Source organism: Trachemys scripta, chromosome 23 (assembly GCF_013100865.1).
Source record: "Trachemys scripta elegans isolate TJP31775 chromosome 23, CAS_Tse_1.0, whole genome shotgun sequence".
In the NCBI taxonomy this organism is placed as follows: Eukaryota; Metazoa; Chordata; order Testudines; family Emydidae; genus Trachemys; species Trachemys scripta.
This window is the reverse complement of record NC_048320.1, coordinates 13,904,381-14,048,559: the sequence shown is the minus strand read 5'-3', so window position 1 is coordinate 14,048,559 and position 144,179 is coordinate 13,904,381. Positions and strand designations below refer to the sequence as shown.

Sequence of the window (144,179 nt, the reverse complement as noted above, 5' to 3'; positions counted from 1 at the left end):
GGAATCCCTGTATTAAATAGCAAGGGGAATTCAAACCAGGCCTGGGGTGCACTGGCACTGCAGAACTGTGTGAGGAAAGTTTACACAGCCCAGTTTACATTACTCTTAGGCCTTGGCTACACTTACCAGCTAGTTCGACGGCTGGAAATCGAAGTTCTGGGTTCGACTTATCGCGTCTAGTCTGGACGCGATAAGTCGAACCCGGAAGTGCTTGCCGTCGACTGCGGTACTCCAGCTCGGCGAGAGGAGTACCGCGGAGTCGACGGGGGAGCCTGCCTGCCGCGTGTGGACCAAGGTAAGTTCGAACTAAGGTACTTCGACTTCAGCTACGTTATTCACGTAGCTGAAGTTGCGTACCTTAGTTCGAATTGGGGCGGGTAGTGTAGACCAAGCCTTAGACTCTTCAGACTCATAGACTTTAAGGTCAGAAGGGACCATTATGATCAACCAGTCTGACCTCCTGCACATTGCAGGCCACAGAACCTCACCAACTCATTCAGCCTCTAGCCAGATTTACTTATTTTTGTAGATGCTTTCATGATGATAAATTCACCATATTCACCCTATAATTAAAGCAAAAACGTCTTGATTGTGTATTTGCATTTTTCAGATTTCAGAAGTTAATCACGAAGTCCACTCGAGTGGTCGGGACATAGAGTCAAGCACCAAACAGGTCACAGAGCTGAGACGTGAATATCAGAACGTGGAAATCGAGCTGCAGTCCCTCCTCAGCACGGTATGTAACAGCATTTGCTTCTGTATCTCACAAATGAAAAGGACATATGGATTACAGGCCTGACGAGAGACCAGCCATAGCTAGTGCTGCATTAGTAAAGGGTAAGATGGCTAGTACATCTGTTGCTGTGAAGGATTTGCCTTGTTCTTTTTGCCCTGGAGAATCCCAGTTTCCTGCATCAAAATAGGTTAAATTTGCCACGTTCCTACAGACTCTGTTCTTCCCGTTCAATTCTCAGGTACAGTCTTTGCAGTCCTCCTTGGCTGACACAGAAGGTCGCTACAACATACAGCTGAATCAGATCCAGACCATTATTGTCTCTGTGGAAGAAGAACTGGCAAGTATCCGATGTGAAATAGATAATCAGAATCAAGAGTACAGACTGCTCCTTGGCATCAAGAACCAGCTGGAACAGGAGATCGCTCAGTACCGGCATCTACTTGATGAAGGAAATCAAGAAATTAGGTATGTGAACTATAGAGATATCAGGGCATTACATGAAACCTCAAAGCTGGTAATTCCTGAGTGTGAATTATAGTACTTAGGAGCAAAGAGAATCATGCAGGATGAAGAACTGGTACAACAGATTCTGCAGTCTCAAAACCTGCAAGGAAAGGGGCCTAATTTCATGCCACTGAGTGATCCTCAAAATATTTGGAGATTTGTTTCATAAACCATAAGATGCTCCAAAACTCATGGCATTCTTGAATTTTAGAATTGGAATAGAAATCCTATGAGTAAAATTATAATTTAAAAATTGTTCTTCTGCTGTACTACTTTGGGCTGGGCAGGAAATACCATGAAAAGAGCCTTTTTTCCATTCTTTTGTTATTTTTGATTCTAGGAAAAGCTAGGAAGTACAGAGGCTGCAGTGAAAATAGAAAAGAATTTTAGTTTGAAGTTCTGGTGAAAATTCAGGTTATTTTTTATTTACCTAAAGCAGCTGGCCTGTTCTTAATTCTGATTGGTCTTAACCCATATCATGAAACAAGCAAAAATTAGTTAGCTTTATGCATTTCAACTTTGGATCCCAGTGACACAGTAGGCTTTCAGAACTGGTGGGGCAGCGGAACCGAATCTGGCAAAAAATCTCTGAGCAGGGCCATGGGAAAATTCAACCTGTGGACTCGAGGTTGGTGGGGGGATGGATTTGAGTGTCATTTTCTTGATGATCTGCACTGGCCCTGGGGGTTGAGGGTGCTGGGTAATGGACAGGAAGAAGAGTGCTGGTCAGGCTTCCATGCATCTTCAGTGTGTGGGTCTCCTTTTGTGAAATGATTTGTTGTTTAATTCACTTTTCTCTTTTCCTTTTACAGTATTACACGAGAAGGAGGTGGCTATTCTTCAGGAGGAGGAAGAGTCATTGCAGGTGGAGGATCAGGAGGCAGAACTGGAGGAAGTAGCATTACTTATGGAGGTAGCATAGGAGGAGTAAGAGGAGGAAGTATCACTGGAGGTGGAGGATCTGGAGACAGAACTGGAGGAAGTAGCATTACTTATGGAGGTAGCACGGGAAGAGGAAGCGAAAGAGGAGGAAGTATCACTGGAGGTGGAGGATCAGGAGGCAGAACAGAAATAAGAGAAGGTAATGTCCATTATGGTGGAGGTGGCACAGTAAGAGGAGGTGAAATTTGCTCAGGGGATGGAACAGGAGGAAGAACATGTGGTGTAACTGGAGGAGGGGAGAGAATTTCAGGCGGTAGTAGTAGTTCTTCCCACTCCTATTCATCTTCCCATGGCCACTCATCTTCTCAACCATCCAAGTCTGGTGAAATCTATGGTAAGAACTTGTTTTAAGGATAATTGTTTCCTTGTTCTTTCCACTCTAATTCAAACAGTAGGCTAATTGCTCATTTGGCTCAAACGATTCCTTGGGTGGAGCTCTACAATGTTTTATTAAGTCTCTTTTTTCTTCAAAGTGTACGTGAGGCTGTTGGGGAGACTGAGGTGAATTGGATTGCAGTATCATTGATATGCAACTGGTACACTGAACTGCTCTGTACCTCATTTTTAATCAGGCCCAAATACTCTTTCTTTTCCATTATCTGGGTGTCACAGAGCCCCAGTGAGAGTGAGCTTGGTGAGGTTCAGTTTGGACATGGCAATAATGATATTAGTTGGTTGGGGTGGGATCTCAAAAGTACAGAGGGGAAGTTTCTGCCCCCGCTACAGAGGAAGTTTGCAATTTGGGAGTGTTCTTCGACTCCACATTGTTCCTGATGGCACTGTTGGCCAAAAACACCCTTTTCATCTATATCTGGTTAGATGATTGCAATATTTTATTTCAAACCTAACACAATTCTCCAAGTCTTTAATTACAACCACAGCTGATTTTCTTCATCTCATTTACTTTCTGCAGAACCCCATCAAAAATAAAAATTTGTAATAAAGCTCTAGAGTATTTACAGCCATCCTAGCATTTGTCCCCAGCCTGTTTTCTGTGTGTTAAACAGTAGTGCAAAGAGATTCCCCCCCCCCCCCCCCCCAAACAAAGTAATGCTTCCCTCTCTCTCTCAACAGCACACTCAAGAAAATCCTTCGATTAACCAGTCATGTCGATGATCCTCCAGCCAAAGACCAGACAAAGTTAGAGTGAACTCACCACATTTCCTGCATGCCTAAACAAAGAGCAAGGAGAAATGCTCCTAATAGTTATTCAGTGCTGCTGCCATCTATCTATAGGGGTCCATCAGAGTTGTTCAGATGGGCCACTTTCCCGCCTATTGCTACCCGCTTTTTCCATTCTGTAATTCCATTCTGTAATGTTCTGACAATCTGTACCAAGGTTGGTAATCTGCCTTCCAGTGAAAAGTGTCTCTAATAAAACTTTATTTCTGCCTGATGCAATCAGAAACCTGTGTCTGGGAAGTATTTTCCTTTAACACACTTTTTGTTGGTATCCAATTCAGATGCAAATACCAACCCATCCTCACACAGAGTATATAGGAATGGGTCAGTTATACATTGCAGTAGTTGATGGTGCTATACTTAAAGCAAAAGAATTAAATTGAGAGAAAATACATCTGCATCTCTTAGTGGTCATGTACTTCAATCCCAGATTATCCAGCGCATTTCACACTGGTATTTTTCTGACTGTTCAGTGTAGATTGTAAACTCCTTGGGGCTGAGACCATGTCTTCATCTTTTAGTAATGTACCAACTACTCTCGTGGCACTCAGCAAATAATAAATAAACAAGCATAAGGAAGTACTGCTTCACACAAGGCAGAGTCTCCTTGTGGAATTCACTACCAAGGGATGCTGTGAAGGCCAAAAATATAACTGGGTTCAAAAAAGAATTGAATAAATTCATGGAGGTTTAAAACAAACATATGGAAGCACTTCTTCACATGCACAGTTAAACTGCAGAACTTGTTGCCAGGGGTTATTGTGAAGACCAAAAGCATAACTGGGTTCAAAAAAGAATTAGGTAAGTTCATGCAGGATCAGTCCATCAATGGCTATTAGCTCTGGGTGTTCCTAAAACTCTAACTGCCAGAAGCTGGAAATAGATGACTCAATATTGGATTACTCAACAATAGAGTGACCAGACAGCAAATGTGAAAAATCGGGATAGGGGGTGGGGGGTAATAGGAACCTATATATGAAAAAGACCCCAAAATCAGGACTGTCCCTATAAAATCGGGATATCTGGTCACCCTACTCAACAATTGCCCTGTTCTGTTCATTCCCTCTGAACTATCTGGCACAGGCTGCTGTCGGAAGACAGGCTACTAGACTTGATAGACCATTGGTTTGACCCAGTATGGCCGTTCTTATGTTCTTAGTGCCAATCTAGACCAGACTCCATAAGATCACTCAACCAAGTGAATCAAGACTGTGAGAAATTAGTGCTGGTCCAGTCTGCAGAGATAACAGTGACCCAGGACAGCATGATGGTCGGGGTGAATACAAGACTGACTTACACAGACCCTTACTTCCTTACTATTTGCCCCTACTGACCACCCTGGATAGTGGCTCTAAACATTCACAACTAACACCAACCAGTCATGACTCAATGAGATCCGAGTAATGATACAGCCCAGACATTGTGAGATTTAAGCACTGATCCAGTTTTGGTTTTGTGGGATCTTGAATGAATAAAACTATACAGTGTAAACTTGAAAATGTGGAATCTAGTGATCATTTTGTATAGAAACATTCAATTTAAAAGAAAAAGGAAGAAGACAAGAAAAATCATTCATAATCCCAAATGATTTAGCCAAATACAAACAGAAATACCATAACTGTAGATTTTAAAAGTGAAAAAAGCCCCATGAAATGAATTTGTTACCTAATTAGTAATGATCACCACCCAATTAACCTGCTGCAGAACAGGATGGATCTATATAGAGCCAATAAGAACTGGGATCTTTCGCAGGGCATATGGGGGGCTTCCCTCTCATTATTATTTTCTGTTTCTTCCCTAAAGAAAATCTTTTTGAATCTGAGGTTGTATCCCCCTGGGATCCTGCATGACTCAATAAAACTATGGGACCCGAAGAGAAAATACTGTTAAACAAACTCAAAATTGATAGCTACAGGGAGAGAATGGGGGAAGTCAAGGGAAGCCAGTTTTATTGTAAATATGGCAAATTCCAAAGCACGTGTCTTGGTCCCTCAGACACACAGAGATGGCTGCATGCGAATCCCCTTCTCAGAAAAGAGGATAGTTCTGTAATATAGAAACGAAGAAACAGTCTCTCTTGAGAAAAAAATAATTCTCATGTTGGAAGAAAGCAGTTATGTGTTTTGTCCAGTATCCTGGGTCTGACAGTACCCAGTGCTGGACACATCAGAGGAAGAGGTAAAAGTTACACAGCACATCCCAATTTCTCTTCCTATATTAGAACATGGAGAGAATGTCTTTTTTAACACAGCTGACTATCAGTTTCTTCCCTGAAATGTCAGTGTTGATTGAGGACTCAGGGAAGGATAATATTCTGGCTTGTTATTTTATAGACCTTATTCTAGGGGCTTTGTAAATTTCCTTCTGAGATGTTAACATTGATGGTAACATTTCCACTGTCTCTATTAGCTAGTGTACATGTGAAAGCAGACAGAAAAGTTTATTTATACACATTTGTGAAAACCATTTACACAGTATTTGTAATTTGATAACGAAGTAGAGAATCCTTTACCACCAGAAAGCAGGACCAGATTAACCTTTTGTGCCGAAGCCAGGACATCCCTGGGCCCACGCCGCTTCCCGCAGCCCCCATTGGCCTGGGACAGCAAACCGCAGCCAGTGGGAGCTGCCATCGGCCGAAGCTGCGGACACTGCAGGTAAACAAACTGTCCTGGCCTGCCAGTGGATTTCCCTGATGGGCTGTGTGCCAAAGGTTGCTGATCCCTGGAATAAACTATTGAATGTCAAGAATGAACTAAATAAAGAAGGGAAAGATATTACTCTTAGTTAGAACTAGCTGGCAGAGACTTGGATGAAAAGATGAACCTTGCACTGTACTCTGAAAACACAGCCCCTGGACAACTACTTTCAAACCAATATTATTAGACCTTTTAGTTACTTTGATCCTCATTAGTCACCATATTCATCAACAGTTAACCCACCAACCCCATTTGTGTTTGTATTTTTCAGATTGAAGACGTGAATCCTCAGTCACTTCAAGTGGTCAGGAGATGCTAAGTAACAAACAGGTCACTCAACTGAGACAGGACATACAGGCCCTGCAGACTGAACTGCAGGCCCAGCTCAGCATGGTACCTGATGCCGATAGGATCTGCACTCCCACGCTGTATGACACACAGATATAGGGACTGAGAAGAAGGCACCATGGCTTGCACTTCTTTTGGAAGTCTCGGTGTAATGAGGTTAGCAAAGGGTTTGCATTACTTTGTACTAGAAAATCCTAATTTCGTGAAGGAAAAGGGATTAAATTTGCATCATTCCTAAAATTCTGCATTTTCTTTTTGCATTCTCAGAAAGGCACTCTGGAAAACTTCTTGGGAGAAATGGAATCTCATTGTAGCATGCAGTGCAACACCTCCAGGCCCTGACTGACTCTGTAGAGGAGGAACTGGCCTGTTTGTGATGTGACATGGAGATTCAAAACCGAGAGTACAAAACGCTCCTTGGCATTAAGGCCCAACTAGAACAGATCTGTCAATACTGGGAGCTGCTGCAGGAAGGACAGCAAGATCTTGTGTATATATACGCTGTAGAGAAGTCAGGGCATAAAGTAAAATACCCGTGCAGTTGTCTGTTTAAAGTGACATCGTTATTTTAGCAACAATAGAAACTCTCTGCATGGGAAGCTAGTGCACTGGATTTTGCAGCCACAATATCTGCATTGAAATGGGATTATTCATATTGTAATGAGCACACCTCAAAGGATTTGGAGATGTGGTTCAGATAAGCACCAAAAAGTTGATCCCAACCTCATCATCAGCTTGTTCTGCAGCACGGAGATGTAAATCTCATGAGAAAATTCTATTGTATTGTACTTCCTTCTATCAGCTGAGCAATACAATGGGAAGAACTTTTCTTGCAGTATTTTGTTATTTCCACTTCCTGAGAGTTTCAGGAAGTGCAGAGCAAGCACAAAAGTGTGTGGGGGGAAAATCAGGAAATTAACCAAACATTTCAAAGCTTCAAGAAAGGTCCAGCTCTTGTACACCTCCTGTGAAATGCACGGATCCCTTTTTCTGAATTTATTGTTTCAGTCCTCCTTTCCACAGTATCCCTAAAGTGGATCCAATGCTCCAATTTGTCTCGGTCACTTTGGACCCTATCCTTACCCTCCAGCGTATCTACTTCTCCCCCCAGTTTAGTGTCATCTGCGAACTTGTTGAGGGTGCAGTCCACGCCATCATCCAGATCATTAATAAAGATGTTGAACAAAACTGGCCCCAGGACTGACCCCTGGGGCTCTCCGCTTGATACCGACTGCCAACTAGACATCGAGCCGTTGATCACTACCCGTTGAGCCCGACAATCTAGCCAGCTTTCTATCCACCTTATAGTCCATTCATCCAATCCATACTTTTTTAACTTGCTGGCAAGAATACTGTGGGAGACTGTATCAAAAGTTTTGCTAAAGTCAAGATATATCACGTCCACTGCTTTCCCCATATCCACAGAGCCAGTTATCTCATCATAAAAGGCAATCAGGTTGGTCAGGCATGACTTACTGTTCAATCACATTGCTTTTTGATACATCACTTGCCCCCAGTTTGTCTGTTCTTTTATATAAATTCTTTGATGCAGGGATCTTGTATTCCCATTGTTTATGAAACACCAAGCCAACCTTAGCTGCTATATAAATAATGAATAATAATAAAGCCAAATCTCCAACTCTTCTATATTCATTAATCATTAAAACCAAAATGCAAACAATTCCCAGCAGGGAAGGAAGAGAAAAGTTTTATGAAGCAAGAAAGCCCAGAGAGGACAGGGCTAAATGACAGAAGAGAAATGATGAGGAGAACTGGAGGAGAAAGAGACAGGTGACTTGGGGAGAATTGCAGACTGGGGGCCTGGAGTTAGGAAGGTGAAAGTCGCTGTGGGAGCTGATCCCAGGCCTTTAATGTCCAGACCCATTAGTGCACCCAGTGCATTTGCTGCACATGTAGGCAAAGAGAAAACAGTTGTATAGCGCACGATGCTAACAGAACAGTTCAGATGGGACATTTCCCAGCCTATCATGCTACCCGCTTCTTCCATATCTATACACACACACGCTTCCTTGGGTGACAGCTGCCATCTGGCCAACACACTCAGGATTATACTGGGGACCTCCAGACTTAAAAGCACAACGAGGTGCTATAGCTTGAGCTAAAGCTCCCTATCTGAGGATTGTAACACCTCATATCATCATAGAATCATAGGAGGTCATCTAGTCCAACCCCCTGCTCAAAGCAGGACGAACCCCAACTAAATCATCCCAGCCAGGGCTTTGTCAAGCCAGGCCTTAAAAACCTCTAAGGATAGAGATTCCACTACCTCCCTAGATGTATTCTGTGGATGGGGCACAGAGGGAAACCTTTAATACACACTCAGGCAATGGGTTACACGTCCTCTGAACACTAAAACCCATTTAATTAGAATCAAAGATGGGATCTGAAGCTGGGAAGACTCCAGGTCTGAAAAGCTGAGAAAGGGTCGGGGAAGGGCCAGTCAAGCGAAAGTTGGAGATTAAAATATGAAAAAACATTTCTTTCCTTTCTAGGAACCCTAAAAGACATTTAATTAGACTTATAGATGGGATTTGCTCTTTCTTTTCAACTGGATACATAACATTACAATTAGTGAGAAAGTTCTAGAGCAGCGGTACTCAAACTTTAGCCACCCGAGGACCCTCATTTTGTTTAAAATTTGTTGCGAACACCCAAGCCCCCCGTTCAGCTGTTCCATGTCATGCAGGAGGCACTGGGAGGGAGGGGGAGGTTTTTTTCAATATGTTTTTTCCTGGCTTAACGTAGTTCTATGTACTTGGGTATCTCCTTTTTTCTGCTGGTAGATGTCTTCTTTAGCATAGCCAATCACATAGTATGCTCATGTGGCATCCTCTAGTGGCAAGCACAGAAAATGTGATAGAATTTACAACACAAACTCTTCACAGGCTGAGGGACCATCATTCACGTATATGACTAGAGAAAGGGACAGCCTCATGAAAGTAACATACTTTATAACTTCATAATAGCTACCATTAAAAGACTATGAAGTTTCTACTGGCTCCTTGTTCTGTATCCTCAAGATACAACAGTCTTTCACAAACCCTGTGACCTTTTTTTCCCATGAATATGTGCCCTTAACCTCCCAGAGAACATGCCCTCTAGTTCCTGATCCTAACCAACCCACTCCCATCCTCTCCACACTTTGGCCAGTATATAAACGATATAAGTTTTGAAACATTTAAAAAACCCAACTCCTGCTGCTTCTTCCCCACATAAAGGCATAATTCTCTGTTAAGACATCACACTTGCTTGCTGGGAAGTTGATGACATCACAAATAGATGATTCTGACTAAAGCTGCATGAAAATAGACCAGAGAAAAATTTTCTTAACCAGTTCCTCAAAACAAGAACAGCTTGTGGTTTCTCTCTGAATTAACTGCCATTTTCCACAAAAAATAAGAGCTTATTTTTCATTAGCGAATGTGGTGAAATTTGTCTATGAAAATAATTCACTCTAACCCTGAACAAGAGTGTAAACATGCACTTGCTATTTCTTCCAGGGTGAAATTTCACTAATGTGTTTGATGAACAGAAATGGAGGAACAAATTGTTTCTGAGAAAATTCACATATAAGCACATGAAAACATCGGCTTTTAATGCAAAATATATTAATAAAATTGATACATTTTTCACAACTGCAGTGTTGTGATTTCAAATGGGGGAATAAACAGAAGGAGCAGATGGACATTCATAGAAAAAAAGATAACAGAAATGTCACTGGCAATAAAGAACAAGGGAGAGAATTAGAGGAAGTTCTGGTGATTTTGGCATGATTGTCTCTGAATCTATTCAAATCATTCCATAAGGGGCCAGCAGATCTAACAGAAGCCAGAGTTTGCCAGTGCTGTGCTTGTGGGCACTTGATTTAGCATGCATGTTATTCTGTCCTTGTGGCCAGCTCACCCACATATTGACAGAGGTGCACAATCATAAAAGGAGGGGGAGCCTGATATTGTCAATTTAAAAATGAGGGCACTTTTATTAAAAATGAGGTTTAATGGATCTGCCATGTGTTTATAATGTAGCCCTCAAGAGAGGACTGCATCTGTTACTGTTGCTTTGTGTTATGTTGTTACTGTCTCCAAGGGAGGAGAGACTCTAACTTCAACCTTCAAGTGTGTTTGTTTTTCTGAAATCTGGGAACTAATCATCTCTGCTTGTATAACAGAAACACGCAGGAAAGCAGATGAGGCCATGTCTGTGGAATGTGATAATACATGATCCTGTGGGTAACGTGCTGACTGAAAATGAGAAAACTAAGATAAGAACCCAGCGCCTTATCCTGAGTGCATAAGGGTTCAGCTTGGTGAGGTCCCAGACTGACACCTTTTCATGAGATGGCACAGATTATATTCCTAACTCTTTCCCTGTAGCAGCCAACCATCTTCTCCTCTGACTCTGACAGCATTGCTGCTTCATGCAGCACAATACACTTTCAGCCACTACAGTCTGCTGATCTCAGAGCATGAAAATCAGGCTAAACACTGAGGGAGAGATCCTCAGCTGGTGTAAGTTAGCATAGCTCCACTGAATCTGATGTACACTCCCTGAGGATCTCCCCCAAAGACTGAAATGAGACTGTAACCCTAGACCTCGCTTACAGCAAATAGACATTAAGGATAAACTTGCCAAGAAGAACTTGGGAGACCTGATTTTCCCCCTTTCTATTAGAGGGGCCAACACAAATTGGTGAATGAAGAGACATCCCCGGTATGGTTCCTGGGCTATTAAGTCCTATACATTGCACTGAACATTGCTATACATTGTATTGTAGGAAACGCTGCGTTCACGCAAGAGAATGCCATTTGTTTGAGGGGTCTATGAGGCATAAAGCACATATCTATAGAATACAAAGCATACTTCTGCAGCGACCTCAAAGATGCGTAATTTATGCTGGCTATATATCCAACATCTGTAGGAACTGAAGATGAGCGAGGGATACAAACACATTAATAGTTAAAAATTACTATTAAAACTGTTAAGGGAAAATTTTAGAGACCCAATGAAACTTCAAACAGGGTCACTATCTATCCTAACTTAATGGGATATCCCTGATTTTGACAGCTGACTTGCATCTTGCATTAAAAGCATCTCAAAATACCATATCTTCAAGGCTGAGATAAAGTAATGATGCTATGCTGCTATATCACAAAGTGATGACTACAGCTGATGGGAAATTTTCCATCGAGGTATTTTTTGGGGAGAAAATAGCTTTTTGAAATTTTCATGCCCTCTCTGGGATCTAGCTATGGACATGAAAATCTTATATGCAGGGGTCAGCTTTAGTTAAGAAAGAACGATAGAATAGTAATGTCATGATTAATGACATGAAAGTGGTTTGTCCTTACCAAGCCCCACCCTAGGCAGCAGAATTTAGTGTAGGCTTTTTAGTAATTCCCCGGTTTGGCACAATTGCCAATGTTAATACAATAATGTCCAGCAGATGTGTGCAAGGAGGAAATCCACTGTACTGGTCATGGAAAACTATGCCTGCAGACTGCCTTTCTGCAAGTCAGCATAAGAAATTTGTATCAACAGAGATATCCTTCCATGCACAGATGATTGTGTAGTAATCTAGGGGTGTGTATTCAGATCCTTCATTGAAGTCTCTTTGGAAAATCTAACCTTAAATGCCTAGAATGTCTCATACTCCCACTATCCAGCTGTAACTCAAATTCAATTTTTTGCGGTTTGCATAGGAGAGAGAAATTTTCTATGAGCTGACAAACAGATCATTCCAGAATTTGTCTGCATTTCCAAATATATGACTAGACAATCATGAGCTGATCTGGATAAAATCGTAGTCTGGTCTAATCTCCTCACAGAATGCCAGATAAGCCTTGGTTCCTTAAAAAAGATCTTTGTGACTCTCCATGCTTTTGACAAGAAACACTGGAAACAAAATACTGCAAGGAAAGCTGCTCATGTAGTATTTTAAATATGTATTATATCAACAGAAAGAATAAACAGAATAATAATAGTCAAACTAAGGAAGTACAGGAATTCTTATATGAAAATTATTTTTGTTAAATTTCAAGATAAGCATCCACAATTCTGAGTAGAAATCCAAACAATTTGGGAACTTTTTGAAATTTGCCGGTCATTAAAACAAACCCCAAGAGACAATGCTCCTTTATGACTGGTGCACTGAATAGGCATTTTCAGGTCCACATAAGATGACTTCTAAAAGCTTGTTTAGTAGTGCCTAGAGAGAAATGTATGCACTCTGTAATTAATTCTAATAGCCCATTATCTATGAACCTACACTCAGAGGTACAGAAGAGTAGCTGGCTGCAGGGAATATCTTTTGACTGGAATGTAGTCTTGTGAGTGATTTGCCTGGTTGACCTAACACAAGGGTGCATCAGAGGCACTTCAAATCATGTAAACCTATTTGTTCCTACAGTATTTATGATCTCAGGTCAAACCTGTCCCACAGCCTGATGACAGAGAGCCTACCACACAAGTTGAAGTTTTACTCTGCCTTTCACAGCCCCACCCCAGACACAAATCTACCAGGGGCCAAGAGGGGTCCATAAAGTCCATAATAATCTCACACACAGAGAAAATTAAAATAAATTACTTTCAGGTGGAAATTTGACATTTAACCAAAATTTTGCATTTGCATTTTTGGTTAATTCCACAATAGCATGAGTCTGTCCTCCTTTTTAAGGAGTGCTGAACCACACCTTTTCAAGGGCTTCCAGGCAGCTGCATGTGGCGACAGCAGCACCAAAAGCAACTGAAGTTATTTGCTAAACAGAAGGTAGATTTTAGGGTTTAACAAACAAACTATAAAGAGACTGTAAAGTGGACAATCTCTCCAGAGACTCCCACATACATCCAAGTTTCAGCTACAGTTAATGTAGCCAGACAACTCAGGAAGGCATCTATATTGTGATCCAATTGGGTGTCTGACTTGCACCCAGTTGGCACATATAAATACATTCTTCAAAGTTCTTCTGCATACTTTTTTTAAAAATGGAATATTCTTCCAGATATGCAGAGAAATATTAGAATGATTAGTAACACCACCTCCCCACCTTGTACTTGTGTTGCCAGATTGGTCAGGTGAATACCAAGGCTGCAGTATGCCTTGTCCCAGCACCTGACCAGCTGCTATGAGAACAAGGACCTGAAGAGACATCCTTGCTTTCTGGCATAGCTGCCTGTTCTCACCTACCTGTACATTTGTGTAATGTCTTGCACACTTTTGAACATGATCCTGAATGGTACTACCAGAATACAAATAAATAATAATAATAAATAATAATATAGCACTTACATGGCACGTTGAATCCTCAAAATATTTTACAACCATTAGCTAATCAAATCTGTGCAAGATCTCCCCACATGCTGTTTTAGCAAACATCCCTCCTTGCCTGTTTTGCTTTCCTCTGTGTCCACACAGGCTTTTTTAGTTTCTGCTTATTTTAGTTGCCCAAATCCCAGGAATATTCAATGGGACAAGGGCTCTCTACTCCCTTAGGTTCTTTTCAAAATCCCAGCCTAAAAGTATTTTCCAGCCCTACATCTGTATGATTCTATATTGCACACAAAAATATGTTAAAAGAATGTTATTAAGATTACAAAATCAAGCACTTGAAGATTTGGAAATTCCAGAATTCAGGATTCCTGTGCACCTTAATTTGGCTCCCTTGTGTGTATGCATTATGATATAATCTTTATTACATAGCCACATACTATTTTTTGCACAGGATCCCTGCTTCATTCAGTTTAGGACCCCCTTTCCCCTCCCACCCCCGCGCCAAATTTCAAGTCCCTGCTCCAAACCATGGAAGCGCTAGAACTCTAGAACTCTTCAAAGAAATGGTTGCCATAATTTTTTAACATGGGCCATGTTTTTCCCTGGCCTCATTCTTGGAAACTGCTGAACTACTTAAGCTTGGCAAAATAATAAGCAACTGTAAATGGGTCTTATAATGGGAAGTATCAGGCAATCTTAATAATAGGCAGCGCTACCAGCTCTACCTACAATATCTTAGAGATGCAGAGAAGTCATCATCAAACCATTCGGAACATGAAAAGTTTGCAGCTGCTTCCGATCCTACGTGACTATTTATTCCTGTCCTCAGCGCAATGCCAAGGTCCAGTGAGGTTGTGGTCTGTCTCCTACCTGATGAATGTGCAATCAGGTTGCAATTAACAGAGATATAAAAAGTTGTGAAATGCAACTAATGGGGGTGGTGGGAGAGTAAAAGGTAGAAGAGAACTACAGCCCCGCAGGCCACTTACCCTCCAACTCAGATTTTTTTGATTTTGGGCTTCTGCTTTAATATGACTCACAACAGGGCTGTAATTGACATGTGAACCAGGCAAAATGTTTGTTGAGTTCCCTGCAGCCCTGGAAAGGTTTAATCTGATTGGCTCTGGCAGCTTCCTCCGAACAGGTTTTACTTCTTGATGCTTGCTGAAACCTGACTTCTGGGACAAATCAACATGTTTGTTTCAGAAGTCTGGCTCCTAATAATAGTCTCCAGCCTCAGCACATCCATGCTAGTATTTACGCAGCAGAGGACGGATTATACAAGATGTACAAGAAAAATTCAGGGACTTATTTTTCACTGATCATAGCACCAGATCCTTTCTCTCCACATGATTTTGAATCATTCTGTATGGAAATTCATTTTAGAACAACATTAAATACATTAATGCAAACTAGGCACTTTTTAGAGTGCGCCAGCTGGGCCTACTCCAGGCAGTTAGGGCACAGCACATTAGAACTCTTTACAAATCACACACCGCTAATGCACTTTGTTCCGCCATGTAGACGGCCCCTGTGCCCCATTAACTTTCAGTGGGAGTTAGGCACTTAATCTGTTTAGATCAGAGGTGGGCAAACTACGGCCCCCAAGCCACATACGGCCCATGGGATTGTCCTGCCTGGCCCCCGAGCTCCTGGCCCGGGAGGCTAGCCCCGGTCCCTCCCCCGCTATTCCCCCTCCCCGCAGCCTCAGCTCGCTCGCTCCGCCGCCATGCTCTGGGCGGCGGGGCTGTGAGCTCCTGGGGCAGCGCAGCTGCAGAGCCGGACCTGACCCGGTCTCTGTGCTGCGTGGTGGTGGCGGCGGGGCCCAGCTCCAGCCGGGCGGCGGGGCTGTAGCGCCGCCAGCCACTGGTACTCCAGGCAGTGTGGTAAGGGGTCACGGAGTGGGGGGGCTGGATAGCGGGCAGGGGAGTTCGGGGTGGTGGTCGGGGGCAGGAATGTGGATAGGAATCGGGGCGGTCGGGGGGGAACAGGGGGTTGAATGGGGGCAGGGGTCTGGGGGGGCAGTCAGGAAGGAGGGGGGGGTTGGATGGGATGGCAGGGGTCCGGGGGTGGTCAGGGGACAGGGAGCGGGAGTGTGTGGATGGGACAGGAGTTCCGGGGGGGACAACAGATAGGAGGTGGGGGCCGGGCCACGACCCCCTCCCCTAACCGGCCCTCCATACAATTTACAAAACCCGATGCAGCCCTCAGGCCAAAAAGTTTGCCCACCCCTGGTTTAGATGCTTTTGAAAATCCCACAAGCCACATATTTAGGCACCTAAATACCTTTGAAAATCTCGCGATTCATGCTCAAACTGACCACTGATCAATTTCTGGCCCTAGCCCGGCAGTGCACAGTGTGAAACTAGATTGCATCGGTTTTAACATGCCCTGAAATGTCCTGGTATAATACAGCCTGAAACCCAATTCTCCCAGTGCAGTTAATGAGAATTTCACACATCTATTTATTCTAGATACTTATAGGGTCCCTATTATCACAGTTTCTGAGTGCGTCATAATCTTTAATGTACTTCTCCTCACAACCCCCTTGTGAAATAGGGAAGTGCCATTATAGCAAAGATAGGTTAAGTGACATGCCCCGAGGTCAAACAGGAAGTGTGTGGCGCAGCAGAGAATTCACCCCTCGTCTTGCAATTCTTAGGTGAGTGTCTTAACCATGGGATCATCTTTTCTTTCCTGAACTGGAAGAAATGGGTCCCTGGATAATACGGGATGCTATTCTTGTAATTTTCTCTAAAATAAACCTTTATACAGCACCTCTCTGTCTCTACTCTCATTCTATTTGTTCAGCGTATCTATGCATCAATTTGTATAAACTATTAGATCTACCAGCCCATCTAGTTGAAGTATTTGTCTCTCTCACATTCTGCACATCCTTCACCTAGTCACAATATCCTAATTTGTCAAAATTATCTTTTTCTACTTCTTTCTTATTGGCTGCATAGTAATATTGGGAAGGTTACAATATTGCAGATTGCTGTCTAGTCTAAAATATGCCTTTACTTACAATGGAAAAGGGATATTTAGATCTGGAAGTTGTCCTTTTTAGTTAGAACTATGATTCATAGATTCATAGATTCATAGATTATAGGATTGGAAGGGACCTCGAGAGGTCATCGAGTCCAGTCCCCTGCCCGCATGGCAGGACCAAATACTGCCTAGACCATCTCTAATAGACATTTATCTAACCTACTCTTAAATATCTCCAGAGACGGAGATTCCACCACCTCCCCAGGCAATTTGTTCCAGTGTTTAACCACCCTGACAGTTAGGAACTTTTTCCTAATGTCCAATCTAGACCTCCCTTGCTGCAGTTTAAACCCATTGTTTCTGGTTCTATCCTTAGAGGCTAAGGTGAACAAGTTCTCTCCCTCCTCCTTATGACACCCTTTTATATACCTGAAAACTGCTATCATGTCCCCTCTCAGTCTTCTCTTTTCCAAACTAAACAAACCCAATTCTTTCAGCCTTCCTTCATAGGTCATGTTCTCAAGACCTTTAATCATTCTTGTTGCTCTTCTTTGGACCCTTTCCAATTTCTCCACATCTTTTTTAAAATGCGGCGCCCAGAACTGGACACAATACTCCAGCTGAGGCCTAACCAGAGCAGAGTAGAGCGGAAGAATGACTTCTCGTGTCTTGCTCACAACACACCTGTTAATGCATCCCAGAATCATGTTTGCTTTTTTTGCAACAGCATCACACTGTTGACTCATATTTAGCTTGTGGTCCACTATAACCCCTAGATCCCTTTCTGCCGTACTCCTTCCTAGACAGTCTTTTCCCATTCTGTATGTGTGAAATTGATTTTTCCTTCCTAAGTGGAGCACTTTGCATTTGTCTTTGTTAAACTTCATCCTGTTTAACTCAGACCATTTCTCCAATTTGTCCAGATCATTTTGAATTATGACCCTGTCCTCCAAAGTAGTTGCAATCCCTCCCAGTTTGGTATCGTCCGCAAACTTAATAAGCGTACTTTCTATGCCAATATCTAAGTCGTTGATGAAGATATTGAACAGAGCCGGTCCCAAAACAGACCCCTGCGGTACCCCACTCGTTACGCCTTTCCAGCAGGATTGGGAACCATTAATAAAACCATGAAACAGTGCAGGGAGATAAAAAGAGCAGACATTGCTTCTTTCTCTGTGGGGACAGGGTTTATGTGCTTCCTCCTCCACACCAGTGAAAGGAAACACATTCAAATCCAGCAGAGATAATGATACAGTATCTTTTTCACCTAGAAAATCATCTTGAAAAATGTTTCTTCCCAGTTTATTAACGGTTGTGTGTGTATGTGTTAGAACCTGCCTTTGACACATGTAAACATTCTTGTCTTTGAATTTGTTGGCACCTACATGGAGTAGGCAAACACTGTGGAGATTTGCAAGTGAATGATTAATGATGGGATATGCTGAGATACGCAGACAAGAAGCCCTAAGGATTGCATTTTATACAGTCATTTGCCAAATGCCTAGTCATAAAGAGCCTCAGACTAGCTCCTTTTACTGTGTGTTATTTCCAACAAGAAACTGAAAGGGAAAAAAAATGAAGGCGAATTTGAGTCTGAATCCTAGAGAATCAGTGTGCCATGCCTCACCTCTGATCCTTAGTGTGTGGGTTACAGTTGATAGCACATGATGAGGGTAGGGAACTGCTCCTCTTTGGAGCAACAATAAGGTGCTCTGTGCAGCAGCATGGCTCACAAACCCTCTATGTGGCTGCTACAGTCACGGGCTCCATCCCCACTCATCATGGGTCTAGCCTCTGTCCCGGGTTTACTCCGGTGCCGCGGCGAAGAAGGCCTCTTCCTAGCCTTCTTGGTGTGCCCCTTGGATGGGGAGTGGTGCCAACTAGTCGATGGCGCTGAAGGGTCGCTGCACACTGACACCACGGTGCCCGGTGCTGACTTGGAGCGGCGCGCCGGAGCCGGGGTCAACACCGACTCCATCAGAATAGCCCAGAGCCTAATGTCCCTTTCTCTCTTGATTTGAGGCTTAAATGACTTGCAAATCTTGCAGCAATCGCTGAGATGGGTTTCCCCAAACAGCGTAGACAGTCCGTGTGTGGATCGCTCACTGGCACAGACCGCCTACAAGTGTCGCACGACTTAAAACCCGGGGCACGGGGCATGCCCCGGCCTGGGCGCTCTAGCTAAACTAAACTAACTAAACAACTAACTAACTACAGGTACCACACACTGAATGATCAAGCAGTTTTGGGGACGAGCTACAGCAAAGCTGGAGCAGAGCAGCTCTGAAGCACCTTCACTGGTGGCAAGAAGGAACTGAGGGTGGGGGGAGTGCGCAGCGTCCCTTATACCGCACCATGGAGGCACTGCTCCAGGTGTCACAGGGGCGCTCCCCTATGGGTACTGCTAGGGGAAAAACTTCCAGCACTGGTGCGCGTGGCGAGCACTTACACCTATTGTGGAATACACATGAGCAATCACTCGAAGAAGAATTATACATCACAAAAAAAGCAGCAGTGATCAAAAGGCAGGGCAGGGACAGGGTAAAGTTTTGCTTAGGTTCTCAAAGTTCAGGAGGTAGCTGACTACAGTGAAGAAGATGAATTAAAATCACTGACGTAGAAGAAAAGTCAAGGCAGAATGATGAAGCAGCTTCTAACTTGTGCTATGGACTCTCTTTGGTGGATCCTCTTTTGGTGTCTAACCTCTTTCATTTTTGTGATGGGAAAGTAGTGAAGACTCAGGCCTGGGAAGCATTTCTCCATGCATTTAGGTAAATTAGATCAACTGAATAAACTGAGCTGCAGCTGTGAGCACAACCAGGCTTGGGGAGTGCTAGAAAAAGTGAATTCATGTGGCCATCACAGCAAAAGAGATAAAATCTCAGAACCTAAATGGAATCTTAGACTCTCCTCATACTGAGGCACCCAGAAGCTTTAAGGATGATCACAGTAAAGGTGCATCTACACTGGGAAATTTTAGAAGTATTTTGCTGCAGTGGTATAAGCTGTAGTGTAGCCATGGTCCAATGGTTAGTCCCTATGGCCTGAGCCAGATCTAATTTGACTACAATACACTATTAATATTCTTATGTTGTCTTATCTGGGCAATTAATGTCTGTATTTGAGATCTCAGTGAATTAAGAATCCGGGAAGGCTGCCAGAGCACGATCTTAATGATGATGATAAATTTCATATTGCACCATAAATGTGTATGTTGCTTTACAGACAAGTAAAATACAATGTCCACTCCCAATAACTTAACATCTAAGATGTCAAAGGTGAGGGCTGGTTCATAACACTAAGGAGAAGATTCTTCACTGAATGAGGTTGGGTTCCTGACCCTGAGCTGCGGTCAGCATTCCACTGGTGGAGAGTTCTCCTGCACGGAGAGAATTCTCTCCTAGCCATCTCCAACCATTTTAAGTTCACTTTGTACCACATATGCATAACTCTTTGCCAGAGGATGTTGTGAAGGCCAAGACTATAACAGGGTTCAAAAAAGAACTAGATAAGTTCATGGAGCATACGTTTTTTAATGGCTATTAGCCAGGATGGACAGGGATGCAAAACCATGTTCTGAAGTGTCCCTGGACTCTGTTTGCCAGAAGCTGGGAATGGGCGACATGGGATGGATCACTTGATGATTCCCTGTTCTGTTCATTCCCTCTGGGGCACCTGGCATTGGCCGCTGTCAGAAGATAGGATACTGGGCTATATGGACCATTGGTCTGACCCAGTATGGCCATTCTTATGTAATTAATCAAAAGTGGACTTAACAGGTAAGCGAATCTAGCTTCAAGGGAGTACTGGGACAGGAGACAGAAGTTACAACAAGATCACGTGGTTGCTTTGGTTAGTGCACCTTGATATTATTTTGTTTTGTTTGTTTGTGTCTCATCATTTATAAAAGGTTTTATATTTTAAATCCTAAAATTATGGACGGTCCTATTTGTCACTGGCTTGATTTCTCCTGAGGATGCGGTGTCTGGCATGATAGGGGATGTAGAGTGGCATGGCTGCCCAGTTGTTCCACTGAACATTTAGGTGGAAAAGGCAGAGAGTTGATGGAACTCCCCCATGAAGCTTCATCATTGGGCAATGACAAGATCCAAAATTTCTTTGATGCCACTTTATGCTCTAACTACACACTTCAGCATTCACAATGATCATACAACACAGTAAAATTGCTGTAGCTACAAATGGGTTTCCTCTCTGTTCATGCAGACACTCTAACATGTTGAGAAGAACATTTCGCCTCCTGAGAAAATTTGGATCAGTTACCTGTTGGGCAGGATTTTCCTGCCCTGGGCTGAGCAGGACACTCAGAACTTCTGCAGGCAAAACTGTCATCTGTGTTTCTTTCTAAAGGCTGTTCTCTATTTATATCCCAAGCTTGGGAGAGCTGTGTGAACACAGCAGCCCATATTGAGAAAAAAATTCAACTGTGCTGCCTATAGAGCAGTGGTTCCCAAACTTTTTACTAAGGCAGCCCACCAACCGCTAGTTGTCTTTTTTTGCAACCCACCATTATATATATATATATATATAAACTCTCCACCCCGGTACCACAACTGTAATCCTGGCCCCCAGTGTGGAGAGGAGAGGTGGGGTTCTAGGGCAGCTCCTGTCCTATGGGGCTGGTCATAGAATCATAGAAGATTAGGGTTGGAAGAGACCTCCGGAGGTCATCTAGTCCAACCCCCAATCAGGACCAACCCCATCTAAATCATCCCCGCCAGGGCTTTGTCAAGCTGGTCCTGGCTCCCCAGTCTGAGTGTTGTGATGTGATGCACAGAATCACAGTGTCACTCAAGTTGGGTGCTGTGACCGCATGTGCCAGGTCACCACACCTGGAGCAGAAAGCCAGGCCTGCTGCTGGGCGGTAAGAACCAGGTGGACTCACACTCCAACCTACCCCACCGCACCAGGCCTCCTCTCCGCACTGAGAGAAGTGTATGTTTGCCCAGGCCAAGGCCAGTGATGGGTTAATCCAGCCCTGGATAGGGTGACACATATACAACTTTCCCACAACTCACTGGTGGGTTGGGACCCACCTTTGGGAAATACTGCTCTAGAGTGACCATATCACTATTAGATGCCATGTAATGAACTGTCAGGTGATGTGCAGATATTTGCTCTTTATGTATTATCACTAAGCCACCGCTGGTTCACTGGTGAAGTGAAAACAGCAATTAGAAATGAAAAAGCACTATACAGCAAATGGAAAAAAGGGGAAATAGCCATCAATATAAATTAGAAATTATGAAGTGTAGAAAATTGATATGAGAAGCTAAAGACATCAGGGAAATATCCATGGCTGGCAGGCCTAGGGCCAATAAGAAGTTTTGATGTATATTAGGAACAAAAGAAATCCTAGCGATGGTAGCATTACTAGCATCACTAAATGGAGGCAGTAAAACTGTTTATAATGATGCAGAAAAGGCAAAAGTGTTCAACAAATATTTCTGTTCAATATTTTGAAAAAAGCATGATAATGTACTTGAATCACATGCAATAATGTACTTTCCAGTCCATTAGTAACAGAGGAAGATGTTAAATAATATCTACATCAGCAGGCCCATATAATATTCACCTAAGAGTCTACAGGAATTGGCTGAGGATATCTCTGGTTCACTGTTGTTAATTTTTAATAAATCTTGGAATACAGGGGAAATGCCAGAAGACTGGAAGAGTGCTGTTATCATGCCAATATTCAAAAACAGCAAGTGGGATGACCTGGATAAGTATAGCTCTGTTATCCTGATATCAGTCCTGAGCAAAATACTGGCAAACTTGATACAGGATTCAACTGATAAAAAATTAAAGGATAGGAATATAATTTATGCCAGTCAATCTGGCTTTATGGGAAATAGCTCTTGTCAAACAAGCCTGATTTCCTTCTTTGGCAGATTGCAAGTTTGGTTGATAAAGGTAACTGTAGAGATGCAATATACTTAGGCTTGTCTACATACCAAGTCAGTGTGTGGCTAGCCAGGATGTCAATCTATGCTGCTCCAGTGTGGTGTGCACTAACTCGCTGTGTGGACAATGCTACAGCACAGTGAAAGTCCCAGGGTGTGGCTTAGCAGTCAGTGCTTTCAACCCTTAGATTTTTGTAAGGCATTCGATCTAATCTTGCATGACATTCTGATTAAATCAATAGACCCATACAATATCAAGAAAGCACACATTAAGTCAACTATGAACTGGCAAATGGAGAGATCACCAAAAGCAGGTGTCAGTGGGGAATCATAATTGAATGGGGGGTGTTTCTAGTGGCGTTCCACAGGGATCAGTACTGAGCCTGATGCTATTCAACATTTTCATAAATGATCTGGAAATAAATATAAAACCACTGCCAGTGGAGTGGTAAGCAATGATGAGGACAGGGCAATCATACAGAGCAATCTGGATTGCTTGGTAAACTGAAACATTCAAACAAAATGCATTTTGCTACAGCCAAATGAAAAGTAATACATCTAGGAACAAAGACCACACGCCATACGTAGAGAATGGTGGTCTGTATCCTGGAAAGCAGTGACTGAAAAGGATTTAGGGGTCATAGTGGACAAGCAGCTCAACATCCAGTGGGATGCTGTGGCAAAAAGGGCCAATGCGACCCTTGGATGTATAAAGAGGCAAGTAGTGAGTAGAAGTGGAAGGATGACTGTACCTTGGTACATGGCATTGGGAAGACCAATAATGTAATACTACATAGAGTTCTGTTTTGCACATTTTAAAAGGATGTTGCAAAATAGGAGCGTGTGCAGAAAAGAGCCACAAAAATAATTCACGGGCTGGAGAATATGCCTTACAGAGACATAAAGAGCTCATCTGTGTAGCTGATCAGAAAGAAGATTAAGAGGTGAACTGATAACAGCAGTTAGGGTTATTGGACTCTTTTGGCCTTAAACTGTGAATTTATGAATTAATTTATGAATCAGTCCTCTCAGTTCACCACTTTATAAGCACTAAATTCACTAAAAAAAAATAAAAAATTCCCAAGCAGAGGATTGGGAATGGGGAGCCTCTTTCTCACACCACTTACCAGCGTAGTTTGCTGGAAGCCAATTCTTACAAAGCACTCCAAGATTTGGCTTCTGCTTTAACGTTCATTACATCCACTTTGTTTTATTTTAGACCCCTCCCCCATTGTAGAATATTTGCATAGAAGAGCTAAAGACCACTAATGGTGATACCACTTCACTCCCCAATAACCATATTATACATTACAAGCGATTGTGATATCTCACTTAGCAACCTTCTTATATTTAATAGATTTTCCTGTATGACTTCTCATGAGATCACCATGCAGTTCAATGTTCATTTCTGTCACCACTATGCTTTATGGCTGCAGAACTTAGATACTGAGGGGCAGATTTTCTAAGGAGAAAACAGTAGTTAGGCAATTAATTCCAATTGAAAGTCCACATTATTTGATATCAATCAAATAATGTCTAAAGGTCTAAAATTACAGCTGCCAACTTCCAGGGCTCCCTCTGATGTTCATTTGGAGTAGGGGTTAAAACATCCATGATTGAAAGCAATGTGACAAAATTGTCCACCGTGATGTGTGCAACAAATTGTGGTGAGTTGTAATGAATGATAGGATGGCATGATAGCAGGGTAGTAGATAACCTAGACTAGTAAAAAGTTCAAGAGGAAATGGAAGCTCTCAGATACTGTGCCATTTAAGTAGATAAATAGAGAGGGAGGCTGTAATGATGAAGAGGAGAAAGGTCATCCCTATGGTATTCCTCAGGGCTACTTACCTGCTAACAGTGTGAAGGAGACTTAGAAACAAAGAATCCATGGGTTTGTGTCTATGCTTGTCACCTAAAGTACTCTGCTGCGATGTTGGCACAACACTATATTTTGGAAAGGAATAAATATTGCATTGTCTTTTTTTATATTCTGGCCTTTTAAAACAAAGGAATTAGAGGCAGAGTGAGTGCCCACAATTAGGTTTAGAGGAGCTTTTGCTGGAAATACGGATCTCTCAAACAGACAACATAGCAAAATATGGAAGTGCCTCAATTGTCTAGTCACCATATGTTAGAAATGGCCATTAACAGCCAGTCCTATCCAGAATATGTTAGGCATTTTTAGGATGGGTAGTCTGATGTTTGTCACACATTTGCCAACAGGACTATACAAACCAGATGCTGAAGTGGACATTTCTCATATTAAATGTAAGTGCAAATCACAAACTTTCAAAACAACAATGTCTGAATACAATAGATTACACTCTGTGATTTATCTTGTGACATGTTTAAAAAAAGACATATACAAGGAAACAAGAAGGAAGAAAACAAGCCCAGCTAGCATACAAGCCTTTGTTAAATTGGATTGTAGCTCCTAGCTACAAGCTATTTATCTGTATATTCAAATTTCTGTCCTCTGGAATCTGAGTCCCAACACTTGGTGAAGAAATTGTGCACAGAACTGCTGGTACCATTAAACAAGTCTAACTTGTTGATCAATATAGTGAAACTTTGAAGAGCCCAGCTCTTGAGACAGAAAGTTCTTTTTGCTAGATTAGTCACTAAGGTGCCACAAGTACTCCTCGTTCTTTTTGCTAGAGTTTTTTAATGGTATAGATGACTCATGGGGCAATAACGGAGTATGGAGTTCTTCATCTATTGGTCATAGGTACTAACTGGTGACTAAAAATCATTACCATCCGATGTCTGATCATGGTCTTTGTTAAACGAATTGGTGGTCTCAGCGCAGTTCCTAGGGGGCATAACAAATACTATTAGAATTGGCTGTAATATCTTAGTGCTTCCTTGAGACCCAGAAGAGAGGCCAAGCACTGAGCAAGTGTGAAGCATGGAAACTTTCATAGCAGGCTTGAAAGAGCAATGTGAGGAAAGCTTGCACTGCCACTGCCTGTGCATAGAACTTTTTGGAAGAAAAAATAAACTTGTTGGTCCAGGTAACCTGCAATTTCTACTTGCAACTTGGGTATTTACACTCTCTCGATGTAAATTTGGCCTGAAGTTTGCAGTCAGTGGAGTTATTTGAACAAGTGGCATGTAACACTGCTGGGCACTTTTAAACACCTGCTGCATTTCACTGTGTACGTGAGGATTCTCCACAGGCACTGAGTTGGAGTAGGTATCTTGTTTGGCTTAGCTCTTATTTTTGTATTGTTCGGATTGTATCCAAGGAGCAGAGGCATCGTCTTTCCTAGTTGCCAGGGGGTGCTCGCCCCCTGATCCACCCCAGGTCCTACCCCCACTCCACCCCTTCCCCCAAACCCCTGCCCTGCCTCTTCTGCACCCCCGCCCCGCCTCTTCCCACCCTCTCCCCTGCCTCTTCCTGCCCATGCTCCTCCTCCTCCCCCCCAGCGCCTCCTACATGCTGCTGAACAGCTGATCCACAGTGGGCGGGAGGCGCTGTGAGGGAGAGGGAGGAGCTGATCGGCGGGGCCCGAGGCATTGGCGGAAGGGGGAGATGCTGATCCGCAGGGCTGCTGGTGGGTGCTGAGGAGTGCCCCAGCCTGGCACCCCATGCTCCAAATGTTCCCCATAGTGGAAGCATTTCCAAATGGTGCAATGCTCCTCTGTTCTTGGAAGGGCTGCTCCCATCCTGCAGTGGTACCAATAGGATTGTTCCACAGCAATGCGCAATGCTGGTGGGCTGCTTTGCTCCTGCCATTCTACAAGTAACATTTCTTGACAGGGCTGAGGGGAAACAACTAAAGAAAGAGACGCAAACAAAGGACAAAGATAGGCCCAGCTGGAAGGGTTCTTGTAGATAAATCAGAAGCACCAACAACATGACTTTTCTGGCCAATTCATCTTGGATAATAAAGGATTTTTACACTGCAGGAGTAAGGGATACTGCTCCTATCCCCTGCTTTTAGTGGCAGTCACACCCTTTGCTAAGTGAAAGGACGAGTTTAGAATCATGCACCTGACACTATGCTTCTCAACCCAGCTATGCTGTGCAAGGAACTATCTGAAAAACAGTAGGAAAAACTTCCGAACTGACAAGGTGGTGAAGCACTGGAATAAATTGCCTGGGGAGGTGGTGGAATCTCCATCATTGGGGATTTTTAAGAGCAGGTTAGACAAACACCTGTCAGGGATGATCTAGATAATACTTAGTCCTGCCAGGAGTGCAGGGGACTGGACTAGATGACCTCTCGAGGCCCCTTCCAGACTTACGATTCTATGGATTAGGGCTAGGGGAAAAAAATCAAACCATGGCTCACTGAAAGAGACTGTCATATTATGAAAAGAAACAAATATTTTCATGTAAGTCATTTCTACCATCAAACCCTTTGTCCTGTGGGACTCCTAGAAGGAACTGAGAGCAAAGAACCAGTGTTTGAGAAATTTTTCTTTGAAAGAAGAATTTTATAGGAGAAGTAATGAAAATGGGTAAGTGTGGGAATTTATTTTTCCAAAGCTCTCTCCTCACAGTGCTGTTTGTCATCTGGGCTCCCTCTATACAAGGCTCTATTAACAGCCACTAACTGCATTACTATGTGTTATAAACCTTCTTCTGAAATTACCTAAGGTAAGTTTTCACAATGGAGGCACTGTACAGTGCAGAAGGGGTGTGTGCTTAAGGTCTTTTGTTTCAGTATAAATAAACTAGCATTCTAGAGTCACAAATGTCTCTTTGAGCAGAGAGTCACATACTGTGAATCACACCTTTTGTCTGAAGAGGAAGAGAAGGGAGAAAAAAAAGAAATCTGGTATGTCTGAAAGTATTTGGCAAAGAAACACAGCCCACTTCATATCGACTGACCAATAAGAAGAATTTCAGTGTTGGCAAAAGGCTTACGGCTGTTGAATTCCACAGGACTTACATATCATGTTCTATGGACAACTCCCATTGTCACAGGCACAAAGGCATAAAAGACGCCAGGTGGGAGAAAGAATCTTTCACTCCTGCTTCAAGAGCACAAACTGTGTGAACTGTGCTTAGAGTTGGATCCTTGCTATCTACTCACCATGTCCACTTACAGCTCGAAGCAAATAACTTCTTCTGGGTTAGGTAATATTAGTGGGTCCTCACTCAGTCGGGCTGTTGGTTCCTTCAGGGCTCCAAGTATCCATGGAGGATCTGGTGGCAGGGGTATTTCTGTCTCTACTGCTCGGTTTGTCTCTTCTGGGGTAGGAGGTGGCCTTGGTGGTGGATATGGTGGTGGTTTGTATGGTGGCTTTGGTGGTGGCTTTGGTGGTGGTGATGGCCTCCTTTCTGGAAATGAAAAGTCAACTATGCAGAACCTGAATGACCGCCTGGCGTCCTACCTGGACAAAGTACGTGCTCTGGAAGAGGCAAATTCTGAGCTAGAAGTTAAAATCCGAGACTGGTACCAGAAACAAGGACCAGGGCCAGCCCATGACTACAGCCTATATTACAAGACTATTGAAGATCTTCGAGACAAGGTAGGTGTTAAAGTTTATTAAAAAGCATCTAAGGATAGACCCAAATGTTTGTTAAAACAGCATATATATCATGTGACTATTATTAGCAGATGAAAGGAAAATGTTATTATCTGTAAATAATGATAACTGTTTTATTATGTAGTTTCCAGTAACAATGAAAGACAAATTCAGCCTCAATTACATTTCTGAAATGTAATAAGAAATGAAAAGAAAAGCTTCAATAGAAAACCAGCCAAAAGGAATGGTGGATTATGGGAGAGTAGAAGGGTGATGTGAGTATGTAGTGAATCAGAAGGGATGGACAATGACAATGCCTAGTATGAAATGTATCTGCAATTAAAATTGTTAGCTAAGAAAATGTGTACAAGTGACACCTTTAATAGTCAATGGTGAAATGATTTGAGGGCCCAAACTAACTCCCACAAACACATTTGCTCAATGCCCCTGAAAACAGTAGTAAAGTCCTTACGTTTTTCTCAATTAATTCTGCACAGTTATTGTACCAAATTTAGCCTTGGTGTAAGTGAAGGTAATTCCTACTGAAGTCAACGAGGGTCGTATCAATTTGGTTTTGGAATGATTTTGGCATACCAAAAAAAAAAAAAAAGTCATCCTTCAATTTAAATCTTGTCAAACGACTAGGTATCTGTCTATCTCTGCAGTCACCTACCAATCATACACTTTTGCTGAAGACGCTGGACAGCCAGTATGTGCACTGCTTTACCAGTTATCAGAGAAGATGACTATCTCTGAGTTGATATTTACAGTTAAAATAAGAACTGACCAAATATAGGGGTTTGCAAATGTGAGCTGGAACACTTCAGAATTTTAACACGTGAAACTGAGATTTTTTTAACCCTTTTTATTTTGCCTCCTGAGCTTGAACTTGAACTTGAACTTTGAAGTGTTTAAATATGTTACTTAATGAAAAAAGAAACAGCCGACATTAACTAAATTAAGTGCATACAATACAGGATTTATTCTGCCCCAGCAAATTCATTAGTGCACAATAACAGTTTGTTTAAGGGTGGTACACACCTTAGAAGACATACGTGATTGCTGACTGAACTATGTAAACACTCAGTCTCATGAGAAAACCTAAAGTTTATTTTTCAGATCTTAGTGTGAAGTTCATGACCCCACCCACACAGTTTCCTTTCCCTTGGGCTTACCTCGCTCACACTGTACTGATTTCCGAAATCAACCTCCGAAAAAGAAGAGCTGGAATTAGATTCTCTCATTTGAAATCTCCTGGGCTCTTGTCTTTATTCCCAACTCATGAGAGTGAGCAGCTTCCGCTGCTTTCCCAGGTGACCTATTGATTTCTGATAGTCATAGAATTTAAGGCCACAAGAGACTACCAGATCATCTAGTCTGACCTTCCCTAAACCACAGGCCATCAACACCACCCAAGATCTAGCCTTCGAAATTAGAGCAAAGTATTACAGTCCACAAGAGACCACACTATTATGTGCCACAGGCAGAGAACTGGAGAGACCAATGCCCAAGGCCCTGCAATGGAAGGGAAATGATAAAGTGACATATATCCAGATAATTCTGGCAAGTGACCTGCATCCACACACCGCAGAGAAAGGTGAAACCCTGCCAAGGTCCCCACCAATCTGACCTGGGGGAAAATTCCTTCCCCACTCCACATAAGGTGGCTCATGAAAGTACATTTGTCAGGTAAGGTACACAGGGAAAAAGTTTTAAGTAAACAGAACTCTCTGTGTTACAGGAATCACTCAGCATTCTGGAGCTGGGGACCCTGCGGTATGATTAGGCTAGGAGATAAAATACATTCAAACTCTATACAAATGTGATATAGAATTTCTTGCGTCTTGTATCCTGGATTGTAATGAATGAGGCATATGGTCATTTCAGCCTAGACTGTGACTCACGCGGTGCCACTTGGCTTTTTCCAGATTCTTGCTGCCACCATTGACAACTCCAAGATTGTTCTGCAGATTGATAATGCCAGGCTGGCTGCTGATGACTTCAAAACCAAGTAAGTAAATTCCTTGAAGGCAAGGAGATACATACTGAAAGGCAGGTTGCCGGGCGTCCAGTTTTCGACTGGAACGCCCAGCCAAAAAGGGACCCGGTGACTCCGGTCAGCACCACTACCGGGTCGTTAAAAGTCCGGTCAGCGGTGTAGTGGGGGCCCTGGGCTAAGGCAGGCTCCCTGCCAGCCATAGCTCCCCATGTTTCCCGGAAGCGGCCACCAGGTCCCTGCGGCCCCATGGCTCATGGACGGCCAGGAAAGCTCTGCGCGCTGCCCCCACCCTGAGAGCCGGCTCCGCAACTCGCATTGGCCAGTAACCGCGACCCGCAGAGCCTCCCTGGCCACCCATGCATCTAGTGGCTGCAGGGACCTGGCAGCCGATACCTGGGAGCCACGGTAAGTGCCACCGGGACCCTGCACCCCGAATCCCTGCCCCAGCCCGGAGTCCCCTCCAACACCCAAACACCCTCCCGGAGCTCGCCCCCCCCCCAAACACCCTGCCCCAGCCCCCTCCTGCACCCCAAACCCTTCATCCCCTGCCCTAGCCCAGAGCCCTCTCCTGCACCCTGAACCCCTAATTTCTGGGCCCACTCAGAGCCCGCACCCCCAGCCCAGAGCCCATACCTCCCCGCACCCCAACCCCTGCCCGGAACCCTTTCCCAAACCCCAAATCCCTGGCCCCACCCAGAGCCCACACCCCCAGCTGGAGTCGTCACCCCCCTCCTACACCCCAACCCCCTGCCCCAGCCCGGTAAAAGTGAGTGAGGGTGGGGGAGAGCGAGCGATGGAGGGAGGGGGGATGGGAGCAAGCAGGGGTGGGGCCTCGGAGAAGGGGTGGGGCAGGGGTGTTTGGTTTTGTGTGATTAGAAAGTTGGCAACCCTAACAGAAAGGCAGGCAGATCTTCATGTCATTATTATTTGGAAAAGCAAAAGGAATGTCACTAAAGCCCATGCATTAAAACTAGACAATAAAAATGTGGTCTGAAAATAGATATAGTTAATGTATAATATGGGTTTCACAATGTACCTGGCTTAATCAACCAACCTTAATGGGTTGGGTGGACCTCCTCCTATATGTTAGCAGACACAAGTCTATAAAAATCATGACACAATTCAACAAAGTTAATAATAGCTACAATAATGAGGATGCTGAGAATGACTCTGTAGAGCTATATAAGGAGCTTTATAAAGATTAGAAAAATTGTAGTATAGCATCCTACAAGGTAAATGTATAGCGTGTAGAGGGAAGATCACACAACACCTTCCTGCACAATGTCTTGCTCTATTAAAGTAATATCATTAAATTCCATACATTAAATTAGAGCAGTGCTGTACATGTCACGTAAGTTATACTGCTCATACCAACCTATGTGCAAAGTATTGGGATAGATTCAGTATTACAAATATAGGGCTTTTTTATACAATGAAGAAAACTAAAGTCAAAGTCAAACCGCAAATGGTAATAAATACTATTTGCCCCTTGTTCTAGTTTTTAATAACTCTTGGTTTTGTTTTGTTTTTGTCTGCTTTTTTGAAGGTATGAAACAGAGCAGGCGCTGCGTATGAGTGTTGAGGCTGACATCAATGGCCTGCGAAGAGTCATGGATGAGCTGACCCTGGCCAGAACTGACCTGGAGATGCAGATAGAAAGCCTGAAGGAGGAGCTGGCTTACCTCAAGAAGAACCATGAGGAGGTAAAAAACCCAAAGCGTACATTTGAAAATAGCAGTAGGAAAAAGATGACTGATATGTAGGAGGGAATCTGAACTTTCTCAGTTATGTTGGGCTTTCTAGTAGAATATAAAAAGCCTCTTTATAGATTGGGTAAATAAAGCCTCCCACCTGCAAATATTTGAGAATGGTCAATCAGAGGTTAGCTCTTGAGGAGAGTGGGTGAATTCAAGAGAGATTAGTAGTGTCTTTCACTAATGCTTGTGCCTTCTTGTGTCTTTCTCTGCAATGTTACTATAGGAAATGAAAGCCCTGGGTGGGCAAACAGGTGGCCAAGTCAGTGTTGAGGTTGACTCTGCTCCAGGTATTGATCTGACCAAGATCCTGGCTGACATGAGAGACCAGTATGAAGTCATGGCTGAGAAAAACAGGAAGGATGCTGAAACCTGGTTCAACAGTAAGGTAAAAAAAATAAAACAATACAAGACAGAAGAAAATAATTTCAAACCTCTTGTAGAAAAGGGCTCCTACAGGCTACAACCTTTCATGATCTTCAGAAAACTGCACTCCATTTATCAAATGTTTTCCCTGCTTCAGACTGAAGAGCTGAACCAAGAAGTAGCCATCAATACTGAACAGCTGCAGACCAGCAAGACTGAAATCACAGATCTGAGACGCACCCTTCAAGGCCTGGAGATAGAGCTTCAGTCCCAGCTTAGTATGGTATGTGGCAATTTCTCCCAAGATTTTCAATTTATAAATCCCTGCTAGGAAAGATATAGTGGTAAGTGACCCCTAACCAAGGGTGTTTCCTTTCTAAAGACCAATCCTATATTTGGTGACAGCCTTTGAATTTTTTTTCTTCCAACTTCTCTATTCTCAGAAAGCTGCCTTGGAAGGCACCTTGGCAGACACTGAGAATCGCTATGGTGCCCAGCTGGCACAGATCCAGCACCTGATTGGAAACGTGGAGGCACAGCTGACTGACCTTCGAGCTGATATGGAGCGGCAGAATAGTGACTACAAGCAACTCATGGACATCAAGACCCGTCTGGAGCAGGAGATTGCCACTTACCGCCAGCTGCTGGAAGGCCAAGACTCCTAGTATGTAACTATACTCACTGCAAAAGATATTTGAGGGTTGTTACGCTGTCATGAGAGTGCTGGGGAAGGGGGGGGAGGGATAGCTCAGTGGTTTGAGCATTGGCCCACTAAACCCACAGTTGTGAGCTCAATCCTTGAGGGGCCATTTAGGAATCTGGGGCAAAAAAATTGGTCCTGCTAGTGAAGGCAGGGGGCTGGACTTGATGACCTTTCAAGGTCCCTTCCAGTTCTATGAGATAGGTATATCTCCATATATTATATTATTATTCTGTGGGGACTCTGCACCACCGTGTGTTCCATGTAAAATACACTTGGAGACTCCAAAATGTCCAGTGGACGACATTTGCAGGATACATGACAAATCTGCAAATGTCAGTGATCCTACCTATTTTGTGCAGATGGGAATTATTATTTTGCATTATATATAGCTACATTAATTATTTATTATTTTTATTAATTGATTAATTATTAATAGTTAATTATTTGTTTCCAGTAATGCCTACACCATGCTAGTTGCTTTCAAACAATAAAAGAAGGCACAGTCTCTGCCCCAAAGAGTTACAAATCTAAATGACAAACAGACAAAGGGTAGAGGCAAGAAGTAGAATATATAAGTAAAGTAATCAAGGTGGTAACTGGCTATTAGTTACACAATGTCTTAATAACACAATGTTGTTAGTGTTGTTTTATAAAATAAATAGATTATCTCCAAATATCCACAGCTGGTTCTTTTCAAAAGTAGGCATCATGGTGGAAGTGAATCTTAAGGAGGGATTTGAATGCAGACCCAGTATCTAGCTAATTTCAAACCAGTATAACTTTACCCCAGACATGGTGCCATAGCCTTCTCTCAGTTCATGTGTGGCACCAAAGGGAAAACATTCCTCATATTCTGGAACATGAAAAACCATTTGGGCTTGGACAGATTCTTAAATTTCTCATATTTAATTTATTTCCTTAGTTCCAGAATCCGCTTTGCCACTTCTGTCCTTTTCTGACACATTTTCTGTAGTTTCCTCTTCCCTGAGCTAAGGAACAGAAGAGTCAGTATGGGAGCCAGCAAGGAGATAAACCTTTCGTTCCTGATGCTGAAAAGGGCGCCTGACAGACAGACTTTACTTTTTCATATCTTCCTCTCATCCAACACTTGATATTTGTGATTGTTCTTTGCTATAATTATTTTCTCTTTGTGCCACAGGATGTTTTGGACCCCTTCTGGAACTGCTGGTAAGGATCCTTTCTCTTTATGGGAACCTTTAAAAGGCAGAGTATTTTTATCTATTGATGAGTGGCATCTATCTTGGTGCCTATGCCACACGTCCAGTCTTCAATTGGAACGCCCGGTCGAAAAGGGACCTTGGCGGCTCTGGTCAGTACTGCTGACTGGGCCGTTAAAGGTGCAGCGGGGCTAAGGCAGGATCCCTGCCTGCCCTGGCTCCGCGTGGCTCCCAGAATCATCCATCACCGTCCCTGCGACTCCTAGGCGCAGGAGCAGCCGAGGAGGCTCTGTGCGCTGCCCCTGCCCCAAGAGCCGGCTCCGCAGCTCCCATTGGCCTGGAACCGTGGCCAATGGGAGCTGCAGGGGCAGTGCCTGCAGGTGAGGGCTGTGCGGTAAGCCTCCCTAGCTACCCCTGAGCATAGGGGCCACAGGCACCTGCCGGCCACTTCAGGGAGCCGCCTGAGATAAGTGCTGCCTGGAGCCCGCACCTCTTCCCACACCCCAACCCCCTGCCCCAGCCTCAGCCTTGAGTCCCCTCCTGCACTCAAATTCCCTCCTAGAGCCTTCACCCCATGCCCCCTCTAGGGTTGCCAACTTTCTAATCGCACAAAACCGAACCATCTTGCCCTGCCCCCAGCCACGCCCCTTCCCCACCCTCATCCCCAGCCCCACCCCAGTTCCCGCACCTCCAGCTAGAGCCCTCACCCTCCCCACACTCCAACCCACTCCCCAGCCTGGAGCCCCCTCCTGCACCCTGAACCCCTCATTTCTGGCCCCACTCTGGAGCCCGCACTCCTAGCTGGAGCCCTCAATCCCCTGCCCCAGCCCGGAGCCCCCTCCCACACTCTGAACTCCTCAGCCCCACACCCCAGCCCAGAGCCCCCTCCTACACCCCAAATCCCTCATTTCTGGCCCCACCCCAGAGCCTGCAACCCCAGCTGGAGCTCTCACCCCCTCCCGCACCCCAACCCCTTGCCCCAGCTTGGTGAAAATGAGCAAGTGAGCGAGGGTGGGGGGAGAGCAAGCGATGGAAGGACGGGCAATGGAGTGAGTGGGGAGCGGGGCCTCAGAGAAGGGGCGGAGCAGGGGTGGGGTCTCAGGGAAGGGGCAGAGCAGGGAGAAGGGCAAGGGTGTTTGGTTTTCTGAAATCAGAACGTTGGCAACCCTACATTACTTCTGGTGATTGATAGAATTCGAACAATGAATGCCATTCAGTCTAGTTAGAAATTTTTAACAGATTACAGCTCCTTGCTAGGGATCTTTATATAGTCACCGCAAGATACTAAAGGTGGGGAAAAGTATCTAAGCACAATAAATGGCTATGTACACAGCCAAGCACATAGACATTCCTATGGGTGAGAGGACTATGAAGAAATTCAAGACTGACCAGTTCAGAACTATTATGCACACATTTAAGGAGAATTTGCTGTGAATGTTCTTGGGTCCACAGTATCTTGCAAAATACTGTGGAAGTGACACATGCTTCAAATTCAATGATATTACAAAGAAAAGTTCTGAGAGGGAGGATTGAGAGTTGAGGTTGGAGCTAAACTTTTCTCTCCACCCGCTGAAGCTGTTTTCACCTGTGTAATCGTTGTTCTTTACCTCCTTATGTACTGCAGGTTCTCAAAGCAGCAGCAAAAGAGAGAAGGTGGCTGATGGAAAGAACTACTGAAGAGACTCAGACTATCTTACTTTCGAAGAATAAAAACACTAGACAAGCAGGAATCAGTATTAAAGGGTGCCATCACAAACAGACAGTAGTGCTTTGAGATATTCATTTCTAAGAAATTCTAGACCACACAATGGTCAAGGTAGAATAGGGCCATTTATTAGTGATACATTTATGAACTGGGTTAGCTGTTCTTGCATTTCCAGTTCTCTTTTACTACTATTTTTGCTGTTTCTACTGTCTAATAAAATCATCTGATTTATGCAAACTTTACTTATGTCTGGTTATTGTGATAAACTGAATAGATATTATTATGAATAGCAATGGCTGTGGCCAACTGAAAAGGACTATTAAAGTACTCTTGGTAAAAACATGGTGAGTGGGAACCGGTGTTCATGGGTGGAAGAATAAAGTATGTCAAAAGTATGTCAATGGAATGAGATCCAATAGAAACATATAGGATCCCTCAAGATGGAAAGTTATGTAAAATCTTTTCATGCACTATATAGTCAAACACATTTATCCTCAAACTAAAACGAAGGGACCAGGAAGCCAATTCAACCTCTGCAGTGTTGATGTAACACATCCCCTGTAATTAGCGCTGATAAGTAAACCAACCAAAGCATTTTGTATCAACGTTAGTTTCAGAATGGTATTCAAGTGTAGCATGGCAGTAATTCTAATCTGTAGGTGGCAAAGGCATGGAGCACTGTGACAACTTCCACATTAGAGAGAACAGCTGCATTCTCTGTGCCAAGCACAGACAAGAAAAGGCACATCTGGCTAATACACTACCTGGGATTGCGAGAGCATCTGGGTATCCAGAAGTATCCCAAGACAATGAATCTCATCCACAAAGTGTGAGCAAACCCTTTTTAATCATGGGGGCAAACACCATACTGGTGCATTCATTTGGTAGTGACTCATGGGATTTGCCAACACCATTTCCTGCAGCACCCTGGGTTTTCCTTGGAGATTTCTTTCCAAGTACTGACATGGCCTGTCCTGGCTTAATTTGTTGGAATCTGGCAAGATCACATTAGAAAGTTGTCTGATTGAAAAATAACCACAGGGGGAAAAATAATGAAAACACCTCTTGTCCCCACTACAGAATCCTACCCACACAGATCAGGTCTGAGGTGCATTGACAAAGGCAGGGGAATGAGGGGGAGACTAAGACAGGAACAGAAGTTGCACTGAGGTACCTTGGCAGAGCTGGAGGTGAGCACAGAATCAGAAGAGCTGGGAGTATTGCAGGTCATGAATAAAAGCATTAGCTTTGGTAGAGATGAAGCTTGTTCTAAAACAGTATACCTTTATATTTTACATCTGCCTGTGGGGGCAGAGGGAGAAGTCTGTAACGCATCAAACACAAAGAGGCTTCTGTATCTCTCATTCAAAGTTGCTGACTCACTTTCTAACAAATGTTTCATATCAAATTGCAAATCCTTTGTCTCCTAAACTCAGTGGTTACACCTGGAATCCATTCCAGATCAGCAAAGATCTCCAGTTCTGTCTTTATTCTCCAAAGGCTATACACAGGAACACATTCCATGTGGGTTTGTAAGTTTTGTCAGAGTTCTCTTTATTCCAAGTGTCTGAACAGAGAGGGTGTCCCAATAGAGTACTGACATTAGTTAGCTTACAGCAAGTTACATGCTCACTCAGTAAGTCAGGTTCTTTGGCATTGCAATAGTTAAAACAATACGTGAAAAATGCTTAACCCTCGAAGTGCTTTGCATTATGTGGACTCATGAGGCTGAGTATTTCTATCACGCATCGTTTGTGTAATTAAATGCTCCAAGGTAGAAGGTAAGATGTATGGGGACACTTTCCTGCATTTACATCCTACAGCCAACATTTTCAAATTTCAGTATCTAAAGTTAAATACTAAATAGACATTTAACCATGTAATGGAATGTCCTGATTTTTAGAGGAGCTGAATATTCACAAATTTTATTGAAGCCCTACCTGCAGATAGTCAGCAGCCCTGAAAATCAGGCCACCTTTATTTAGGCACCAAAATATGGATTTTAGTGCCTAATTTTAAGCACCAACATTTGCAAATGTTGGCATATACTCTTACTGTACCGGAAGGTTTCAGGTGAAATATTCAATGTAAAATCATTCAGATAGTGTCACCTTAAATCTGAAGTCTGGCTCTCTCAGTTCATTCAGAAATGGACAGCCTCCCCTTCTTCAAGGGTATGTGATGAATCGTTATGGTTTGACCACACAAAGGCTGGGTAGGTCATGGTGACAAACAAGCCTCTTTCTGAATGGAACTCTTTGTCTCCATGAGCTGAAGGGTGAATATTTTTGAAAAAATCCATTAACAAAACTATGACAATACCAGAGTTTGCAGAGTGCAGACATGCCAGAGTATGTCTGCCAACAAAGCTCTGCCAAGACAGGACAAAGGGAGTAGTTTATACACAGCTTAGTTTGGAATTCCTCATTTGCAGAGGCACAGTACTGAGTGTAAGGGTCAAGTATGAGGTATAAAATCTTAGGGAAAGATTAGTGTGAAGTGTGCAAAGACCACAAGTGGCAAGCTCAATACAGCTCCTACAATCTCAGTGGGTGGGAGGCTCTGCTGTGACTCCCTCAGTAGAGTCATTTCCACTTCATACCGTGCTGAAGAAAAGTGCTGGATGAACAAGACAGTGAACCAGATCTCAGCTGGTGTAAAACGGCATCGCTCCACTGACCTCAAAGAAAGATTCATTTGAACACAGGAGGGTGGTGAAACTGGGAGAAGTCAATGCTTGGGGAAATGTAAAGAATTGTTTAGGTGGTTCATACAACAAGAGTAACATACAGAAATAGTCTCTAGAAAAAGATACCCACATTTGTTAATATCAGGATTCACACCTAGATCTAGAGCTGAACTGATATTGGGGGGGGGGGGGGGAAATTCAGTGAATATTTATTCAAATTCAAAAATGAATTTTGATTAGCCAAAGTAACTTTTGATCTCAAGTTTTACTAACGTGAATACTCAAGAAAAGCAACATCTTAGCTCAATTATTTGACAAAAGCCAATTAATTTCACACTGTCTATTTGACTATAAAATAATATATTGGCTAGTTAGAGAAATAATCCAAACAAGAGCCAGTAATAATATTATGAGGCTTATGTAAATAACCAACAGAATGTGAATTGTGAACTATAGATACACACAAATTGTTTACCAGCAATCTGCACTCACTGTGGACAATTTGATCATTTTTCTTTCATAAGAAGAAGCAACACTCAGACTAGGACTCACTGAAATGAACTTTATTGTGAAAGCATCTGTAAGAAACAGCAATTGGTTCATGCTGTAAAAACTTGATCCAGAACTGAACTTCTCCAAAATTCACAGGTGTTTGGCACCTTTGGTAAGAAAATATTACAAACAATATAGAGAAAAAATATAAACTATTGGAACAAAGCTGGCCTTGTCATTTAAAATGAAAAACAAATCAAGAATAAGAAGATGGAAAGATGGAAAGGGCTGAGATCTGCAACTGCTGTGCCCTTTTGGGATTGCAGGATCTTGATCACGTGAAATATGCCCTGAGAATTCAGGCTCAATGTTCCAGAAGGAGGAATAAAAACATCAGACTCTCTGTCAAGCTGCTCTTCTGAGTTATGTTATAGGAGAATAAATTAAGCCACCAGATTGCTTTTATTTTTTCGGCTGCATCTGCTACCTACCGTTCATGAGATCCTGTCCAATAACAATCCCGTGTGTGCATGGAGTAAAATAAAATCAGTAAAGCATATTTCACCCTCAAGCGTCCAAAGGAGTTATTATGAACAGTAAGTGCAAAAAAGATTTAAAATTATGAAAAATCTGTTTAGTATCCCTTTAAAATCTATGATTTTTCCACAAAGACTTCTGTTGAAATCCAGGATTTTAGTGAAATGGAACTTGATCTTGCTTATTAGAGGATCAGTAGGAGTTAAACTGAGCCTAGTAGCATGTAAGTTTCAGCATGCTTACATTACAGGGGTTTTATGGAACATTCTTCACTGTTAGAAGGGTTTGTTGAAACTTGTTCTTTAAGATACTAAAGACTTGGTGATATATAGATTTGGCAAGCTACTAAGAACTATCAATCAAGCCCATGGCAAGACTAAGCCTCCATGGCTTAATTCCAAGCTCAGTTTGAAACATGCTATCAAAATTTGGAAATATACTGCCTTTTCTCTAGAGTAGGAAAGATGAGAAAACAGAGTGTGAGAGGGCAGTATCATAAGCAGTTGGTTAAGGTGTGGCTCAAAGAGGGGCAGTTGATATAGTTCTTTTGGTTCCCAGTGCCATGTCTTTCTGGTGATGTATCTCTAGTGCTCCATTCAAGTGTCAACTATGCAACCTCACAAAAACCTTGATACTGCGGACCGTTAATCTGAAACCTCCCATCCCATTTTCCAGTGTATTTATCTATATCCAATTCTGCAACTGTGATAGATAGAAACCTCTTTTATTGATGTTGCCAGCAAACACATAACATTTGTTGTTCTTCTTTAAATGTTTGATTTTAATGTACATTTGGTGCTTATGAAGTGAAGGGCAGGAAAAATTTCTCCCTTCACCGTTGCTCTATCAATACACATCAGGTCCTACAGTACAACCTCTGCTTCCAGTACTTGGCTCCCTATACATCACTCCCAATGCCAGTCAGTCATGACCGGCAGCATTTCCAGCTCCCTAAACCTACAATTCTGACTTGTAGCATGCCCTACTACTCCTCATGCTAACCCCCAGTCTCCAGTAAAAACCACTGCTTTCATCTAAAGAACAATCTCCTTGGAAACTGTCATTCAAGCGCCACAAAAGGGATGCAGGGGCAGGGGGAACAGGGGTTTTAAGAGCAATGCTACTTTGTTTCCATCCTCTCTTTCTCTCTCTCTCTCTCACACGCACACACACCACTCTAGCAGGATAGAACAAATAACACTAGCATCAGAAATCTCACAAGTTCAGTCTCATCCTGTCCACAAAGGATGTAAAGATGTTTCTTAACAGCCTCCAGTTCATGTTGCACAATTACACTAACAGATGATTGATCTGTGTTGTGGAATTTCATCAGAGAATTGTTAGGACTGAAAGGGACACATAGTTTACTCCCCTGCTTTTAATGCAGGACTAATATCTTTAGATAATTTCTGATAGGTACTCCTCAGGCTGTGATTTTGAAGATCTCAATTTGATATTGATTGCACCTTCATTTTCAGAAATTTGTTCAATTTCCATGTGGCTATCACCATTAAAACGTTAACTTCTATCTGTCTGAAACTTTTCTGTTCAATGTTCTATCCAGTACGCATCCACTTGATGTGGAAGTGAAGTGAGGTTCTTACCCACGAAAGCTTATGCTCCCAATACTTCTGTTAGTCTTAAAGGTGCCACAGGACCCTCTGTTGCTTTTTACAGATTCAGACTAACACGGCTACCCCTCTGATACTATCCAGTATGTTTAGCCTTCGCAACAGTTAGCAGTGGGAAGCTCTGCCACTTCTTCTTTGCAGCAGCCTTTTAATTACTTTTCACTCATCTCGTATCATCCCCGTTCTTCTGTTTTCTCTTGACTGTTACCTCCCAATAATTATTCAGTTATTTTAATAACTATGAACACTGTCTCCTGGTCATTGATCACTGTTCATTTGAGATTCACACACCAGCAGGATTACATGTTTTATGTCTTAAACATTGAGGTTCCAAACCCTTAAGGATGATTCTGAGCAAAGAATAGAGATAAAAAAGTAGCTGATTCTAAAGTCTTGATGGAAACAAACCATGATTTATATATTTATTTTTAAAGGGTGGAGGGACAAGCAGCCGCAATGGATAAGCTGCTAAAGATGCATTTGAAATGACTGTGGAAGTTCATATAAAACAAACTTCACTTTTGTGGAAGACTTTTTCTTAAAGTGACTACAGTGGTTTTTGTTAATGCATAAATTGGGGGTGGTCAAACTCACTTGGTTTTTCTTTTCTTGAAGGTAAAAAAAAAAAGTAAAACATAATCCGAGTGTCAGAACTGTAGCCTCAAGAAAAAACAGACATGCATTCATCCTGAATCATACCTTTTGTTTAGCTGAAGAAAAAAAGTTCAGCTCCTCAGGATGTACAGCCAGCTGTGTTAGTAAGCAAAATAATTACAACTTGGCATCACCCTTAAGGGTGGAGATCTTTTGGGGGAGGGTTGGCGAGTGGGTTTGTCATAGAACACCCACCGGGGTTGGTATAAATGGAGCCCCACGACAGTGCAGAGACTTACTCTCTTCTCCTAGGCCAAGCTGAGTAACTGACACCGGATCCTTCAGCGCTGCTGTCATGGCTACTTCCTTTATGCAGAGCTCCTCTTCTAACTATGGCGGTGGTCTGGGGATTGGGGGCGGTGGCTCCTCTCGTGTTTCTTCAGTCCGAATGGGAGGATCCTACAGAGCCCCAAGTATCCATGGAGGATCTGGTGGCAGGGGTGTTTCTGTCTCTTCCGCTAGGTACGTCTCCTCTGGAGGTGGATATGGTGGTGGCTTGGGCAGTAGCTATGGGGCTGGATATGGTTCTGGCTTGGGTGGGGGCTATGGAGGAAGTAGTGGCTTTTATTCTGGCTTTGGAGGAGATGCTGGTGCTTGCTTTGGAGGAGGTGCTGGTGGCGGCTTTGGAGGAGGTGCTGGTGGCGGCTTCGGTGGTGTTTATGACTTTGGTGGTGGCTTGGGTGGTGGTGATGGAGGCCTCCTATCTGGAAACGAAAAGGTAACTATGCAGAACCTGAACGATCGTCTGGCGTCCTATCTGGACAAGGTGCGAGCTCTGGAGCAAGCAAATACTGATCTAGAGATCAAAATCCGAGACTGGTATCAGAAGCAAGGTCCCACTAGTCCAGACCGTGACTACAGTCCTTATTACAAGATAATTGATGAACTCCGAGACAAGGTATGTCATTCATATTTAGAAAGGATTGTTATAGCAATTTGTTATTATTAGTGAATTGCACATTCCAACTTTTTAAACCAATTAGAAAGAATTACAAAGTCATAATTTCTTGCCAAAAAAGTAAATGCATTGTGGATAAAAACACTCCAGCAGAAAAGAAGGGAACAGCTATTGCTGTTTACTGTATTGAAATAAAAGTCTCACACTGAAAATGGAGGCTTTTTTTTATGTTAATTGAAAGCTCTAAGACAATAACAAAATGGGACACAATACATTAAAGTTTATCCATAAATTGTAAATCAATCAAATATTAAACAATGTAACAAAGTATAAACCATGGCCTTCAAAAGTAAGGAAGTCTCCAGGGCAAAGGTAAGGTGAAATATTGTATTGTGTAAGTTTATTTTCCATTTACCCTAGGTGTGAATTGAACGTACAGTTTAACTTACCAGTGTAATTAATTTATAAGGATTATAAAATTTGTACAAAAGTACCACAGAATAAATTTAAAACGAGAGAAACATGCTTATGAAAAGTTAGATTTATATTTTGAGTTGATTATTTCATACACATTTTGGCAAGGAGAATGTTTCAATATTCTGTTGCCATCAGAACTGTACAGGGTAATAATGTGCTGTCAGTTTTAATTCTTATTTCATTTTTTATCTTAAGAACATTAGCCCAGAGAATGAAAGGGTTGGAATTTGTTGCCATTAATTGCATGAACTGAGAGATTACATGAATAGGAAGGAGAGGGAAAATCAAGCTGTCTAATTCCAGTCTGACACACCCACACTTGCTCCAGATAAACCTCAAGATCTCTGTTTTACACTCAGCTCCCGGGTCCACGTTTAGAATATGAATAATTTTTAGCTTTTTTAAATTTTTCCATGTATAAGCTATGAATAGTATGGTGTGGGGTAAGAGTGATATAATGAAATGTGTTTTTTGGAATCCATAAATCGTGTTTTGATTAATGATTTATCACCCAGATCCAATCCTTCTCCCTTCTTTACTGCTTTACATGTCTCAGTAACTATCTATTATCTACAGCTATCTAACCTCTCCCACACCCCAACCCTCTGACTCAGCCCAGAGCCCCCTGTTATACTCTGAACCCCTTTGCTCCTCCCCCAGCCCACAGCCCCTTCCTGCATCCCAAACCCCTCATCCCTGGCCCCACCCCAGAGCCCACACCTTCAGCCGGGGCCGTCATCCTCTCCCGCACCCCAACCCTCTGCCCTAGCCTGGAGCCCCCTCCTACACCCTGAACTCCTCATTTCTGGCCCCACCCCAGAGCCCACACCCCCCAGACGGAGCCTTCACTCCCTCCTGGAATCCCAACCCCCAATTTTGTGAGCGTTCATGACCCACCATACAATTTCCATCCCCAGATGTGGTGCTCAGGCTAAAAAGTTTGCCCCCCCCCCCCGGTACAGTGATTTTTCACCATTATTCACAGGCATCTTTTTTCTGTCTCCCAATTGCCAGATTCTTGCAGCTACTATTGACAATTCCAGAGTCATTTTGGAGATTGACAATGCTAGGCTGGCTGCAGATGATTTCAGACTGAAGTAAGTTAATTTTGCTCTCACTGTCTCAAATGAATATTTCTGAAGCTGAACATCTCATCATAGTAGCAGAGAGTATGGATTCCCAAACACTGCTCACAAGTTTAGGGATGGAATTTTCTCCCTTAGAATTTACAAGAGAAAATCCTGGCAAAAGAATAGATATGCTAAAGGAAGAAATGGGAGAAGAAACTTTATCAGCAATGACACCAAGCCAATCAAGATGCTTTCCTGTTTTGTGATACCTCATGTCTTAACTTCTATACTGTTATTAACTTTTTGTACAGTTCATTCTCACTGAAAAAATTATCACTTAAAGATATTAAAATGAGAAAGGGTCTGAATTTGCTTTCAGCTAGAAGTGGCATGATAGGATGGGGGGATAATCTCTTTCTTGTACTCATTCTCTCTCAGAGGATGTAAGCATTAGGAGAGGAAAGCCAGATAGGAAAGCCAAAGAGTGACTGTTCTACTGAAATTCAGGGACGCTGTTGAAATGAGCTTGTCTGCTGTCAAGATGCCAAGATGCCACCAACTACTTTCTCTTACAATGAAGTAGCTCCAGGATTATTATTTTCTCACCAAGCGCCCTGGGCAAAGCTAACAACATATGCCTTTCTTCATAACTGAGAGGTCACTAAAACTGGATTGTCCATTATCTTTTTTATAGATGTTAACAGCCCACTCTAGTTATACAAACCCATAAAGCTCATATTTATCTGTACTTCAGAAATCTAGTTCAAGTCCAAATACATTTGTTATTTTCAAGTTTTCCTCTTTAAATATGGTGATTTTCTTACTGCTTATGAGCACCAGCCTGATAACCCAGTAGGTGGGCATTTTGTAAGTTCCCACACACAGTTCTGGCATTGTACCTAAATCCTGATCTGTCAGTCTGTCTTATAGTACTAATCACTGTTGTAACTAGGTGCTGGTATCTTGGGATTGCCAAAAATGCCAACTTATTTGGTGGTATGATGTTGCCAAATGTCAACAAAGAACCAAGATGGCTATCTCACAAATTTTTGCATAGCATACTTTAAAATTGGAACAAACATTCTAGATTACTATTTTTGGTCTCTCTTCTGACTTTACATTGCTGTTGTCCTCTCTGACACAACAGGCATAAGATTCCCTGTTTTTATAATTACATAGGATACAAAGCTATGTGTTTTCAAATGTCTGTTTCTTTTTTTTAATTGCAGATATGAGAACGAGTTGTTCCTTCGCCAGAGTGTGGAGGCTGATATCAATGGCCTGCGTAGAGTCTTGGATGAGCTGACTCTGTCCAGAGCTGACCTGGAGATGCAGATTGAAAACCTGAAGGAAGAGTTGGCTTTCCTCAAGAAGAACCATGAGGAAGTGAGTGCTCAAACATGGAGTGGGGAGAACCATCCACATTTAGAATTCAGTTTGGGATTAAAAAATACCCCAAGGAATGATAGTTTCACAAATGGATGATTTATAAAATATCTTTAAACTTAAAACAAATCCAAAGGGCTCCCCAGGCTAACATCCCTCTGATTCCAAACTGTGTTAAAGATGTGATTTGTGTACCTGCTTTGACATGCATGAGCATGCGGTCAGAAATTTTTAAATTATTCCATAGATAACAATATTTGTTACATGAAATGTTCCCATTCATTTAGAAACAACATATGCCTTTTCCAGACATTTTATTTAAAAAAAAGATCACATACATAGATAAACATCAATCCACAGTAATCAAGATATTTCATTTAAAAATTTCAGCTCCAACCACATAAGCAAACAAAAATTCAGTGTCTGAATAAATTTCTTCATGAAAAGGAACTGTTAAAGAACCCATGAGTTAAGATATTAAAGTTATAATACGTGCAATAGAAATTATACATAATAAAGTTAAATTCTATATAAGGAAAGAAAATAAAAACTTCTAATTTAACTTCTAATTGCAACCTGTATCAAGGTAGTGAGGTAACATCTTTTATTGGACCAAATTCTGTTGGAGAAAGGCACAAGCTTTCAAGCTTCTCAGAGCTCATCTTCAAGTCTGGGGAAGGAAATCACAGTGTCTGAGCTAATTACAAATTGGGACAGATTGTTAAGCGTAAGGGATTTACACATGCTGTAGGAGCCCATTTAAAATGAAATGGGGAATTAAGGGCTAGCAGGCAGTGAGGTGTGTAATAACCATAACTCAATTACGCTATATGGATTGCTGAGGGCAGAAAGTGTACAAGGGAAGAAACTATAACCTCTTTTGTGTCCTTCTGTCTGTGTAGGAAATGAAAGAATACAGCAATCAGCTGGGTGGAAAGGTCAGCGTAGAGATGGATGCTGCTCCTGGGGTTGATCTCACCAGTATCCTGTCTGAGATGAGAGAGCAATATGAAATACTGGCTGATAAGAACCGTCGAGATGCTGAGGCCTGGTTCTATAAACAGGTATGGCTATCCCAATGAACAAATAAATTGATGCATTAGCAGCTCATCATGGCCCCAGTTTCTTTGCAACACTACTGCATTTGCTGATCAGTTTCTGCATTCGGTAAGACGCTAAGAGCCCTGATACACCTACCAAGATTTTAGACATTATTCCTCTTTTCACCATTGGACCATTGCTTAGAATTAGATCCAAAGCAAGCAGCACCATGACGGTGATTAGAATGGTACTTTCCTTTTGGGAAATAAAACACTTGGCAATCCAATTTGCATTTGATTTTTATTGTATTTGTTTTTCTTCCAGACTGAGGAGCTGAACCGTGAAGTAGCCACCAGTACTGAACAGATCCATACCAGCAAGAGTGAGATTACAGAACTGAGACGCACATTGCAGGGCCTGGAGATAGAACTCCAATCCCAGCTCAGCATGGTATGTGGCTGTTCCATGCACACAATAAGTCACTATTAGCGCATGCCTCCCTTTGATCTCTTGCTCTACTACGGAATGAATCTGCATAATAACCCACTTTAACTTCGTTTTATATTAGAAAGCTGGGTTGGAAGCCAACTTGGCAGAAACAGAAGGAAGATACTGTGCACAGCTGGCACAACTTCAGGCCATGATCACCAGCATTGAGGAGCAACTGGCGGAGCTTCGATGTGACATGGAACGGCAGAACCAAGAGTATAGGATGCTCCTGGACATCAAAACCAGATTAGAGCAGGAGATTGCCACGTACCGCCGTCTGCTGGAGGGCCAGGACTCCCAGTATGTAACTATGTCCAAAATAAAACCCTAAGGGCAATTACATCATCTTGTTAACATGGCATATGTTATAACAGTAACGTATGGAATCTGCCCTGAAATTAGGTGAACTTGAGCCTCATTACAACCAGGACTACTGCAGATTTCTGAATTGTACTGACTGGGTACTGGGCCTAATGTGGGTGCCAATAGGTGTCCAGGAAAACCCCAAAGGCTGCCAAAATGCAAGTCCATCTTCAAAGGCAAATGAGCTGATAATGAAAACTTTAATTATGAAGTGGGAATGCACTCATATTAATTAAGATGAGCTACAAGATGAGCAATAGATAAAGGTCCTGCATGTTTCTTGCTGCATGGGAATCATGGCCATTAGCGTAGAACCATCTATTAAAGTCTCTTCTCACTACTCATGTAAATGTCACACCCCTGGTTCCTCCATAGAAAGATGAAAATATGCACTGTTATACGGTGTAATTCTAAGCCATTTCCTCATGTTTCCAGGGTGTAGAACACTTCTTAAATAAACTTTTCCCTTGTTGGGGACTATTCCCATCTCTGATCCACAAACGGAACTAGCATTAATGCTAGTCAGACATTTGGGTGTGCCCCGAAGCACTATTTTGGAGGGGGAAGTCGGCTCTTAGTTTTTATTTGTGTAAATAATGAAATGTTAAGAGAAGTAAAAATGTAGAAATGTCAAGAATGGAAATAGGAATCTAAAGGGCTACAACTGTATTGACTGCTCTTCACGTTCTTTACTGTTACTGGACCTTCAGAATATGCAAAAGAGGATACGCAATCAGATCAATAACAACCCAAACTCTCTAACTACTGAATGGTCACTGAAGGGCCACGTTTTCAAAAGGGCCTCCATTTCGCAGCTGCAGTTTTTCACAGTCGATCTTTTGTACACAAAATGTGCATGTTCCAACTTAGAGGCCGTTCAGTGGTCAGACTACATCAGTAGGATTGAATCAGCTGCACAGTGCACAATTGCAGTGGGACTCATTAGTTTAATCCCATATCTCTTCTCTTCCACAGGCTGTCGGGATGGACCCCTAAGGATGGTAAGGAGGATTTTGAAATAAAGAGGGGAAATAAAATACATTTAGTAGTGAGGTTGGTGGATGCAACCACCATCCTTGTGGCAAAATAGAACTGAACAAGCCCATCCTCTATTGACTAGAGGGATTACAGACAGTATCTCCATTTCTCCCCCCAAAGATTGATCATACTGTCTCCATAGCCCCCATAGCTTTTTAGGACCAAAATTATTTTATCCCTGGTCTAGCAAACTGATCACTTGTACTCATATCTCTGAAATCTAAATAATTATGGAGAGCTGGGTGTCCCTTGATCGGCTTCTGCTGAGTCATACCAACAGTAAGGTACAGCCAATTTTGATATGTAATTTTCATATGGAAATTACGTAAGCTTTACTTAGATCTCATGATCCTCATATTTCAAGACTGTGACAGTCTAATGTCGTGAGAAGAGGCAGGGCTGTGTGTATGATCAGTGAAGGAAGCGTCTAGTGGGAGAAAAACAGGATTCTTCAGTGTTCCATGAATGTATATTTATTTCCCCAGTTGTAATTACTGTTTCCCATTCTCTTCATCACAGCATCCCTCAGCAGCATCAGCAGCAGCAGCAGCAGTAAGGTTCGCATCAGTGTGGAAGATTCAGTCGATGGAAAAGTAATTTCGACCCACGAAAGGAAATACTGATTCCCTTCACCCACATGAGACCACCTGTATTGTACCAGTTCTAACCACAGCAGGCATCTGAGAGGGGAATCATGAAACAGAGTAACAAGGAATCTGTTCAGTACGCACACGAGAAAATTCCAAAAGGAAATGATAATTATATAGTCATAACAGTGTAATCCAAAAGTGCACAACAGCTTGGTGTCTTTCTTATAATTTCCTCTCTGTCTTTTACACTGACTATCTGTTCTTAAATCCTGAGGTGAAGGGCTCGTTTTACTGCATACCAGCCGCTTTACTGCATTGTATGAGTCTGGATAATAAAATTTCTCTCCTGGCTTGAAATAAATGTATGTTGAGTTTTTATTTAAAATTTTTTCATAATCAGCAACATGGTTTTGTGTGTTAGATGCGGCACCCATGTCACGTGTCCAGGACAATCCAAACCAAATTACTATCATCAGACATCAGCCTGCAATTGTCTCTAATTCTGAATAGCTTTTGGAGTAACTGAGATATGAATAATTCTAAATACTATTAAGTTCCCAACACTACTCCTAATAATACATGGGCAGAAATAAAACAAAATTAGGCTACAGTTAATACATCTGGGGAAAATCATCTAAAATACAGCTAGTGAAGGTGAGGGAGAACCCTGGAGAGCAGTAAAGCTTACAGAGACGGGTGATAGAGGAGAGCAAGCTAGACATGAGTTTATAATGTGATTTGGAAGCAAAATGTCAGTATGATTTGGGGCTGCATACATACAGGCACTAGGTCCTGGTGCAAGAAGGCAATAGTCCCTTGATCTCCAGTGCTTACACCTGTAATATTGAGATTGCACCTGGGATATACCTTTAGGCACCAGTTCAGTGGAGGAACGATATCCAGAAACTGGAAGGATAAGAAAAAAATGATCAAGGAACTGGACAGACTGATTTATGAGGAAAGATTTAAAGAACTAAACATTTATGTCATGGCTTACTAGGGACACAATAGGACAAATATAATAACCACCTCCAAACAGCTGAAGCCCTGCTTAGCACCTTTTCATATGGAGTCTTCATTACTTCCTGAAAAGGAGAAACAGACATGCCCTTTTAGACCAGGAAGTTCCTTTTCCCTATAATGTCATTTGGAGAGTTGAAATAAGAAAGTAGGACTCTGAGGTAGTGGAGAAAGGCGGGTGGGGTCTGTGACTACGCAGAGTCTACCTCGAAGAACCTCGGTTATAGGTAAGTAACCTCCTTTCCTCCTTTGATTGTCCTCTGCATATTCCCATTTGTGGGATAGATTAATAAACAGTACTCTGACCCAGAATAATGGGACAACGGAGTCCTAATTATACAAGGACTGAAGGACTGTGTTGCAGGGCTGGCTGTTCAGTCAGCAGGCCTAGTAGTGAGAGCCTGCTGCTCTAGTCTCCCTTTTAGTTCAATGTGTTCTGAGCTCCCTGGATCAGCTTCTTTGCTGAGAATCCCCTAATCCTGCCCATCCTAGGGCTGGTGTAGGAAAATTTGGGGTTGGTAGGGGGACCCAGGCCCTCCTGCTCTGCTGGATCCCAGCCCAGGGCCCTGAAGGTGTGATAGCATGGGATGGCATATGTGAGACCCATCTCCTGCACATCTTGCCCTGGGCCATGTCCTACCACACCCAATGCACTAGTTTGGGGCATGGCTGCTGTTAAATTATAGTCCATTGTTTCAAACCTCACAGGCCCAGGGCTGATGCAGGTGACTCTCTGGTACCCCTGCATGCAGTTCTCCTTACCTCTTGGGTGATGTCTAAAAGGAAGGAGGGAAAGACTAACTGCTGGACCGCCTCAGTAAGGGGCTCCTTTTCTTACTGTTGCAGGGCAGTGGTCCTCCAGGAAATGGCTTCTCTCCTTCCCCTTGCCTACGCTGCTGGAGCTCTCCATATACTGCTCCTTTCCCCAGGACCATGCTCATGAGTAGTACCTAAGTAGTACCTTTCCTGGCCCAGTACTGCTCCAGCCTTTTCCTTGACTCAGCCTCAGTGTAGGGTTTGTACACTACATCAGAGACTGCCTTGCCAAATTTTGCATCAGATCTAGATTCCAAATCTAAGGAATAAGGTTTAGTAAAGGTCTGAACAGAACTCCACTGTGTTGCTCTACATATCTTTACTAGAGGAAAGTGTCAAGCCCTACAGACTGCCTTTGCTGTAATCAAATGCTTTCTAATCCCTTCAGGAATGGGTACCGCCTTCAAATTATAATCTTCATAACTACCTAATCTATCCCATTGAGAAAGTGTTTGTACAAAAATAGCTTTCCCCTTGTTCTTCATTTCATAAGCAATACACAATTTTAAGGACTGTCTAAATTGTTTAGTCCTGTCTAAATAAAATGATAGAGCTCTTCTAACATCTAGTGGTGTGTAATTTAGCCTCTCCATCATGAGTATGAGGTTTGGGAAAGAAAACCGGTAAAATAATAGACTGATTTATATGGAAATCGGAAACCAACTTTGGTAAAAAACTTAGGGTAAGTACAAAGAACCATTTTGTCTTAATGAAAAACAGTGAATTGCAGATCAGCCATTAATGCATGTAATTTACTTGTATGCCTTGCAGAAGAGATTGCTACAAAAAACACTGTTTTTATAGACAGATGGAATAATGAACAACTCCCCAAAGGTTCAAAAGAAATTTTAATCAAATATAACAGTATAAATTCAGATCCCAAGATGGCATAGGGTAACTTGATGTCTCAACAAGCCATTTTATGGTGAGTCAGCCAGTACTAAAAGGTTTAGATAAGTCAGGACTTATCACACTAAGTTTTGCCACTGTAATGTTATTTTTATTGCATCATCAAAGGGACCTTTCATCAGACCTAAACAATAACTCTCATTAATTGGGCATGGGTTCGGTAAGTGGCATTTGGACTGCCCAGTCTGGGTTTGATACTGTGCTGTGATAATACTGTCCCCACCATCTGTCTATCGCTGTTTCTATGGGATTCTGATTGATTTAGCAATCAAAATCCTCTCCTGGTTGCCAGCCCCATTAGCTTATTTTCCCATTTGTCTCCTTGTTTACAACTCCTCCAAAGTGTCAGCAGTACATCCCTCAACACTATCTCTCAATCAACCAGAAGCACTGATATAAAGTAACAGCATTCCCTCCCGCAGGACCTGATCACACCGCAATCAAAATGTTATTAGCCCCTGCCAGCCCACGGTGAGGGACCAGTCCAAGCAATCATACAGAAGGTACACCATTAACTCCCGGACACTCAGAAGCATATACAATTTTTCAAGTTAATATATTTCAACAGCACAGTACGTCTCCCTCCTCTTTGCTCTCTCCCCATCCCCTTTCCATCATTTAACTTGTGTAGTATTCTCAGTGTTCTCACCTCTTATTGGGCTGGTCATGCACTTGTGTATAGATTTGATGTCCCACCACTACAGCACTGTAGCTTTCCTTTTATTTTCTAGGTATTTTCCAATAAAGCATAAGATAGTAAAGGAATCAAATCTAATTTTGCCCTCTAACCATGGTATTTTCTTTGCTTTGTAAAAACAGACTCAATTTAATTGTTTCTGAGACAAGATGTCTTGCACTATTCTGACCCCAGTGGCTTTTATTCTAGCTGCTTTTAGAACACAATGTATCTTTTGAACAATATTTATTTTCTCTAGGAAATCTGAGTGTGCTTCTGCAGTTCTCAATATTTTCAGCAACATTCATTTTCCGTTACTAATTGTATCTGTTTTGGTGCAATTCATTCACGTTCTTCCATTGATCTCATTCTACTTTTAGGTTTAGCTTTGTATTTTTGCAAGACTGGTTTGTTCCAAGTCTTTTTCATAGAATCTCAGAATAGAATAATAGAATATCCGGGCTGGAAGGGACCTCAGGAGGTCATCTAGTCCAACCCCCTGCTCAAAGCAACTCAAAGCAATCCCCAACTAAATCATCCCAGCCAGGGCTTTGTCAAGCCTGACCTTAAAAACCTGTAAGGAAGGAGATTCCACCACCTCCCTCGGTAACCCATTCCAGTGCTTCACCACCCTCCTAGTGAAAAAGTTTTTCCTAATATCCAACCTAAACCTCCCCCACTGCAACTTTTTCTTTGCATCCACCGGGCTGACATACCCCTATATTTATTTGTCAGTTCTTTTTCATGGTTCTTTGAGAATATATTTATGGCTCTCACTTTCTCTCATAGAGCATATCAATGACATTTCATTTTTGCTTCTCAGCTATCTTTGCCCTCTCAATATTCCAGGACTTCTGTACAGCTTTCTCCACCTTAGTCAACAGCTATGAGAAATCTGTCTCCATCTTCTTCTGGTGAGTAAGACTGCAGTAGTGAAGCAGTATTAATTGTCAAATGGGTTTGATCAACTAGTGTGTACCCGGCTTCTTGTCATTCCCTATCTGTTTTACCATGACCCAGTCACATAAGCTCAGTTTTCAACTGACTATGCTGCCTCACTACTCTGGTGATGGTTTCCTTCATGTCATGGTTGGTCAAACATCATATAGTTGAACTAGGGTAATCCTTCAAAATGCAAAGTCTTCATTTGTATATGAGTCTCAGCCCACATCCTTGTTAGTGTGACTGAGCAAAATTTCCATATCACTGAAGTCCAACATCTTTTGTTTCAGCTTCAGGGCCTTATTCCATCTTTTGGCTCCCTCAAGATTTGCAAGGAATCATAGAACTGGAAGGGATCTCGAGAGGTCACCTAGTCCAGTCCCCTGCACTCGTGGCAGGACTAATTATCTAGACCATTCCTGACAGGTGTTTGTCTAACCTGATCTTAAAAATCTCCAATGATGGAAATTCCACAAACTCCCCAGGCAATTTATTCCAGTGCTTAACCACCCTGACAGTTAGGAAGTTTTTCCTAATGTCCAACTTAAACCTCCCTTGCTGCAATTTAAGCCTATTGCTTCTTGTCCTATCCTCAAAGGTTAAGAAAAATATTTTTTCTTCCTCCTCCTTGTAACAACCTTTTACATATTTGAAAATTGTTATGTCCCCTCTCAGTGTTCTCTTTTCCAGACTAAACAAACCCAATTTTTTTCAATCTTCCTTCATAGGTCATGTTTTCTAGACCTTTAATAATTTTTGTTGTTCTTCTCTGGACTCTCTCCAATTTGTCCACATCCTTTCCTGAAATGTGGTGCCCAGAACTGGACACAATATTCCAGTTGAGGCCTAATCAGAGCAGAGTACAGCGGAAGAATTACTTCTCATGTCTTGCTTACAACACTCCTGCTAATACATTTCAGAATAATGTTCGCTTTTTATGCAACAGCATTACACTGTTGACTCATATTTAGCTTGTGATCTTCTATGACCCCCAGATCCCTTTCTGCAGTACTCTTTCCTAGGCAGTCCTTTCCCATTTCCTTCCTAAGTGGAATACTTTGCATTTGTCCTTATTGAATTTCATCCTATTTACTTCAGACCATTTCTCCAATTTATCCAGATTATATCTGAAAATGTGGGTCATTTCTGATAGAAAAGTGAGAGCAGGGAGAGACCATGAAGAGGGTCAGGAAAATTTCAGAGGGTGCTTGGTGATCAATAAGAGGAAAAGATCCTTTCTGTATTGTTCAACCTCTTACTCTTTGATTTCCTCAGGAAGCCAAACTACTTCGCAGTTAGCTTGGTGACCAAATCAATGTGGAGGTGGATGCAGCTCCATCATATGACCTAAACAAGGTCCTGGGAGAGATAAGATATCAGTATGAGATCTTAGTTGAAAAGAACCGTGTGAAGTTGAGGATTGGTACTGTGCCCAGGTGGGTATCTTGTGGTAGACAAATCAAAATCAAATTCCAAACCCAGAGGGTGCCCGGCTGCCTGTAAACTGGAGCCATCATTGTCTGACTGTTTCCTTTCACCTTATTTGTATTTCAGACAGAGGAACTGAATAAGGAGGTGATCTCCAGTGGAGAACAGCTACAGAACTGCCAGACACGAGTCACTGAGCTAAGACACACAGTTCAGGCTCTGGAAATTGACTTGCAGGCCCAAACCAATATGGTGTGTAACACTCAAAGCACTCACAACATCTCTGGAATGTCTGAAAATGAATTAACAGGCATATATGACACAGCACTGTAGAGGAAGCCCAAAATAACGGTTGGCTGTATATTTATTGGTATAGCTGAGAGTTTTGCTACACTGCAATTGCAACCATCCTTCAGACATATATGTGACAAGTTGCTTTGGGGCACAGGGAGAATAAGGCACTGCCATTTCATCTCTCATGGGATGGATTTGAAATTAGACAGAAAAGTTCACCTTTCTCAGCCTAGTCTTTAGTGGATGCTTATTTCATTCTCAGAATAAGGCATATTTTAAGAGAGGCAGCCTCCCACAAAAGCTTATGCTCAAATAAATTTGTTAGTCTCTAAGGTGCCACAAGTACTCCTCGTTCTTTTTGTGAATACAGACTAACACGGTTGCAACTCTGACACTCTTCATAAGATGTAGTTAGAAACAGGGCACATGACAGGTCATCCGTTTTTATAGATTAGAACATTCCGGACACTGAGAATTGAACAGGAGTATGTGGGTTTGTCTGTAAACCGCAGGCAAACACCGGGTACTCATATTTGCAAGCCCTGGCTTGCATGAATAACAATATCCCTTACTTCCATTTTTCCCCGTCTCAGAACGCTGCTCTGTAAAACACCTTGGCAGAAACAGAAACTCGCTATAGTAACCAACTCTCAGAGCTCCAGTGCCTGACCAGCCGTGGGGAGGCACAAATAGCTGACCTTTGACCCCAAAACTGCGAGTACAAGGTCCTCCTGGATGCCAAGTGCCAGCTGGACTGTGAAATCAGTGCTTACTGGAGGCTTCTGGATGGAGAGGACTGCAGGTCCGTATTAGGAAGTCTTGTCCTGGATGCTGAGGGTATGCCTCTAAGGGTATGTCTGCCCTGTTGCAGGAAGGTGTAATTTCCGGCTTGAGTACAAATTCCCACTCTAGGTCTGATCTAGCTATCATAAGAAAAATAAAAATGTACCTGCAGCAATACAAGCAGCAGGAAGGGCGAGCTGCCCCAGGTACGTACGGGTCTCATATGGGATCATACTCAAGGCAGCGAGCCTCTCGTGCCTTCACTTCTATTTTTAGCCTCCATGGGTATCTACCTTCCAGCTGTAGTGTAGACAAACCTTAAAATGAATTATAAAAGAAAATCCTCTTGCACTCCAAGACAGCCCAGCTTTCCCTTTTTTAAACTTCAGATATATAAAGGAAAGGATCCAAATGGCTCAAAGTTGAGTTCTCTAGATTTAGATTTACTATATAGCATTTTATTGTACATTTTTCACATTGCTTATTTTTTGTTTCACGATGATTTCTGTAAAGTCTATTCACCTCACATTAAATCTATCCAAAATGATTTTGTTTTACCAGGCTGCCTCACTACCCCTGTAACTCGGAGAGTACAACCTCCATCTGCTCATCAGTTTGCAAACCAGACTGTGCACCAGAACCAATCTGTGCATGAGCTTTTCCTCCTGACTGCAGCCTCTGTGTTCCAATGGTTGAACCAAACCTGGCTCTGGCCTGCTGCAGTCCCTGTTCATCAGTAACCTGGGGTCACCACTAAAATCTGTCGTATTTGAAAATCCTCAGCAGCAGAAACACTGATTTGAGGCATCCAGACAAAGACACAGAACGCTGGTAGCGAAAATACACTATACTCAAGACTTACCATGAAGAGCCTAGGCTAAGATTTTCATAGCCACCTCATGGCTTTGGATGCACACTTCCAAGGGAAGTTAACGGGAATGGGTGTTTAAATCCCCTAGTTGGCTTTACAAATCTCAGTCCTATTCTCTTGAAGGTGCTGAACTTCTTACCATTTCAACATACTCTTCTGCTTTTTTGTTGCCACTTGTATTGCATTTCCTGTCTCCGATTCTGTTTCAGTGCCTAAGGCCGTCTAAAGCTGCCTTGTTAATTTTCTAATAAACTTCATTTCTTTGGCACAGCAAAACTTAGTTACCATTGCTATTCATTCCTTTCTGTGTGTTTGTTTTGTTCATCGAATACACACAAAATAGAAAATAGTTTATTTGATTTCACATAGGGCCCAATTGGGGGCTCTAGACAATACCGTAATGTGAACACTAATAAAAATTAAAGCCAACACTTCAAAATTCCAAAGCAAAATAAACACTAAATTTAGCAATTAAATGTATACAATTTCCTTTTCAAAGTATGATACAAGAAATATATTTTCTCATTGCAAGAAAAATAAACATCTGATAAGTATCAGTAAGATATATTTCAGTAACAAGAAATGTTTCTGAACCGGTTGTATTGGTTCATTATTGTTTGGCATTTTGGTCAACCTGTGACTGACTCTAGATCAGAATGTAAGAATCTCATCGCCCAATCCGGGTGGCAGTGTGTCACTGCACCATCTTTTACGCCTTAAGAAGGGTACTGCATGAACTCACCTTCCAGACCAACCAGCTCTGCTGGCCAGCTTGGGGACAAGGAGGAATGATTCTGCCTTTTCCCTGCCATTTTTGGGTTAGATTATCAGATCCAAGGGACACTAGCAGGAAGCAATCCCCTCCCTCAAGAGAGCACAGGCACTGCAGATGTGGCTGGTCCCTCCATGAGACATATAAGCATACTTGTACTTTTCCACTCTGATTCTTCAGCCATAACACAAGAGCCAGTGACAATTTGGTCCTCTGTGCACCCAAAGGACTGTATCAAGATAAAATGATGAAGATTTACTCGTATCAAAGAAATACACGAGGGCGCACAGAGAGCTGCTCCCAGAACAAGAGAGTACATTTCAGCAACTGCCTTTTCAATTGACCCACACCAGGGCTGGGCTCATAACAAATACTGACCATGCAGTACAACATTACGGGGTACTGTACTGTTAGAGGAGTAGTCCTTTGGATAAGGGTGAACTGAAGTCCCACATACTCATCTGATGTGGATTGTCTATGTGGAAGACAATGATCACCAGGTAGTTTTCATAAAGAGTAAGAAAGAAATCTGGTGTCTTACATAACTTTCCCTCAATGCAGTAAGTTCTAACATCTATGGCTGTGCTCACTCTGAATGTTTCATTTGTCTCCAGCGTCACTGCACACTAAAGTTGGTGCAAAAACAGGGTTTCGCCTCACAAGAACATTTCGAAGGAATTTTTTTTCTTCAAAAACTGTAATTTTTTATGGAAAATTCAAATATAAAACTGATATGTTCATTTCATTTTAAATTTTAATTTGAACAACAAAATCAAATTTAAAAATTTTTGTTCTTTAAAAGAGAAATGTTTCAACTTTTGATTTTGGGGGTTTCCCACTTCTCTCCCCCTCCCTCTTTTAAACTCTTTCCCTTTTTTCCCCACTGGAAGTACTACTTTTTCTCTCTTTCTTACTGCCCTTCCCTCACCCCCAACCCATATACACATTTTTCCAGTTGAAAAAAAAGTTTAAAAAAGTGTGGAAATGTGGTCCCCTCAAAGGCTTCCTCTCACTTTTGTAATGTATCTAACCAGTTTCTCTTTCGTTCTTTCAACATTTTCTTAAGTGTACATAGAAGGTCTTATGCCAGTCCAAATTTTCTAAATCACATACAAGAGGATCAATTAATATTATTACTTTTCTATTTATATAGTGCCAACAGCATGCAAAGGTATTTCACACAGGTATAAAATAAGGTCCCTGTCAAGTATCAGCTGGATTGTGAGATCAGTGCTAACTGCAGGTTGCTGGAAGGAGGGGACTGCAAGTTATGTATACCACAAATGATTGCTGGTTAAGCCAGGTACATCTATCTGAATCTACTGGCAGTAAGTACCCATCCACAGTACCTGAAACTCACAGGACATGAAAGTATATTTGAAAAGTGGAAAGTCTTGAACAATACTTTATTAAGAAGCTTTCCATTCCAGTGCTTATCTTCTGTACCTATTAGGAAATCTTTCAGGCTTTCTCAAGAATTGTTTATGGTTGCATGAAGGATCAACTGAAAGGGGCATTCAATTATCTAAAGCACATACCCTTCTGATGAAGTTGCTGTCTCCAATTGCTGATAGTTTCATAGTGTTTCACACTCCATTTTCCCCAGTTGCATAATTCCACCTTTGATTCTCCCATATATTTCCCCACTCCTTTCTTTGCCCCTTCCACTAACAGGGGGATCCAGTTGTGTGTTGTTGGGGATGCTCAATGACCATTTGTAACTGGGCTCAGCAAAAAAAAAACTATTTATCCTGAATGCTGAGGTGAACTATTCCAAGGGAAAATCCCCTTGCCTTCCAAGACTTCACACAATGACATTGTCTGATTGCCTTATATTATTTTTTACTTTATACATATAAAAGAAAAAGGATCTAACTTGTCAAAATTGAGATTTTTCTGGATTTAATGTTTTACTATATATTCTTTGTTGCTTTCTTTTCATGGTTCACATTAACTTCTGTAAAGTCTATTCACCTCATATTAAATCTATCCAAAAATATTTTGTTTTACCAGGCTGCTGAAATACCCCTGTAACCCATAGAGTACAACTCCATGTGCTCAACAATCTGCAAACCAGCCTGTGCATCAGAATCAATCTGTGCACCAGTTTTTCTCCCTGACTATAGACCCTGTCTGCCAATGATTGAACCAAACACAGGTCCATCCTACTGTAATCCCTGTGCACCAATGTGTGCTCCAGCCTGTCTACCCTGTGTATCTGTAACTTGTATTTCCACTAATATTTGCCGCATTTGAATATATCCAGCACCAGACATACTGATTCGAAGCATCCAGACAAGGACGGGACCTGGCAACTGAGAAAAGAAACATACTCTCTACCCTTTGCTAAGAAATCTAATAAGGCTTATAACTGAACTTCTGGTCACTGGAATTTGCTGAAGATCTTTTCACTTTAGCATGTTTTTGCTTTCAAGGCTTCTCTTGTATTGTGTTTCCTGTCTTTTATTCTACGTGCTTTTATATCTTCTTTGATGCAATGAAATTTTTTTCCTTATATTCTAATAAATCTTATTTCTCTCGCACAGCAAATTAGGTTCCCATTGTTATTCATTCCTTTCAGTATGTTTCTGGTATGTATTTCATAATCATTTGACACTGTATGTGTGGTTTAAATGATTTCAGTGGGCAAAATGGTTACACAGCAGATTCCTCAACAAAATAATGGTAGAATGAGAGGCCCACATATACAAAATGGTAAAGCAGAACAAATTGTTTACTCAATATTTAAAACATGCATGTGAAACAAAGGAGGTAACTGTTTTGGGCACCACACTTTAAGAAGGATGTGGACAAACTGGAGCGAGTACAGAGGAGAGCAATAAAAATGGTAAGAGGGTTAGAAAACCTGAATGGTGAGGAAAGATTAAAAAACTGGGCACGTTCAGTCTTCAAAAAAGAAGAGTGAGGAAGGACCTGATAGCAGTTTTTAAAATATGTTAAAGGGCTGTTGTAAAGAAAATGGTGATCAATCATTCTACACATTCACAGAGGAAGAACAAGAAGAAATCACTGTAATCTGCAGAAAAGGAGATTTAGATTAGATATTAGCAAAACTTTCTGACTATAAGGATAGTTAAGTACTGGAATAAGTTACCAAGGGCGGTTGTGGAATCCCCATCTTTGCAGTTTTTTAAAGAACAGGTTAGACAAACATCTGTCAGGGATCGTCTAGGTTTACTTGGTCCTGCCTCAGTGCAGGGGGATGGTCTAGATGACCTCTTGAGGTCTGTCCCTACCCATAGAACATTCCTATGGTTCTATGGATCTACATTTCTGTTATATTCCAGGTGTGTTTTCTGTTCTGTTGAAGATTTGCAAATTTTTGATGACCCTTTCAGTTGCTTCTACATCTAATGAGAAATACTTCAGGGTCTCCAGATAAAGCCAAAATAACCTTGCCACACTCTTTGAAATAATCTTTCCTTAAAAAAAGAATATTACAGACAAAGTAAAAACTGGTGAGATTGCCAGCATCTGGAGAAGGTGTTCATTTGAGGACTGCTGGTCTTCTGAATGAAGCCATTTATGTTCTCTAATAATGGATGGAAGCGGCCTGATTCTTCTCTCACTTACATTGGTTTTACATCAGTATAACTCCATTGTGACAAAAGGTTCAGGCCCAGTGTTTCCAAGTAGATTTCACAAGACATAAGAGGCAAGGGTCCCAATGTTAGTTTCTATAAATAGCTATAGAACCTCCCCTTGCATATCCGGACTGACCCAAATTCAAGCACTTTGTAGAGAATTTTGACATCGCTAGATGAAATTTACTAAATCAGAGTAAAGCCACTCAAAACACTGTGTTTGGTCTTTCAGAATCATTAGTCGATTGGTCTCCCTGGAGAATGGAGCCTCTACAGAAGCACTCCTCTGGGTTTCCTTGCATTTTTAAGGATCTCTGAAACATGTCTTTTACAGATCTGGGTTTTTTTTAGATGAATTCAAATTCTATGGCCTGTGTTATGCAGGTCAGACTAACTGATCATAATGGTCCTATCTGGCCATGAAATATATGAATTCCTGGTGGGAGATAAAGATGGCTGCCTCATTGAGGAGGGAGGATAGCTCAGTGGTTTGAGCATTAGCCTACTAAACTGAGGGTTGTGAGTTCAATTCTTGAGGGGGCCATTTATGGAACTGGGGTAAAAATCTGTCTGGGGATTGTTTTGCTTTGAGCAGGGGGTTGGACTGGATGATCTCCTGAGGTCTGTTCCAACCCTGATATTCTATGATTCAGTTTAAGCACCGGAAAATGGATTTTGTGGAATGCTCTAAACAGATGAGATATTGGCTATTTGTTTTTTATTCATAATGAACTGAATAGAGCTGAATGTAAGGTTAATTTCTGATTTCTATGGGGCTTGGCTGCCTTTCTAAGACGCATATGGTGAGTAGTCAGCGGAATGGATCACTTTATCACACTCACTCTCTTACTTTTCCAGCTCTACTGGAAGCTAATCCACTTTGCTGTCGGTCAGTGACAGAATCAGGATGGAAGTGGATGCAACCCCCGCATGCAATCTGAACGAGGGGGAAATAAGATATCAGTACAACACTTAGCTGAGAAGAACTGGTGTCGAGTTTAGAACTGGTACTTGTACCCAGGTGAGTATTTTGTGGCAGACAAGTCACCACAAAATTCCAAACTCAAAGGATGCCCAACTGTCATGTAAAGTGGAGCCACCATTGTCTGACTACACTACAAAAGTTTTTTTTCTCCTGCTGACAACAGTTCATCTTAATTAATTAGCCTCCTAGAGTTGGTTGGGCAACTCCCACCTTTTCATGTTCTCTGTATGTATATATATCTCCTCACTATATGTTCCATTCTATGCGTCCGATGAAGTGGGCTGTAGCCCAGGAAAGTTTATGCTCAAATAAATTTGTTAGTCTCTAAGGTGCCACAAGTACTCCTGTTCTTTTTGCGGATACAGACTAACACGGCTGCCCTACTCTGAAACCTGTCATTGTCTGACTGTTTCCTTTTGCCTTATTTGTATTTCAGATGGAGGAACTGAACACAGAGGTGATCACCAGTGGACAACAGATGCAGTGCAGCCAGACCAAAATTACTTAGCTAGGACATGCTGTTTCTGCTCTAAAGATCGACCTGCAGGCTCATCTCAGCACGGTGTGTAATACTCAGAGCACTCACAATACCTTTGACATTTCTGAAAATGAATTAACAGGTATGTCTGACACAGTATTCCAGCAGAAGATCTAAATAACTGCTGGCTGTATATTTATCTATATATCTGAGGATTGTCTTACACTGAAATGGCAACCAGCCTTTAGCTGACAAGTTGCTTTGTAGCACAAGGGGAATAAGGGACTTGTCATTCATCTCTGATGGCATGGATTTTAAATCAGACACTGGACACAAGTAAGGATAGTTCACCTGTCTCAGCCTAGTCCTTAGTAGATGTTTATCCCATTCTCAAAATAAGCCACATTTTAAGAGGGAGGGCCTCCCAATTAAGTGCAGCAGGGCAGGCCAACTTCATAAAAAGTAGTTAGAAGCAAAGTATATCACAGGTCATCTGGAATTTTCTAATCTATAAAACCAGACATTTAGAAGTGAACAGAACTTACTGCATCTGTCTGTAAACTTCAGAAAAAGCACAGGCAATATTGGTTGCTCGGGACTTGTCCTGCGCGAATAATAATATTTCTTACATTCATGTTCCTTTTTCATCTCAGAACGCTGCTCTGCAAAGCACATTGGCAGAAACAGTAATTCATTCTAGCAACCAGCTGCCGGAGCTCCTGCGTCTGTTGAGCAATGTAGAGGAAGAGCTATCTGACCTTTGATCTGACATAGAGCACCGAAATTGTGAGTAAATGGTCCTCTTGGATGCCAAATTGTGAGATTCAACCTGCTGGATGAAGAGAACTGCAGTCACTGGTGTCAGTATAAAGCTCAGTATTGCTGTCATGGAGTAAGATGGAGTATATTCTGTCTCGTGAACCATCAGCGTCACTGCTAGCCATGTTCTGACTCCACAGTGAGTATGAAGCAGAAAGGCTGCAGTTTAACTTTCATACACTAGACTTAACCCACAAAGCTGTCAGTCTCAGAAGTCCCATTGAGCAGACTTGATATGAGTGTTATCAGTGACAAGTTATACTGGATACCAAGAAGTCATGTTTTCCCTTACCATATCCCCATTTGATTAGATTAAGCTACATAGCTGTAATTTCTGGCCAGCAATTCTAAGCAATCTTCACTTTTACCAATCACTAATTTTGTGCAGCAAACAACAGAAAACAAACCTTAGCTGTTAGTGCCATCTGCTGTCAGAATAGTTTAATTCAGAAAGAGAACAATAATTTTGTATTTACTAGATAATAGTGTTTTTAATTTGAGTATGCTGAAGTTCTTTATAAAAGTGGATAAATTGCCCTCAGCAATTTAAAATGTTATGTGCCCAACCGAGCTTGTACACATGCAGTGATGTATACACACAAAAGAAGGAAGATGTCCTCTGAACGGGAATCTGACCTGGGAAGAATTTTAAAAAGAAAATTCAAAGCTCTTTGCTAGTTCTGAGAAACCTCTACAAAGGGGAGTTTAAATCCCGTGCAAGTCAGCGAAATCGGGATGAGAGTGTGTTATATCATGTTCCTGTATTTGTCTCTTTGGTAAGGATGCTTCATCAAGAATGGGTAAAGGTGACAGCAATACCTACTGCTAGTGATATTACTGGAAACATCAACAAACGGAATAAAAATATAAAAAGCTATATTTAGCCCAGTTATAAAAGGGTGTAACTGTATTACAGCCAATTGTTATAAAATAGCTGAATTCGATCCATCTTCTAATATGAAGCAACAGCATGCTGCACTTGTTTGTGCCTGTCCCACTGTCCTGAACATTTCAGTTCAGCTTTAGGTAGTCTACATGCTAAGGATGATGCTGAGAATTGCAGACCACTGAGTGTTGCTTCAGGAGCAAGTAAATGTAAGTACTGGTTAAAATATTTTAATTGTATGCAGCTGGATTTAGAACTACTGGCCAAATCTGGCAGGCCTTATTGAAGACTTATTTAGGCAAATCTCGGATGCATTTCAATAAGAGTTATTTCGGAGTAAGTTCTGGCCTTAAAAGAACTGACTCTGTATTAATTCAAGTTTATCCTGCTCTTGTTTTTTTGGGTCCCATGGACCTAAATACAAAACAAACTCTTCTGTGAATTGCCATCAATTGTCCTTTTTCAAACTACCGGTAATAAATGTTTCCAAAATATAATATAAAATGAAAAGACCATATATAAAATAAGTTGTTTGAAGTGTTGTTGTAACCTTGTTGGTCTCGGGATATTAGAGAGTCAAGGTGGGTGAGGAAGTATGTTTTACTTCTGAAGAAGAGCTCTGTGTAGCTTGAAAGCTTGATTCTTTCACCAACTGAAGTTGGTCCAGTAAAGATATTTCCTCACCCACCTTGTCTCATATATAAAATAACATATTTACAAACATTTTAACTGTAAAGAATTCAAATGAATAGAAAACTTCCTTATCCAGGACAAATATAGTGCCTTTCCACACTATTCCCCGCATTTTGAAATAGCAACATAGAGAGAATCATTTCAGTTCTACATTTTTCACCAGTAGGTGGTGCTCTCAATACTTTTTAATGTAAACCAAACTCCCTTGAAGACAGTTGATTCAGTTTTAGTTTGTAAAGATGTTTTTGTCTGTTTATGTTGAGACAAACATTGGACATGTAAGATTATTACAATTAATATAATACTAATGTGGATACAGGGACCCCAAGTGGTACAATGGGTAAGACAGAATTTTTGATGAACCAGTTTTCAAATCCCCAAGTCAGAAGACAGTTTGAGTTGCTCTCTCAAGATAGCACCTGTGCAAGACACTAGAAAGGAAAGACAACCCCATCATTCTGATTGAGAGTAGCAGCTCTGAATATGAGCAATCACATGCAGATACATAGACTTGCACTCGCTAAGAGAAAGAAATGCTGGACTGTTTCTAGAAAGAATGGTCCCATCTCTTGTCATCCTCTGGGAACCTGTGAATGTTCAGGTCGTCATAAAAAATCATGGGTGACCAGATTTTGAACACTAAAAACTGGACATCACTCTTGGAAGTAAGGATGCTTTTTGAGGGAAACTTGTTCTAGGTATAGTACTTGGGAGCATTTTACAGCTGATGAGAAAATAATGTGTGGGGGGCACTGACTGGGAAGTAGGTTAGTTGCTTCATGGGGGATGCTTATTTCTCTCTATTCCCCGAAGTGAATTTCTTCTATCTTCTCTATTTGCCTCTTCTGCTCTTAACTTAATGCTGATTAGGTGCACAGATGTGCCAATTCCTCCCTCTCTACCAGTCTTTTCAATTCAACCACGTTATTTTAAAATGGTGAATGTAATGCATATGAATTTGAAGCGACTGGCAGAGAGTTGAGAGGCAGTGTTTGTTCACTTAGTATACATTCAGTTGGGTCAATAGTTAGTATTAACATGGGAATGGTGAAGGAATATCATAGGAGGAGAGAGGACGGAAAAGGGTAGAAGAAAGCCACAAGCGGAGGAGGCAGTAAGTGAAAAGTGCCCCAAACCAGACTCCTCTGTGTCTGTTCCTGGGACCTAGTGCCAAAAAACACATAGTTCATTCCAAATTGCAGAGCCGGTCTCTTAATCAAGAACTGGCTCAATATAAAAGCAACACAAAGCATATATTATGAGGGCTTCATTCCACCATGATGAACATACTCTACTTAGGACAATATGTACAGTACAAATGTGCACATTTCTTCTTCAACTGCTTCGTCATACCTGGCATGCTACAGCAATTTCACTAATAAAGGGTTTTCCAGACATCTGTTGAAGAGTTTTGTTTTGATTAATGTCCACATCTGCTTTACTGTCTGACAAGGAGAATTCTATTATCTACATTATTTAATATTTCCTGCATAATGGTAACCCTTACCCCGCCTATATTTTCTGCAGGCTATCAGAATTCATTGGGTGGCTTTTTATCCTCTCCTATTTATCCTCAGCTCTTTAGTCCCAGTACCAGTAACGTCATGATCCAAATGTCCAGATGAATTTTTCTATAGAGTCCATATCAAAGCAAACAAGCAGCTAATACTCCTCATAGAAAAATCTCATTTTTCAAATCTATGTTCCTTTCTTTAATAAACAATCTAAATCTTGCATTCAGATACTTGAATTAATGCATAAAAATAATGTAGGTAGTAAGTGCTTATTTGAGCATCCAAATGCAGGATTTGGCCATTCTATTAAGATGCTCATGTTACCTGTGTTATTAATATATTTATTAATAATCTGACATATACATAGTATCCATTTGATTCACAACCAAGAACATCAAGTTGGAGTGGAGGGAAACAATCCCATATTTGAGACCTTTCTTCCAGATGATGTCATGGTATCCTCTCGCACTGAGGATTCCTCTATGTGGGAGGGGACCCTCATTAGCAGGAAGAACCAAATAATAGTAACAGAAATATATTAGAAATATTATTAGAAATATACATAGTTGGGTTTGTGATGACCAGAAGAACTGCATGGTGAATTGCCTACCTGGTGCAAAAGTTGCGGATCTCTCAAGACATCTAGACAGACTGATATGTAGTGCTAGAAAGGAGCTGGTAGTCATGGTACATGTAGATAACAATGACATAGGGAAAGGTAGGAGAGAGGTCCTTGAGGCCAAATTTAGGTTGCTAGGTCAGAGATTAAAGTTTAGGACCTCCATGCTACCATTCTCTGAAATGCTTCCAGTTCCACACGCAGAGCCACTTAGACAAGCAGAACTGCAGGTCTCAATGCATGGATGAGATGATGGTGTTTGGTGGAGGGATTTATGTTTATTTAGGAAATCACATCTCACCAATCTATTAAAATTCTCTGAGGATGCCAACAAGCATGTGGACAAAAGAGTGCCAGTTGATATAATGTACTTGGACTTTCAGAAAGCCTTTGACAAGGTCTCACACCACGACTCTTAAGAAAAGTATTGGATCAGACCAATGGTCCAGCTAGACCAGTATCCTGTCTTCTAACAGTGGCCAGTGCTAGACACTTCAGAAGGCATGAACAGAATAGGCCAATTATCAAGTGATCTATCCCCAGTTCCAGCTTCTGGCAGTCAGCGATTTAGGGAAACCCAGAGCATGGGGTTGTGTCCCTGACCATCTTGGCTAATAGTCATTGATGGACTAATCCTGCATGAATTTATCTAATTCTTTTTTTAACCTTGTTATGTTTTTGGTCTTCACAATAACCCTTGGCAACAAGTTCTGCAGTTTGACTGCATGTGAAGAAGTACTTCCATATGTCTGTTTTAAACCTGTTGCCTATTAATTTTATTGGGTAATCCTTGGTTCTTCTGTTATGTGATGCGGTAAATAACAATTCCCTATTCGCTTTTTCCACACCGTTCATGATTTTGAAGACCTCTATCAGATCCCCCCTTTAGTTGTCTCTTTTCTAATCTGAACAATCCCAATCTTTTTAATCTCTTCGCATATGAAAACTGTTCTTTACCCCAATCATTTTTGTTGCCCTTCTCTGTACCTTTTCCAATTGTAATATATCTTTTTTTGAAATGGGGAGGCCAGAGCTGCATGTGGTGTTCAAGGTGTGGGCATAACATGGATTTATATAGTGGCATTATAATATTTTCTGTCTTATTATCTATCCCTTTCCTCACGGTTTGTAAAATTCTGTTAGCTTTCTTGACTGACCAGATGTTTTCAGAAAACTATCCATTATGACTCCAAGATCTCATTCTTAAGTAATAACAGCTAATTTAGACCCCAACATTTGGTATGTATAGTTGGGATTATTTTTTCCAATGTGCATTACTTTGCACTTATCAACATTACATTTCATCTGCCATTTTGTTGCCCAGTCACCCAGTTTTGTATGATCCATTTGTAACTCTCTGAAGTCAGTTTTGGACTTACCTATCATGACTAATTTAATATTATCTGAAAACATTGTCACCTCACTGTTCACTCCCTTTTTCAGATCATTTATGAATATGTTGAACAGCACAGGTCTCAGTACAGACCCTTGGGAAACCCCGCCTATTTGCCTCTTTCTATTGTGAAAACTGATGTTTTATTCCTACTCTTTGTTTCCAATCTTTGAACCAGTTACTAATCCATGAAAGGACCTTCTCTCTTATCCCATGACTGCTTACTTTGCTTAAGAGTTTTTGGTGTGGACCTTGTCAAAAACTTTCTGAAAGACCAAATACAACTGTATCAACTGGTGCACCCTTGTCCACATGCTTGTCGACACCCTCAAAGAATTCTAATAGATTGGTAAGGCATGATTTCCCTTTACAAATGCTGTGTTGACTCTTTCCCAACATATCGTGTTCATCAATATGTCTGCTAAATCTGTTCTTTATTATAGTGTCATTCAGTTTACCTGGTACTGAAATTTGGCTTACCAGCCTCAAATTGCCCGGATTGCCTCTGGTGCCTTTTTTTAAAAATTGGCATTACTTTGCTATCCTCCATTGATCGGGTACAGAGGCTGATTTAAACGACAGGTTGCATACCACAGTTTCACTTTGTGTTTCCTATGTAGCATCATTCCATACCTTTCTTTCTTTATGGTCCTCTACTCACATATTTGTCTTTTTCCCCATCAAATGTTGTTAATTTTTTGTGTGCTTGTCATTTTTTCTTTGCTCTGCCTTCATGAGATCAGCGTGATCTTTCTCTCCATGTCACTCTCTCTATTGCCTCTGAACTGTTGGATTAAGACTCTGCATGTAATGTTGATTTTCCGTGGGAGGGTTGGATTAGATCATTCAACATTTTTAATCAATCATCATTTCACTTGTTGATAGAACAAAGTGAGGGAGCTGAGCTATTTGAACCACAGACTGAATACACTATTTAACAGCTAATATTTGGTGAGAAGAATTACCAGAGTACCTAGTACAGCCAGCCTTTTCCATCGACTCTCTTGCTTCTGTATTATTACATTTGTTTAGCCTAACTTGTAATAAGCACCAGGTCCATGGAGAATGAGGAGTACATTTTCAAAGAGCCTTGTGATGGGGTGTACTCCCCACACTGGCCCTGCAAGAGCTGCATTAGGCCAAGTGGGTCCAATAAACCAGTTAGGATACAAACAGGAGAGATTTAGGCTGGATGAAGCTAATTAGAAGGTGAGGGAATAGCCAGAACTTTTGTAAAGCTAGGAGGCTGGAAATAGTGTGGGGAAGTAGCAGCGAGGAAACCTGCAGTTCCTCTCCCTGTGGTAAGGGAGAAGCACAGTAGGAAGACATCCAGAGGTGAGAGCAGTAAGGTGGTGTAGATGCAGACCTTAACTGGTCACTACAGGGCCCTGAACTGGAATCTAAAGTACAAGGTGGGCCTGGGTTCCCCTAACGATCACTGCAGAGTGGTATTGCTAAGGGCTGTGGATATGAAGACTGATGGAGTCACTGTGAGAGTGACATAATCAGGACAGCAGATATGAGGAACGCCTGATGCCGCTTACGGAAAGAGACTTTGAAAGACTACCCCTGGAAGTGGAAACCACGTAGCAACCTGGCCGAAAGGCCGAGCCATGACGAGGCAGCAGCAGCTCCTGGAGCAAGAAGGGGACTGCAGACTGGGAGAGAGAGACAGAGGGCAACCACAGGAAGGAGCATCAGCCTCGCAGAGCTAATCCCCAGAACCGCCATAGGGCACTGCCATCCAGTGCTGAGTACAGCACCCCATCACAATGTCTTAGCTTAACACCCAAGGGATAAAGAATAATAGGGAGGTGTTTGGGAGGGTCAGAAATGGTAGGAAAATATCACAGAGGGCTCAGAAATCAGAACAAAAGTCAAAGATATGCAAAGAGTTAATTTCTTGCTTTCTTGAAATCAAGTAGGGCCTCTGCACACTGTTATAAGCACCTTTATCTTTCTTTGTATTAACCTCTGACTTTACGGCTAGGAGCACATTATGTGTCTTCTACTGCACTCTACTGAAACAAAGAACAAAAAAGCAACCATAAATAAATATATTTGGACAGATTAAACCAGCTCATCCTGTCTTTTCTCAGAGGTGAATGGGAAGTCTATGTGAGGGAGATACCAAGTAAGATATGTGTCCAAAGCCCATGGGATCCCAGCTAAGCTATCATAACTCCAAAGGAGCTATTTGCGTTTACAACACATGGCTTAGGCACATATGAGTTCTTCCACCATCTATGTAATCATTGACAATCCATATGATTATTTAATAGATGGTGGTAGCGGAGGAGTTTTCAGACTTTTGAATGTCTATCAGCTTATTTTAATGAGATTTAGCAGCTGAAATTAAAGAGGACCAGAACTATGTGATCAACCAGTTGCTGTTTGGGACCCTCTGGAGAAGAGGAAGCTGACAAAAGTACAAGCAGAGCAGTGAAGCTCTGTAAGTAAAATTATGTACAGAGACATGGAGAGAAAGAGGAAAGAAACATACTTAGGCAAGAAAGGAGTCTCATAAGGGAAAATCTTTAAGTGATTCTAGCCTTTCAACAAGAACACATGAATTATTTACAAGCCTATTAAGGATCTAATGAGAAGTGAGGCTTGTTTTCCTTTAGGCTAGATTAGAAATTGCCAAGCAAGATACATTTAGGTAAACTGAAATGAAATTTTAATCCTCCTGAGCAAGTCTAAACAGTAAAGACATGATAGATTAATGGAGATAAATTGATGATTACATCCAAAATAATGATGTAATGATAGTTTCTTAAGGATAAATGTGTGAAGTACAAAGTTGAGAATGAAGTAGAAGAGAGGCAGTTCTAGGTGCTGATAGGCAGGGATGTAATTAAGTGAAGAGTGCCCACCATGACAGGTAGGAGTATTGTATTCAAATCCTCTCTCTCACTCATAGTTCTACAGTGAGGGTGATTATTAACATAGAGATAATAAAGGGGAAAGCTTTAGGAAGTAATTTGAAGGTAGATCTCAACTATATATATATTTTTATGGCCACGCAACATTATTCTCTCTAGTATCAATACACCTGTGAAAAGACTGAAAAGCTAGTTGATAAAACACTGAGTTATATAATAGACACTCTTCTTAGAACAGATGCATAAATACAGATGAGCACATGCTTTGGTATGTCAGAGGAATGTGATGCATATTAATAGTTTCTTTCCATTAAGGCAAAACTTGAACAGCTTGTTGTTGAAAAGAACTCACCATACGATCATTCAGAAATCCATTGGCCAAGGTTTCAAAAGTAAATTGTGATTTGGGGCGAGTCAAATTTTGAGTGCTCAACTTGTGACACCTCCGAGGGGCTTGACATTCAGAAAGTGTTGAGCATCCACAGTCTGAAAATCAGACCCCTTAAAATAGGGCACTCAAAAACGGAGGCACTCAAAACCACTAGTCTCTTCTGAAAATCTTGGCCAGTGTTGTTGTTTTGGTTTCATCAACAACGAGTTTGTCTGCAGTTTTAAGGAAAAAAATAAACTTCTGTGGTAGCTTTGATGTATGGGATAATGCCAGAGTAAAAACAAAAGAACACGGGAATCTGTTAAAACACAGCTCAGTGCTAATTATTTTTGTAGGCATTAATATTCAAAAGAAGCTGCCCAAAGAGGAGCTGGTCTCATGCATTCAGAGGCCTTGGCTACACTCGCTGCAAGTACTCCACCTCTCCGAGGGGAATAGCTTGCAGCGCTGCGAGCGAGCGTGCAGCGCTGCAGGCGCTGATTACACTGGCACTTTACAGCGCTGCACTTGCTGCGCTCAGGGGGGGTGTTTTTTCACACCCCTGAGCGCAGCAAGTGCAGCACTGTGAATTGCCAGTGTAGCCAAGGCCAGAGATTCCAAGGCCAGAAGGGACCACTGTGATCATCTAATCTGACCTCCTGTGTAATGCAGGCAACAGAATCCCCCCTGCCCTCCTCCCCACACACACACATACACATAAAGCAGTGTACAAACAATACAAACTACATTCTCAAATTACCCACTTGAGATAAGCAAGTATTATTATATAGATGCAGAAGCTGATACACAAAGAAGGAATGTGATTTGCCCAATATCAGGCAGTAAGCCAGTGGCAGAGCTTAAAATAGAAGACAAGAGTTTCTGTCTTCCCATGTTTTGTTGAGTCTACCAGAGCATGATGCCTCAGTGTTCATAAATGTTGAAATAAAAGCAGCAGAAATTGCCAGTGTATTGTTCACACCCCATTCTGTCGACAAGAGAAAGATTATGTTTCAGCTAAAATAAATCATACAGCAGAGCAGCCACCATATGGCCCCAGGTCTGGAGTAGCACTGGGTAGCTTTTAAAAAGATGGTTTTCTCTGCTGCCTGGCTTACAATTTAATATATTATCTAAAATGGACCAACAAATGGGTCAGTTATGTGTCCTGGTTGAAGTTTAATAGTTGACTGTTTTATATATTTCTCAGTGTAAGACATCAAAACTAATGTGTAGTAAACGGGAATGTTTAGGGTAATTTGGGAACAAATGCACCTAATATATGATTTTTTTTAAAACACTTGTGATAATTGTAAAAATTGTCTTTGAAATGTTTGGATATATTGAAAGAGCATAATTTATCAGAAAGCATTCAGCATTCTTGAATCTTTGGGTGTTTGTGGGGGCGGAATACTTCGTGCTAAGAGAGATGGTGAGTAGAAGGAAACGGAAAGATGAAGAAAACTGGGAAATTTGTCATGGTTCAAGTTGACACGCAGCAACAGCTAAAACAACAGAAAGCGTGTTAAGGGACTAACACCCCCAAATAAACGTTTATTTTTGAAGGAAAAGCAAACATCCCAAAATATTTTAACTAAGTTCATTACTGGCTCCAAAACCAATTCCACATAGAACTTAATAAATATCACTCCAAATCACACAAATAATTAGTGACATACATCCAAAATAAACGATATGCTTCCAAAATGTTACAAGGGAAATTTATTTTTTAATCCTACAATATTTATGAAGCCATTTCTACTGAAACTGCAGCTAGTATATATTCTATAACCATGTTACTGCTGCTTAACATAAAAATTGGGTAAGAAAATGTACTTCCAGTGCTGACCAATGTACCAATTTGTAAAATAAGTAAAATCTTCTGCCCCCGGAACATTTGCCCATTTCTAGAACTGGATCCAAACTAAAGCAAACCTCTTTGAATGTCAAATGATCGGTCACCTTCCCTTCAATGCCACTGCCAAACCCCACTATTTTGTATTTCCACGCTGCCTTTGCAATTCTGGGTTCAGCTCAGGCTGAAATTATGGGAAAACTGTTATTGCACTATTTTTAGCCTATCCAGACTTGGGAAATAACTGGAATGTCTTGAGAGCCCATTCTGACAAGATTTCCAGGCAAATTTTTGAGTAGGTTCAGAGAAGCATTTGACTTTTTGGGTCTTATACAAACTCCAACTCCAAACTTTTTACATTTTCCCATCACTACCTGCTATACTAGGTTCCGATTTAAGTGGAAATTAGGCCTTTCTCCGTTGGTCCCGCGCAGAATGAAAGAACAAGTGGAATGTAGCACCAAAGCAGTTAGTAACACGGGGCCAGATCTCCAGATGACGTTAACCGGCCTAGCTTCATTCATTTATATTACTTGAGGCTCTATCCCTTTTTTGTTCCTTGAAGCATTCATAACAGCTTCATAGGAAGTGGTGTTTAACATGCAGTTAAAATTCTAAAGCTTGTTATAAAAATACTGACATTTATATATATATTAAAAAGGTCTGTTTATTAAAAAGACACGTGGGAAACCCAACCCTGTTCGGACCTTTAGTACTCTGTGTAATTCGAGAAGCTCTTCCCACTGTAGACAGGAACACACAACATATTTACTGTGAGATTAGACTGAGGCAGAGCTGATCCTGCTCCACATCTACTGCTGCTAGCCACACCTTACTGTTATAATAATAAGAAGGGGGAAAAAGAAGAAAAATAATTGAACATGGTATGCAGTTGTTGTTCCAAATAACAACAGTGTGTGCAGACTCATAAATGGCTCAGAATTGACCAAGAGGAAACACATATTTAATGATGACACAATCCTGTTGCTACAGTCATTCACGTACGGGAACTCCCACAGGGAAAGGCATAAAAAAGCTTAGGGAAGGTTGAGAAACTGCTCAGTCAGTGCTAGTAAGTCAAACGTTGTGTTAGATCCCTAATAGATGTGATCATGAACTCCAGCCAAGGCCGTTTCCAGTTTTCTTCTGGATCCCACAGGGGTAGTGCAGGGTCTGATTTGGCTCTGCTAGGAAGCTCCTACAGACCTTCAAGTGCACATGGAGGGGCCATTGGCACATCTGTCTCCATTTCCTCCACCAGGCCCCTCTGGCTGGCCTCTGGAGTGGGGGTATCTTGGGGAGCCTTTGGCAAGAGCCATGGAGATAGCATCTTTCTGGGCGGGAATGAGAAACAGACCATGCAAAACCTGAATGACCGTTTGGCTGCTTATCTGGAGAAGGTACGTTCTCTGGAAGCAGCTAATGCTCAGCTGGAAAGCTGTATCTTGGAGTGGCACAAGAAGAGGTCTCATGAAAAGAAGCATGACTTCAACCAATATGAGCAAAACATCACTGACATGCAAGGACAGGTAAGTCAGAGCTGCATTTGGCTATGCCATTCTGCATCCCCCCTCTGTAAAATCTGGGTACTCCTTCAGGCAGACAGCCCTACTTTACAGAAGCATAAATAAAATATTAGAAACGTTAATGAAAGTGATTACCAGAGCTGTGCATAAAAGTCCATTGTGCACTCAAGGAGGCGGGAGGGGGATAGGAAAGGGTGTAAGGAAAGAGAGGTGTCAGAGTCTGTAGATGTCTGTGATATATAGAAATTAAAATATTGTCAAATGTTCTTTTGAAGTTGTGGACTGATCTGCGATTTCTTGCATAACATGTTCTCATTGAATGCCCAGTGTGGTAAATCACACAAAGAAAAATTGTAAAGCAGGAAAAGTGAAGAGACTGCCTTATTTCAAAGTGGGAGAAAGGCAGATTGGACTCCCTAGGACTATTGGAGTGAGGGGAAGAGCTGGCCTATTGTGGAAAATAGGAGAATGGGGGGTTAAAAGTTCAGAAAATCTGCAAAAGTCATTCATGAATGCCCCTTAAGAGCACTGACAAAGATACTACAAATCTTCCAAATAATCCAAATCTTGTAGGTTTTATACCGAAAAACCATAAAAGTCTTGTGTGTAGTCTAGAAAGATGAGTCAGTCAGCAGATGCCATATAGAAACCATTACCTACAACTGTTCTTCCTCCTATCTAGCAGTTCCTTGCAGCAGGCTTTGGCTATACCAAAGATACCTATAGCCAAGTAATGAAATCATTCCTGAAATCTCATGCAAAAATGATGTCACTCCAACATTCCCAATATAGCACTTTTGAAGGGGATAGGTTCTGCAATGCCTCAGGAAATAACAGAAACATAAAAGACCTCACAACACATTTGTAATGGAATGAGTAGAAATACACATTCACACAGGCTATTCTTAGAGGTACCTTTGTATTTCATTCACTGATTTCTGTGGTGGTGAAGGAGAAACATATAATGATCATATCCAAATAAAAAAGAAAAATGAAATGTCCATTCTAATTATGAAAACAGCACTGACAAATACTCTTTGGCATGTTTTCACTGTAACTAAAAAGTGAATTTATGGTTCCCACCACTATATCATATTAGCGCTCAACAATACGTCTTTCAAACTCATGTATCTAAAAATGTAAGAATAATATTAATCTGCATACATAATAAAATCTAATTAACTCAGTAATCATCCTGTGACTAATCAGAACAATTAACTTTACATGACCATATAAGGCAAGAAGCAAAGCTACTCAACAATGCTATGTTTTTAGTTTTTAAATGGCACTTTTTGTTGGAATGGGGCTGTTTAGGATTTCTTATGACCTTGAGAACTTTTTTCCAGAGATATCTGGACATTGGCATTAACTGGCACCTTTGCTGACTTACGGTAGGGAGGCCTGGGATTGAATAGACATGGATAAAACTTCCTTCTGACTGCTAAAGATGTTGCCTTCAGGCAGAAGATGAGGGACACTGGCCCCAGGCAATGCATAAGGAAAGCTAGTTCTACTGCTGCCGTGGCCTGCTCTGAGGATAAAAACAGGTCATCAGTCTCCAGGCCTGTCAGTTCAGCAGTGAATTCATTTTAAAAGAAAAAAAAATCTCTAAACCAGAGATAAATACTTGGTCTCCAGCTAAACAGATTTTCTCACATCTTGTATAAGAACCCAGAGAAGTTCTGATTCAGGGGGAAAATCCAGACCTACAGAATTCACCCATGCCAGAACCTTTCTTAAGAACGAAAGAGAGATTCAGAAAGATGAAAAGACCCAAATCATAGGATTGATCAGGATAAAGCTCTAAGTGAGGGAAGCACTGTACCACCAACATAACTCTTGTATCTACCATTCACAGGTGAGGTGGGTTATCCAGTAGTTACTAGCATCAAGCCTCTTAGACCAAGTATGTATTATTTTATTAGTATGTATTATGTTACATACCATTCATCGAGGAGGTGGGATATCAGATGGCTATTCACAGTGGGTACCTCGGACACCTTTAATCCAGAATTTTCATTTATTTTGGAAGGAACTCCAGCGAACCTCATAATCGCCACCATTGTGAATGACAATGAAATAAATCTTTATTAATCATAATGAATTAATCATGTATTAGTCAAAGTGCCCATATTTTCTGATTGAATGTGGAATATGTCCAAAAAGAGCTTGTATGAATATCCATCATCCATCCACACAGCAGTAAAATGGTTATGGTATTAGACTACAGCTTGCAAATATTTACTGCCTGACCATGCCTCACAGTTGAGGACTTTACTGCTATTTTAGCTCTTCAAAGTCAAGATCCCTCCTTACAATAAAACCTGGCATTTGCAGTTTCCGAAGCTAACAGCTCCCACCTCAGTGCATATGGTACAAATGATACAGGCCTTTCAGCATATTATCTAGTGCTTTGTTAAATCTACCTTTACAGCCTCAAACAATAGGGTTTAGTGTTGGCATTAGGGATGGAAAGTTGTTAAATTATAGCTGTTTTGTGGCCACTGTAAAACAAATTGAAAGGCTCATTCTAGCTCTAAGCAGATAAATGTCCACATTCCAAAATCAGCAGCAACCAGCATTCGAATTGGCATTCTTCAGCAGTCCACAGTGCAGTGACAGTAAATCCTACTTAGTATATTTCAGATTCAGTCCTTCACTTCTTTGCCTTTTAGATGCCATGGACAGAGTCTCTTTTACTCTAAGGCCCTTACAATGTCATTATTTTTATTGTTGATTTGCTATATTATAAAATGGTTACAGAACTCAAGACACTAATGCAGCTTTCGGATTGGCTCTCAATTATGCTCTTCCACAGTATATTCTATAATGCTCCGGAAATGGGGTCAATTATTATCTTTATTTCTTTTCCCTGCCAGCAATAACAAACCCCAGGCTGCCAAACATTTAGGATATTATTGTACTTCTCAGCTGGCCTTCATTATGTCTTAGGGCAAAACCTGAAATGTGCCGTAATTGGCCAGGAATGTACTGTGTATTCTGTATTATTGATTGATTAATGCATTCCAAGGACACCTTGATTTTTCCATTCAAAAGTCAACTTGGAGCACTTCAAGATATTTTTGTCATGTTTTATTTTTCCTGGTTTCTTGCTGACTAGGTGCAGAAAGTTTTATTTGAAAAACCATTGGATAAAGATATTTCTGATTTTTGGACTATTTTCACCTTTTATTGCCATCTAAGTGTTTAGAGAAGGCTGAAGTGAGAAATTTCCCTGTGATTACCTCTTTTCTCCTCATCCCCCTTAATTAGTAAAAGACTTGATATGTCACAGTTCTTAGTTCATGCTAATTACATATTAAATTAATGGTTTGAAGAGAACTGGATTGCTTTTAAGGATTTGGAATGGAATACTGAGCCTTTCACATTCACATTCAAACCTACCCCAGGTTGGTGGAGACTGAAAGCCATTACCTTTTGATGGCTTGCCCAGTATCTTCTGTAAAATGAGCTAGTGCTCTTACTTACTTCTGTTCCTTTAGAGCAGGCTTCCACATCACAAAAGCCACCATTGGAATTGTCGCTAACTAATTTCACATTGCTGGTAGTTTTAACATGGGCAAGAGATGACATTTAGTGAGACTTAGGTTCCTAAACACCTATGTAACTTTTGAGAGTGGGGCTTAGGTTCCTAAGGAGTTACATACATCTAAATACCTTTGAGGATCTGTGCCCAAGTCACTAAGGTGCATTTGAAAATTTTACTCTAAATCCATTCACACTTCAAACAATAGGAATGGCAGAATAGCGAAAGACATCCACTATATGGCATATCTGTGGGAACTTAACTCTCTATCTGTGGTTTACAGATTGAGGATGGCAAGATCACCAATGCCAGTATTTTTCTGCATATTGATAATGCTAAAATAGCATCTGAAGATTTGAGTCTCAAGTAAGTTCTTTCTTGGCTTCTTCATATTTGTAAGAAGGGTGAAAGGAAATAAATCCAGGCTTTGTCCATGATAATATAATAAAACTTGTTTCTGGTGAAGTTCTTTGGTGACATCTGATCAATAAAATGAATGTAAAGCAAAAATAATAGAGAGAAGAATGAGAACTTAATGTTAAAATTACAAATGATTGCTGAACAATCACAAGTGACTCTGTTTATGAATCGTAGATCAGGGCCTGAAGAACAAGTTTTACTGCAGGTGTTTAATTCTTATCACAAAAAGTATGTATAGACGCTAAGGCTGAATATAAATTAACTCTGGTCTGCACCTCATCCTCTCCCCCAATTCAACCAAATTATTCTGTCTCCTGTGGTCTTCAGTTCATTCTTCCTGACCCCTAGCATGCCCCTCTCCCTCACTACCTTTTGCTGGTCTCCACAGTGGGGTTGCCACAGTAACTGAATCAGTTCCTGATGAACCACTAGTGTGCCATCTCAGTGGGCAATACATAGTATTAAGAGACTTTTTTCAGGAAAGTCTAAGAAACCTGAATGGTTTAATTTGAATTGCAAACTTCCAGGCAAGTGTATGCCCATGAGGGGAATTTACATTATTGTAGGCTAGTTTCTGATGGACCCTGAACAGACTCCTCCATTCAGCAAAAGAAGTTAGCACTGTAAGGCAATATTTTTTTTAATGACTTTTTTCTTTTAAGACTCAAAACCCCAAGTCACTATCCCATACATTCTCTATGCTTCCTTTCACTTCATTACTAGTTACCAAGATATTTCATAGAACAGAACCACTAAAAATTGGAACTGTGAAGCTTCTTAAATGGAAGGGAATGTTGTTCTGTATAGGATTTCTGTGTGATTATCGCATTCTGAAGAGAGTCTGGTGAATTAGTTGGAGGAAACATTAGTTGACCCCACAAAAATTATAGCGAGGAAGAGATTTTGGTTTCTCTTATATTTGAGATTGGGGAGCAATCAGAGAATCAAAGCCGTTTCAGAACTGAAAGTAACTGCAGTACCAGTTTCAAGTATTGTTTTTGTCTGGGTTTTTTTTGCCCAGGAGGTGTCAACTTCCTAAATGCGGCTAACTTGAAGAGTTCTAAAGGATATTACTAGCTAGTTTTTAAGCAATTTTTACACACAGTGATTTCACCTGGCTTGTATGGCAATCACTCTGGGGCAAACTGCAGGAGACATTAAATTCTAGATGCTGTTTTAAAATCCCTAATAGCAATTTTTTTTTAGTTTTGAAACCCCTATTTCTAGAGCTGTGCTAGTCATAAACAAGAAAATTAAGAAAATGTTATCTTGTTAATTTCCTTTTATCATATATGGGAGTGGTATGGTGACATTTCATTTTAAAGGATTTCTAAGAAATAGCGAAGAATATGTTTTTAAAAGAGCCTACTTTCTTGTGATTTGCCCAAGCATTTGCTTTTCTTTGATGCTATTCATAGAGAACTCATGCATTCACCTGTTCTCAGCATCCATGTTTTGCCTCCTTTTTCCTGGTAAAGATATGAGGCGGAGCAGTCTCTCAGGCAGGGAATGCAAATCAGTGTTGAGAACCTGCGTAAGGAACTTGACAACCTGACCATTGTCACGACAGATCTGGAAATGGAGATTGAAGGCATCCAGGAAGAGCAGATCCTCAGGAAGAAAGATCATGAGAAGGTAGGAGAAATCTAGACCCTAAAATCCCAACTAATACAGTTTTGCTAATGAATGGAGCAGTTTGTGTAATATCTACATCCTATAAATGAGGCAGATAATTCAAGGCCCACTTGTGCTCCCACTGACGTCAATGAGAGTCTTTCCATTGACTTCAATGAGAGTTTGGTCCAACCCACAGTTTGCATTATACATGATCTAGTGGATTAGGATTGGACCTCTTTAATTCTAATCCCAGATATGACAATAACTCACTGTATGTCCTTGGAAAGTTCATTTTGCCCATTTGCCTCTCATTTACCCCACCTGTAAAACAAAGATAATAAAACGTGCCTATCTTACAGGAATAGTGTGAGAAATAATTAGATAATATTTGTGCAGTGATTGCAGATGAAAACCACTGAGATAATTATTATCATTAGCTGATACAGCACCATTCATGTTTATGATCAGCAAAGCAGATACTAGCAATGTGGTGAAATTATTCAGATTATATATTGTGTTTCCTAAGGTATGAAATGATTGTTACTGGTGTGTTTGCCCCCAAATTTACCCTCATACTCTGGATATGTCAGTTCTGAGGTTTGCTTTGAGATTTTGGTTTCATCTGAACCCAAAGTTCAGAATGAAAGTTTGAAAGAGACTTGGGCAAGAATGAATACAGACAGATCAAAATTGAAGAAAATGTTTGCACAAATCCCTCCAAAGTAAAAACTAATTACTTTTCCAAAGCTCTAAACATAGCTAAATAGACAGTACTTAGTGTACTTAAGCCTTGACAATTAAACCTTACTACTCTGAATTCTCACTTTGTTGTTGTGCGGTATATGTTGCTACCTCCACACAGCACTGTGTCACTGCTTGACAACATGACATTTTCATGCTGACTGCTGTATTGTTGTCCTTAGCTGTTATCCATTGTAGTACCTAGGTACCAAGTATCCTGCTCAGTGATCATCATCTTTTAAAAAGTGGAATAGAAATCCAAAGGGAAGATGGTAAAAGATCAGACTTCCACTGGCTGACTCACTTGTGTACCCAGAAATATTAATAAGCTATATTATAGCAATTTTTGGAAGCAGGACAACCAAGAAAGACGTTACTATGTCCAGTTAATCTGCATTTCAAATGCTGTAGTATCATATCTTGGAGTGTTGCTTTTTCTGGGGGCGCTTTTGGAAATGGTATTTAAAACATGAGATTATGCTACGTTGAAGAGAATTTTACCAAACCTGTTTGACTTGTGCTACAATTATGTTGTTTACACAGTAATTATATGTTTCAATTTGACTGCTCCTCTAGTAATGACACTGAATTTTTATAATCTTCTCCTGTAAACTTGGCTATAGTTTCATAAATACTATGTATGCTCTGAAAGGTGAAATTACAATGAGAGTTGAATGAATCTGGATGGTTTCAAGTTCCATTCAGATAAACATCCAAATGTGGCAATACTTCTTTCAAGTGTCTTGCTTCTAGAAATAGTATGAAAACAAGTTTTTTTGCGTTTTTTGTTGAGTTCTCTGACCCAGTCCTACATGCACTGAAGTCATCAAGAGCAGAAGCAGGCTGCTGGTTTTGGCCACGTCAGATACACCATGACATTACCTACCCACAATATTTAATCAAACTTTACTGAACCTCCCAAAAAAGTTTTTAGCACTGGTTTGAGTCACATTTTAGATAAAGTTATATACTGGCTCTTATTGTGACCAGACTAATTTGCAGACCCATAAGAACAATTGAATTTATCTGGAAAATCATTCATCTCAAGTGGAGAACAAACTATTTTATCACCCAAGAGGTGGTCTTTCCAGTTTAAAGTCATGTCATGGAGTCATGTTAGTGGATGATCTGGGGGAAGTTGCACTGCTCTTGTCCAGGCTGTACCTGTTTTGTGGATATAGAGGACTTCAGTCTCCAGGATCGTCAGTAGAACATCTTTCACCAACAGAATATTCATTTTAAAAAGAGCAGTCAATAGGGCTTGCAGATTGTCTGCACCAGTCTCTGGTGAACAGAAGCCCAGCAACCGAGTGGGGATAGCCACAGCTCAAAAGTATTGGTACAAAGATATCAGAATGAACAGCTTGTCTATGGAGGCATACTTCCAGCCCTAGGTTCTTTGTTATGTATGTCTACAAAGCAAGAAAGTGGGGGAGGGGGTTGTAGGTTGGAATGAGGCAGCCCTTATCAGAGTTTAATCTTTTGACTGGTATGGGTGTGAGACTAGTGAGGTAAAACTGATTGGATCTGGCATCTACATTGTAAAGAAACCCCACAGAATTCTTATTACATAGAGGGTTCCACACCTGCCCTGATGGCTTGTAGTATATTTTGCAGATTAAATATATATTGTGCTGTAGACAAACAAAAATCACGTACATTTTTTAGGAAGTGAGCTCTTCCATTATGGAATTTTGCAATAGGAATAAAATCAACTTCCTTTCCAGCAGTCGGAATTCCCTAATGGTTTGGGAGCTTCCATGATTGTCTTTGTTGCAGCTGATTCTGCGCAGTAATTTACTCACATTGTCATATGATAAAACAGTGTTCCAAAAGGTTGGGTCTGGAATCTGAAATAAACAGTCCGATGAGTAAAGTCTGAAACCCAGATATGTGTGTGTTCCCTTGTTATAAATGAAGAGTCAGTGCAGGCAGTGCACTTTCCTGGCTGAACAGAGAAGTGGTATGAAAATACAAGCTTTTACTAAGAAGTTAAGAGACCACAAAGCATAGGTAGGTGAGAGTCTTTCTGCAGGAAGTGTAAAGTAATAATCTTTTGTTTAAAATAATTTAAATAGATTGCTCTTTTTAAATTAAATAACAGTGTGTTTTAAGTTTATCCAGGTCAAACTACTGTGAGATAAGCAGTTGTTAACTGTGTGTATAACAATTAATTCACTATAATGAGACTAGTCTTTTAGTGCTACTTACTGAAAATAGGAACGAAGGGGCAAGGTGAGAATGGGCAGTTCTTTGTCATTATTTTCATAAATGTGTCTACTTATTTTCTCTTCTCTGCTAATATGAATAGGATATGGGGGAGCATCATTCATCACAGGATTTCAAGGTCAATGTGCAAGTGAATGCAGTGCCGAAAGAAGATTTGGCCAAGATTTTAGCAGGGATAAGAAAGGATTATGAAGCCATTATTGAAAAGAACCACCAAGGCCTAGAGGTCTGGTACAAACAGCAGGTAACAAAGGAGTACATCAAATTCCCTTCTGCTGATTTCACAGAGCCCTATTTGCATAAAAGATTGACCAGTATCAGTCAACTTTTCAATTACTTTTGCTCCACAGACTGCAACTGTGTCCCCAGCGACAAATATCAGTCCAGAAGAAATACAGAGCAATGAAAGTGAAATCAAGAACCTGAGGCGGACTTTTCAGGCCTTGGAGATTGAGTTGCAGGCACAATTTAGCAAGGTACCTTCTGGGGAAATCAATGGCAGGTCACTTTTTATCCATTAAGTTCTCCAGGAACACATACCTTCATCCAAATTCTGCCCTCATTCACACCCATGAACTACATTGACTTCCGTGGAGTTATATATAAATGAAAGCAGAATTTGACCCTTTTTGTCTATATTTAAACTCATGGACATGAGGAGTTTGCCTAGTGGTCCAAATGTCAGGTTTGGAAAATCATAATATGATATGTGAAATCCTACTACCAACAGTCACACACACTAGGAAGAATATTGGCTGAAAATCTTAAGAATTCCTCAGATTTCCCAGAGATTAAAGCTCCTGTGTCCATGACATGGAGATCTTAGAGTAACACTGTATAATAAGAGGAAAACTGACAAAATGCTCAAAGAAATGTCTCATTTACAAAATATAAAAGTGTATTTTGCAACTCCAGAGAGAGGAAATCCGTAACTTCCAAAGTCAGTAATCTAAGGTTAGAAAAATTCTGATATGCCATTGTATAGTAACATGTATATTTGCCTCCCTTTTTTAAACTAATCAAAAAGTATCCTTTGTGATTTGCTAACACCTCAGATATAATCTTTAAATTTAGAAAAAGTTAATTACATCATAAAATGCACATTTGGTGTCAACCTATTGTTTCCTTTTCATTTTAGACCATTGTAAAAACAAAGAGAGTCATAGAGGAATTATCATAATTGAGCTGCAAATATAACCTTAACATTTCACCTTTCTAAAAAAAAATTCTGGATATGTCAATATTATGTTAATAACTTTTGCAGAGGTTATTAAGAAAAAATAAATGTGACCTTAGAAGATCATATTAAAAAGTTATATCTGGAAAGAGAAAATATTTCTAAAATTTAACTTGAGATTTATTTATATTTACTTAGTCCTTGTGGATACCAATTTCAGATTGATTGTGATAGTTAATGTCTGAGAAGAGCCTGATTGATCACAGTATGAATGCAGTTTTATGCCAGTGTAATTCTGTTTAAAACAGGAACTATATTGTTGTAAAAGTGAAGAACCATAGTGGTGAATCAGGCCAGAAAAGTGCTAAGTATTATTACTACATTACTGCTGTTGATAAATAGAATAATCAATTGTTTGACCACACTTGAAATATACTCTAGAGACCAAATAACCAATGTCAGTTGGGTTTATTAATATGTACAGGAAAAAGGTTCTATGATACCCGGCTCCAAAGAGCCATCCTATGTAGCGATGTTACATTCATCTTACATAGATGGTGTGCTCTCCACTTTACACTTTTCAGCTGGTATCATTTATATGATGATTTTACAAGTTACACATCTCTTTACAGATCACTAAAATCCAATCCATCAGTTTGTCTCAGTTCTCTAACTTCTTGTTCTGTCCCTTCCTTATCGTTCTTTTTTTTTTTTTTTTTTGGCTACTAGCATTCCAGGTACTGGTCCATGAAGGTACCTCCCTAGCATGTACTAAGACACAGAACAAATATACCTTGATTTTGCAAGTTTCCTTTCTGTTTGTGCCAACGGCCTACCTAATCAAATGCCAAGAGTTATGGTATACTTAGACTATGGTAACAGGATTATTGTATAGGCCAGTTTAGGGTGTCTCACTATTACAATATTTGTGCTTAATTTTATTGTTGTTTAATAGATAGATAGATAGATAGATAGATAGATAGATAGATAGATAGATAGATAGATANATAGATAGATAGATAGATAGATAGATAGATAGATAGATAGATAGATAGATAGATAGATATGCTAGCCAGCATATATTAGTCAACAATGCAAAAATTCATTTTTGTACCTTTTTGTGAGGATTGTTCATAATTATGGAGATTGTCAGAGTTCAAGTCAGATGGGATCAAAAGGCCGTTCCAAGATTTCCTTAAAGACTGACTCGGTTACCCTTTGAGCATGGAGAACAGGGATGGGATGATTTAGGCTCCATTCCTGCAATTATGCACATACAACACTTTATTCATGTGAGTAATCCTACTGATTTCAATGGGATTACTTACATGAGTAAACATGCATGTAACTTAAATGTTTGAAGGACTAGAGCCTTATATTTGGAAGCTTTTCCGGTTAGGGACCATGCCTTCTGGTATTTTTGTACAGTATTTACTGTAGCCATCTCATAAATAATGATACTAGTATTTTCTGCTCTTTCAGAAATATGCCCTCAAAGGTACCTTGGCCGAGACCCAGGCTCACTATACAGTTCAGCTCCAGAATATACAACAAGCCATCTCTAACTGCGAGGAAGAGCTGAGTCAACTCCGCCAAGACATCAAGTGCCAGAACAATCAGTATAAGATCCTCCTTGGGATCAAAACCCGCCTGGAAAAGGAGATTTCCACTTATCGTCAGCTCCTGGAGGGAACTGCTGATGGGTAAGACAAAGCTAGCCTAATTTGGGTAGAGGAGAGGGGAGTCCTTATGTTTATGTAACTTATTTATTTATGTTTAATCAGTATTTGTGGGCACCATGAAGATGGTAGTAAACATTGGTATTTTTATGTGTATGGACCATAATAAAATCCATGAGACACTTACTGCACAGTGAAACTTGCATCAATATTATTTTGATTAACTACATTTATTTAACAAATATCTGAATGTATTGCTCTTGTGTCTAGTAATTGGGATACTTGAATTATTATAATATTTTGTATTTGTATAGTAACTTTCATCCAAGGCTCTCAGAGAACTTTAGAAATATATATAAAAAAATTCACAATACCCATGTAAGTAAAGTACATTTAATTAACTCTATTTTATAGGTAAGGAAACCAAGACACAGACAAGAGAAATGCATTACACAAAGCTAGAATTCACCCTGTACTAACTGAAGCATCTCAAAGTCTTGTAATGGAATGTGCTACGTACTGTGTAACACCTAGGCTAGATTCTTCGGGGCTGCGATAATTTAGTTAATTTGTTTATGTTTATATATATTTATAAATTTAACTAAAATTTATCTAAAACAAAATTGTTACTATGTTCTTACACTGTGTATGATTCAGTTGGACTCAGGAAAAGATGGATATTTCACTAAAACGCTTAGTTATTTTTTTATTTCCAACCCAATTTGCTGTCTAAAAAGAAGAATGAAGATATGTTTGGATAGGCTTTGGATAATCATCCAAATTCACAATTGCCTCCATACTGCATCTCTGAAATTTTGCCCCTCACTAATGAATTATCTAGTCTATCCACTCTTTGACTCTATGAATCTCTGCATCTGGAAACCTCTTAGCTCACAGTTCTTTGTTCTGTCAATTAAAATCCACAACTTGCTTCAAACACATGAGACCTGGGAATTAACAAACCAGATGGAGGAAGATTATTAGTAATTAGTAGTAATTTACAGCTCTGCTGCTGAAACTCCCAGAGAGCACTCTCCTCCCAAATATTGAACTCCTTATCAGAAACCACAGTGGGCCCAACACTAACCATTTATAGGACATGATGAAAGATACACTTTTCCTCAAAAGCAACAACAGTAAAAAACAAAGGAGGGCATTCAAAGTAGAAATGGCTGGACCCAAGAATAATGAAGAGCAAAATCCCTCATGGTAAAAAATACATGTGGTCAGTTTTTGTTTTTGCCTTTTAGATATTGGCATGATGGTCACATTAGAAATACCATTGATGGATATATTGAACTGAGAATATTCATTTATTTTACCTTCATTTTATTATCTTTACAGAATAACAAAAAACTTTGAATCAAGCACCAAAGGTAAAAACTCCTTATTTTGTTCTCTATAGTAAATACTAATCACATTCGCGTTGGGTGAATTTTATTCCTGTGTGGAAGGTCTATGGAAAGCTTATGCACAACTTAAGTCCCACCTAAGCCACATTTTGATATGGTTTAACTGGTGCATATATGTCTTATGCAGGGGTGAATTTCACTCAGTTTGTCTACACTGCAATAGAAGGTGTGATGACAGCTCAGGTAGGCATACCTGTACTATCTTGAATCTAACTAGCCCAGCTAAAACTAATAGTGAAGCTAGATGTGGGCTAGGAATATGAATACACACCCAAGTGGATTGGGTGCACTTGTAAGAGCTCGCAATGAAACCAGTCCTGCTGCAGAGTCCCTGATATTTTTCGCTGTCCTAGCTGGATTAAAGATAGCATGGGTACGTCCACCTGAGCTGCAATCACACCTTTTTGTTGCAGCATAGACACATCCTCAGTGTATGCGGCTGTGTCCACCAGCTTGTAGCCATTTCTTGGTACAGACTTCCCCAGTTACTGAAATACATCATCCACAGCTAAGACTCTAGCTCAGGCCCTCATGGTCCATCACAGGAACAGCAGCTCCACAAGGCAAGCTAAAAAGTAGCATCCCCTTTGGCTGAGCCAGTACGTTTGGGCTGTTTGTGCCAGCTGCAAGTCAGTGCTGTCTCACATATCTAGAGACAACATTTTGTCTTTTTCACATATTTCTTTTAGACACATTAAGACACTTTGACTAGAGACGTGGGCAAGTATCTTTATTTATGTGATAACCTAAAGGTGAACCATCTGGATGTGTCTATCATCACTCCATTCTGCGTATGGAAAAAATCTGCCTTTGTGAATTGGTGCCCAACACTTAATATGCAAGCACCGAGTGGTTGTTTTGCATAAAAGGGGCATACTAATTTTTGCAAGAGCAAATAGCTGTGCCCACAAAGTGACAGTGAAAAGCTGGAAGCTACAGTTGACAATTTAGCCCTAGCAGGATCAGAACCCAGCATTAGAGACTGGAAATCAGTTTGTACCCTGCTTCAATACCAATTTAAACATACAGCATAAGAATGTTGCCATGTCAAGCCAAAGGTGAAACATACAGAGCTTTTGACTAGCAGCTCAAACAGAAACATTTCACCATTCACATGATGTACCATAAACCTATTTATGAACTATACTACCCCAGAAAATCTCTTCATGGCTACGTCAGGTCAGGGCCAACGAACATATAGCATTACATTTTCAGCTGATATAAATCAGAATAGCTCCAATTACTTCAAGAGAACTATGACAATTTACCATATCTGTGGATCTAGCCCATAAACTATGTACAAAAGCAAACTTTCCCCTGCTTGGTTTCTTTTCAATACTCCTCGTGCCTAATAAATCTCTTATTTACTTCCCTTCAGAACATGCTGGAATGACCAGTCAAAAGCTCAAAACAGTCACACAGGACAGTGTGAATGGGCAAGTGGTGTCCTCCACCATAAATGAAATCGACCAGCAGATGTGAAGCAAGGCACATACTAGGCCCTGGCTCTACCAATGGCCTAATATGTGGCCTTGGGGCAAATCTTTTATGCTCTGTGCTTCAGTTTCTCTCTGTGGAAAATCAGCATAATAATACTTACCTTCTTTTTGTAAAGCACTTTGAGATCCACAGATGAAAAGTGTTATATAAGAGCTAGATGGTATTATCTTTTTTTAAAGAAAAATTCTTTTCCCATCAAGACATGGAAGAAAAGCTAGGTAATGAAAATGACTCGGGAATGTTGGTACTGAATGTGGTATGCATTTCTCACCAGGACCGTGAGTATGCTAACCTCCTTCTATAATTGACATATTGTTTTCCAAACTGACTGTAACTGAATGTGTATTTAATAATTTTCCACCTTCGCTGTCAGTCTCAATTACCTTTTATCTTTTACAATAAACCTCATTGTCTGTAATAAACGCTATTCAAATACTTTCTCTGGTAGTTGTTTTTTTACATTAAAAAACTAGAGGGCGGCAGATCCAAGAGGCCTGAAAACCTTGTGTGTCTTGGGCAAGTGTGAAGCTGGATGGTAACATCATCATCAGTCATCATAATAATCAAAGAAAAGGTTGACACTGTGCACAAAATCCTACACTTGCCAAGTATATAAACAAGGTACATTAGGCATTTCCTGTGTACAACTTTTTAAATGTCAGGTTTTAAATATATTACTTTTAGCATTATTTTAAAGTATATTTTAATGAAATGCCCATTCTGGAAATGTGTGTTTTCTCTTGAAGAGCAACTGTAGAGAACTCTGCCTGTAAAACCCTCCTTCCATCAGTCCATATAATTAAATTCCTCTTTTTCATCTATAGTTTAGAGTGAGTTTGCCCAGATACATCCTTCAGCCTCCATCTTTGAATTCCCAAATTTTCTCTGTGATCTGATTAATCCAACCCATCACTTGACTGTTTGCCTTCCTAACAGAAGCTCATATCCCATGTTGATGAGTGCTGTATAAGAACATAGACAGATAAATAGGTGTCTATTGACATATCAAAGAATAGAACCAAGGTCAATCATATTATTTTAGGAGTTCATGAACAAGTGAGCTGAACTGGTTAAAAAATTTTAATTTGAAATTTTTTTAAATGAAAAATGGCTTTTTTTAAATCAAAACAGAAATTTACATGGGACATGTTTGATTTCAATGAAAATTTGTGGAGGTCATCAAAAAAATTTCAACTGAGAACTGAACATTTTGGGTGTTTGGTTGCCAAAAACTGAAACATTTTCAGTTTTGAGGTTTTCATTTTTTCCCTCAATAAAAATCATAAAAATGTTGAAGAAAAATTTCAATGAAAACAAAAAGAATTCATTCTCATAAAAAATGTTGCAGGAAAAAATTAATTCTCAACAAACTCTAGTAACGAGGAGAAAGAGCGCCTGATTTTCAGATACAATGAACAATCTGAATTGCACCGAAAGTCAATAGCAGTTCTGGATTCTCAGCATGTCTGAAATTCAGGCCAACAATCTCTGTGGCCAAGGCTTGCAGTTCCTCCCTACATTTCACATCAGCACATTCACCAAATCAGGAGAAAATCCTGACAGTGATGGGACAAATGACAGTGAAGTATAATAAATAGAGACTCTGGCAAACAGAATCAACACAAGTGGATATTCAGCCAGGGAGGACTGGAAAATGAAGCAACAGAAAAGAGACAGCATGGAGAAGTATGAGCAACTGCATGTGATTTGCACTCCCCAGCACATATGCACACCAGACAAAACAGTTCTGGTCTGACCAGTCTTATGTCAATGGGAGAAAATTACATTGTGTTCCTTCATACCTGCTCATCCTTCTCTTTAATGGGTTTGCACATATATTCTGTTGCTTAGTGTGCACTGAAACAAGGATCACAAAAGAGGGTGAAAGTCTCAAAGACTCAGGAAAAATGTACTTCTAAAATGCACTAAATCCAACCCCCATGACCCAACCCTTTCTTACTGGCATGTTAGGACAAGTTAGTGATCTCCCCTACACCTGGTTGCAGAAAGAATCCCAAGGGCCTTGAACAAATTACTTAATGTTTTGTCTAAATTGTGTCAAACTGGTAATACTGGATTGGTGGCTCTAGACTAATTGAAGTTGTATTCCTTAGTGCTCAGCAGCTCCAACCAGCCAGACCTGTTACTTAAAGCACCTGGGCTGGAATGTACCTGGCTGACTCTTAACAAAAAATTTGGATTCTTTTAAACTACCTTTCCACTCCCCCAATCCTAAAGTCTGCTTTAAATGATACTGGCTGGATTGGTCCCATAGTTACCCTCCCAACCCTTATGTCAAGGATGGGGGAGTAGGTGGCTATGCCAGCTCTGTGCTATCAAAGGATTCCCTTGCACTGGGGGAATACTTAGATACCTGCCTGTGGTGGCTTTAAGCACCCCTTGCACCACCGGAATCTCCAACAAGAACCAAGGAATCACAAGCTTTAGTCTACAAAACTTGTAGACATTTAAAAAAAAAATAATTTAAATAATGATTTTCATCCATATATCTCAAGGTGAGGCAAATACAAAATATCATTATCTTCATTTGACTGATGGGTAAAGTGAGGCACAGAGAGGTGAAATGACTTGTCCAATGTCATATAATAGGCCAGTGGCAGAGCTAGGAATGAAACCCAGATCTCTTACTGCTACATAAGGGTCCCATCCAATGACTCATATTGGCAGTCACCGAAAAGATTAATTATGTCACACAAATACATTACTATTGACTATGCGTTATTTCTGACTATATGACAAATAGAACAGGAGCGTAACCATTTAATACAAAGCGACAGTTCTATTGGCTAAACCTGGTGGTATCACAAAGCACAATAGCAGAGCTCAAATCACCAATATCCCAATGCATTTGTTTTGGTTTTGATCTAAGATTAGAATAATTTTATGTGAATGTATGTATGCTTACATTTCTAAAACTTCTAACTAATATTTCTTATCAACATTTTAATATGACTGTTTACAATATTTATAAGTTTCTGTTATGCAATATTTGAGTATCATTTTTTCACAGGATGTATTTCGCTGACAAAATGTTTGATTTTAAAAAGGATTATTCTAATCAAAGTGAAACATAGGTACTATATTATTAACTGGAACATAATTACTGATATGTTCATGTATGCTGTATAAGGCTATGTGTGTTATGTTTGTGTTTTCTTTTAACTGTGAAATGATAGCATTCATGATTCTAATGAATGACTGGAGGGAAAACAGCACAATAAAGACAATGGATTTCAAGAAGGCAGACTTTAGCAAACTTAGGGGTTGGTAGATAAGATCCCATGGGAAGCAAGTCTAACGGGAAAAATAGGTCAAGAGAGTTGGCGGTTTTTCAAAGAGACGTTATTTAAGGGAACATGAGCAAACTATCCCACTGCGTAGTAAAAGAGAGGAAGTATGGCAAGTGACCACCCTAGTTTACCCAGGAGATCTTCAGTGATCTGAAACTTTAAAAAGAGTCCTACAAAAAACAGAAACTAGGTCAAATTACAAAGGATGAACATAAACAAACAGCACAAGCATGTAGGGACAAAATTAAAAAGGCTAAGACACAAAATGAGATTAAACTAGCTAGATACATAAAGGGTAACAAGAAAACATTCTACAAATGCATTAGTTGCAAGAGGAAGATCAAGGACAGGGTAGGCCTGTAACTCAATGAGAGAAAGACAATAATAGAAAATGTAGAAATGTCAAATGTGCTAACTGACTCCTTTGTTTCAGTTTCCACCAAAAAGTTCAGTAGCAATTAGATGTCTAACATAGTGAACGCCAGTGAAAATTAGGTAGGATCTGAGACCAAAACAGAGAAAGAACAAGTTAAAAATTACTTAGACAAATTAGATGTCTTCAAGTCACCAGGCCTGATGAAATACATCCTAGAAGCTGACTAAGGAGATATCTAAGCCATTAGCAATTATCTACAAAAACTCATGGAAGAAAGGAAAGATTCCAGAGGACTGGAAGAGGGCAAATATAGTGCCAATCTATAAAAAGGGGAATAAGGACCACCCAGTGAATTACAGACCAGTCAGTTTAACTTCAGTCAGTTTTATCATGGAAAGTATGGGAAATATGAAAGTGGAACTACTTGTGTGAGTAAAGTTACAAGGAAAGTAGTGAAAACAGCTATGCAAAAAAGGCTTGATTTTCATAGGTACTGACTAAAGAAAAGCGTCATATCAGGTCTTGAGATGGGTTTATTTAATGTTCTCTTTCTAGAAAGTAATTCTGATAATGTAGTCTATCTGAGATGGAGAATGGCAATTTCAACCACCTGCAGAACATAACGGGGGTGATTTTCAAAAGCTAGCGTCCATCGAACTTAATTCCTCTTAAATCCTGAGAGGCTTTTGAAAATCTTCCCATCAAGTCTTTCTGTAATATAGAAGACAAGTTGTCAAAGATAAGGATTAGAATGCACAAGGAACTTCAATGCACTGGATGACACTGTATCTCAAGAGCCACCTGGAAGATGGAAATCACCACTGACTTTAGCTGCTGGAGGCAGAGAAGAGCAAACAGGGAAATAGAATGACTTAGGCTCTGAAACGGAAGATTCAAGATAGACCAGAAATTCCTGTAAATAAATTTCTTCATGATTAGCTCAGATCCTCCCACCCAGGATAGCCCAAATTCAGTTAATAGAGACATGAGACCTTTATAACATTAGGAAATAGGAACCATTATTATAATAGAATTGGAACACTGAAACTCAGTGATGTCCACACCCTTGAGATGCCCATTCCTGTGGATGAATCATTTGGAAGAGGGAAGGATCTATCAACAGGCAAACAAGGAGAAGAACAAAAATGGGAGGCCTGTACACCCCTAGCACAGCTAAGAACTTGTACTTTCTGAATTATAGAACCATTTTAATTATTGGCTTCATTTGTAAACTTGGCTTAGTGGTATCCGAAATAATTTAGGATCTGTCTTGTTTTTCACTGCTTCCTCACATTTCCTTCCTCAGTGTAAAATTTAGCAATTTTAAAAAAGTTTATTACTAAACTGACATGATCTACATACACAAGCTATGCTTCTCTCTCATGGCTGCTGATCTCTGGGTAATTTATCTGAGTTTTCTACTAAAGATATAGTATATTAGGTAAACTCCACATCACATAGGATACATTTCATTTATGTTCATGGATGACTTGTATGATCAATGCACCATTTTGCAAATATTTATGTTTTCATTTAGCTTTTTACCATTCTCTTGACATTAGACTTGCCAGATTCGATTAGACAGGAATCAGAAGAGGTCCCTGACCTGGACTGGAATGCTCTGAGCTATGACTAGGGATCAAGAGATGCAAATAAAATTCAGTTTACAGAACTATCTAGTTTTCCTATGAAATTTTTCTACATTTGGATGGGAGAAAATTAGGAAGCAAGCTAAAACTTTTGACAAAAGAGACATGGTAAATTAATGGTACTTCTTTCTTGATAGGTTATATAGGAGATAAATATTATTATTCAGTGCTATTGGAGGTGGGCCTCAAATCTGTTTCCTGCTTGATGGGAGCAACAGAATAAAAGCCCTTCTGACCACGTTTCTGGAGGAAAGCGAGCAATTCTTATCAGTGAAATTTCATCTTGACATCCCCACTGCTTGTAGCAAAGAAGCCATCTTCTCGGGCCAATTTTGTACCAGCCCTGGTGACATTTTGAGAAGCATGCAGGTTGCTCTCAACTCCACTTGCTCTAAGGATTGTCCACCAGCTGATTATACCCAGAGCACAGCACACTCTGGCTATGCTACTAGTATACTTCTATTTGCCCCAGACATGCCCCCATAGGTAGGAAGGGAAGGAGGTGCAGATGTCAGCTAGAGTGGAGTTACATCTACTGAGGAATCCCTTTTGCACCGCTTGTATGGTGTGGTGTAGTGGGGCTGGGGGTTCAGAGAGCATCTGGACCATGAACTGACCAGTGTCTAGAAAACAAAATTTTTCTCACTCCATCTCTGAAAATGTTACTGAAGTGAGTACCTGGTTTCTGGAAGCCTGCATGGCCTAAGAGAAGGACATCACAGACTTCCAGGAGGTTTTAAAATAAAAATGTTTGGGGGTAGCACGAGAAAGCGTAAGACACAGTAACGTTTTATTTGATGGGGAGGAATGTCACTCACATCTGCCCAGTGGTTGTATCTATAGTCAGTGTCCAGACCTTATTTCTCCATTTCACAGTAAGCAGAAATATTTAGAACAATCTCAGAGATGTATGATCTTTAGGCGCACGAGCTGCACAGTGCAATACTGGGGTGAGTTTGCTGCTCTGTTGGAGGTACCCTTAAATAAGGTATTAACAAAGGTCTCTTCTTTTGATCTCTAGAGGTTTTGCTATCTGGAAGTTAAAGGCTACAATGGCACTTACCAAAAAGAGTAAGGAATGACTAATCCACTGGTAAACATTCACTTTCTCAGTAATACAGCTTCTAATGTGCACAGTGATACGTAAACAATTGCAGACTACATAATAGCTGTTCTTGCTGCTCACAAAATCATTGCAATATATTTGTACTTTAAACTCAACACTTTTTATGTAATGTTTGAGATTATGAAGGTAATCCTCACAGCACTTTACATTTAGATGTAAGAGTCCTTAATCCTTTTGTCTACTGTATAGTGTGAACAGATGTTTAAGATGTAAAAAACATGAGTAATATATATAAGACTACCGTGACAAAATACATTTGCTTCAACTGGAAGCAGCTGCTTTCTTAGCCATGTTCAAGTCCCAGCATGGATTTCTTCCTGTAAAATAATGTCCTAATTACACCACAAGTGGCTGATTTAAGAAGTCATATGGAGGCCTCTAGTGATGAGTATATATATATGAAACAAGTGGGTTAGAGTGATTTGGACAAGTCCCAAAAGGAAAATACTTGGTTTTGATACCCATACCTCATATGTGGCATGCAGAAACCCATAGATGTTAAAAACAACAACAACAAAATACTAATTAAAATGTTTGTGAATCTCCTTCATTCCCTGACTCAGTCCAAGGATCCTTTCCCTTTAGCTTCATAGTCTTTCATAGAGAAAAAACACTGCTTGACATTTTTTAGATGGCATTAAAACAGGTATTTACTGTCCTTTTTTGGAAGAAAAAGAGAAAAGGTTAATTAAGATGGCCTAAGCTGTTATTGTTGTCACTGAAGTCCGACCCTGTCTCAAAAGAACAGCAAAGGTAGAAAAGGCAGCCTCTTCTGTCTGTGGTGCAGACTTTCACTTGCAGCACTGCATTTGGTGATTCCAACCACAAATATTTCCTCCCGTTTCTAGAATCTTTCAGCTCATTATTATGCCAGCCCATGACTTTACCAGGGGCTCTGAAGACCTCTTATCACAATTCTTTTAACTTAAACATTCAATTTATGCTAATCTTTGTCTCTAACTTCTGCTTACTTTTACAAAAAAGCAATTTTATACAACCGATTTGGACTTCTGTTATCTTGGATAATTTAGAGTACAGAGCTCTGAACAACACATCCTAGACTATAATTTCAGAGGAAGAGCTGCCCCTATAAATTACATGGATTATTGCTTCCTGCAGTTGTCACTGAGCAGGTGACTTGCTTTGTGCTTAATTTACTTCAATACACTGTACTTCTTGGTCACAGCTGGCATGAGTAATAATCATTCTGAGCATTAGATTAGGACGTGGCATTTTGAGGATGCACTATTTGGACTAACATAGATGTTGGAAATAATTTGCTTACAGGGTGGAGATGTGTTCCAAGTTCTCTTCTCCCCTCACCTCACAGTACAAATATTTAATTTACAGCAGTTGAAAATTATATAACTTGGTGAAGATTAGACCTGAACATTATCTTTGTATTACATTCTAGCTTGCTGTAAAATATATAGGAAATTGCTACAGAGCTGGCATTGTTACATATCTCAGCTGCCCCACTCCATGCCACATCAGTGTATGAAGTGTCATTATTAGAATCATAGAATCATAGAATATCAGGGTTGGAAGGGACCTCGGGAGGTCATCTAGTCCAACCCCCTGCTTATTATAAGAATAATTTTAACAAGGTTTCAGGTGACTGGGAACCATGGTACATCAGAGATAGTGTTACAGCAAAGAGCAGATGAAGAAAGATAAAACATAGCATAATAAAATAGCCATTTTCTTGTTGCATGTCAGCTACACTCCATATGTGACATACTAATCGATATGAAACACATGGTGCTCGATTCCTAATTCAGAGGAAAAACAAATAGCCACCATGTTTGCTGTTTCTGCTCAAAGGGTTCCCTACCCATATTTGTGATTTGGTCTTAACTACACTATAAATAGCCTCTTATTTCCTATGAAGCTTTTTCCTGCACCATTTCTCATTGTGCAAGAACCACATCAGCATATATTTAAAGAGAGAGAGAGAGAGAAACCTTCTCCCATGCTGAGATTTAGAAAGGTGGAAGAGGAACTGCCAAGAGATATGTTGCAATATTGAACGAGGAATCCCTTCTCCCCTAAATGCACATTTATATAGGGAGCCTATTCAAAACTGCATCAGTGAAGTTCTTCAGTATACAAAAGTCCACCCTAAGAAGTGGACTGCGATCAGCAACTCATTTCACACAGGCCACTGATAGGCAGCAGAGAGCCATGACTTTTGTACACGATCAACCTGGGCAACTATCAAAGGCTGAGATTAAAGGTTCTATACCCCATTATCAATTCCCGAAGTCAGCCAGGTTTTGTTTTATCTTTTCACAATAAAAGAAATGCATACTTTACACCCAAAGATTTGCACGAATACAGGACTAAGGAGAGGCGTGTCCCCTTTCTTGCACTTCAGCGGGTTGGTTAGTAAATAGATGAGTAATACTAAATGGCACGCACATGTTAGCACACTCCTGCATGAGTCATCCTCATTGCCTTCTAAAATATATTTAACTTCAGTCACACATGTAAAATTTCTTCAGGAAATTAAATAATCTCTGAATGTTTCTGTGACCACCTTATTTCACTAGACACAAACCACTCAGCCCGTGCAGCTCCTTTCCCTGAAAGTAGTTGCTGTATATGAATCTGTAGCCTGTTTTTACAGAATATTCAGGAGTGAAACTTACTGGGAGCGAGAGAAAAAGACAGAAGCATGTAGTATATTAACACCCACAAAAGGTTTAATTGTAACCTTTCAGAAGTTGCTAGGAAACAATGTTCCACCTTCAGGATCACCAATCACCCAATGAGAGTTATTCTGATAAAGTAATATATCTAACTTGAATTTTCATTGATTGTTGACTTGCTCTCAATCCCCTTTGGTGGTTTGAACTGTCGCCTGCTTCTGCAGTTAAATTTCTCATAATAAACACTATTGTTAATGTTCCCATTTGCCTTTAGACTCAGAAATAACTATTACTACAAATGCACCAGGATGAGAGCGGAGAAAGGGGAGAAAGAGAAGAGAATGGTGGGAAAGAAAAGAGAAGTAGTAAAGAGAAAGCAATGAAGTGGGCAGAGATAGGAAGAAGAGAAAGACGATTCATAAAGGAGAGCGCATGTTTTAATGCCAGGAGGTAGGACTGCTGTTTTTATGGCCCTAAGCCTCAGCTGCAGTGACACTACTTTGAGCCACACTGGAGGTAGCTACTAATCTAAAGCCAACGTATCTGCCCATGGAAGGATCCCCCAGGGGTGGTGCAAAGCCCGGTCTGACTGAAATCTATGACAAAACTCCAATTGATTTCAATGGAGCCAGGATTTCACCACTGGTATCGCACCCCATCATGGCTGCTGGTATTGGACTGTAGCAGAAGGGGCATGACCAGAACTTTCCGACACTCCACTGATCTCCAGCTGACACCGGGCAGCCTTCAGCTATTTCATCAGTGGAGTAACTGCTAATTTCTACCGTTGTGAGAATCCGGCTCCCCTATTTTAATAATTTCAATAAACAACTGAACCAAAATAAGGATAAAAAGTATTAATATTACCTCAATATAATTCTCCGTTTTTTTCATATCATCTTAAGGTACCGTTAGGCTGGAAGGTGTTAATGGCTGCCATCAGTCACAATCTGGTTCAAGCTGATGGGTGTACTAAGCCCCCTGCATTCAGGCTAAATGGAAGGAGCAATTAAATGCCCCTTTGTATAGTCTAGTGGGTTCCACTTGGTGGCCAGCAGGCTAGTGCACAGACCTAGATAGCCCTTCCACCAATTTGTAGCAGGGTCCACTCAGAGGCCTGCAGGCAAGCTATGGCTTGACAGTCTTTCCACTCCCAAAGTCCTGGGAGAGGTTTCCCTGATGGTCTGTGGGCTAGCAGTCAAGCTGTGGTCCATCACTCCCCAGACAGGAAGGGCAAGAGGGAAGAAAGTAGGGGGACCCAGACTCTTCCCCTCTACCGTGTCCCAGTCCAGGGGAGAGAGGCACAGAAACCTCTTCCTCGTGCACCTGATCAGCCTTCCCTGGGCTGCTTCCTACCCCCTCGCTCTCTTTTCAGTTTGGGACATGGTGACAGCCCCCACCTCCACCCTAGCAGGGAATTCCCAATCAATTTCAGTAGCTCAGTTGGTCAAATAAGTATTCTCCTGTTCTCTTCCCAAAGTTCAGCTATCGTCTCTCAGCAGGAAGCAACGGGGAAAAGGGCCAAAGCCTACCCTCCCAACTGGGGTGTTACCACCAGTGACAGACCCCTCTTCTGTGAATCACTCTGTCCCCAGAAGCTGCAAACTGGCTTTCTCCCTTCAAGCAGCCTTTCCTTCTCTCTCCTCATTGCTAGACTGTCAGAATTCCCTTTTGACTTTGAGCAGATCCTCCAACTGGAGCATGCTCTGCAACTGCTGATGGGCAGGGCCTTCTTGGCCTAGTACTGCTCTTTCACTTCCTTAGTCTTTATGTAAGGTCTGTAAATCCCATCACATGTAGTAAGAGATGAAACAATAGAAGCCACTGCCCAAGGCCTGGGAAGCACAGCAAGGCCTGAGAAGAAGCTAAGCCATGTGGGCTGAGGGTCTCCCTGGGGTCAGACTGGAAATGCGAGGGCTGGAAGACTGATTGATTGCAGCTGCGTCTGTGAGTGTGAGGCCTTGTCTACATGAAGCAAGCTGAGGTGTAAATCTACCCTGTAGTAGCCTGCCGTGAACTAAGTGTCTGTGTGGACCTTGCTGCTGGGCACTAACAGTTCCCCAGTGTGCTTTGAACTACTCTCATTTCAAAGCAAGAGAAGCAGTGGAGAACATGGCCTTGAAAGGGAGCAGAGAAAGAGTTCTTTGGGGCACAGGACTCGCTGGAAAGGCAGGCTGGGAAATTGTGAGCAAGGAAACTATCTCCTGTTGATTATAACTGTGTTCACGGAAATAGAACTTTGTGAACATTCTTTGCAAATAAATAAAATTGCACCCAAAAAAATACCAGACTCATATCATCAGTTTCTCCTCCTAATGGAAACAACCTGGCAACCACATATTGGCTAACCACTCTGGCCAAAAAGAAGCTACAGTATCTTTTCAGAATTTGTCAGTTAGTGGTAAAATTGGCTGAGGCTGGCTTTTAGAAACAAAACAGCAACAACTTTGGGGAGGGTTGGTGTTAATCCACACCATTTAGTTTAAAGCCTGTTGTGCTGATGAAAGATGTTCAACAAAATGTTGAATAGGGAAACACACAGTCTTAAGTAATTTTCAATCAACAGATGATTATGATACTTTGCTTTTATCATCACCATCTAAGAGAAACTTCATTCACAGAGATGCAAACAGGAAAATGGTATAAGAACTTTCAACTTCTGCAACTAAAATTAATTAATTTCTCTTTCAGAGACAATCAACATCTGCTGAGTTTCTGACTAGAGAAATTTAGTTCCTGTGTTGTATCACAGAAGAGCTCTGTAAACTGGTTTTGCAATGGCCCAGTCAGTGCTGCCAAATCAATAACATCTTGGATAAATAGTTTGGCCAATCCACTTCTTTACCTTTTGTGGGTCATCAGGAAAATAGCTCACACAACCCATTACTTCTTATCCTGTCCTCATTGGATAAGGAGAACAATTTATCACCATTGTTGAAAAATTGCTTAATCCAGGGGTCGGCAACGTTTGGCACGCGGCTCGCCAGGGTAAGCACCCTGGTGGGCCGGACCAGTTTATTTACCTGCTGACGCGGCAGGTTCGGCCAATCGCGGCTCCCACTGGCCGCGGTTCACCGTCCCAGGCCAATGGGGGCGGCGAGAAGCGGTGCGGGCGAGGGATGTGCTGGCCACGACTTCCCGCCGCCCCCATTAGCCCGGGACGGTGAACCGCGACCAGTGGGGGCCGTGATCAGCCGAACCTGCCGCATCAGCAGGTAAATAAACTGGCCCGGCCCGCCAGGGTGCTTACCCTGGCGAGCCGCGTGCCAAACGTTGCCGACCCCTGGCTTAATCAATTGTTTGACCACACTTTGGTTATTAAATATACACAAGAGACCAATTAACCAATGTCAGGTTTATTGCTATAAGCCAATAACAATATAGTACAGGAAAAAGGTTCTATACAATACTAGCTTCCAGGAAACTGTTTTGTGTAGCTTTGTTACATTCACCTTATGCAGAAGCTATGCTCCCAAACATATCCATTTCAGTTGGTAATGTTTACAGGATGATTTTACAAGTTACACATCTCTTTACAGGTCACTAAAATTCAAACCATCAGTTTGTCACATTTCCTTAACTTATTGTTCTGTTACTTTCCTTATGTTTGTTTTGGATACTACTGTGATGTTGCACCCTATATGATTTTATGAAAATATGCTAATGAGTGTGCATATAATGTAGCTGGAATATACTTCATGCAAAAGATCTCTTGTAAGGTATTATTACAAAGCTTATAATCTACTGAATGTGTTCATACTATTTGTATGAATGTATCATTCTTGTATCTGAAACTAGAAATATGAAATATAATTCTGAGGGCCTATTGTAATTATGCAAAGTGTGGGCCATTAATGGTGGTTTGGAATCTTGATGGCTCCCATCAACCAGGACAATTGACTGTAGATGGCTCTGTTTTACTTGTAAGTCTTCTGTATACATGTGTGCTGGCAAGTGGGTAATGAAGTCTTACAGTGACGTGATCATGTCACCTGAACTAGAATCCATCTTTAACCTGGTGCTTTTCCATTTAGAAGGAGGGGTGGGAACCCAGAGAGGGACAAAGGATTCCCGCCTTATGCAAAAGATGTGGGTGGAACAGAACAAAGGGGGCTGCAATAATGAGAAATCGCCGAGCTACCACCTGAGCTGGAACAAGAGCTGTACCAGGGGAAAGAATTGTGCCCAGACTGGAAGGCGTCCAGTCTGTGATAGAAGCTTATTGAAACATCTGAGGGTGAGATTTCATCTGTAATAATTTTCTTACTGTATTAGACATAGACTTGCGTGTTTTATTTTATTTTGTTTGATAATTCACTTTGTTCTGTCTGTTATTACTTGGAACCACTTAAATCCTTCCTTTTGTATTTAATAAAATCACTTTTTATTTATTAATTAACCCAGGGTATGTATTAATACCTGGGGAGGGGGGCAAACAGCTGTGCATATCTATCAGTGTTATAGAGGGCGAACAATTTATGAGTTTACCTTGTATAAGCTTTATACAGGGTAAAATGGATTTATTTGGGGTTTGGACCCCATTGAGAACTGGGCATCTGGGTGTTGGAGACAGGAACACTTCTTAAGCTGTTTTCAGTTAAGCCTGCAGCTTTTGGGGGACGTGTTTCAGACTTGGACCTGTGTTTGCAGCAGGCTAGTGTGTCTGGCTCAAACAAGGCAGGGCTCTGAAGTCCCAAGCTGGAAGGGAAAGCTGGGGCAGGGGTAGTCTCAGCACATCAGTTGGCAATTCCCAAGGGGTTTTCTGTGATCAAACCCGTCACAACTACCATTCCAGGTACTGGTCTGTGAAGGCAACTTCCAGGTTTGTACAAGAGTAGAACAATCTTGTTATCTTCTTTTGGGATATTCCAATATTGGCTTGTGATAATAACCTGTTGCTATGGTAAAATACTCATATGTCCTGATCCTGACTTAAGTAAAGGCTTATTTCTGCTAATGCAAGGTGCTGTGGAATATTTAACATAAGTGAACAGGATTATAGTAAAGGTATAGGCCAATTTAGGCTATATAACCGCTATGATGTGCTTAATGCTATTTGTGCTTCATGCCTACTAATATGCATATGGTACAGATAATACATATCATTAATGACATATATAAATATATGCTAGCCAGCATATACTGGTCAACTCTTCTTTATAACAACCTTTTATGTAATGAAGACTGTCATCATATCCCATTCAGTCTTCTGTTCTCAGTCTAAACTGAACAAACCCAATTTTTTCAGTCTTTCCTCAGGGATCATGTTTTCTAGACTTTTAATCATTTAGTTGCTCTCCTCTGGACTTTCCCAAAGTGTAGTGCCCAGAACTAGACACAGTACTCTAGTTGAGGCCTTATCAGTGTTGAGTAGAGTGGAAGAATTACTTTTAGTGTCTTGCTTTCAACACTCCCACTAATAAAACCTCCTGCAGGAGTTCAACCTGGGTTGTAATGTAAGAAGCAAAATAAGGTTACTATATTGTGCTCTATGACCCTGCAGGATTGTAATAAGGGTTGATGCCCTAAGAAAGATTTTATGTTGGTATCTGTAGAAAAGTTTTCTTTCTTGAACACACTGAGAACATTATACTACAGAGACTTGACTTTTTTGGTTGGACACTCACACCCAAATAAAAGCCTCCTGAAGGAACTCAGTTCTATGTTTCACTTGATTAACATGGTACTTAAACTCTGGATTTTGCACCAGCTAGTAGAACAAGTGCTATTTGTTGACTTATTTTTTTGGGGAGGAGGGGCGGGAAGTGTCTATTAAAGCAATAATCATTTAATCCAGCTATTAATTTTAAACTTGTCTGGTCTGAGAAGGAGAATTGATCTTGCAGTAGCAGATTTCTTTTGTGAGACAGAGACATCCAAAGATCCTACACTAGGTTAATCCTCAGAGCCATTGCATCTTCAGCCAGCAAAGCATGAAAAGTTTCTCTGCCACTCTCTCCTTCCCATCTTTTGCACTGCCCTGGGGAGATGGGAAGACGTTTACTAGAGATCGTGCCCAGCTTGGCAAAAGGTCATTCACAATCTCACATCCCAGGTCCTAACACACAGAGGAGCTGCAGCCTAGTTGGTTTTTTTGTTTGTTTGTTTGTTTTTTACTCTTTCCAGATGCAGAAGTCAATCGTTAGACCACCAAATACATTTTCAATGAGTAAAGGTATTTCTGAATGCAGGAGGTACTCTGCTAAGCCAGCTTCTGCGATATAAACATAAGAGCATAAGAATGGCCCTATTGGGTCAGACCAAAGGTCCATCTAGCCCAATATCCTGTCTTCCCACAGTGGCCAGTACCAGGTGCCCCAGAGAGAATGAACAGAACAGGGAACCATCAAGTGATCCATCCCCTGTTGCTCATTCCCAGCTTCAGAGACTAGGAACACCATTCCTGCCCATCCTGTTCCTGGCTAATAGCCATTGATGGACCTATTCTCCATGAATTTATCTAGTTCTTTTTTGAACCCTGTTATGGTCTTAGCCTTCATAACATCCTCTGGCAAGGAGTTCCACAGGTTGACTGTGCATTGTGTGAAGAAATACTTCCTTTTATTTGTTTTAAACTTGCTGCCTATTAATTTCATTGGGTGACCCCCTAGTTCTTGTGTTATGAGAAGTAGTAAACAACCTTTCCTTATCTACTTTCTCTACATCAGTCAAGATTGTATAGACCTCAATCATATCTTCCCTTAGCTGTCTCTTTTCCAAGCTGAAAAGTCCCAGTCTTATTAACCTCTCCTCATACAGAAGCCATTCCATACCCCTAATCATTTTTGTTGCCCTTTTCTGAACCTTTTCCAATTCCAATATATCTTTTTTGAGATGGGGCAACCACATCTGCACACAGTATTCAAGATGTGGGTGTACCATGGATTTATATAGAGGCAACATGATATTTTCTGTCCTATTATCTATCCCTTTCTTAATTATCCCCAGCTTTCTGTTTGCTTTTTTGACTGCCACTGCACACTGAGTGGATGTTTTCAGAGAACTATCCACAATGACCTCAAGATCTCTTTCTTGAGTTGGAACAGCTAATTTAGACCCCGTCATTTTATAAGTATAGTTGGGATTATGTTTTCTAATGTGTATTACTTTGCATTTATCAACATTAAATTTCATCTGCCATTTTGTTGCCCAGTTACCCAGTTTTGAGAGATCCTTTTGTAGTTCTTCCCAGTCTGCCTGGGTCTTAACTATCTTTAGTAATTTTGTATCATCTGCAAATTTTGTCACCTCACTGTTTACCCTTGGTGTTCATTTCCTCCTTGGTAGGGAGTACACATAGAGACATACCATTTTGCTCTGACCAGGACAGGAAAATTTCTCACTGGGGTAGGTCTGATTGTGTTCTTCCTAAAACCCCTATCAGACACATTGACTGTCACAACCATAACAACTCTGTTATCCATGGAAGGAGCAGTGCTCTGGCACCTCAATGAATCGTTGTGTCAAGATGGTGGATGCTGTACTCTGTTGTTAGTGGAGAGACTGTGAAAGACCCACATCAGAATATCTTATAACCCAGTAGTTAGGGCTCTCTCCTGAGAGGTGTGGAGACCTCTCTTCAAATCTGTTTTCCTCTCAGGCAGAGGGGGCAATTAAACCTGTGTCTCCCATAACACAGGTAAATGCTTAGGACACATCTCTTCCCTGGGCATCTCCTGTTGGCTAGCTGTGGTGGCTCCCTGCTTAGTATGCAGGCTTTTGTGGATTACATTCTGAGATACCTATCTCTCCCTATTCATTGTATAGGGAGCCTTGGCACCGTGGATCGCAGTGTCGTTCCAGTGATTTTCTAGGTGCCTAAGTCCCTTTGTAGATCTGGGCCTGTGTAACTTGCAAAGTTAGTTATTGCTAGAAATATGCAGGAACACTTGATGCATTCTGTTCTTTAATTTGGATATTACAAGTCACTGCCAGACAAGCAGTGGAATAATTAGCCAAGTGAAGTTATTATGACTCAAACACCTGCTGCACTCAAAATAATGTCTCATAAGTATGAACTCTGTTATAGTAGCTTCTCCACTCCTCTCAGATTTAATGTTTTTAATAAACAGATAAAGATCTATTGCAGGTTTCCATAGTTACTTGCCTAAGAGATTTGATTAGTATACCTTGACTTCAACTCTCATAAATATTCTTTAGTCATTTACACATCTAACCTTCACAGAGGGTTGAAGTCCAAAGACAATTCACATTGATGAGGGCAGGGCATCCCTGTATAAAAAGTTAACATGAGATAATATTTTAAAGGTTGTTCAGCTTGAGTTGGAAAACTTTCAGACTTTGAAAATTGCACTTTATGTGATGATCACAAAGTATGAGGGAAGTGCAGATTCTCAAAATGTACTTAAAATGTTTAAATTTAGGGCCAATCTGTGTTGCACCAAACTGGAAGGAAGCCATCAGAGAGCTAGCTAGTGCTTCCTGATCAGGGCCGGCTCTGGCTTTTTGGCCGCCCCAAGCAAAAAAAACAACAACAAAAAACCCGGGGCGGCCAGAACGGCAAAGCAAAAAAACCCAAAACCTGTGGTGCAGCCGGAGCGCGGGTGCAGGGGGACTGGCTGGGGGGGGGGGGGAGCGGGCGGGAGAGAGAGAGAAGGGGGCGGCCAGGGCTACAGCAGGGGTGCTGCCACGCGGCCCCTCCCGCTGCGCCGCCTCCTGCCGCGAGGGCTCTGCTCCAGTCGGCGGGGAGGGAAGGAAGAGGACTGCCCTGGGGGGCGCTCTGGTTCTCCTCGCCGCCGCCGCCCCCTACAGGGCGGCCGGAGTGGAACAAGAACAACAACAACAACAAAAAAGTGGCCGTGTCGCCCTAGGATTGGGCAGAATGCCGCCTCCAACAATCTGCCGCACCAAGCACCAGCTTGCTCAGCTGGTGCCTGGAGCCGGCCCTGTTCCTGATTCTCTGCCTGGCCTCAGGTGCAGGTTAGAGTGACCTAGGAGCTGCCAGAGCACAAAATCCATTAAGGACAGTCTGCTAGCTAAACATAGCTAGAGCACAGTGCACTCTGGCCACACCTCCTCCCTCTCCTTTTTCACCATCTAATATCTGCCCTCTACTATAAAATTAACTTCTTATTACTTGGGCCTTAGATGTCCCCATGTCACCCCTCCCCACCCAGGGGCATAAAGAGTGGAGCAGGTGTAACCATCCCTCAGTTCCTTCACCAATACAAAATCCCAGAGGAGTAGGCCTCTGAAGTAGAAGGGAAGGAGGGCAGGTTGTGGAATCCATGTGGACAACACATCTCAAAGAACCACAGTTACTGTACTTCAAGTAACTGTTCTTTCCTCTTCTAGTGATTGTCCACATGGATTCCAGTCTTTGTGACTAACAACCAGTTATTTGTTTGCTTGGAGATGAATAGTAGGAGTCCTACTTAAACAATGATTGAAAAGTAGTCCTAACAAAGCAGGCGTCTGATCTGAGAATCTCTGCAAAACAGAAGTGTCTTGTAATGGTGTGGACTGAGATCCACATAGCTAATTTACAGTTTCATAAATAGCGATATTCTTCAAACAGGCAGCAGCAAAGGGTACCTGAGCTCTAGAGGAATGAGCCCTAATGTGGCTAGATGGATCTAACCTGGCTAACTTATAACATGTTCTTAAAAATGAGGAGACCCATTCTGAAATTGTCTGTGAAGATATGGCCTGACCTTCAACCCTTTCAGCAAAGGCCACAAACAGGGGGTAGCTGTGTTCCTGAATGATTTTATTCCTGTTGGTGGTATAATAATTCCCTTACTGTTTCAAGTGTCTGAAATTTAGCTTCTGCCAAGGCTGATTGAGGTTTGGAGAAGAAAACTGGGAGATGAATGAATTGGTTCATATGGAACTCTGAAAGAACTTTGGCCAGAAACTTGAGATAACGCCTAACAGAAACCCTGTACTTATGGAGCACTGTAGAAGAGAGAACTCCCTTAAAGACCTGAATCTCTCCTACCCTTCCAGCTTATGTAATAGCTACTAAAAAGGCAGTCTTCACTGATAGAAACCTGCTCCCTATGCCACCTAAGGGGTCAAAGTAGGGACCATTAACCCAGTTATTACAATGTGGAGGTCCCAAGAGGGAGAGGGCTCCAAAACTGGGGGAAAACATGAATAAAGAGGGTGAGAAAATACTGTATTGCCCTGGATTGCAGAGTAATGTTAAATGGCCCCTTATAGAACAGATAAGAAAGTCCCAATTGTATCTGGGCTAGCACATAGTCCAATATTGGTGAAATGGATCATGTCAAAGGAGACAGATGCTGCTGAGATGGACAAATAGAAAACCTCTTCCACTTAGGTTTATAAGTCTGGTTGAGGCTTTCCTGCTTTGGAGTAGAATGTTCTGAACTTCATCTGACCATCTTCTTTCAGTGGATGTCATCCAGCCAGCATGCAGGTTGCCAGATGTAATAATATTGGGCGTGGGTGTATGATGTGACCATGGTTCTGTAAGACTCTGTCAGACAGAGCAGGCAAAGTAATTGGGGATTGCACTGAGAGATTCATCATATCCAAACACCAGAACTGCTTTGCCTGTGCAGGAACTATCATGATCATCAATCCTAGATCTTGCCTCAGTTTCCTCAGGACCATCAGTATGACAGGGACCAAAGGGAAGGCCTACAGCAGTCCCAGTGCCCAAAGGATAAGAAAGACATCTGACAGGTAACCCTGACTGGATCCTCCTCTGAGGCAGAACACTTCACACTTCTTGTTGTGGTCTGCAGCAAATAGGTCTTTGGTTGTTTTACTTTCCAACTAGTTTATCAAAGTTAATTTAAAAAGACAGAAAATGGTGTATCCTTTGCTTTTTTTCTTTTTTGATGCTAAATTTGCCATTTGACAGAAGAAAAGTTTCTCTTCCTTCCTCAAACAAATTACTGATGATTTCATCCATCTTAGGCTTCACGCTTTTGGTTTATGTTGTCACCAGAAACAACTGATAGAATGATGTCCTTGTAACTCATTAAAACCTATATAGCATTCTCTAGGGTATTACCTAATTTTTCACATGCCACTTTCTTGATATATGCACAACTGCACAAAGGTGTGGTGTTAACCCTTGTCATCCTGAACTGCTAGTCATGATTAATGCATGACTAGGTAATTATTACAAAATTAATTCCATCACAATTTATTGCACGATTATCTCAATTTCCTAAACCTTTCTACAAACTCCAAGAAGCTGCCTTATTACCCATTTTTCTCCACACCAGGGAACCAAAGGAAGACAAGGAGACTGTTTTGACTAACAAGCTCCATCACTTTCTCTGCCAAGCTTTGAACACCAGCATCTGGTACAGATGCTTTAAACTATGAAAGCCCTGTGTGCTTTCTTGACTGTTCTGCTGTTCTGCTTAATAAGGTAAAGTAACTGCAATGCCCTTAGGTTCTAGAGCTACTGTCTGGTCTGTGCATACCTACGCCATACATGTTCTGAAAACACCAAAATTCATTCATTCATTCATTCAATAACCCATTTCTTCCCTAGCTTTATCTCCCTGTATTTGGCACATAAACACCTGTGCCCAATGTACAGCTTACAGAATAGTTTACCTAGTAAGATCATTGCTATTAGCAAGGGCCCTCTGATTCTGGTAATTGGTTAATCATGGGATGTAAAAGACAGTCAGTCTCCTGCTATAGAAACCTGATAGTTCTGTGTGCACATTGCAGTGAAAGTAGAAAACAGACCCTATACCCTCATTGTGGAATCACTCACCATCTGAATGGAAGTGGGACATTTAAGCAGAAATCCTGATGTGAAATCCTGGCCTCATTGAAGTACATGAGAGTTTTGCCATTAACTTCAATGGGCCAGAATTTCACCCCATTCCTAGCACAGCACCAGAGAAAACAGGCCTTACAAAGGGGAACTCCATCAATACTGGGGCAAAAGAATCTTTCTTCCCTCCTAAGCCAAGACCACAGCAGCAACTTCTACACAGCTTCTATTACAGCACTGCTACTGTCTCCATATTTGCCCTAAATGAGGTTGTCAGTGGATCCGCATAATCCTGAACCCACTAGCCACATTCCTTTCTTCCCGCCTTCCTTTATCAGCAGCAATAGCGTTAGTAGTTCTTTTAGTTCAAATAAACGGAAACGGAACTGTGCAAGTAAAAATACATTTTTCAAATTAGAAAATATTTGTCACTGGCACACAAACCTTTTGTTTTTATCATATATCTATAACAAAGAAAGTAAAAGTGTGCATATGATGCCAGATACCTAAGTAATTTGCGAACTCTAACCTAAGTTTTTATTGGTCCTGAATGATACAAAAATATATTATCTTTCTTTACGGGTTAATTGTTTGTTTGAGATATAACAATTCTGTGTAGAGGAGAAAGGTAATATCACTAACATTTGGAAACTAAACCATTCTGTCAAATGACAGGGACGAGTCTAAAATCTTCAAATTTTCTGTAGAAAATAGCCAAGTGGACACAGTGTGTGCGTACGTGTGCATGGGTGGGTTGGAGGAAAGAAATTCTTTTTTTAAGCAAATTATTTTTAAAATGTTTTGAATAAAGGAAACAATTGCACTGGAAAAGCAGAATGGTTTTTACTAACATGCCAACATAATCAGTTAATGTTAATCATTAATACACAGAGTACAACCTATTGTAGTTGCCAAATACAGCTCAAATTAATACATACACTTTTATCTGTTGAGCATATAAAACATGAAAAGAATATTTAATGAAAGCTTATTTGTTTCACTTTAACTTCAGCCACACAAGAGTGCAAAAAGTGCTAGAGACCAGCTAAACTGAGCAGGTAAGTATGTCTACAGATAAAATAACTTGGCTAAACTTAATCCCCAGTATAGCTCCATTGCTGCTATGGAAATGAAGGTGAGCAATGAGATTTCAAATGCTCTTGCCCAGTTAGTTAAGTTGCATTTACTTACATTGTATGACAAAGTAATATTCTTTTTATTTTTAAGTGTATTGAAAGTCTGTTCATTTTAAATTATAGTAAGGATTTCTTGTTTAAAACCAGTATTATATTTATATGTAACATACCTGACCTTTGCTAATGTCACAAATGCTTAATGTCTGTTTTAAATGTTAATGCTGTTTTGCATTTACTGTAAAATAAATGAACATGGTAAATACAAAAGTAATCTTTCTAATCATTTGCCTAATTAGATTTTTTTTTACACAAACATACTACTATTATTCTAAATAGTCTCTCGGGCAGTGACTATTGTCTTGTCAGTAGAAATATATTATTGACTCTAACCAAGTTTTATGCCCCTGGTTACATACACACACCTCTGCTTTTTTTATACCATAATCTACAAATCGGGAGTAAAAGTATTTCCTTTTTTTTTTTTTTTTTCAAAAGGGATATTGAGACTGTGGTATCAGGTAAAATGCAATACATTTTTCAATAGCTTAAATGTGTTTTACCTTTTCTCTAAAAAAATCACAAAGATGCTCCCACTACCTGGGGACTTTTCCTGGCGCACACATGAACAAATTAAAGTTCTGTTACATTACTCAGGTGTTGGGGGCAAGACGCTGAGAGCTGGTGGTGTTGAACCCAATTAAACTGTGTGTCAGCAGAGGTGGAGTTTACAACTGTCGTGCCTCTTTTTCAGATAAAGTATAAAGGTTCAAGAAGCATACAGTGCTCTCCACTCTAGCTGCTCTGAATCTTGTGGTGCTTTAGTTATTTAATTAAAACAAAAACCACCAATGGCATTCCAGAGCCGAAACTACCTTACTGGTACAAGCTCCATTTTCCAGCCTATTGCACCCAGTCTAAGTGGTTCAACCTACAGGAAAACAGCTATCCGAAAGTATCAGGCGCCGAGTGTCTATGGGGGAGCTGGTGGCTATGGCACCCGCATTTCCACCAGCACTAACTATGGAGGAGGCTTTGGTGGTGGCTTTGGCAGTGGATTTCAGCTCAACACCAGTGGTAGTGACATCCTGCTTGCTGGAAATGAGAAACTGACCATGCAAAATCTGAATGACCGTTTGGCTTCCTATCTGGAGAAAGTGCATTTTCTAGAAAAAGCCAACTCCCAGCTTGAAAAGCAGATCAGAGAGTGGTATGCAAATAGCTCCTCAACTACAAGGCATGACCACAGTCCATATTTTAAAACCATTGAAGACCTCCAAAACAAGGTAAGAAATCATAAAAGTATCCATTATTTTGCAACCTTATATGCTTCTGTACTCCAATGATTAGAGAATGAAGAGAGTCAGCTAACCGTAGAATTTTTTTTTTTCCAATTCACTGTGGCCTCACTGTAGGTTCATTAACCATTTAACTTTGGCAAGATGCAGGTTAAATTGTGATGTGATAAACTGACTGCACATTTTATATTGCTATAAAAATGTCTATGGATATGTGTAACCTAACAGTTCAAACTCTATCATAAAGGCTGAATTAATTCTTCTATAATTACAGAATATAGGGTTTTTCAGCTGTAGATTTCAAAGTGGGGCTTCCAAGAGAAGATATAATTATCCCTATTTTACAGCTGAGGCACAAAGAAGTAAAGTCACTTGGCCTAGGTCAGAGACTAGACCAGGAGTAGGGATGAGGATAGCACTCATGTCTCCTGCCTCTCATGATATTGCCCTATCCAATTAGCCACACTCACAACTGGAGTGTGAGAATATAAAACTTTTTAATTCTTTCCTCAATGTTGTTGAAGGTCGGACACTCGAAGTTAAGACACTTATCTTCATCTTAATGTAAATTATTTCAGAAGTTCTAAGTACAGAGAAGGCTTTAAAGGTTTTGAAAGTGCTGTTACAGTTTGTCATAATCAACATATGAATGGATCACCAAACATTCAATGACAAATAACATCTTTCTTAATATCACTGAATTAAAAAAAAACCAAGATAAAGTGACATTAAGAATCAGATTTATATCTACAAAAGGCAGGAAATTTAGTGTAAATGGCAAAATTCCTTTCTTAGCTCATCTTAAATTGTCTATTAAAAAGGTCTCCCAGCATCCATTAATTTTATTTATCTATGCACAAGAGGAAGTATTAAAGATAGCATTTTGGTTATCTTTATGGATTGCCATGTATTTGTCACCTTCACATCAGACTTTCAGACTTTGTTTTTCTTCTTTTGTGAGTGTGTGTTTAATCTAATCTCTTATACCTGGACAACAGTAAATAAACAGATGGTTGTTACCTGGGAGGTGCTGTTTATTGAGGAAATCTAAAAATCTAAAGTTCTCTTTGCTGTTTCATAATTCACTAATTTCCCCAAGTAATTTCAGTTGTCATTTACTATTTACACAAAAACATTAATACTTAACCGTTTTTCAACTGTTAAAGTAGAGTAAAGGAAAATGTCTCACAATTTTACATATCGGCCCCCGTGTTGCCAGTGTCACAAATATTACATTCCAAAGAGATGGTCTCTGACAGCAAGATGTTCAGCAATGTGGATTAAGGTTTTAAACTTTATTTTAAAATCCAGTTCATTGTAGATCTAGAGCAGTGGTTCCCAAAGTGGGGTTTGCAAACCCCTGGGGGTTCGCAGAACGTTTCAGGGGGTTCGCAAGAAAAATTTCATTAATGGCGGCCAGAGGACTCTGCTGGGACCCAGTTGCAGGGCAGACAACCCGAGCCCCAGGGAGAGCGGGGCCGGGCAGTTTGAGCCAGCAGCCCGAGCCCTCCCCGTCAGCGGTGGAGCCGGCAGCCCAAGCCCCAGGGACAGCGGGGCCGGGCAGTTTGAGCTGGCAGCCTGAGCCCCTCCCCTGTCAGCCAGGGAACCGGCAGCCCGAGCCTCGTGGAGAGCGGGCAGTTTGAGCCAGCAGCCCGAGCCCTCCCCGTCAGCGGGGGAGCCGGCAGCCCGAGCCCCAGGGAGAGCGGGGCCGGGCAGTTTGAGCCAGCAGCCCGAGCCCTCCCCTGTCAGCCAGGGAGACGGCAGCCCAAGACTTGGGGAGAGCAGGCATTTTGAGCCGGCAGCCCCAGCCCTCCCCATCAGCGGTGGAGCCAGCAGCCCGAGCCTCGGGGAGAGCGGGGCCGGGCAGTTTGAGCCAGCAGCCCCGAACCCCAGCACTCCATGCGGGGTGCAGGTAGCAGCTCAGATTCCTGTCCCACGTTCCTCGGTGGAAGAAAAGCTGTTTGCGAGCCAAACCAGCCAGAAGCACGTTGTAGCCAGTGTAGGAGTGTTAAGGTGTCTCAGTAATTGTCCTTCTCTCTGGAGGGCTGATTTGCTTCAGTGAGTGAATCTTCTCAGTTTCTAGTTTGTTGGTTGTTAGCAGTCTCTCTCTCTCGGTTATTTTTATTAGAACTTTTGTACACAAGTTCAATGGATAAGTGTCTGAAAAAGGAAAGTGTAAAGACGCTGGAATCAGCTAGTGTTTCCTCAAGTCCACACTGTGGAAAATCTAAGTCTAATGATCATGATGGTCCTGGAAAGTCACTTACAAAGAAAAGAAAATATGACGATGATTATATAAAATATGGCTTTACATGCATTGGTGATCAAGAACATCCAAAACCACTGTGTGTGATTTGTGGTGATGTTCTAGCAAACAGCAGCCTCAAACCTTCTCTACTTCGGCGCCATTTAGAAACTAGGCATCCTGCACAACTCGACAAGCCTGTTGATCTTTTCAAGCGAAAATTAGCTGAGAGGAAAAGTGACATTACCAGTTTTATATCCAAAGCAAGTACTGATCATGAAAATGCACTTAAAGCGTCATACCACGTGAGCTACCAAGTAGCAAAAGCATCAGAAGCCCATACCATAGCAGAGAGCTTGATTGGTCCATGTATAAAAGACGTAGTTCATTGCATGCTCGGAGAAAAGGCTGCAAAAAGGATTGACATGGTACCTTTGTCCAATAATACGTTGTCACGAAGAATTAATTACATGTCAAATAATGGAGAGACCACAATTGTACATAGAGTGAAAAATAGTCCATATTATGCTATACAGTTGGATGAATCAACTGATGTAGCTAATCTAGCTATTTTGCTACTGTTTGTACGTTATGTGAATGAAGGTATGGTTGAAGAAGACTTGTTGTTTTGCCGACCATTGGAAGAACGAACAACTGGAGAAGATATCTTCAATCTGACTAATGCATATTTTCAAGAAAAGGAAATAGATTGGTCTCGTTGCCTAGGCATTTGCACTGATGGGGCCACATCAATGACGGGGAAGTATACTGGATTTGTAGCTCGAACAAAAAAGGTTGCATCAAAAGTCTCTTGGACTCATTGCAGCATCCATAGACAAGCCCTTGCAACAAAATGCATGCCAGAGGGACTGAAGGAAGTGCTGGACAATGCAGTGAAAATGATGAAATTCATAAAATCATGGCCAACAAATTCCAGAATATTTCACGTACTTTGTGAAGAAATGGGTAGTATACACGACTGTGTGTTGACCCATACTGAAGTTAGATGGCTCTCAAGGGGTAAAATCCTTGTGCGCTTGTTTGAGCTTAGAACGGAAATCCTAGGTTTTTTTCAACAGCCACCCTTTCCATCTTGCCAGCTGTATGGAAAATAATGTCTGGGTCCAGAGCCTAGCTTATTTAGCAGATATTTTCTCAAGAATTAATGACCTAAATTTATCCCTTCAAGGCCTCAATATAACAGTTTTCAATGTGCAAGAGCGAGTTAAATCCCTGATAAAGAAGTTGCAGTTCTGAGGAAGTTGTTTGGAAAACAATCAAGCTGAGTGTTTCAGCAATCTTCATGACTTCCTGGAAGAACATAAACTTCAGTTGGATCTGTGCACTAAAACCAATATAATTGCACACTAAAAGGACTTTGCACAACTTTCAGGGAATACTTTCCAGCTATGTCAGGCGATAATGATTGAATTCGCAACCCTTTTGATGTTACCACTTTCTCAACACAGATATTAAACACCAAGGAAAAAGAGAAACTGATTGAGATCTCCTGTGATTACGAACTGAAAAGGAGTTTCACAAATCTATCATTGATCAACTTTTGGCTGAGTTTAAGAAACGAGTACCCCTTTCTGGCAGAAAAAGCTGCTGCAGTTTTGTTACCATTTTCAACAACATACTTATGCGAGAAAGCATTTTCCTCGTATGCACATCTGAAAACCAAATACAGAAACAGACTTGATGCTGAACCAGACCTGAGACTTTATCTTTCTCCAGTGGTTCCAGACTTCCAAGAGCTATGCAGAGCAAGGCAAACGAATCCATCACACTGAGGAAATTTAAACTTAAATCCCTGGAAATATTCATTTTTAGGAGGGGGTTCACGAGATGTCACAATTTAGTGAAAGGGGTTCGCGGGCTGTTAAAGTTTGGGAACCACTGATCTAGAGGGAAGTTGCTTTCTGACTACTATGCTGAGCAAACTAGGTGCAGCTTTCATTTACAGGGAACCCATTTCTCTCCAATATCTGACCTATAGGCATTCTTCATGAGCTCCCATCTATATACCTGCAAAAAATCTCCCTTGTCAATATATCACCACAATATAACCGAATGTGTGGCTCCTAAGATTATGACATGATGGGGGAGGAAACTATAGAAAGAATCAATTCACATATATGACACCATACTTAATATAACATTTACATCATGGTTTCTGATGTTCCTGAAGCTTTTTCAAACGTTTTTCAAAAAGTGGCCTGCCCTGTTAAACACTCTTCTTAATTTTAATAAAAATGGGTTCCTGTAGTGGGGTGGTCACCCGCTCCTGCCTGGAGGGGCTAAAACACCTGGAAGAGGGCTGCAGCACAGACAGCTAGGCTGATTAGAAAAGCAGCCAGAGCTGTGGGCCGCCTAATCAGGGCCCAGCTGGCCCTTATAAGAGGGCTGGGGCCAGAAGCTGAACACACAGACAGTCTCTCTCTAGATGTTGAGAGGGATGGATCTGGCTGCTGGGAGCTGAGCAGGGTACCTAAAGTGGAGCAGGACTGGGGAAAGGCCAGAGGAGCCGAGGAGCTCCGGCCTGAAAAACCCCCAGGCTGCAGGCCTTGCTAAAGGCTGGAAAAGGTACTGGGGTTGTAGAGGGGCAGCCCAAGGGTAGGCAGAGGCAGCAGGTCCAAACCCTCCTTGCCAATACTGCAGTCTGCCCCAGTGAGCGAGGGCTAGACGGTGACTGGCAGTAGCCAAAGACTGAGGCGAGGTGGGGATAGGGGGTTGGTGGTTCCCTGGGGAAGGGAGACCCAGTTAGACTGTGGGGTACTGTACCCTGAGAGAAGGGGCACTGGGGTCCAGGAGGGATGGGGGCCAGCAGCAAGCGAGACACCGGTCTGCAGAGGGCGCTCCTGAGTGGACAGAGCTAATTCCCAGGATGACCAGCAGGAGGCGCCGTGCCAGTGAGTCGTTGCCCCGCCACAGTTCCCCAGTCAATTTCATTTTTTTTCAGCTGCAAATGTGAGCCTTGAGATTTTGATAGGCCTCTCTTAAACATTGCCCACAGTTTGTTTTAATTTTTCTACGGACTTGAGATTTTTTTCTTGTTTACAGCGTCAAATGGTCTGGATCATACTTTTTGGCCAGCCTACAAGATATATTTTATAATACCCTAATTTCTTTGTAACAGAGTCCAAGCGTATTCCACTCCAGGAATCGTTACAAAAAACACCTGCTATGTGGTGCAATCTGGTGAATTCCGAAGGCAAAAAAAATTAATTGGTCTTCAGATGTAGCTAAGATCTAGAATAAAAATAAGCCAAGGCAGGAACACTTTAGTCATATCTAGAGATGGGAATGAAATCCACCAGAAGCAGGGAAATATGCATGTGTGCATGTGTACACACACACAAACTGAAACATAATGTATGTGTGGGTACATGCACTAATGTTATTTACATTTTTCCTTCTATTTTATGTCTTATATCTCTTCCCTGGTCTTTCAAAGTTTGTAGTTTTCTTTCCTTTTTTCTTCCTCCGGTTCTGGAAATAAGCTTGAAACAATGGCAAAATGTCAACAATATCACGTACCATTCTTTGTAGAGACAGGGTTATAGTTTGTAATAACATAAATCAATATTTAAGTTAAGATTGCGACACAAATCACAAACAACTAGAAGTTCAATGTTTAGGACATCTTTTTCCTTAACTTAATCTGGGCTTCAATGTTTTTTTTATCTTCATTTGCTTTGTCTTCTTGACAAAAATGTCAACAATAAAAAAGATATACTTCATGGAAAATACATAGACAGCTCTGGATGAAATAGAGCATTGTGAGTGGTCAATGGACTCCTCCTGCTTTATGAATATTCAGGCACACCTGAATTCTTGGTTTCGGAGCAGACACAAAGATCCAATAACTATATTACAAAGACTTTATATTATATCAAAATTCTGATACTAAATTAGAGCCAGATTTTCAAAAATGCACTTGAAGAAATGAGTATGCGCATTCTTGAGCTGAGTGAACACAGCTGCAATGAACACACAAATCCTAATTTGCATGCGCACACAGCTACTGCAGGTGTGCAGAGATATCAAGCTTGCGAAGGCGCATTGGAGATTGAGTGTGTGCAGGTCAGGGTTGCACAAATGTTGATTGGGTTTTTTAAACAGTCAGGGCCTTATTCATTCCATCTGGCATTTGTTCATGCCATACAGTAACAAGTTCTCACTGCCGCTACTGACCTGCCTGCATTCTTATCAGCTTTGAGAACCATCCTAGCTATGGTCTATATGCTCTCCTTCATGTTTAAACCCACCGGTAGAGAAAACGGAGAAACCAACATCTTTGCCCCTACACCCATGAAAATGAGTTTGTGGAGCATGGCGAAGCACATAGCCATGTATACACATAAAGACTGATTACAAAGTAGCAGCCGTGTTAGTCTGTATCCGCAAAAAGAACAGGAGTACTTGTGGCACCTTAGAAACTAACAAATTTATTTCAGCATAAGCTTTCGTGGGCTGCAGCCCACTTCTTCAGATGCATAGAGTGAAACACACAGACAGAAGATATTTATACATACAGAGAACATGAAAAGGTGGAAGTACGCATACCAATTGTAAGAGGCCAATCAATTGAGATGAGCTATCAGTAGCAGCAGAAGAAAAAACTTGGAAGTGATAATCGAGATGACCCATAGAAGGTGTGAGAAGAACTTAACATGGGGGAAAAAAATTCAATTAGTGAATTCTGGACCTATACATAGAATGCTTCCGCCGACGTGCACAGGCAGAAATTGTGGAAAAACAACATTGCTTGCCTCATAACCTAAGTCGTGCAGAACGCAATGCCATCCACAGCCTCAGAAACCACCCTGACATTATCATCAAAGAGGCTGATAAAGGAGGTGCTGTTGTCATCATGAACAGGTCTGACTACCAGAAGGAGGCTGCCAGACAACTCTCCAATACCCAATTCTACAGGCCGCTTTCCTCAGATCCCACTGAGGAATACACTAAGAAACTACACCATCTACTCAGGACACTCCCTACACTAACACAGGAACAAATCAACATACCCTTAGAGCCCCGACCGGGGTTATTCTATCTACTACCTAAGATCCACAAACCTGGAAATCCTGGACGCCCCATCATCTCGGGCATTGGCACTCTCACTGAAGGACTGTCTGGATATGTGGACTCCCTACTCAGACCCTACGCCACCAGCACTCCCAGCTATCTCCGTGACGCCACAGATTTCCTGAGGAAACTACAATGCATTGGTGACCTCCCAGAAAACACCATCCTAGCCACCATGGATGTAGAAGCTCTCTACACTAACATCCCACATACAGATGGAATACAAGCTGTCAGGAACAGTATCCCTGATGATGACACAGCACAACTTATTGCTGAGCTCTGTGACTTTATCCTCACGCACAATTATTTCAAATTTGGTGACAATATATACCTCCAGACCAGTGGCACCGCTATGGGCACCCGCATGGCCCCACAATATGCCAACATTTTTATGGCTGACCTGGAACAACGCTTCCTCAGCTCCCGTCCACTCATGCCCCTTCTCTACCTACGCTATATTGATGACATCTTCATCATCTGGACCCATGGGAAGGAGGCCCTGGAAGAATTCCACCATGCTTTCAACAGCTTCCACCCCACCATCAACCTCAGCCTGGACCAATCTACACGGGAGGTCCACTTCCTGGACACCACCGTACAAATAAGCGATGGCCACATTAACACCACCCTATACCGAAAACCCACCGACCGCTACGCCTACCTTCATGCCTCCAGCTTCCACCCCGGTCACACCACACGATCCATCGTCTACAGCCAAGCACTGAGGTACAATCGCATCTGCTCCAACCCCTCAGACAGAGACCAACACCTACAAGATCTTCACCAAGCATTCTCAAAACTACGATACCCACACAAGGAAATAAAGAAACAAATCAATAGAGCCAGACGTGTACCCAGAAGCCTCCTGCTACAAGACAGGCCCAGAAGAGAAACCAACAGAACTCCACTGGCCATCACCTACAGTCCTCAGCTTAAACCTCTCCAACGCATCATCAGTGATCTACAACCCATCCTGGACAATGATCCCTCACTTTCACAGACCTTGGGAGGCAGGCCACTCCTCGCCCACAGACAACCCGCCAACCTTAAGCATATTCTCACCAGCAACCACGCACCGCACCATAACAACTCTAACTCAGGAACCAACCCATGCAACAAACCTCGATGCCAACTCTGCCCACATATCTACACCAGCAACACCATCACTGGACCTAACCAGATCAGCTACAACATCACCGGCTCATTCACCTGCACGTCCACTAATGTTATATATGCCATCATATGCCAGCAATGCCCCTCTGCTATGTACATTGGCCAAACTGGACAGTCACTACGCAAGAGGATAAATGGACACAAGTCAGATATCAGGAATGGCAATATACAAAAACCTGTAGGAGAACACTTCAACCTCCCTGGTCACACAATAGCAGATGTTAAGGTAGCCATCTTACAGCAAAAAAACTTCAGGACCAGACTCCAAAGAGAAACTGCTGAGCTCCAGTTCATTTGCAAATTTGACACCATCAGATCAGGATTAAACAAAGACTGTGAATGGCTATCCAACTACAGAAACAGTTTCTCCTCCCTTGGTGTTCACACCTCAACTGCTAGCAGAGCACCTCACCCTCCCTGATTGAACTAACCTCGTTATCTCCACACTGATATATACCTGCCTCTAGAGATTTCCATTACTTGCATCTGAAGAAGTGAGGTTCTTACCCACGAAAGCTTATGCTCCCAATACTTCTGTTAGTCTCAAAGGTGCCACAGGACCCTCTGTTGTCAATTAGTGTAATGACCCAACAATTTCCAGTCTCTGTTTAGGCCTAAGTTAATTGTGTCTAATTTGCATATTAATTCGAGTTCAGCAGTCTCTTTTTGGAGTCTGTTTTTGAAGTTTTTTTGTTGCAAAACTGACACCTTCAAGTCTGTCACTGAGTGATTAGAGAGGTTGAAGTGTTCTCCCACTGGTTTTTGAATCTTATGATTCCTGATGTCAGATTTGTGTCCATTTATTCTTTTGCGTAGAGACTGTCCAGTTTGGCCAATGTACATGGCAGAGGGGCATTGCTGGCACATGATGGCATATATCACATTGGTAGATGTGCAGGTGAACGAGCCCCTGATGGTATGGCTGATGTGGTTAGGTCCTATGATGGTGTCACTTGAATAGATATGTGGACAGAGCTGGCATCGGGCTTTGTTGTAAGGATAGGTTCCTGGGTTAGTGTTTTTGTTGTATGGTGTGCGGTTGCTGGTGAGTATTTGCTTTAGGTTGGGGGGTTGTCTGTAAGCGAGGACTGGTCTGTCTCCCAAGATCTGTGAGAGTGAGGGATCATCTTTCAGGATAGGTTGTAGATCTTTGATGATGCACTGGAGAGGTTTCAGTTGGGGGCTGAAGGTGGCAGCTAGTGGCGTTCTGTTATTTTCTTTGTTGGGCCTGTCCTATAGTAGGTGGCTTCTGGGTACTCTTCTGGCTCCGTCAATCTGTTTTTTCACTTCAGCAAGTCGGTATTGTAGTTTCAAGAATGCTTGATAGAGATCTTGTAGGTGTTTATCTCTGTCTGAGGATCCATGAGGTTCCACCCTTTTTGATCTCAGGTCTTTTGTGAAAAGGGCCTTGCCTACCTTTAGTAAATTGGCTCCACTTTCTCCCCCCAAGGGGAAGAGAAGCCACAGAGGAGAGTTAATCCTGCTTCTTGCTTCTATCAGCACTAAATACTCTCAGGGTACATCTACACTACAGGGGGGAGTCGATTTAAGATACGCAAATTCAGCTACGTGAATAGCGTAGCTGAATTCGACGTATCGCAGCCGACTTACCCCGCTGTGAGGACGGCGGCAAAATCAACTTCTGCGGCTTTCTGTCGACGGCGCTTACTCCCACCTCCGCTGGTGGAGTAAGAGCGTCGATTCGGGGATTGATTGTCGCGTCCCAACGGGACGCGATAAATCGATCCCCGAGAGGTCGATTTCTACCCGCCGATTCAGGCGGGTAGTGTAGACCTAGCCTCAGAAAACCACCAGTGTTTGAGTGGAGCATGTGATGCAAAGTGGATGCTCCCAGACCCCATACTTCTCATGAGCCTTGACACATTATGTAGACCCACAGACTTCTAAACACACGGTTAATGAGAGGGACTTCAGCAGGGAAGGGAAGGAAGGAAATGTCAGAGTCCTTGCTTTCTCCTTCCACTGCTTTTGGAAGATTCTTTTACTTAGATTTGATCAACACGGAAAAGTTATTGGCATAGTTACATCGCTCAAGGTTAAACTGCACCCCTGAGTCAGCACAACGCAGTTATGCTGACAACCCTCTGACCCTGAGTCAAGACATAGCTATGTTGATGGAAATGTGCATCCATCGACATAACTAACATTATGATGGTGGTGTTCCTGCACTGAAAGAAAAACTCCTTCTGTCAATGTAGGCTTCATCTACTCTAAGGGGCTATGCTGATAACATATAGTGTAGTCTCCGAAGTGTACAGATAACCTTAGATTTTCTTCCCTTAACACCATAAGTTAGAGAGAAATGTATATGCCTAGATATGAAAATTTTTTGAAAACAGAACAATCTGATTGCTGGCACAGATTCCATATTTTAAAATGATATCCAAAGTTATTTTTATAACATTTAAATATTGGTTTGGTTTGCTAACTCCAGATTACTTGACAATCTATCATCTTCTTTTCCAGATTGGTGCTGCACATCTGGAAAATGCCCGGCTTCTCCTGCAGATCGACAATGCCAAGCTGGCTTCTGATGACTTTAGAATGAAGTAAGCTTCTATGATGAATTAATGTGATCTCTTCCCCACTCCTGTCAGTCAAGTGATCTCTTTAAAAGCCAGTGGGGTCTTCTGGGAAATGTGGGGTTTTTTTTAGGAGGAAACTGAACCGCTTCAGATCACTGAAATTGAATAGTAATACAAAACAGATACATTACATACATCCCACCTGCCCTATTCCTATAGAGAAACCCTACAGATACACTTATATATCTTGTCTTGGTAATAAAGTTATTGGAGTTAAAACTGACCATTAAACTGTTTGTCCCTAAAGAGTCAGTAAAAAGGCAATTTGCAGACTGACACAGTAATAGTTAGTGATTCTCTGAGACAGAACTACAGTCCTAGCTTATCACGGTAAAGCATATAAGTAATTACATATTAATATAGTAATTACGTATTAATTGCATATTAGTAATTACATATTAATGATGCTGGAATGAACATTTCTTTTCCAGGTATGAGAATGAGCTAGCAATCAAACAAAATGTGGAAAATGATCTTGCTGGACTACTCAGAGTCCTTGATGACTTGACCTTGTCAAGGTCAGACTTAGCGCTACAGATTGAAGGTCTGAATGAAGAGCTGACTTTCCTCAAGAAAAACCATGAAGAGGTGAGAGCAGCAGAGAAACTCATTTAGAATTCACACATTTTCTCAATGACATACAGAAAACATTTGACACATGCAAATCTTGTTCAGAATAATAAAAATTCCATAGTTAATCTGAAAAAACATAAACTTTAGAATTTGAGACATAAAGTGAAAAGATAAAACTATGACTGTTAACCAATCGTGGTTTCTCCCGTTCTTTTCAAGAGGTAGGATCACATAACTGAAATCTGGAATTAACCTGCTACTCTGTTAGTTGCTAACAGAAAGCCTGTTACTTTCACATAGGTTAGGCCTCCTTTGTTACAATCCATAACACAAAATGATTCCTCTTAGCAATCATAAATCATAGTATTCACTTTTTAATACCTACATTCTTTCTAACTGTGTCGAAAAATGACATTTTAGAGGCTCTGAAAATTAAGGCGTGATGGTCTTCCTTTAAAGAATATCCCTTGGTTCTATGGGCCACCACTACATGCAAAACCAGATAACTGGTAGCCAAGACTCCTGCATTCTATTCACAATTCTGACACTGCTCACTATGACCTTGAGGAAATCATTTCACCTCTGTGTATCTCAGTTTTCCTTGCCATAAAATGAGGAAAATAGTACATCAGAGGGGTGTTGTGAGGCTTTAATTAATATTTGTAAAGTGACTGAGAGTCTCTGAAGAAAGGTGCTTACTCAGGCCTAGGAATTACTTTTATAGCTCTCCTATTTCTATGCATTTTTAATTTGTTTCTGTCTTTCTGTCTTAACATGACTACACATTTCTCTTCCTATTTAAAAGCTTAACTGATGTTCATAAACATAGAATTATCTATAATCATTATTATTTGTAGGAAGTTGGTGAACTGCGTAAAAAGTTAGGTGGCACAGTTAATGTAGAGGTGGATGCTGCTCCGAGCATTGATCTTGCCAAGATTATGGAAAACATGAGACAGCAATATGATAGCATGGCAGAAAGGAATCGTCAAGAGGCCAAAGACCGCTTTGATAAACAGGTAAAGTCTCACTGATCACATAACTGCAGCACCTCACAAGGAGTTCAGTCTAGATTTAAAATTGAACTTCACTGCCTTTACACCTTCTTTTCCATGCTTTGTATTTCAGACAGAAGAAGTGAACCAGGAAGTCGCTATTAATATTGAACAACTGCAAACCAAAAAAACTGAGATCACAGATCTGAGACGGACCTTCCAGGGCCTGGAGATAGAACTGCAGTCCCAGCTTAGTACGGTAAAACATATCTAAAATGTAACATCGGGAATATCTTTAACAGATAGTTGTTTGGATAAACACAGGCACTACAAGGTCTTTCAATGTAAACATAATTTTAAAACACACATAAGTAAATCCTCTATTATTTCACCTTCTGTAGAAAAAGGCTTTAGAAGACACCCTGGCTGAGATGGAAGCACTTTATGGTTCACAACTTGCCCAGATACAGGTTGCAATTGGCAATGTAGAGGCACAGCTGATGCAGCTTCGAGCTGACATGCAGAGCCAGAGTACTGAGTACAGTACTCTCCTGGACATAAAGACACGGTTGGAGATGGAGATTGCCACATACCGACGCCTACTGGAAGGAGAGGATAGTAGGTAAGGAACTGAGTATCTGTGAAGTCTGTTGTTTAGTTCAGTTTTATAGCAAATCAGCAATTATCCTAAATACTCTTTATAAAGGCTGCCTAGCGGTAAAAAGAGGACAGATGTTGAATTACACTTGCATTCAATAAAATGAATGGATAAAGGATGCTTCTGCGTACTAAAATTTGTTCCTGCCAACACTGGTTACTTTACTGGTGGTGTTAAGTCTGGCTGAAACTAAAGAGAATGAAAGTCAAAGACAAACAAGCAAAGTGAGAAGGTAATTATGCTCTAAAATAGAAAAATATTTGTATTTAAAAAAATTAGTACAAATGCTTCCCCCACAAAAAGTAACAGTGAAATGATCAATTACAAGTACCCTTGTTGCATATGGTAACATGTCTCTTCCAAACTATGGCACTGAACTGTTCAGCTTCTGGGGAAACCTGATTGGTAGCACAAGGGCGCTCTTCATTATCCTTTGCACCATGGATATCTCTGCAAAGCAGCATGGGGACTGGGGATAGGGACAATCTGGGATTTGGCCGGTGGGTCTGAAAACAATGTGACACTCTTTAGTAAAGCAGGCTGCAGCCATTACTGCATTGTCACACCTCCTTGCAATAACTATTGCTGATCAATGACTGAAAGACAGAGAGAGTGTGTGTGTGTGTGTGTGTGTGTGTGTGTTCTGGAATGTACGGGGTAAAAATACCCTCCCCTTTCCCCTGGTGCACACAGTGGGTCAGTGCCCCCAACTGGTCTTGCCACTTTCTGTTGACTCGCTGGCTATTCTCAGGTAAGTCTGTCTCCCTTTTCCATTCCATTCCTCATAACACAAATGTGGTAGGGACTTTTCAAGAAGCCCTGCCTTCTTTTTCCTGCTGACAGACAGTCAGTCACCACATTCAGCTGCAGAGAGGACATTCTAGAGCAGGGGTGGGCAAAGTTTTTGGCCTGAGGGCCACATCTGACATTGTATGGCGGGCCATGAATGCTCATGAAATTGGGGCTGGGGTGCGAGCTCTGGCTGGAGGTGCAGGCTCCGGGGTGGGGCCAGAAATGAGGAGTTCAGGGTGCAGGAGGGGGGCTCTGGCTGGGGCTGCAGGCTCTGGGATGGGATTGGGGATGAGGGGTTTGGAGGGCAGGAGGGGGATCAGGGCTGGGGCAGGGTGTTGCGGTACGGGGGGGTGGCTCAGGGCACCGCTTACCTCAAGCGGGCCCCAGAAGCAGCAGCATGTCTCCCCTCCAGCTCCTATGCGGAGGTGCAGCCAGGTGGCTCTGCTGCACGCTGCCCCGTCCGCAGGTGCAGTTCCTGGCCAATGGGAGCTGCGGGGGCAGCGCTTGGGGTGGGAGCAGCGTGTGGAGCGGAGCCCCTTGGCTTCCCCAATGCGTAGGAGGCAGAGGGAGTACATGCTGCTGCTTCCGGGAGCCGCGCGGAACGGCCCCTGACCCGGCTCCCCAGCGGAAGCTCAAGGGCCGGATTAAAACGACTGGTGGGCCAGATCCGGCCCGCAGGCCATAGTTTGCCCATCCCTGTTCAAGAGGCTGCTAAAGAAGTTAATTGGTTCAGTATCCATCAAGCCCCATCATAGTACCTGACACAAAGTTCATTTACTTAGGCTTTGTTCCATTCCCCCCAGAGATAACTGTTTGTAGAACTGAGTGAGATTAATCCAAGGAATTTAACAAGAAAAACAACATTAGCACATGCTTAAGTACCTTGCTTAAGTGAACAAATTAAAGGTACAAAGATCAGTGATCTCAACATTTCTTAAATGTAATAAGCACCTTTATTTACAAAGTATGTTTTATTCATATATTTAGCAAACATTTCCAGACAGAGATATCTACTATAGAAGAGCCTGAGAGAGGTAAGTCACTTACATTTTTGTTTTCATATTTTTAGATTTGGTTGCTACTAATTTGCATTAAAATGAATTACGCTGATATAAAACAAGTTGAGGTGTATAAGTCTTTCAGATGCAAATATTAAATCAGTGAAATCTTATGGCAAAATTGCCAATTCCATTGTCTGACTATAGAACTCTCAATGTAATGTTTCTGTTAAAAGCACCTTAGAACTATTCCGTTTGTACAAAACCCAAGCACCAAAACATGCTCAGGAGGAATAAAAGACTCAAAACAATGTTCTGTAAAAAGTTCTGGGTGATGTGCAGGATGTTCAGTAATTAGAGAAACCATGTTCTGTACACCAAGAAAGAGAGTTTATTTACTATCAAAAAAGAAGCTACTAGTGTCATCTCTACAAATTCACACTTATGGGACTGGCGCCTCCTTGTGTTCAGCTGTATATTCTTCAAGAAATCACATGCAGTGTCCTTGATGCTTCTCTTTTACAGAGGTATTCCCCCACTTCCACCCTGGAACTGGCCTCAGCCCACACATGAATTAAACAGTACTATTTTGTTTGTTCTTTTCCATAAGGAGGGATTTTTTTCCAACACCCAGAAGTGTATCCTTCCATTTGCCCCAGCTATGACCGGCAGGCACTCTATTAATATGACACCTGAAAACCCAGAATTTTGAGTTCAGACTGAAATTAGCATATCGTTTACCCTTAAGAAGATGCTTCATATCTATTTTACAATAAATGGCACTTTCATTCTTAAACTCACTGTTAAACTGAAGAGCAAAATTATACATGATCAGGAATTTAACTTTTCTTTTTCATATGTGTTTCGAATTTCCTGACGTTCCACTTGATTATGCCAATGGGGGATTAAGGGAGACCTTCTAAATATGTTTGCTCAACAGGCTGGAAAACTAAAAGTATACAGCTAGTTACTGAAGTAAACATTAAAAACTTATTACTCTTTTAATATAAATGTTTTAATTAGCACTCTGCAATTTTATTTCCAGAAATAAATAAAATTAGGAAGATCAAGACAGTCGTTGAGGAGGTGATTGATGGCAAAGTTGTCTCCTCCGAGACCAAAGAGATTGAAGAGAAGATATAAGCAGCATCAGCAGGGAGATGCCTCTGAACTTCTTAGAGTTGAAGGCAAAAATTACTTGATTAAACTTCAGTGGGAGTTGGATTGGACTGTTTGTGGCTATGTCTACACTGCAGAGTTTTGTCGCCAAAAGTTACTCTGATTTAATTAAAATGCTTTGATTAAACCGCTTTTGTATGTCCATAGTATGCTCCTTGTATCAGCAGAGCGCATCCACATTAGCAGCTCTTGCATTGACACAGAGAGCAGTGCACTGTGGGTAGCTATACACTGTGCAACTGACCATAAGGTGCTTTGGGAAGGGTTTGCAATGCCTCATGGGGCAGAGACAGCATCACATGTTGCAGGTTTCTCAATCCCATCATTCCATGGGCTCATGGACATCCTACTAGATTGCCAGCTGCTTTTCAACAGAAGTGTGTGATGGGAGGGGGGGAGCGTATGTGACAGGGAGCATGTGTGTGTGGGGAAACAGAGACAGAGTGTGTGTTGTGGGAGTGTGTGCGTTGGGGGAGAGTGAACAAAACTCCCCAACAAATCTCTAAGTTCAGACAGCCACCGGAAGCAACCAGGCCTGAGGCGGGGGAGGGGGACACCCCTGACATCAGCCCCCACCCTGGCTCTGCACAGCACAGCAGAGTCTCTCTCACATAAAAACAACAAGGAGTCCGGTGACACCTTAAAGACTAACAGATTTATTTGGGCATAAGCTTTCATGGGTAAAAAACCTTATTTCTTCAGATGCATGACATGCATCTGAAGAAGCCCAGCATCTGAAGCCATGCATCTGAAGAAGTGGGTTTTTTACCCAAGAAAGCTTATGCCCAAATAAATCTGTTAGTCTTTAAGGTGCCACCGGACTCTTTGTTGTTTTTGTGGACACAGACTAACACGGCTACCCTCTCTCTCTCTCTCTCTCACACACACACACACACACACACACACACACACACACACACACACACGCTTCTGCCTGCCTACCTCTGAATTTGTAGTGCTGTCAGAACTTCCCGGAGCTAAGAAAGGGGAAGGGGTACATGCCTGCAGGGCAGCTGAGTTCAAAATGGTGAGCACAGCGGTCACAGCGGGCATTGTGGGATACTGGGAGAGGCCAATATGGCAATATAACAAATGGCAGCATCTAAACTGATGCTTTGCCACTTTAAGTTTGCCACAAAAAGCTTTATGCCTCTCGTCGAAGTGGTTTCATTTTGTTGCTGAAACTGAAGAGTCTTATCGAAAAAAGTGGCATTGCAGTGTGTACACCTCCACTTTTCATCACCAAAAGCTGCCTTTTGACAACAAAACTCTGCAGTGTAGACCCAGTGTGGAGCTTTCTATTTACTTCAATGGCACTTGGATCAAGCTGAAAGAAAACTGCCATGTTATCTACTGGGAAACAACATGCTATATCCTCATTTTTTGTCCATTAATCAAAAATTGCTTTGCATCACTAAGTTACAAGGCACAAATATCCTTTAATAGCTCTTTACTTACATGGTGACTGGCAGTTTGATTACCAAATAAGGGCCATTCAGGGAGAGAATACTGTGTATAGACACAGTGTGCCGTGCTGTTAAAAATCCATGATCATTTCTGTTTATCTTAACCATGGTACATACGATTATAGCAATTACTATGGATCTTCTAAGAGTAATTAACAAATAATGTTCAGCAATATGCAATTACGATGTAGCTATATATTTATGAAAAAGCTTCATAAAACTGTAGTGATCATATGAGTACAAAAGACTTAGCATGATGCGTGAGCCATGTAGTTTAATGTTATTGAATCTTTCTTAAACTATCAAAATTGTTTCCTTTGTACTTCTGGGAATAAACTTGACATGTGACATATGGTATCTGTGTATCTGGTGTTATACTGTGCAGCACACCGGTGCCTGCTTTTGCTGAGTGTGAAGATTAATGTGGTCCTTGTAGTTCCAACCATTCACCATACTCTAGTTAAAATATGCTAAGCCAAGTTTAAAAGAACGTCTCTTTTCACCTCTAATTAACTTTCCCTGCATCAAATTTATGCTACTTATTTTTATCCCCCAAATATACTCAACAATACTCAAAGATACATGTAAACAAATAGATACATAGACAGTTTTAACATATTTTCAAAATCTGGACTAGTCAGGACAGGATTTCCTGACGGGATTTTCTTTTCCTCGTTGAAATCTTTCTGAGAGGCTGCCATCTAGGCTATTTTGTTGAGTCTTGTCTTTTTGCACAACTCTGTGATAAGCAGAGACAATGTCACTGAAACCATTTACAAATCAGCAGCAGGAGCTAGCCAAGCCAATGAACGACTGGTCTTGCTTTTTTAGTCTTGGGTATAGGCCAGTTAACTATGGATTCCGCTTTCAAAGGATCTGGGGAAACTTGGCCACTTCCTTCCCAGTGTCCTAAATAAGGGTCTTTGATTGCTCCTATTTTACATTTTGACACTTTCACAGTGGGACTTGCATCTCTGAATTTTGTCAGCACAATTCCCAAGAGATTTTTATAACCTGACAAAGAATTGCTAAATATTGCAATGTCATCCATATAAACCTATACAAAGTCTTGTAACCTGTTTAACACTTGATTATCGAGCCTCTAAAAGATGGCTCGTGCATTAATTAATCCAAAAGGTAACACTTTGAATTCAAAAAGTCCTAAATCAGTAATGAAGGTGGATTTTGTCTGTGCTTTGCTGTCTAATGGGATTTACCAATAGCCCTTTGTTAGGTCTAGAGTGCTTAGTGTCATTGACCAGGACATAGGCGGTCTGACCTAGTGATCAAAGCAGCAGTTGGGAGCCAGGAGGCAGGCCAGATCTGGATATCCATGGACCATAATCTGAGATAGGCCAAAGGGCAGACCGAGAGTCAAGTTGACAGGAGATCAGAGTCCAAGACAAGCCAGAGGGCAGACCAAGCCATGTGTCAGGAAGCAGGGAGACTTAGGTTATCAGAGTCTGAGACAGGTCATGGGGCAGATCAGGGTCAAGAAGAGGGGCAAAGTTGGGATACCAGGAAGTCTTAGTCAGGCAGCAGGAGCAGAGTTACAAATCACTCTAGTATTTGAATGCAGGAGTAATGAAATTTTGTTATCCTTATTGTACAAGTAAAGGGCAGCAGAACTGTTCTTAACATGCCCTGATTGAGGGGATCACCCTAAACTGAACCTCGTTGCTAAGCAGGGGGTAGGGATGCCAAATCCCAGGGAATATGACACTGAGTGGGAACAGTTGTTCCTAGTGGTGGTGTGGCTGCTGCCTAGAGAGTCCTAGACACCATTTGGCCTATCCTTCACCAGCATTTAATGACAGAGCTGATTAGACTCAATTAAGAGCCCTTGTTTCCAGCTGGTGATTCCTAGAGCTGCCCTGATTGCTGAGCAAGTCTAGGGTCTAAGCCTTAGACTTAGACGTTGTGTAGGGACTGAGAAAGGCAACCCAGAAACTGCACTGGCAGTGAGATTCCCACTATCTGCTGAAATCACTGAGAGCTGGATTAGTGGTGGAACCTCAGAATGTGATGTCACAGCAGAAAGAGGCAGCGGGATGGCAGCCAATGGCAGCAGAGGACAGCAACAGCAGAGGCATTGCCCAAGGCCCCTACCCCCACCCATGAACACCTCTGAACTCTGGGTCTTCACTAACCAAGGACTACCAACTGTGAGTGAGGTGCCATGGAGGGAAAGGAGAGTGGTGTGTTAAGGGACATTCATTTGTTGGACTTTCATGCTGCAAGATGAAAAATTGAGGCAAAGGACACTGCCCAACCCACTGTGGGGTGGGTGTTTGCCTATGGTCATGTACTTTTGATTATGGTTGTGGTGTTTTCCCAAATTAATGTTGTGTCCCCTTTTCCCTTTTACTAAAAGTTTGATTTTGTTGTACACACATTTGATGCATGAGAGAGGGGAAGCATTGCCTCTTAGAGGCACTCACAGGTGGTGTTTAGTTTTCCCAGATTACTGTGGGAGGGCTCAGACCAGTTCTGTTTTCTGTTGTTAAGAGAAATCCCTAAACATTGAACCATGCCCTTACTGCTGCCGACTCAACCTAGCAAAAGGGTTACACATGAATTCTGCATTTTATGCCTTTTTACAAGAGTACACCAGCACCAAGTCCCTCTGCATCCAACGATCACTCACAGGCATTGCGGTCATACCCAGTTTCCATGCAGTTGGCTTTTAGTGAGGTTTTGCTAAACAATTTCCATCATAGTTTCTAAATCTTTCCTAAATTTCTGTACGTATTCAGCCAGTGGTTTCCCTTCTACCTCAGTGCCATCGTCCCAGGAGTTCCTGATGAGGTCCAATGGCTCATCGCATGGGGTGAACTCTGTGGACCCTTGGGGTACAGCCCTGTAAGTGAATAATTTCTCTTCTTCTTCTTCCGCATGTCTGGTGTAGAGCAGCAACTATAATTTCACCTGAAGTTCATTGAGCCAAATGGCTATGACAGGAGTAGCAGAATTTATTGCAGTAATGCCTCCTTCATATTTATAAATTGGGCAGTAGGTAGTGATGGCCTGTCATGAGGAACCATGCCAGTGAGTCCCTGATTTTCCATTTGTGCATTAGATGTCCGCATCTACCATGGTTGGTTTGGATTCGGTTCAGAGTTGACCAAGATGACTGTGGAAGGTCAAACCTAGGAACCTTCTGCATGGGATCTGGCACAAGGTGCTTATTTTTTAAGTCTTGTTTAGCCCAATCTGCTTTCCAAGCCTCCTTCTGATCGTAGCCTGATTGCCTGAGGCTAAATGAATGTGCACAGAAAGGCTTGCGGAACTTAAGACATTGCGGTGGGGAGGTGCTGTCAAGGTCTTGGCACATAGGAAGACATCTGTTTTCTTGGATTTGCTTAGCTTCGTGGAATGTCGTAGCAGTTTGGTGTATCGGCGGAGGAGCGATGTTAGACAGAACAGGTATCCATGGTGTTGGAGTCGACTTAAGGGTTCCCATGATGCAACGCATCACTATATTCAGCTGGGTATCCACAAGTTGCATGTGGCTGCATCTGCTCCATACCAGTGCACAGTATTCAGCTACTGAATATACAAGTGCTATTGCAGATATTCACAACACTGATGCACCCCAGGTTGTATCTGCTAGTTTCTGGATTATGTTGGCTCTCGTTTTTATCTTTACAAATAAAAACGTAACATTACGTGCCTGTCATTTGACCTCTTGGCTGCATACATTCTTGATGTAAATTTTAGAGTCCCATTGACCCTTTCAACTAAATCGTTTGTCTCCCCACACGTTTTACGCCACACATCTGCCATAATTCACCACGTAACTGGGACATGAAATGTGACTCACAGTCTGAGCTCTCCTCTGGAAAACCTACTCATCTGAATTCAGTGAACAGAGCCCCCTACCCATGGTTTCAGCCTCTATATTAGAATAAGCCACTGCCTCTGGGTATCTAGTGGCAAAGTACACTACTACCAATATACATCTCTTTCCTATTGGCGTTGGCCAGGTCATTGGCCCAACTACATCAATGAGAGAGCATAAGCATGAGAATGACTCTATAGCCTGGTGATCAGAGTACTCACTCAGGATGTGAGTGACCCACAAGCCAGTCCCCGTGCTTGAATGGCTTTTTAATTATTTATATTATCCACAGTGCCACAGCTTCCATAGGAGAGATTGAAGGATTTCCCACATCGGAATATCCCATGTACCAGTGGTTACAGCATTCTCCTGAGAGATGGCAGATTACTGTCCCTTCTCCCTTCATGTCGAGAGGGGACTTGAACTGGGGGTCACTAACATCCTAGGTGAGTACCTGAATCACTGGGGTAAAAGTTATTAAGAAATGTTTTACTAACACCTTTTTCCAGCAGTAAATGCATACTGCATACACCTCTACCACGATATAACGCGACCCGATATAACACGAATTCGGATATAACGCGGTAAAGCAGTGCTCCAGGGGGGCAGGGCTGCACACTCCGACGGATCAAAGCAAGTTCGATACAACGCGGTTTCACCTATAACGCGGTAAGATTTTTTGGCTCCTGAGGACAGCATTATATCGGGGTAGAGGTGTACTATCTTTCCCACAGAGTACCGGTTTAGTAAGTAAGTACATATTGTCCTCTTGACAAAACAAACACAAAAATCTTCCTCTTGAAAAGTCACCTACCCATTCTATTATGAACTGTATACACACAGCTGTCAAAGAAAATACTTTTTATCTTTCACAACCATGAATCAGACTGATTCTATTCTAAACAAAAAATGCTTTTAATGGAACCTGTCTTTTCCTTTGTTCTCTGGGACCAATACAGCTCATACCAAATTTCTGTCAAATGCATACCCAAACTCCAGGGTGTGGATAAATTAAAAAGTGCTAAACTTGAGATGACATATCTATAACTATATAATTAAGTCATTACAAAGAAAAATTAGTTTTCTTTTTACTGAAATAACTTTAAAAGGAAAGTGTGTTGACGTCAAGTGTTCCCATGTTTAAACCTGGAACAAGAACCTATATATGATCTCTAGATACAAACCAGGAAAAAATATTGTACTATCTATGAGCTTTCAGTTCTAATAACTATTTTTAAAGATTTGCACACATCTACACCCAGGGCCGCCGAGAGCAGGTTCGGGCCCTGGTGAAATTTTTTTTCGGGCCTCCCAGCAAGGGCGGACTGGCTAAACAGGGCCAATGAGGGGGGGGAGCTGGGCCCCAGGCCCCCTTCCAGACCGCCAGGCCCCAGTAAGGTGACGGGGGGGGGAAGCCGGGCCCCGATAATTTGTACCGGCTTTCCCCCTCCCCGCTCGTCGGCCCTGTCTAGACCTAAAAATGAGATTTTATGGCCAAGAAATCTGTTTAAGGATTCTAATTTAATTGTTGGTCCAATAAATATATAATATTGTCTTCCCTCTCCCTTTTCCCTTGACGATTATTACAGAGGCAATCATTTTGTCTGTCCCACCTTGTATGTACCTCCAATGATTCAAATGGGTGTTTGTGTAAAGTATCCTGCTAGTAACATATCACAACACAGTACTGTCGGTGTAGCATAAGGTGTTTCCAGTCTGTGGTTCTGCCCTCCCACATCTACAAAACACACTGACCGGAGGGCACTCGAATCTAGTTCATGTTCCACAGTTTAATAAGGAATAAATAGCATGATGATGAGTGCAATTATGAGAACCTACATAGAACATTGGCATTTTCTGAGTCTCATGAACATTGGTACAATTCATACCAAAGGTGATATAGTTTTGAAAATGGCAGAAAGAGAAGAAATACGTACTGATAGGGGATTGTAAATCATCTTCTAAAATGCTATAGTGCTAGTATTTCTCACAAAGAACTATGCTAAAAGCACATTAGGATTGCATGGTTAAACACCCAGACATCAAAAATTGCCAAAATTAAAAATGCATGTGCAGTCTACCACTTTGTGCATTTACATTAAGATACAATTTTACTTAAGGTTCTCTGTGAACCTTACAAGTTGTGTAGCAGGGAAAGAAGTATTTTTCAGATAACCCACTAGGCTTTGTGATTTCTGCAGACAATCTCACCTGGAACGGGCAGGGCTAAGAAAGAGACAGTGCTACCTAATAACTGCCCCCATGACAAATGGGCCGATGATGTCATTATTAATGAAGTTTGAAAGTCCCCAAGGCCCCCAAACAGCAGTTCCTGGGGTATCCCCTCCCCTTTTAAGTCCACTGTCATAAGTAGAGCTAGGAAAATAATGGATTTTGGTTCAGTGGCAATTAAAATAATATATGTAATAAAATAAATAATAAATACTAATAAATACTTATTATTATTTTTATTATTTTCAGGTCAAACGAAAAAGAACATTTACTGAAATTTTGAGTGAATTGTTTTGATTTTTTGAAATTTTTTAATGGAAACAACTAGGCAAAATTAACATTAATTCACAAAATGTTTTGGTGTCACTGAATCCACATTTTTTGTCAAAAAGTTTCAGTCTAAAATTTTCACCAAGCTCCAGTCATAACAGAAGATGACCATCAGCCACCCAAGAGATTAGTGCCCCGACTCTGGGATATTAACAAATTATATAAAAGAAACAAAGGTGATTTCAGTTTGACAATAGAAACTCTTTGTATATGTCATGTGTATTACCTCTTATTGAACTTTCTGTATGATTTTTTTACTATATCCTTTTTTCCTAATTTTAAATGCTGGTTGGAGAAGGCTGCAATTTTTTAGTCCAGATTTAAAAACATATGCATGACAGAAATTTTCAAGAACTATATTCCTTTTAAAACATAAAATTGATACAGTAATGTATTATATATCCAATTACAGATACAGTCATTCCTCACTTAATGTTGTAATTATGTTCCTGAAAACTGTGACTTTATGCAAAATGATGTTAAGTGAATCCAATTTCCCCATAAGAATTAATGTAAACAGGCGGGGATAGGTTCCAGAGAAATTTTTTTCACTAAACAGAAAACATTATGTACAGTATAAGTTTTAAAGAATTTTAAACAAACAGTTTAATATTGTACACAGCAATGAATGATAGTGAAGCTTGGTTGAGGTAGTGGAGTAAGAGGGTGGAATATTTCCCAGGAAATGCCTTGCTGCTAAATGTTGAACTAGCACTCGGCTGAGCCCTCAAGGGTTAATACGCTGTTGTTAATGTAGCCTCACACTCTACAAGGCTGTATGAACTGAGGCAGGAGGGAGGAAACACAATAGATGCAGGGCAGTGGCTGCAAACACTTCCCTGCAAAAACTGAACATGATGATGAGCCCACACTATCCAGCTGGAGCGCAGCACTCCCTCCTCCTGACAGCACATGCAGGGCTGCAGAGGTGCTGACCTTCCAAAGTGCTGGGGGGTGCATGCATGAGTTGTCACGGAGTGTGGGGGGACGCAAGGCCCTGCACCCCCGGCTTCCTGCGATTCACCATTACTCTCAGCCAGCCAGTAAAGCAGAAGGTTTATTTAGACGACAGGAACACAGTCCAAGACAGGTCTTGCAGGCACAGATAACAGGATCCCCCTCAGTTGGGTCCATCTTAGGATCCCAGGGCACCACAGCCCCCTTGCGAGGGGCTGCCTCCCAGCCAGCTCCTGAAACTCTGCCTTCAGCGACCCCTCCCACCGCCTTTGTTCAGTTTCCCAGGCAAAGGTGTCACCTGGCCTCTAACCCCTTCCTGGGTTCTCATGTTACATGCTCAGGTATTCTCCGTCGGCCAGTCTCCCATCCCCCAATGCAGACTATCCTAGCCACACTCCCCTGTCAGCATTCACAGACCACAGTAAGAACAGTCCCAGTTCGTCACATGAGTGAGACAGCGAGACGTGCATTGCCCCTTTAAGTACGTTGACCCCACTTCAAGTATGCTGCCTTTTTAAGCAGATCCACCAATTCAGACAGGAAGCAACAGCTTCCAGCAAGCTTCCTCTTTTCTGTCCCTGAGCCCTGTCCCCCTCCTCCGCTTTGTGGAGAGGGGATACGGAGTGGGGGGTGGGGGGGACATCCTGAAAGCACCCCTCTCCCCCCCACCCCAACAAGCAGGAAGCTCCCGGGAGCAGCTCCAAGGCAGAGGGCAGAGCAGGAGCAGGACAGCAGTGGGGGAGGGACAGCTGAACTGCTACTGGGCAGCTGCTGAGCCAGATTCTTTACAGAGAATTTAGGGGAGCTAATGGGGGGGGCTGGCCCCTGGCCCCCCCGGTTCTAATCCCCACAAGGAGGGGCTGCTCTTCCAGAGAATCCCGCATGCAGTGGACAAAGCAGGCAGCTGGGATTATAAGGGAGGATTGCGCAACTTTCAATGAGCTTGTTTCCTAACAGATTAGCAAGGTATTAATGTTAACCAGGACAACGTTAACTGAGGAGTTACTGTATATTAAAAAGGCTCGGGTATACCAACTCAACCCCGCTCCCTCCCATCACTACGGAGTTTTACTACATAAGTTGTCTGTTTATTGTGAAGGAAACACGGTTCAAAGAAAAACAAAACAAAAAGGATATTCCAGTCTATTTACGAGTTCTTTAGGAAAGATAGTATTAATGTAGGTGAATAATACAATTAGTGCTCCTAAAAAATTACTCTTGGACCTAGTAAAATATTTCCTTTTTTATTCATAAATACATAACTTTGGGATGGTAGTACAAGGGAGACTCAAATCAAATCCTGTTAGATACCCAAGAAAACAGGTATGCTGTAGACCCCCTTCTCATTGGGATAAAGTACAAACACAGTACAGTCTTGAATCATTTTCAAACAACTTAGAGAAAAGGAAAAACCTTTAGAGTCCAATATAAAATAATGGTATAATATGTCACAAATATTTCTCTGTAAACTCCTCCCCATCCATACTTATTATTGGTGTCTAAGTGCTGGTATTGCTTTCTGCTCAATCTTTAGTGATTTTCTATAGAAAATCATGTTTTTGTTCTTTTCTTTCTCTTTCGTGACAACTGACAGAAAGAGAAATATAATGAGATTAAAGGAATCTTTCTACTGGTTCTCTCAGGTATATTACTGCAAGAACAGCCACAAATAATAAAGGAGATTAATATTAGAATGAGAAAAAAACTATGGATGAGCGATTAAAATGAAAGATACTTTTCTGTGCTCAGTTGCACATGATGAAACATTATAATGAAAGCTTAGCTCTACTCCACCCATATCCCTTATTAGTAGAACAAATATCTGGAGGGTGATATATTTTCACATGAATGGACAATATGGATTTGCACATATCATTTAGTATGGTCAGGAGATGTTAAGCTGGGAAAAAAAGAAAAAGATGAAATGCTTTGCTTGAGGAGGTGTGGACTGTACAACTGAAACACCCATTTCTTTCTGTATATAAAGGCTAAAAGTGCTCTCTGAGCTACCCTGCTCTGTTTCATCTACTTGTTACACTAGATCAGGGCAACTTGAACACAATGGCTCTTTCTGTGCGTACAGGGGGAGGATCTCGGCAATTTTCGTCCCGGAGTGGTCTTAGTGGGGGATCTGTAAGAATATCTAGTTCCAGTGGTGTAGGAGGCTTTGGTGGGGGATCTGGTGGAGGCTTTGGTGTTGCTTCTCTGCTTGGTTCTAGTTCTGGCTTTGGTGGGGGTTTTGGTAGTAGTAGCTTGGGGGGAGGCTTGGGCGGTAGCTTTGGTGGCAGCTCAGTTGGTGGCTTTGGAGGTAGCTTTGGTGGAGGTTTAGGAGGCGGCTTTGGTAGCGGCTCAGGCGCTGGTTTTGGTGGAGGTTTAGGAGGTGGCTTTGGTAGCGGCTCAGGTGCTGGTTTTGGAGGTGGCTTTGGTGCTGGCGGTGGTGGTGATGGTGGCCTTCTCTCTGGCACGGAAAAGGAAACCATGCAGAACCTGAATGACCGTCTGGCTGCCTACTTAAACAAAGTACATTCTCTGGAGGAGGGTAATACTGACCTGGAGCATAAAATCCGTGAGTGGTATGAGAAAAATGGTCCTGGTGCTGGTGGCCCTGGAGCTGGCCATGATTACAGCAAATATTACCCAATAATTGAAGACCTTAGGAATAAGGTAAAAAAAATCACCTGTTTCATCTTTTTACAATCTAAATTCACCTAATGTTGTCCGAGGTGAAAATTACAATAATTCTTTTGAGAAACTAACAGCAAATTTTCTCTATGATACTGTTATTTGTAATGATCATCTATCATATTGTGCTGATACTAAGAACATTTTTGTTGTAGTGCAGATAAAGCAAATGTATTGAAATTGTGTAGCGAAATCCCTTTTAATGACGTTAACTCACCTGACCTCATTTGAATTAAAGAGAAGGTAGAGATAAAATTAACTAATACTAACTCAGATTATTACTTTTCTTCTTGATAGTTAAAAAAAAGTCTGAAAAGCTACTTTAGAGCCCAGGAGCCAGATATTCACTGGCATAAATTGGTTGCTTATTTACATTAGGCGAGAATCTGGTCCTAAATATTTTAGTTATATATTGTACAAGAGTCTAATGAATGTCCCTTGCATTATTATATTACTAAATACATTGAACAGTAAGTCTATCAGGTTATAGAATCACCCTTGGGCATCCTGCTTGTCTTTCCAGATAATTAATGCCACTATTGATAATGCCAGGATCGTTTTGCAGATTGATAATGCCAGACTGGCTGCTGATGACTTCAGACTGAAGTAAGCAGAGAGTACTATTATGAAACCCATTATAAATGTTTTATTTAAAAATTCCAAATCAATTCAGCGATTTTCAGATATTTCTCTTAGAAAACGTAAATGAAACATTCTTGTACAATTTAATAACAATCATAATCATTATGCATTGGTTTTGAAGTGGTAGTAAAAGATGTAACCATCTAGTAAAAAACAGTTATGTTATTTTTATTTGTATGGGTTACACTGATCCCATTTATGGTACAAAAACCTGGTTTATGATTTCTTTTAAGGTATGAGAATGAAGCAGCCCTTCGCCAGAGTGTGGAGGCTGATATCAATGGTCTACGTAGAGTTCTGGATGAGCTGACTTTGACCAGAGCTGATCTAGAGATGCAGATAGAAAGCCTGAATGAGGAGCTGGCTTACCTCAAGAAGAACCATGAGGAGGTAGACAGATTTTTTGCTTCACTATTGCAGTTTTCTCAAAAATTGATTAATAGTAAAACTCAAAATGTACTAGAAAAAAGGAGATGAGATGTGCAATGTCAGTCTTTTCTCTCATTTTTTTTTATCCTGAGAAAGAGCTCTTTTTGTTGTTGGGTTTTTGTTTGTTTGTTTGTCTTCAGTTCAATCAAGGAATTGGGGAAGAGAGACAGACAGAAAGAGACAGACAAAGAGACAAAATGTGAGCATTTAATGGTGCTAGTATTACTGGTTTTCTCAGATTCACCTCCAGTAATATAATAAGCAATTTCCCCAATAATATATGCTTTGTTTAAGGCCTCTCTGTGTAGGGACAACAGATAGCTGTATCTTTGCCACACCCATCTTGGCCTAACTACTTTATTGAAAAAGGATTAAGTAGGCTTGGATCTGCCATGTAAGAATGGAAAAAGCTTACGACTGCATCTTTTGATTACTTTTCTGGGCTTTAAAAAAACATCAGGTGCAAAAGCCCTTTAAAATGCACCAGCATGTTACATTCTGTTTAGTTTTGGTTTTGCAAAGTTCAATTATTTACCTTTTGCCTTTGGGTAGGCAGCAACAGGTTTTCTTTCCAGCTGCTCCTGAGTTTCTGGGTTTATTCTGGAAATGTACAGGACACTGAACTGTCAGCATATTTGCTTCCACTAGTATGCAACACATTTTTAACTCTTGCTATCACTTCATCACAACAGCTCTTCTTAGTTTTTTGTCAGTCTATTCAGTGATGAATGAAATGAAACTGGTTTGCAAGATCTTTTCATATTCTTTTACAAAGTATCATGAAAATCAGCCCGATGTATTATTTTGATACAATGGATGTTTACATGCATTTTCAACAGATGTGGCAAAACTGTATGAAATATAAAATAATGTATGAAAAATATCTTTCCCACCAAGGATAAGTTTTCTCTCAAGTTGAAAGCTAATACCGAAATGAACCAGAGGAACCTGTGAAGTCAATTAAACTAGTACCCTATCTTTTCCTTCAGTGATTTTTTACTAATAGCCTAGGACACTGGGTGGGGAAGAGATGACTTCTCTGTAATTTAGAAATGTCCACAAAAGATGTAAACATTGAAATGGCAAGATTGTAGATATGAATTGCTGAGGTTGCTGTGATACAGTGAAAAGATATTCATATTTAAAACAGGGTAAATTTAACAGTACAGATAGTGGTAGATTAGTTTAGACTAGGAAGGTTTAATATTGAATTAAAGTGATCTTGAATCATACACTTTTCTTTATACATAATTTAGAGCTGATCATTTTGTTCATTATTATACTGAAAACAGTTTTATTTCCTTTTATCCTTCTAGGAACTTCAAGGTTTCCAAGGTAATGCCACTGGCCAAGTCAGTGTTGAAATGGATGCTGCTCCAGGAATTGATCTGACCAAGCTTCTGAATGACATGAGAGGACAGTATGAAGTCATTGCTGAACAGAACCGTAAAGAGGCTGAAGCATGGTTCAATGAAAAAGTAAACATCTTAGAGCTAACAAATTCAGCCAAACCTAGTTAAATATAGGAAAAACATTTGTAGTGGCTGAATTACATTCTATTTTTCCTTGATATTTCAGAGCATGGAACTGAAAAGGGAAATCTCCACCAACACTGAACAGCTTCAATCAGGAAAAAGTGAAATCACAGATCTAAGACGCATTCTTCAGGGCTTGGAAATTGAACTACAGTCTCAGCTTGCCATGGTATGCTCACAGACAGCTGCTACTCGGAGTAGCTTTTCCAATTTCAGATATACTGCTATTTAAGATTAACGTTTAATTATCCCAGGGAACTCTGTGTTCTTTTTAGTCCATAAACTCCAGTAATATCTGGAATACCTGAATTGCAAGTAATGCATTATAAAACAAATAGATTGTTATGACTGGGTACAGCAAAAAACAGGATTACATATTAAATAAGAAGCCAAAGCAGGAATTCTACAAATTAATATTTCATTCTAAGAAGAAAATTTTTAAATATTTCACTATACACCATGAGAAAGAATACCACTTCTCTCCATCATTTTAGCCCACTTTTCTTCCTAATTATTAAATTGTTTTCTTCTCCCCATTCATAGACTACACTTAATCAGTAACATATCTTTTTATGCAGAAAAAATCCCTTGAAGACACATTGGCAGAAACAGAAGCAAGTTACTGTGCTCAACTCTCACAAATACAGCTTCAGATTGGGAATCTGGAGTCCCAGCTTTTCCAGGTCAGGGCTGATATGGAGCGCCAGAATGCAGAGTATCAGCAACTCCTGGACATCAAGACCCGGCTGGAAATGGAGATTGAGACCTACCGTCGCCTGCTAGATGGGGAGTTTGGGTAAGTAAAGAACTGAAATTGAAAACTCCCTTTTTACTCATTCCCATGGTGAATTTCACAAG

General features: G+C 41.3%; 6 protein-coding genes and 1 pseudogene across 7 annotated transcripts in view; all 7 read left to right on the top strand.

Annotated features, from left to right (window-relative positions):
• LOC117869306 (keratin, type I cytoskeletal 10-like) overlaps positions 1–3,608 on the top strand; it is a 9,853-nt gene extending 6,245 nt beyond the window's left edge. The window contains exons 5-8 of one of the 2 annotated variants that reach the window (XM_034756033.1): positions 611–736; positions 975–1,201; positions 2,053–2,516; positions 3,257–3,608. In XM_034756033.1, the coding sequence (XP_034611924.1) occupies positions 611–736; positions 975–1,201; positions 2,053–2,516; positions 3,257–3,282 (843 nt within the window). In that variant the 3' untranslated portion in view covers positions 3,283–3,608. The remainder of the gene's footprint in view (positions 1–610; positions 737–974; positions 1,202–2,052; positions 2,517–3,256) is intronic. The other variant, XM_034756034.1, reaches the window with a different exon arrangement.
• A 23,830-nt stretch (positions 3,609–27,438) lies between these two features.
• On the top strand, positions 27,439–36,042 carry LOC117869237 (keratin, type I cytoskeletal 19-like). Its single transcript, XM_034755911.1, has 8 exons — positions 27,439–28,098; positions 30,024–30,106; positions 31,641–31,797; positions 32,075–32,236; positions 32,372–32,497; positions 32,658–32,878; positions 34,077–34,105; positions 35,720–36,042. Coding segments are annotated over exons 1-7 (1,188 nt in total). The 5' UTR covers positions 27,439–27,660; the 3' UTR covers positions 34,078–34,105; positions 35,720–36,042.
• Positions 36,043–42,046: 6,004 nt separating this feature from the next.
• LOC117869236 (keratin, type I cytoskeletal 15-like) lies at positions 42,047–49,510 on the top strand. The gene is made up of 8 exons (XM_034755910.1): positions 42,047–42,701; positions 44,193–44,275; positions 45,478–45,634; positions 46,537–46,698; positions 47,000–47,125; positions 47,244–47,464; positions 48,503–48,528; positions 49,085–49,510. The coding sequence occupies exons 1-8, from the start codon at positions 42,099–42,101 to the stop codon at positions 49,186–49,188; spliced, it is 1,482 nt and encodes a 493-aa protein (XP_034611801.1). The 5' UTR covers positions 42,047–42,098; the 3' UTR covers positions 49,189–49,510.
• A 2,541-nt stretch (positions 49,511–52,051) lies between these two features.
• LOC117869440 lies at positions 52,052–62,764 on the top strand (annotated as a pseudogene).
• A 12,070-nt stretch (positions 62,765–74,834) lies between these two features.
• Positions 74,835–90,037, top strand: KRT23 (keratin 23). The gene is made up of 8 exons (XM_034755944.1): positions 74,835–75,297; positions 79,125–79,207; positions 80,740–80,896; positions 83,931–84,092; positions 84,199–84,324; positions 86,508–86,728; positions 88,049–88,080; positions 89,495–90,037. The coding sequence occupies exons 1-8, from the start codon at positions 74,881–74,883 to the stop codon at positions 89,596–89,598; spliced, it is 1,302 nt and encodes a 433-aa protein (XP_034611835.1). The 5' UTR covers positions 74,835–74,880; the 3' UTR covers positions 89,599–90,037.
• A 22,327-nt stretch (positions 90,038–112,364) lies between these two features.
• On the top strand, positions 112,365–129,809 carry LOC117869255 (keratin, type I cytoskeletal 19-like). The gene is made up of 8 exons (XM_034755943.1): positions 112,365–112,882; positions 123,894–123,976; positions 124,444–124,600; positions 125,443–125,604; positions 125,714–125,839; positions 125,982–126,202; positions 128,018–128,064; positions 129,074–129,809. Exons 1-8 carry the CDS (start codon positions 112,448–112,450, stop codon positions 129,169–129,171), a joined length of 1,329 nt encoding a protein of 442 aa, XP_034611834.1. The 5' UTR covers positions 112,365–112,447; the 3' UTR covers positions 129,172–129,809.
• A 10,124-nt stretch (positions 129,810–139,933) lies between these two features.
• The window catches only part of LOC117869254 (keratin, type I cytoskeletal 12-like), a 6,443-nt gene continuing 2,197 nt past the window's right edge, over positions 139,934–144,179 (top strand). The window contains exons 1-6 of the mRNA XM_034755942.1: positions 139,934–140,697; positions 141,239–141,321; positions 141,591–141,747; positions 143,103–143,264; positions 143,365–143,490; positions 143,900–144,117. Of these exons, the coding sequence (XP_034611833.1) occupies positions 140,095–140,697; positions 141,239–141,321; positions 141,591–141,747; positions 143,103–143,264; positions 143,365–143,490; positions 143,900–144,117 (1,349 nt within the window). The 5' untranslated portion in view covers positions 139,934–140,094. The remainder of the gene's footprint in view (positions 140,698–141,238; positions 141,322–141,590; positions 141,748–143,102; positions 143,265–143,364; positions 143,491–143,899; positions 144,118–144,179) is intronic.

Excerpts from the sequence above, each read along its gene's own strand:
- LOC117869237 (XM_034755911.1), top strand. The coding sequence starts at position 27,661 with ATGTCCACTTACAGCTCGAAGCAAATAACTTCTTCTGGGTTAGGTAAT. Across the intron at positions 30,107-31,640 it reads GCTGATGACTTCAAAACCAA|GTATGAAACAGAGCAGGCGC; the intron begins GTAAGTAAATTC and ends GCTTTTTTGAAG. Across the intron at positions 31,798-32,074 it reads TCAAGAAGAACCATGAGGAG|GAAATGAAAGCCCTGGGTGG; the intron begins GTAAAAAACCCA and ends ATGTTACTATAG.
- LOC117869236 (XM_034755910.1), top strand. The coding sequence starts at position 42,099 with ATGGCTACTTCCTTTATGCAGAGCTCCTCTTCTAACTATGGCGGTGGT. Across the intron at positions 46,699-46,999 it reads AGGCCTGGTTCTATAAACAG|ACTGAGGAGCTGAACCGTGA; the intron begins GTATGGCTATCC and ends TTTTTCTTCCAG. Across the intron at positions 47,126-47,243 it reads TCCAATCCCAGCTCAGCATG|AAAGCTGGGTTGGAAGCCAA; the intron begins GTATGTGGCTGT and ends GTTTTATATTAG.
- KRT23 (XM_034755944.1), top strand. The coding sequence starts at position 74,881 with ATGAACTCCAGCCAAGGCCGTTTCCAGTTTTCTTCTGGATCCCACAGG. Across the intron at positions 84,093-84,198 it reads AGGTCTGGTACAAACAGCAG|ACTGCAACTGTGTCCCCAGC; the intron begins GTAACAAAGGAG and ends TTTGCTCCACAG. Across the intron at positions 86,729-88,048 it reads CTGGAGGGAACTGCTGATGG|AATAACAAAAAACTTTGAAT; the intron begins GTAAGACAAAGC and ends TTATCTTTACAG.
- LOC117869255 (XM_034755943.1), top strand. The coding sequence starts at position 112,448 with ATGGCATTCCAGAGCCGAAACTACCTTACTGGTACAAGCTCCATTTTC. Across the intron at positions 123,977-124,443 it reads TCTGATGACTTTAGAATGAA|GTATGAGAATGAGCTAGCAA; the intron begins GTAAGCTTCTAT and ends TTTCTTTTCCAG. Across the intron at positions 126,203-128,017 it reads CTGGAAGGAGAGGATAGTAG|CAAACATTTCCAGACAGAGA; the intron begins GTAAGGAACTGA and ends TCATATATTTAG.